This window comes from Spinacia oleracea, chromosome 4, assembly GCF_020520425.1.
Source record: "Spinacia oleracea cultivar Varoflay chromosome 4, BTI_SOV_V1, whole genome shotgun sequence".
Classification (NCBI taxonomy): Eukaryota; Viridiplantae; Streptophyta; class Magnoliopsida; order Caryophyllales; family Amaranthaceae; genus Spinacia; species Spinacia oleracea.
In genome coordinates this window covers 11900109-12044287 of record NC_079490.1, presented here as the reverse complement: position 1 = coordinate 12044287, position 144179 = coordinate 11900109, and the positions used below count along the sequence as shown (strand labels likewise).

General features: G+C 38.4%; 8 protein-coding genes, 2 long non-coding RNA genes and 1 other non-coding gene across 22 annotated transcripts; 8 read left to right on the top strand and 3 right to left on the bottom strand.

The window, feature by feature from the left end:
- The first annotated feature begins 16019 nt into the window (after nucleotides 1–16019).
- On the top strand, nucleotides 16020–16862 carry LOC110792081 (uncharacterized). Its single transcript, XM_021996893.2, has one exon. It carries the CDS (start codon nucleotides 16020–16022, stop codon nucleotides 16860–16862), a length of 843 nt encoding a protein of 280 aa, XP_021852585.2.
- Nucleotides 16863–23027: 6165 nt separating this feature from the next.
- On the top strand, nucleotides 23028–24053 carry LOC110792078 (probable carboxylesterase 18). The gene has a single exon (XM_021996889.2). The coding sequence runs from the start codon at nucleotides 23028–23030 to the stop codon at nucleotides 24051–24053; it is 1026 nt and encodes a 341-aa protein (XP_021852581.1).
- A 9016-nt stretch (nucleotides 24054–33069) lies between these two features.
- LOC130471323 (uncharacterized) lies at nucleotides 33070–34356 on the top strand. The gene has a single exon (XM_056841377.1). The coding sequence runs from the start codon at nucleotides 33070–33072 to the stop codon at nucleotides 34354–34356; it is 1287 nt and encodes a 428-aa protein (XP_056697355.1).
- A 5694-nt stretch (nucleotides 34357–40050) lies between these two features.
- Nucleotides 40051–41378, top strand: LOC110792080 (probable carboxylesterase 18). Its single transcript, XM_021996891.2, has one exon. It carries the CDS (start codon nucleotides 40281–40283, stop codon nucleotides 41307–41309), a length of 1029 nt encoding a protein of 342 aa, XP_021852583.1. The 5' UTR covers nucleotides 40051–40280; the 3' UTR covers nucleotides 41310–41378.
- Nucleotides 41379–42946: 1568 nt separating this feature from the next.
- Nucleotides 42947–45738, top strand: LOC130471322 (uncharacterized). The gene is made up of 2 exons (XM_056841376.1): nucleotides 42947–43930; nucleotides 44350–45738. Exons 1-2 carry the CDS (start codon nucleotides 42947–42949, stop codon nucleotides 45736–45738), a joined length of 2373 nt encoding a protein of 790 aa, XP_056697354.1.
- A 28808-nt stretch (nucleotides 45739–74546) lies between these two features.
- Nucleotides 74547–75560, top strand: LOC110792079 (probable carboxylesterase 18). The gene has a single exon (XM_021996890.2). It carries the CDS (start codon nucleotides 74547–74549, stop codon nucleotides 75558–75560), a length of 1014 nt encoding a protein of 337 aa, XP_021852582.2.
- Nucleotides 75561–92367: 16807 nt separating this feature from the next.
- On the top strand, nucleotides 92368–97157 carry LOC130459336 (uncharacterized). Its single transcript, XR_008918687.1, has 3 exons — nucleotides 92368–92771; nucleotides 93867–93984; nucleotides 96412–97157. It is a non-coding gene; the product is annotated as an uncharacterized lncRNA (long non-coding RNA).
- Nucleotides 97158–120051: 22894 nt separating this feature from the next.
- LOC110792084 (uncharacterized) lies at nucleotides 120052–123746 on the top strand. The gene is made up of 5 exons (XM_021996896.2): nucleotides 120052–120398; nucleotides 121100–122001; nucleotides 122681–123072; nucleotides 123235–123304; nucleotides 123394–123746. The coding sequence occupies exons 2-5, from the start codon at nucleotides 121223–121225 to the stop codon at nucleotides 123455–123457; spliced, it is 1305 nt and encodes a 434-aa protein (XP_021852588.2). The 5' UTR covers nucleotides 120052–120398; nucleotides 121100–121222; the 3' UTR covers nucleotides 123458–123746.
- An 883-nt stretch (nucleotides 123747–124629) lies between these two features.
- LOC110792083 (chloride channel protein CLC-c) lies at nucleotides 124630–131675 on the bottom strand. 5 transcript variants are annotated; one of them, XM_056843380.1, is made up of 9 exons: nucleotides 131248–131675; nucleotides 130380–130409; nucleotides 130138–130349; nucleotides 129123–129323; nucleotides 128789–128966; nucleotides 127868–128130; nucleotides 127308–127577; nucleotides 125644–126772; nucleotides 124630–125275 (listed from the first exon to the last, which is right to left on the bottom strand). In XM_056843380.1, the coding sequence occupies exons 2-9, from the start codon at nucleotides 130401–130403 to the stop codon at nucleotides 125186–125188; spliced, it is 2367 nt and encodes a 788-aa protein (XP_056699358.1). In that variant the 5' UTR covers nucleotides 130404–130409; nucleotides 131248–131675; the 3' UTR covers nucleotides 124630–125185. The 5 variants fall into 5 exon arrangements, with proteins under 5 accessions (XP_056699358.1, XP_056699357.1, XP_021852587.1 ...); XM_056843379.1 differs by lacking the exon at nucleotides 131248–131675 and adding an exon at nucleotides 130731–130760; XM_021996895.2 differs by having other exon boundaries at nucleotides 130138–130409; nucleotides 131248–131674.
- Nucleotides 131676–136545: 4870 nt separating this feature from the next.
- On the bottom strand, nucleotides 136546–139401 carry LOC110793214 (uncharacterized). 8 transcript variants are annotated; one of them, XR_008919664.1, is made up of 5 exons: nucleotides 139104–139401; nucleotides 137880–138071; nucleotides 137687–137773; nucleotides 137359–137433; nucleotides 136546–137027 (listed from the first exon to the last, which is right to left on the bottom strand). It is a non-coding gene; the product is annotated as an uncharacterized lncRNA (long non-coding RNA). The 8 variants fall into 8 exon arrangements; XR_008919663.1 differs by having other exon boundaries at nucleotides 136546–137021; nucleotides 139104–139378; XR_008919665.1 differs by having other exon boundaries at nucleotides 136546–137015; nucleotides 137692–137773; nucleotides 139108–139372.
- Nucleotides 139402–141042: 1641 nt separating this feature from the next.
- On the bottom strand, nucleotides 141043–141114 carry TRNAQ-UUG (transfer RNA glutamine (anticodon UUG)). Its single transcript has one exon. It is a non-coding gene; the product is annotated as a tRNA-Gln (tRNA).
- Between the last annotated feature and the right edge of the window lie 3065 nt (nucleotides 141115–144179).

Sequence of the window (144179 nt, the reverse complement as noted above, 5' to 3'; positions counted from 1 at the left end):
CCCACTGAGTTTAGCAACTCTCTAGATATATATTATCGAAAAGATATTCTGAAATTTCTTTTCTATAGCTTTGACGAATTTAGTTTAGTTTGGTGGTAGTTGAGCATTTTGTTTTAGAAATTAAAGGAAAAGTCTTTATGATTCATCATTGATCGAATCAAGTACTAATTGACTTCGATCATTCCAACTTAGATATGCCATATCTTATGGAGCTAGATCGTGAAATTGCAACACACAATCATTGATGATCATTTTTGGTCTCAAGTAATCATCAACATGATCTAACCTAGATCTTTATGATTTCTTGCCAAGTGGATTTTATACTTCTGAATCTTTGAACTAGCCAAACAGATTCAAACTTATATCACATTGAGTAAATAAACCTATATGCACTCAAATCCATGTGAAATAATAAAGTCATAAAATCTTTCTTTAGCTTTGAACTCTATTGTCTAGGCGTTCTAACAATAGTTCATATCTTTTGTTACTTTCAACAAGTAAGACTAGCTCGTCTTGAATGATCTAGAAATCAATCAAATTTCAAAATTCCATCAAAATAGAACTTTTGAATGTTAACTTGTTGATATGGTCTAAGTAACAATGCCAAAGATTAGTGGAACTCAAATCAAGGGGTTGATTTGAACCTAGTAAAGTTTTTATTGTTAAAGAGTTGTTTGTTTTTAATCAAGCATATTGACTCAACCTGTAAATGACCATTCAAATAAACAAACAAACAAGCATTGTTTTTGTTCTTCTGAATGTGAGTTTTTCTGTGTTTGAAGCAGAAATTTAGGTATGCTGATTATGGAACAAAATAGCCATTAAGTTCCAACCTTTGATAGGACTTAAAACAAACTAGATGACCCTACAATTAATGTAGCAATGCCATGCTTTATTTCCCACTTGTAGGCCATTAGTGTAGCCTAACTTCCATTGTTTGAGTTATTACCGAAGTAAGAACCTCAAGCGGCATATGATACCAAGGAAGTTTGATTGCCAGGTCACTTCTCTTTAAACATTAACTTTTAGGTAGAAACGGAATTGTAAGTTCCTTTTACTTGTTCCTTGTTTTCCTATTTCTTGTACCCTTTCTTATAGCCTTAAGAATTGAATTCTTTAGTGTTGACTTTTATACTTTGTTTAGACATGTCCAATGTCACTACAACAAAGTTCTTACCATTTTAATTTATGTTGAACATTTTATTTCAACTAGATGATCTTACCAGAAGCTTCTAAAGTTCTCTAAGCATCGATCTATTCGAATGTCTAGGGACTAGACTCATTCGAGAATTAAATGGACAAAGATATTAGGTTGTTAACCATTGGTAAAGCTGAGCGTTTAAACTCAATGCTTTATGATCTCAAAACTACATTGTATTTTGAATTCACAAGCACCAATCGGTTTGCCATTCGACTTTAATATTCGAAAACAACCATAAAAGTCGCTAAAAGAAACGTACATTTAAATTGCTTATTTTCTCTCATTTCCGTGAATCGTTCTTGGATTCACTACCAATCGAGGAAATTTACTGTTACCTTTCTAAAAGGATTTACTGCAGTGCAAGATATTTGATTATAAACAATAAATAAAACATACATTGAAGCATGCAAAGTCTAAACATTTATCATGAATAATAACTTGAAATTAAAGCAATCATGCAATTCAAACAAGTTATTAGCATTTTATTCGAATTTATTGTTCCGGCAGGTGTGAATAAAATGATTCCAAGATCCTAAAATCATTGAAGAATTAAGCACAGTTTGTCGACTTAATCCTAAAATATCTTAGGTAAGCAAAAACCTTTTGCTAATAGTCTAGAAACTATTCTTGGTTGATAGGTACGTCTAAGAACTTATTAGGTAAACCTATCGATTTTGCCACGACATAAAAGGACTCCTTACTTATATCGTTGAGTTTCACCAAAACTAACATGTACTCACAATTATTTGTGTACCTTGCCCCTTTAGGACCAATAAGTAACACCTCGCTGAGCGAAAACTATTACTAGATTGATGTAAAGGATATCCAAGCAAGTGTATATTTTGGCATGGCACCTTTTAACTCAATTTTTAAGTTTGGAACTTAAGGCTCTTACTATGTTGGTTAGATTTTAAGTGAACTAAAATCCTTAATCATGCAACATAATCAAGCTTTTGATCTCATGCATTTTAAGACATATTTAAAAGCAATAAATAACTTAAAACATGCATAAGATATTTGTGATCTAGTATAGCCCGACTTCATCTTGAAGCTTTAACTTCAAAGTCCGTCTTGAAAATCTCCGTGGGAGGCACCATTTTCTTCAAATAGGATAAGCTATAATTAAAACTAATTACAACTATTTGATGGTACGCAGACCATATTTGAATTGAAAAACAACTTTGGTACTTTAGACCAATTACATTCAAATTAATGGTACGCAGACCATATTTTCTATCCTATTTGGGCCATACTAGTCACTTCATAACCTGCAAAACAGTACATATACAATATATACCATTCACCCATTCATTATCATGAATGGCCCACATAGCTGGTTAGTAAAACACATTATGCATCACGTAAACATTTGCAGCAATTAATCAAGGGCACCAATAATCTACCAATTATTCAGTCCTTATTAATTCTAATCAAGTTGTTTTAACCTTAAGGATTTGTAGACCTAATCAAGATTTTATGACTAAAATACGCTCCCACTTAAACCAATAAATTCATATGCTTTAACTATTTTTAAACATAAAAATGTATTTCTAGTCTAACCGGAAACATACAAATTTAATTAAAATTTAAAGCTCATATAAATTTATAATTGAATCCAAAAATTTAATTTAATTTCAGTCGTATTTAAATTAATTCATGATTTTAATTTTAGTAAAATAATTAGAATAAATAACATTTATTATAATTACAATATTCAAAATTAAAATCCAAGAAAATAATTTAAATTATTAATTTTAAAATTAATTAAAATTACGTGAACTGAAATTTTCAAATTAAACATTCAAAACGATCTTTAATCGTAACGCAAACACCCTACGCGTTGCACGCCCATGGGCCGCACGCACACAGCCATTGCTGGCCATGTGCGCGCAGCCCATGCGCTCGTCGCATAGCTGCTGCATCCCCATCGCAAGCCTCCGCACGCATTGGTGCTCGCTGCGCGCGCCAGCGCTCATCGCACGCGAGCTATCGCTCGCAGTGCGCGCGCGACATCGCTCGCTGGGCGCGCGACATCGCTCGCTGGGCGCGCGAGCCATCGCTCGCTTGGCGCGCGACATCGCTCGCTGTGCGCGCGAGCAATGCTGGGCGCAGCGCTCGTGGCACGCGAGCTTGCGCTCGCTGCGCGCGAGGCTGCGCGCTCTTGTGCGAGGCAGCGCGCGTTGTGGCGCAGCTCGCTTGCTGCCCACACGCGACTGCCTTGGCTCGCCCTTCGCCCATGCCCATTCGTCCATTGCTCGTGGCACACGACACAAGGCAGGGCTGCTGCCTTGTGCTCGTGCACTACGCCCTTGCTCATTGCATTCGTGCCGCACGGGCGACGAGCTCCCTTGCTCGTCGTCGCATGCCCGCATTATACAACACCCCTTAAGGGTAACACGAAGCGTCCATTGCTTCGTGCATGCAAGTTTTATGAACGAATCGCATAAAAATTTAAAATTTATATTTAAAATTAATGACAAATTAATAAATAATATTAATTTCATAATTTTAGGGCGAAAAATCGAAAATTTATTATCCAATTGATTTCCGATTGTTATGGATTCAAGTCTAGGTCATAAAAATTTAAAATTTATCATAAATTTACAATTTTTATGGTGGTTTTTAATCATAGGTTTCTAATTAAATTACAATTAATTATGAAAATCAAATTAATTCTAAATTATTCTAATTTTCAACAAATTAATCATAATTACAAATTAGATTGCATAATTAACAAGACTAGGCATTCAAACTTGTTAAACATATGCAGTAGGTCAATCAAAAATTCAAGATTTTATCAACAAGAATCGCAAATATTTAATTTAACATCTTAAATTTACGAAATTTTGCATTCGAAAAACTAAAACCTTCGAAACGTCATAGTTAGGCTTCGAATTTGAGAATTCTGGGTTCGGCAGAAAAATACTATTTTCGTCAAAATTTTAGAATTGACACAAAAATCACTCAATTCGGATGAGTAACGAAGAAACTGCCGAAAAACTGCGTACGTATAATTAAATAAACGCAATTTGCAATTAATTAACAATTACGAAAATTAATCACCCCTTTTAATTCTTGCAAATTTGTAATATTTAACCATGTTCATGCAATTTAGATTATGAAAATAATAAGGGGCTCGTGATACCACTGTTAGGTTATGATACATATGACAATTCATAAATCATGCGGAAAAACCATAAAGCCAGGAAAACATATTATTTACACATAATCATTTAGCATAGTTTAGATGCATACTCTTTGTTGCGTGCCTTCCCTAGCTGCGCCCGAACCGAACAAGAACAAGTCTTTAGGACTCCAAGTGTCGTCCCTCCGTAGATAGTCCACAGCACGTCCGGATCCGCCTTAAGATTGACCAACTAGAATCGCCCTTAAGGTACTAGAAAATTTCGGCACTTTTATGAGCAAGATGTGTGTTTTAGTTTTCTCTCAAAAACTCACTTTTTGAATACTTTGAAACTTGTTATAAATTGTGAGCCCTAGCCTCATATTTATAGGGGTATGGAAAGGGAATCGAAATCCTATTCAGATACAAATTAATTAAACCTAGAATCCTACAAGAACTCTAATTGAATTAATTTATCAAATAGAATTAGGAATTTAATCATTAACCGAACTCTGCATGTTTTAGGAAACGTGCACGAACACAAACACTTGCACACACACGCACGGCAGCCACGATGGGCCCCCATGCGTGCGCGCGAGCAGCAGCCCACGCAGCGCCCGCGCGCGCTGCGCAGCCTGCTAGGCCTGGCCTTGCGCTGGGCCTGGCGTGGCTGTTTGTGCGGCGCGCTTGGCTTGCTGGGCGATGGCCTGGCTTCGTGCTGGGCCTCGTCCGGCAGGCCTCGTCCGATGCTTATTCGTACGATGCGCTTCCGATTAAATTTTCCGATTCCGGAATTCATTTCCGATACGAACAATATTTAATATTTCCGATTCCGGAATTAATTTCCGTTTCGAACAAATATTTAATATTTCCGTTTCCGGAATTATTTTCCGATTCCGGTAATATTTCCGATTCTGACAATATTTCCGTTTCCGGCAATATTTCCGATTCTGGCAATATTTCCATTTCCGATAATATTTTCCGATACGTACCATGTTTCCGTTTCCGGCAACATCTACGACTTGGATAATATTTATATTTCCGATACGATCCATATTTCCGTTTCCGGCAATATCATCGTTTCCGGAGTATTCATTTCTTGCCTGTGACGATCTTAGCTCCCACTGAAACCAAGATCCGTTGGTTCCGAATATTCATAGATGGAGTATTTAATGCCATTAAATACTTGATCCGTTTACGTACTATTTGTGTGACCCTACGGGTTCAGTCAAGAGTAAGCTGTGGATTAATATCATTAATTCCACTTGAACTGAAGCGGCCTCTAGCTAGGCATTCAGCTCACTTGATCTCACTGAATTATTAACTTGTTAATTAATACTGAACCGCATTTATTAGACTTAACATAGAATGCATACTTGGACCAAGGGCATTATTTCCTTCATCTTGGTTTCAGTGGGAGCTGAGATCGTCACAAGCAAGAAATGAATAATCCGGAAACGATGATATTGCCGGAAACGAAAATATGGATCGTATCGGAAATATAAATATTATCCAAGTCGTAGATGTTGCCGGAAACGGAAACATGGTACGTATCGGAAAATATTATCGGAAATGGAAATATTGCCAGAATCGGAAATATTGCCGGAAACGGAAATATTGTCAGAATCGGAAATATTATCGGAATCGGAAAATAATTCCGGAAACGAAAATATTAAATATTTGTTCGAAACGGAAATTAATTCCGGAATCGGAAATATTAAATATTGTTCGTATCGGAAATGAGTTCCGGAATCAGGAATTTAATCGGAAGCGTATCGTAGGAATTAACATCGGACGAGGCCCGCTAGACGAAGGCCCATCACGAAGCCAGGCCATCGCCCAACGAGCCGCACGCACCAACGCACGCCTCGACCAGGCCCAGCGCAAGGCCAGGCCCAGCCAATGGCGCGCGCGCGCGAGAGCACAGCAGCGTGGGCCGAGCGCTGTGCCCCTGGCGTGGGCCGCAAGGCTTGCGCGGGTGCACGACTCGTGCAACGCTTGTGCGGGAATCCTAATCCTATTGGAATTCGTGCAAAGATTAAATCCTAATCCTAATAGATTGATTTTGTTATTTAGAGTCCTAATAAGATTCTAACTAGCAAATCCACATCCTAATAGGATTACAATTCCTTTTCCATACCCCTATAAATAAGGGCATAGGGTCATAATTTATACGCACGATTGAAGTATTCAAAGGGTAAGTTTTTGAAAGAAAATTCAGCCACACTCTTGCAATAATAACCGAAATTCCTAAGCACCTAAAGGGCGATTCTAGTTGGTCAATCTTGAGGCGGATCCGGACGTACTGTGGACTATCTACGGAGGGACGACACTTGGAGTCCTAAAGACTTGTTCTTGTTCGGTTCGGGCGCAGCTAGGGAAGGCACGCTACAACATGTATGCATCTATTCTATGCTAAATGATTATGTGTAAATAATATGCTTTCCTGGCTTTATGGTTTTTCCGCATGATTTATGAATTGTCATATGTATCATAACCTAACAGTGGTATCACGAGCCTCTTATTATTTTCATAATCTAAATTGCATGAACATGGTTAAATTATACAAATTTGCAAGGAATTAAAAGGGGTGATTAATTTTCGTAATTGTTAATTAATTGCAAATTGCGTTTATTTAATTATATGTACGCAGTTTTTTCGGCAGAATGTTCGTTACTCAACCAAATCGAGTGATTTTTGTGTCAATTCCGCATGTAAAAGGCATTCTAAAATTTTGACAAAATTACTATTTTTCGCTGAAACCCAGAATTCCCAAATTCGAAGCCTAACTATGACTTTTCGGAGGTTTTAGTTTTTCGAACGCAAAATTTTGTAAATTTAAGATGTTAAATTAAATATTTGCGATTCTTGTTGATAAATCTTGAATTTTTGATTGACCTACTGTATATGTTTAACAAGTTTGAATGCCTAGCCTTGTTAATTATGCAATCTAATTTGTAATTATGATTAATTTGTTGAAATTCGAATAATTTAGAATTGATTTGATTTTCATAATTAATTAATAATTTAATTAGATACTTATGATTAAAAACCACCATAAAAATTGTAAATTTGTGTTAAATTTTAAATTTTTATGACCTAGATTTGAATCCATGATCGATCGGAAATTAATTGATTAATAAATTTTCGATTTTTCGCCCTAAAATTATGAAATTAATATGTTTTATTAATTCGTCATTAATTTTGAATTAAAATTTTTTAATTTTTATGCAATTGCACATAAAACTTGCACGCACAAAGCAATGGACGCTACGTGTTACCCCTAAGGGGTGTTGTATAGTGCGGGCGTGCGACGACGAGCAAGGGAGCTCGTCGCTCACGCGGTACGAATGCAACGAGCAAGGCGATAGCGCGCGAGCACAAGGCAGCAGCCCTGCCTTGTGTCGAACGCTGTGCGCGAGGGGCGATGGGGCGAAGCCATGGCACGCTGTGGGCGCGCGAGCGAGCGAGAGCTGGTCGCCCAGCGATCGCTGCTCTGCGCACCACAACGCGTGGCCTCGAGCGAGCGAGCGAGCGAGCGGTGCGAGGAGCATCGTAGCTGCTGCGATGCGAAGGGCAGGCAGGCTGCGCGCAAGCGTGGCTTGCCTCGCTGCCTTACGCGTGGCTGCTGCGACGTTGTGCCATGGACCTCGATGGGTCGTGCACTCGACGGTGCTTGGGCGCAAGCCCAAGTGCTCGTCATGTCACGATTGTCGAGTTTTAAAATTTTAATTTGAAATTTTCAGTTTACGTAATTTTAATTAATTTTAAAATTAATAATTTAAATTGTTTTCTTGGATTTTAATTTTGAATATTATAATTATAATAAATTTCATTTATTCTAATTATTTTACTAAAATTAAAATCATGAATTAATTTAATTACGACTGAAAATAAATTAAATTTGTGGATTCAATTATAAATTTATATGAGTTTTAAATTTTAATTAAATTTGTATGTTTCCGGTTAGACTAGAAATACATTTTTATGTTTAAAATTAGTAAAGCATATGAATTTATTGGTTTGAGTGGGAGCCCTTTTAGTCATAAACTCTTGATTAGGTCTACAAATCCTTAAGGTTAAAACAACTTGATTAGAATTAATAAGGACTGAATAATTTGTAGATTATTGGTGCCCTTGATTAATTGCTGCAAATATTTATGTGATGCATAACATGTTTTACTAACCAGCTATGTGGGCCATTCATGATAATGAATGGGTGAATGGTATATATTGTATATGTACTGTTTTGCAGGTTATGAAGTGACTAGTATGGCCCAAATAGGATAGAAAATATGGTATGCGCACCATTAATTTGAATGTAATTGGTCTAATGCACCAAATTTGTTTTTCAATTTAAATATGGTCTGCGTACCATCAAATAGGTGTAATTAGTTTAATTATAGCTTATCCTATTTGAAGAAAATGGCGCCTCCCACAGTGAAATTTAAGACGAAGTTTCCATTTTCGAGACAGACTTTGAAGTTGAAGCTTCAAGATGAAGTCGGGCCATACTAGATCACATTTATCTTATGCATGTTTTAAGTTATTTATCGCTTTTAAATATGTCTTAAATATGCATGAGATCAAAGCTTGATTATGTTGCATGATTAAGGATTTTAGTTCACTTAAAATCTAACCAACATAGTAAGAGGCTTAAGTTCCAAACTTAAAAATTGAGTTAAAAGGTGCCATGCCAAAATATACACTTGCTTGGATATCCTTTACATCAATCTAGTAATAGTTTTCGCTCAGCGAGGTGTTACTTATTGGTCCTAAAGGGGCAAGGTACACAAATAATTGTGAGTACATGTTAGTTTTGGTGAAACTCAACGATATAAGTAAGGAGTCCTTTTATGTCGTGGCAAAATCGATAGGTTTACCTAATAAGTTCTTAGACGTACCTATCAACCAAGAATAGTTTCTAGACTATTAGCAAAAGGTTTTTGCTTACCTAAGATATTTTAGGATTAAGTCGACAAACTGTGCTTAATTCTTCAATGATTTTAGGATCTTGGAATCATTTTATTCACACCTGCCGGAACAATAAATTCGAATAAAATGCTAATAACTTGTTTGAATTGCATGATTGCTTTAATTTCAAGTTATTATTCATGATAAATGTTTAGACTTTGCATGCTTCAATGTATGTTTTATTTATTGTTTATAATCAAATATCTTGCACTGCAGTAAATCCTTTTAGAAAGGTAACAGTAAATTTCCTCGATTGGTAGTGAATCCAAGAACGATTCACGGAAATGAGAGAAAATGAGCAATTTAAATGTACGTTTCTTTTAGCGACTTTTATGGTTGTTTTCGAATATTAAAGTCGAATGGCAAACCGATTGGTGCTTGTGAATTCAAAATACAATGTAGTTTTGAGATCATAAAGCATTGAGTTTAAACGCTCAGCTTTACCAATGGTTAACAACCTAATATCTTTGTCCATTTAATTCTCGAATGAGTCTAGTCCCTAGACATTCGAATAGATCGATGCTTAGAGAACTTTAGAAGCTTCTGGTAAGATCATCTAGTTGAAATAAAATGTTCAACATAAATTAAAATGGTAAGAACTTTGTTGTAGTGACATTGGACATGTCTAAACAAAGTATAAAAGTCAACACTAAAGAATTCAATTCTTAAGGCTATAAGAAAGGGTACAAGAAATAGGAAAACAAGGAACAAGTAAAAGGAACTTACAATTCCGTTTCTACCTAAAAGTTAATGTTTAAAGAGAAGTGACCTGGCAATCAAACTTCCTTGGTATCATATGCCGCTTGAGGTTCTTACTTCGGTAATAACTCAAACAATGGAAGTTAGGCTACACTAATGGCCTACAAGTGGGAAATAAAGCATGGCATTGCTACATTAATTGTAGGGTCATCTAGTTTGTTTTAAGTCCTATCAAAGGTTGGAACTTAATGGCTATTTTGTTCCATAATCAGCATACCTAAATTTCTGCTTCAAACACAGAAAAACTCACATTCAGAAGAACAAAAACAATGCTTGTTTGTTTGTTTATTTGAATGGTCATTTACAGGTTGAGTCAATATGCTTGATTAAAAACAAACAACTCTTTAACAATAAAAACTTTACTAGGTTCAAATCAACCCCTTGATTTGAGTTCCACTAATCTTTGGCATTGTTACTTAGACCATATCAACAAGTTAACATTCAAAAGTTCTATTTTGATGGAATTTTGAAATTTGATTGATTTCTAGATCATTCAAGACGAGCTAGTCTTACTTGTTGAAAGTAACAAAAGATATGAACTATTGTTAGAACGCCTAGACAATAGAGTTCAAAGCTAAAGAAAGATTTTATGACTTTATTATTTCACATGGATTTGAGTGCATATAGGTTTATTTACTCAATGTGATATAAGTTTGAATCTGTTTGGCTAGTTCAAAGATTCAGAAGTATAAAATCCACTTGGCAAGAAATCATAAAGATCTAGGTTAGATCATGTTGATGATTACTTGAGACCAAAAATGATCATCAATGATTGTGTGTTGCAATTTCACGATCTAGCTCCATAAGATATGGCATATCTAAGTTGGAATGATCGAAGTCAATTAGTACTTGATTCGATCAATGATGAATCATAAAGACTTTTCCTATAATTTCTAAAACAAAATGCTCAACTACCACCAAACTAAACCAAATTCGTCAAAGTTATTTAAAAGTAATTTCATAATATCTTTTCATAATATATATCTAGAGAGTTGCTAAACTCAGTGGGAGCTTAGTGTTTGTCATTCGACAAACTAAGGCCCAAGTATAGATATATGTTTCATTGTGATTTATTCAAATGAGACACACGGGTATTGTTTCTACCACGAATTTTTGAGAACATAATGTTTGTTTGCTCGAAATAATGTCTTTTTGGAGATTCGTTTCCAAAATGACAAGTGGGAGAAAATAGACCTCGAAAGTCTTCGAGGCGAACAACAAACATAAACGGACATTCCGGAGGCTTTTAGAAGTTCTTCAGAAAATCCGAACACGTATTCTTTAAGGACTTTAGAAGTGGCTTTAAAGAATAGACATCTCTTAGAAGACTTTACAAGTGCTTCAAGGAGAACAGAATATTCAAAGGACTTTCAAGTGGCTGTTGATATTCTATTGTTTGATGTTCTATACCCAAGTAGGCATAGTGCTCAAGTCACGAAACTATGAGATTCTTCTATTAGATAGTGAAGAAACATAGAGTTCAGGTCAATGAAACTATGAGATTCTTCTATTACATAGTGAAGAAACCTACAACTTGCAGTCAAACTATTATCATTTAGATTAATGAGTTTGTGACTTGTAAGAAAGGTATGACGAAATATAGATTCCCTAAAATGGTTAAAGGCCATATATAGACTCAAATGTTTTAAATGGTTAGAGGCCATAAAACATAACCAATGTTTTGATGACAAAATTGAAATTTTGTTGATTTGCAAGAATAGACTAAACACCTATTGATTGTAAATTGGTTTTAAGGATAAAAACCATCAAACATGGAATTGTGGTCACACACAAAGCTAGATTAGTTGCTAAAGGTTACAAGAAAATTCATGGCATGGATTGTGTTGAAACCTCATGCATAATCGTAATGCTCAAGTCTATAAATCAAGCAATGATTGCATATTGGTATATATGGCAATTGGATGACAAAACGTATTCCTCAATCAAATGTTGGAATAAACTATGTACATGACATGTCATAGGATTTGTGGATCCAAATAATGCTTGAAAAGGAAAGCTAGCTTATGAAATCGAAGTACAGATTTAAGCAAGCAATTGGGAATTGAAATTGTATTTTAGTGAAGCTAATAAGTATTTTAGTTTCATAAAATGTACATGATTCTTATAGATATATAAGAAGTTTAGTGGGAGTACATAAAACTTAATTGGTCCTATGTGTATCATACACATATCTCTCTATTGTGAAATAACATTCAAAAGCTAATGACTTAGATTTGAAATTATTCATCAATGATGGACCAAGGCGAAACTTAGTACATATTGGGTTTTAAGATCTATTTACAAAGATCTTATAATATTGTTTTGGATTAAGTAATGGCATTTACTAAATCAAACACGAAAGATTCCATTGGAGATATTCGACCCATATGAATAAATCTAAGTAAAGAATGTTTGAACTATGTATAAGCATTTACTAAGTTAACATCAAAGAATCTAATGAGATTCTTCACCTATATTATATGTCAAAGAATTTAGCTGGATTTAGTATCTACTGAAATTGAATGAGCTAAAGTTACATGAATAGAATTCAATTGGGAATTATTCTGCAAAAGAATTTATCATGTATGATATAATATTAGGATTGCCAAAAACGTATCGTATGACTTTGGGCATGACGAACATATACCAATCTCTATTGATCTAAGAAAAGATCAACTAGATTGAGATCAAGAAAAACTTATGGTACTTAAAAAGGTACATAGGATTAGTTCTTGATTCAAGGAAATAAAGATATGCTAAATATTGATGCTTCACGAATAAACACTGGCAAAGGATCAAGCAAGATCCCTTTGGAGTTAACCATTGTCAAGGACGAGCTATACGCATCGTGTTTTGAAATGGCAACATGGATTGAAGACCATGAGTTGTTGCGTGGGAAATTAAATATTAATTTCTATGTTCTAAGATACAGCTGGAAAGACTTCCACATATCTGTGAACTGCTTGGATAAGTAAATCTAAACAAAGCATCACTAGCAACCTAAACAGTTGAAGTAAAAGTACTTATTGCCTAAGAAGCAATAAAACAGGGTTGTTTATGTTAATGAGTTCTTCATTGAACTTGGGTAGATCACATGTCTGCTGACTTGATAGTTCTTCATTGCAAAATGCGTAGAACCACTCTTGTAGCTAGAAAGAATAGATCACAAACTAAACACACCCAAAAGATCTTATCATTATATCTCGAAGAAAATTCGATGAAAAGGATATTAAGATTGGCAAAGCATGATAACTAAACCTATGCAACAAGTGAGAAACAACACTCACATTGTGGCACTGGAAATCAAGCATAGCTTTGAATTCCATGAACTGTTTTAAGGATGGGTTTGAGGCCCATGGCTGTAAAACATTAGGGTTAAACATTTATCATATATGAAATGTATTTCATATTCCATTTAATCTTGGTTTAGTATTAAATGATGAGTCCCTTCACTTTGACGAAATATTCAAGATAGACTGTCAGGACCAGTCCTGTGACTAAGAAATGTCTATCAAGTGAACTTGAATGTCAAAGGTTGAAAATGGTCCCTAGTCGGAGTTTTCTATAAAATTGGACGCATAGAAAATGTTAGACGACTAGAATGCAAGATGACTAGTAGTTCTGTTTCTTGAACTATGTGGACATGGCAATGTCATAATCATTTGCATAGATACTTACTTTGGGAAGACTAGTATCGGACAGACCTATGAAACTTTACTGTAAGAGATGAAAATCTGTCATAAGTAAATTTCATTAAATTATTAGACACTAAATCCTCAATACCTGAGTGATTTGAGATTACTTGTTTGAGAACTGGTTGCTTTGACGTTGACCAACCGTCGCACCGTAAAAGGAGGCTATAAAGGCAACGCTCAAGTAATCACCTATCAAACGAAGTCTAATCTCAAGATCGCAAGATTGGGATTGTCCTCCCATAAATCGGGATGAGATGCTTAAAAGTTGTACAAGGCCACTCGGAGAGCTAGAAACTGTGAAATGCATGGCCGTGCTCGGATGAATCATAGGCTATGATTATCTGTTTATTTAATCAGTTGAACTCTGAAACCGAGAAACACCTCTGGACATAATAAGGATGACAACTCTTACCTTATGTTCAAGAGCAAGCATCGAGCGACAAAGGAATTAGGAAATGCACACTTGTCCCTAAGGACAAGTGGGAGACTAAAGGAAATAATGCCCTTGGTCCAAGTATGCATTCTATGTTAAGTCTAATAAATGCGGTTCAGTATTAATTAACAAGTTAATAATTCAGTGAGATCAAGTGAGCTGAATGCCTAGCTAGAGGCCGCTTCAGTTCAAGTGGAATTAATGATATTAATCCACAGCTTACTCTTGACTAAACCCGTAGGGTCACACAAATAGTACGTAAACGGATCAAGTATTTAATGGCGTTAAATACTCTATCTATGGATATTCGGAATCGACGGATCTTGGTTTCAGTGGGAGCTGATATCGTCACAAGCAAGAAATGAATACTCCGGAAACGATGATATTGCCGGAAACGGAAATATGGATCGTATCGGAAATATAAATATTATCCAAGTCGTAGAAGTTGCCGGAAACGGAAACATGGTACGTATCGGAAAATATTATCGGAAATGGAAATATTGCCAGAATCGGAAATATTGCCGGAAACGGAAATATTGTCAGAATCGGAAATATTATCGGAATCGGAAAATAATTCCGGAAACGGAAATATTAAATATTTGTTCGAAACGGAAATTAATTCCGGAATCGGAAATATTAAATATTGTTCGTATCGGAAATGAGTTCCGGAATCAGGAATTTAATCGGAAGCGTATCGTACGAATTAGCATCGGACGAGGCCCGCTAGACGAAGGCCCGGCACGAAGCCAGGCCATCGCCCAGCGAGCCGCACGCACCAACGCACGCCTCGACCAGGCCCAGCGCAAGGCCAGGCCCAGCCAAGGGCGCGCGCGCGCCAGAGCACATCAGCGTGGGTCGAGCGCTGTGCGCCTGGCGTGGGCCGCAAGGCTTGCGCGGGTGCACGGCTCGTGCAACGCTTGTGCGGGAATCCTAATCCTATTGGAATTCGTGCAAAGATTAAATCCTAATCCTAATAGATTGATTTTGTTATTTAGAGTCCTAATAAGATTCTAACTAGCAAATCCACATCCTAATAGGATTACAATTCCTTTTCCATACCCCTATAAATAAGGGCCTAGGGTCATAATTTATACGCACGATTGAAGTATTCAAAGGGTAAGTTTTTGAAAGAAAATTCAGTCACACTCTTGCAATAATAACCGAAATTCCTAAGCACCTTAAGGGAGATTCTAGTTGGTCAATCTTGAGGCGGATCCGGACGTACTGTGGACTATCTACGGAGGGACGACACTTGGAGTCCTAAAGACTTGTTCTTGTTCGGTTCGGGCGCAGCTAGGGAAGGCACGCTACAACATGTATGCATCTATTCTATGCTGAATGATTATGTGTAAATAATATGCTTTCCTGGCTTTATGGTTTTTCCGCATGATATATGAATTGTCATATGTATCATAACCTAACATAAAGATGGTCTTATTTCCTTATATAGTAATATGTCCCCACCATTTAACCGCTTACATAGAGTCACAAAACTGTAAAAGCATACCTCCTCTTCCTTACAACATTTTACCTATAGGGCAAAACATTAGGGACGGAGAGAGTAGAAACTTGTTTGACTGTTTATAGGAACTTGCTTCAATATATACCAATCGTCTAGGGTGCTCCTACAATGACGAATTCCTAGTTGCTTCTCAGAATTTGACTTTTTTTTTTTTAGGGATTTAACTATTGATTTATTATAACCATCCATTCGTGGGATCTACTGCGAACCTTGTATCCTGAGTCCAGCTTACCATGGTTGGTGGTAGGGGATTTTAATCAGATTCTGTTCGAAGCCGAGAAGGAGGGGGTCCACCATGCTGCCAACGAGAGATGGGACTCTTTCGTGAAGCATTAGATGACTGCAGGCTCCAGGACCTGGGTGTTTTTGGGAAGCCTTTTACCTGGTGGAACAAACAAGCAGACGAGTTTGCGGTTTTTGAGAGACTAGATAGGGGTGTCGCGTCTCTGGAATGGATGGAGCTAATGCCCCATATTGGCGTATCACATATGGTAAGTGACAAGTCAGACCACGTGCCGATTAATGTCACGTATATGCCAAATAGTGGAGAGAGGAGAAAAAGAAAGAAGGTGTCCAGATTCGAGGATATGTGGCTCACCTCACCCGAATGTGAGAAGGTCGTAAGAGACGCCTGGACAAATGCCACGGGTCTGTGGAACGCCAACGATGTTCTGGAAAAAATAAAAGTGTGTGGGAAAACATTACAGGGGTGGGACGCCAGGGAGTTCGGTAATATAACGAACAAGATAAGCAAAGCCAGGAAAAAGATGGCAGTGATAGATGGGTGTGCACCAAGCCCAGAGATGGTCCAAGAGAGAAAGGAAGTTTGCGAGGAGATTGACAAGCTTTTAATGCTGGAAGAGTCGATGTGGAGGCAGAGATCGAGGGTGGCAAATATGAAACAAGGAGACCAAAACACTAAGTACTTCCATATGAAAGCAACTGGAAGGCGTAAAAGAAATACCATCAAGGGAGTCCGAAGGGAGAATGGGGAGTGGGTTCGAGGGCACGAGGAGATAACAGACGCTGTAATAGAGTACTTCACGAAGCTCTTCACCTCCATCTCACCGCACTCAATGGAGCTGGCTATGCAGGGCCTCGAAAGGAGGGTAACAGACGAGATGAATGTGACCTTATCAAAACCTTTCGATTAGGAAGAAGTAAGGGTGGCTCTCTTTCAAATGAACCCTAGCAAGGCGCCTGGGCCGGATGGCATGAATGCCAATTTTTTTCAGAAGCACTGGCATATTTTAGGCAATGAAACGACAGCTTATGTCTTAGAGGTGATAAACGGAACACGGGAGATGAAGGAAATCAACGGGACACACATTGTTCTCATTCCGAAGGTAAAAAACCCCTTATCTATGGCGGATTTTCGGCCCATTAGTCTATGTAATGTCATTTATAAAATAATTTCCAAGATGATCGCAAATAGGCTAAAGAGTGTACTACCAGAGATTATATCCCTTAACCAAAGTGCATTCACACCGGGGAGATTGATTACTGACAATACGTTAGTGGCATACGAAACGTTCCATTATATGCATAGTGTTTGCTCCGGCAATAGGGGGTGTATGGCGGTGAAGCTCGACATGAGCAAGGCATATGACCGTGTTGAGTGGGCTTTCTTGGAAAGGGTTATGGAGAGGATGGGGTTTGAGGAGGGGTGTATTCGACTGGTTATGAGATGCGTGACATCCGTGTCACATGCGGTGGTTATAAATGGCGAGCCTTCGGATACTTTCAGACCGGGGCGTGGGCTCCGGCAAGGGGACCCAATATCCCCGTATTTATTTATTTTATGTGCTGAGATTTTTTCTCACTTGATACAAATGGAGGTAAACCGAGGGTATTTGAAAGGTATCAGCGTGTGTAGAGGAGCTCCAGAAGTGTCCCATCTCTTATTTGCAGACGACAATGTTATATTTTGCAGGGCTGCGGACGGAGATGTTCAAGCGATTCGCAGGGTTCTGGACTGTTATAGTGCGAGCTCGGGGTAAGTGGTTAATCTCTCCAAGTCGGAGGTTTCAATGAGTTCGAATGTGCAACCCGAAAAGAAGCTGGAGTTGGCAGCAGCATTGGAGGTTAGATATGTCAATGATCACGGAAAATATCTGGGTGTTCCCACGGGGGTAGGGAGATCAAGGTCTCGTGCTTTTGGCTTCATTAAAGAAAGGGTCTGGAAAAGGTTAAAGGGGTGGAAACATCAACTCTTATCGTTCGCGGGTCGGGAAATTCTCTTAAAGGCAGTTGTCCAAGCGATTCCCACCTATATAATGAGCTTGTTCAAACTACCCATTGGCCTATGTAATGAGGTACAAAGTATGATGGCACGATTTTGGTGGGGAGGTAAGGAAGATGTGAGGAAAATTTCATGGGTTGCATGGGAAAAACTTTGCACGAACAAGGGGAGTGGGGGTATGGGATACAGGAAATTGACGGAGTTTAATGAAGCATTGATGGCCAAACAAGCATGGCGCATTATGTCCAAACCAGACCTGCTGTCCTCACGTGTTATGAAGGCGCGATACTTTAAATCGTCGTCTTTCCTCAAAGCGGGAGTGGGGTGCCGACCTAGCTTAGTGTGGAGGAGTATATGGGGGAGTAAGTGGGTCTTGGAAAAGGGTTGCAAGTGGGTGATTGGAGATGGGAGGTGTGTGAAAATCTGGGATGACCCCTGGCTTAATAGGCCACCATCCTTCAAAGTTATCTCAAAGAAGAAAGATGGATGTTGCGTCAATACGGTCGCGGACCTGATTGATATGGGGAGCTGGAATGCCGAGGTAATCCGCAATAATTTCTTGCCATTCGAAGCTGATGAGATCATTGCGATGCCCCTAGCGTCACTACCTTTGGATGATGTTTGGGTTTGGAATTATGACAAGTCCGGGGAATACACGGCCAAGTCGGGATATAACTACATAAAATTCTACAAATCGGTGATTGATGGTGGAGGTGGATCTTCAGCAACACCGAGCCTGTGGAGATTGATTTGGGGTCTGGCGGTCCCGCCGAAAGTCAGGGTTTTCATTTGGAGGCTGTGCAGTGGAGCTTTGCCCACATCATTAGGGATACACAAGCGAATTGAGAATGTCGCGCCTATATGCCAAAGGTGTAATGGAGGAGAGGAGTCCGACCTTCATGCAGTTTGGAGCTGTAAGAGAGTGAGGGGAGTGTGGGATGAGGAAGTGGTTAGTAGCATGTGGGATTGCCCAAAGGTGGGCTGTGCGAGGGATTGGGTAGCTTGGTGGTTGAACAACAACAAGGGGGATGATGTTGCGAAGGTAGCGATGGTGGTGTGGATGTGTTGGAATGAGAGGAACGCGGTATTACATGGTGCTAATCCACGATCCCCTACGGAAATAATAGCTGCTGCAATGTCAGTCTTTGATGCATACACTACAACAAAGGAAGATGGGGGAATGGGCAGCATCAGTAGGGGGGATAGGGTGACAGTACGGGGGGCAGGGTTGCATAACAATGGGGGTGGGTGGTGTCCACCGAGTAGTGGTTGCGTGAAGATTAATGTGGACGGTGCAATTTTTCAGGGGATTGGCGTGGGCATGGGTGTGGTCATACGGGATACAGACGGCAAAGTAGTAAGTGTAGAGTGCCAACAGGTGAGACACTCATGGGATGTGGTTGTTACGGAGGCGAAAGCGGTCGCATTGGGATTGAAACTGGCGCTTCAAGGCAGCAAGATGTACGTGGAAGTTGAGTGCGATAACTTGCAAGTGATCAACCTGATTAATGGCAAGCACAGGGACGGGTCGTACCTCGGGATGATAGCTCGAGAGATACAAGCTATTGCTAGTAGTTTTCATTTTGTCAAATTTTTTCATGTCTATAGAGATGCTAATATGGCAGCCCACACAATGGCACACCTAACCCCGCTTGAGTTCTCTACTCGGGTGTGGATTGGAGGATGTCCAGGGATGCTTGAGAATGTAATAGCTACTGATTTCTGTTTGATCAATAATTACAGTTAACGACCGAGGTCGTGCCCCTCAAAAAAAAAAAAAAATACCATCCATTCATCTGATGTGTCGTCTGGGCCAATAACTGGTTAGATTCTAAGCCTCCATATTCTCTAAGAACACTCATAAATCGACACGTGCACCTTGTTGTTTGTAGTCCTCTCCCTCCCATTTAAGTCAAACCAAGTGAACCAACCAACCTTCTTTAGTGCTTTTTAAGAAACAAACCAATAAAATGGGGTGGAAATAGGTACCACTTGAATAAGGGAAGTATAATTGCCAACTAAGCCAAACCTGCATATCAATGCCACGGATGACTAGATCGAACAAGACGTCAAGAAGCCTCACCTAATTCACTTAGTCACCTCCCAACAAATCTAAAGCGTCCCCACCTCCCATCTTACTCTCTCAAAACTTTGAAGGTATTGGCGGTCGGTCTGGTAGTCGGTCGTAAACGATGTTAATGTGAATGTATTTGTAAAGAAAATAAATATTCATTCTCATACTAATGCAAGTTCACTAAAAACTATCTATTTTTTTTTCATTAATTTTCATTACCACCCATTACCATTTAGAGAGTGGTATTTGATGAGATTGGAAAAACAAATTTATAAAGAATAACACAAAGTTTGAGATAGTATTAACATAGACAAGGTGATTTTATTTTTATTGTCAAATAACAGTTAGGTTTATTCTCATTCTCACCATTTAATTATTACCGGCTATCTGTTATATTTCAGAGAAATAAAATGGATATAACTCAATAAGGAGAGGGAGAGGTTAGTCTACTTACAAGTCTAATGGAGGTTCAACACTAAAACTAATTAGCAATAGTGGGAGTGACTCCACAAACTTATAAGGTGGTATTCTCTCTCCTTCTTCTCACATGTGGGACAACTGGACAACATAGAGTTTCAATACTATCAAACGAGCGGTAGTCGTTTAAGATACCAAACGACCCAGTCGTCTCAATGAGTTATTTATTGGTGTTGTGGCAAATAATGAAGACATGCGTGATCATATACTCTGGATATGATAGGAGTACTTCGTACATCATAACTTCATACGTTTAAATCTCCATCTCCCATTTGTAATTTTGTTTATCGGTTGGAAAAAACATAATGTCGTCTTTAAAATTATTTAATATTGAAGTCCAATTTCATGTGATGTTACGGGGATACACTTTGCCATACTTGGGTCATCAATGATCAATCATCTATCCATCATTCATCATTTCCTCTATTTACTATTATCTTCCATGCATGGTGTACAAAATTTTACAAAGAACAACTACACTACACTACTGGTCTACTGCAAGTCTGCGAGCACTGCTATGGGAAGTGATTTTGGCATATATAGTGTAAGAGTCCAAAAAATTGTACTCCGATCCGTACTATTTTCACATGATGTGTCAAAATCAATAAAGTGATGTCAAAATCGGAAATTGGTTTTAGCACACCCCTTATAAAAGCATAGAAAATTGAGTTCTAATTTCCCGCCAAAGTCAGATGTTGAGGTTGGGATAGATCTAAGTTTTTATATTCATGTTGAAGATAAAGATATATTTCTACGGAGTAACTTTTTTTTTCTCCTTTTAACAACTAGTTATCGAACAATAATTGGTTAATTAAGTACTGTACGGAGTACTTCGAATTAGATTTACTCCGTATTTTTTATTTTTTATTTTAAGGTAAGAAGAAAAGGAAAAGCACCATGAGACTCTTCTCACAAGGCGCACTCCTAATACATTAGCATAAATGATAGAAAATAAATTAGAGTTGTTATACATACCAATATCTAAGCTTATAGAAACAAGATATCCAACATTAACGATCCAATAAAAGTACTTCAAATTATTCATAGAATAAAGGATAGTGTTTGAATAGTGTACAAATACTCCATACGAAGTAAAGGTATGTAGGACTCCCAAGATATTAAACTACACTAGATTTGCAACAAAATCACAACTAACAAATCTGTCTCCCATTACTCTCATCTTCCAAACCAACTCCCATTATCATCAACCTATCATACTACCAATCTAAACCATATTATCATTAACTTATTACTCGTAATTATTATTACCCCCCCACTAAGTAACACCATCTAGAAACTCCCTAGGTCTCTTATAATTAAGTTCATATTTTCCTTTTTTATTGTTAATCTCTACGATTCTATGATGGATAGTTTTACACTTTGTATTTCATCTGTCACAAATTAGTTTTTACATTTTTATTTAAAAAACACCTAACATTATTGGGTTTGGACCGGACCAGATCGGACCGAACCGAAGACCGAAAATTGATATTTCTCGACCCGGATGTCCAGCATGGGTCGGTCCGGACCAATTTTTGCACACCCCCACATGGCCACATTCACACACAAACAAAAAAAAAAGTCCACATTCTCTATAACATATTACATACACCTGGGTGCACGGTGCGCCCTCTCACACTTTCTCTTTACATGTGAGGAGAAAATGTGGTGGGTATCTCCAATGGGCATAAAAATACCTTTGGATGCACGGTGCACTCGGATGTACCTAATCATTTTCACACATTCTCTGCCATTAAAAAATAATTTACTATCTTCTATCGTATCTACTTTTTAATAAAATAATAATTCGTCCGTTTGTTTTAACTCGTAAAGTTGGTTACTTTCTCGCTCCAATGTACAATTTTGATCTTTAATAATCTTTAATTCTCTTTAAGTAAAAATTATAAAAAGTTATACTTTTACAATACACATTACTAATCTAACAAGATCCCACGTTATTATGTTCTATCTTACCTATAAATCACCAACAATAATCAAAGTAGAATATGTGAATAGTGTAAAAAGTTCAAATGTTATGAGTTTTAAAAAAGGAGGAAAAACTCATTATCTCTTCTTAGTTTTAACATATGCTTTTCTAATAAAATAATCTTGCATCACTTTGAGTCTTTGACTGTGCCACTGTTCATATATTAAGTCCCACTTGAATTTTTTACCAATAAATAATAAATCAAATGTTAATATATAAAATTTTGTTAGATTAGTCACACTATATATTCGAAATTAGAAATATCTAATGATAAAATGATGCATTAAAAAATGTGTCGATCCAAGTAGTGCAAGTACGGAGTAAAAAGAAGAGGAAGTATTTTGGATTATCATATTTTTTTTAAATAAAATAATACGGAAAAACTATTATCTTCTAATAAAATAATACTCCTAGTTCGTATTTGAAACCTTTATAATTTGGAACGACGAGTAATTACGGTCGGTGTTAGTATATAATCTCACACGCACTCTCACCATCTCCCAATTTCAAATCTAACTACTCCATCACTTCCTCTCACAATGGCAACCAAAACAACCCAAACTCTCTCCTTACCCTTCAAAACACGTTTTCAAGTCTCAGTCCTCAGCTTCGTCACGGACATCGTCCGTCGCAATAACGGCACCATCAACCGCCGTATTATTAACCTTCTAGACCGCCGTGTACCTCCCAACCCAACCCCGTACAACTCCGTCTCCACTCACAACGTTGTTTTCGACCCTTCCAACAACCTCTGGTTCCGCCTCTTCGTCCCTCACCATACCGACGCCGTTGCATCCCTCCCGGTCATCGTCTTCTTCCACGGCGGAGGCTTTTCACTCCTCAGCGCCGCTTCTAATGTTTACGACGCTGTCTGCCGCCGCTTCGCTCGTAAACTTAACGCCGTCGTTTGCTCAGTCGAGTACCGTCTCTCGCCGGAGCACAAACTTCCCTGCCAGTACGACGACGGTTTCGCTGTCCTCAAATTCCTCGACAATCCTCAAAACCTTCGCGACATCCCTCACTGGCCAGAAAACGCTGATGTATCGACCGTCTTCATCGCCGGAGATTCAGCCGGCGGTAACCTCGCGCACCACCTCACTGTCAACTACGCCAAATCCTCCTCCTCCTTCAATCTCCTCAAAGTTGCCGGGCTCATCAACATCCAACCGTATTTCGGCGGGAAGGAACGAGTCGACTCAGAAGTTGAACTCGAAGGGATGCCAGTAGTTTCGATGGAGAGAACTGAGTGGTTATGGAAGGCTTTCTTGCCAGAAGGACAAGATTGCGATCATTGGGCCGTGAATGTAAGTGGGCCCAATGCGGTGGATATAAGTGGGCTTAAACTCCCACCCATATTATTGTTTGTTGGTGGGTTTGACCCGTTGAAGGATTGGCAAAAGAGGTATTATGAATGGTTGAGAAGGAATGGAAAAGATGTGAAGTTGGTGGAGTATTCTACTGCAATTCATGCTTTCTACGTTTTTCCGGAATTGCCTCAGGCTAATTTGTTGTTTGCTGAGATTAAAGAGTTTATTATTAAGAAGCAAAATTCTACAGTTAGGTGAACATAATTTAACTTTTATTTGTTATAGTGAGTACCTTATTATTATTAATAATCTTTATGTTTAACTCTATAAAAGACGGTACATTAATCGTTTAGTATTATTTAATGTCAAGTTGTTGGTAGGATTTCATCTACATTGTTGTCCTTTGTGATTAATGTCTTGTTATGTTCAGAAAGTTATCCAAGTACACTAATATATAATTAACATGAATTTTAATAAATTTTAATAAGTTTGTATAAGTTGAGAACTATTATAACAGATGCAAAAAAAGATTAAATAACGTAATTAAAGAACGCAGAGATTTAACGTGGTTCACTAATAATGTGTTAGCTACGTCCACAGGAGGAAAGTTTTATTGATCTTGAGGAATACAGATTACAGAATATGGCTAGGTTATCACCTATAGAGTTTATATCCAAAATAACAGATATCGTGCTGGGGCGTTGCAGTAAGGGGCTTGACCGATTCAAGGCATTATCTAACAAGAACGTATGTAATACTCTATGTAATGTCGTTCAGATCTTTAGATATAATAGTTGACAAGAACTCAACAAAGGAACTGATCGATTTTAGTCAACAACAGATATTTCAATGACTCAAGTAAATAAAGAATCTCAGGGTCTTGGGTGCCACTTTCAACCCTTAACAACTCAAGTTAATTTACATCCATGCCTAGAATTTGTTTTAATAAGAAAAACAATCCTCCATCTGTATTTATTTAAGAGATACATTTGCCTTTTCTGATCGTATTTATTTAAGAGATACACTTGTCATTTTTAGTAACTTATCAATCCCACTATCTAATTAAATAATATATCTACACCCCACCTCCCACTCTCTAAAATGACATGGTCCCCACTTGTTTTTCTTACTAAAATATCTACTCAACCCCACTTATTTTATTATTGAATTAATATAAGGGAATATTAAAAAATTAATTAAATGTAATAAAATGGGATTGAACCCCAACTTCTACATTACGTGAATCCTTCTTTATATGAAGTTATGAACTAGCTTCTTAGCCCGTTCAATGAACGGGTAATTATATAGTGGTTGTTAAACGGTCTTTTAAAGTGCTAATTTTGTTGAGGGATTGTGATTTCTGTGGGTTGAAAGTTGAAAAAAAGTATACAAATTAGATGGTGGATTAATATCAAGTGTTAAGGAGTGAGATGATGTGGAAGAAGTTATATGAATTAAATGGTGAATTGATTTTGAATGAGGAGATGAATTGTGGTGTTAAAGCTATAAAATAATTTGTGAAAGAACAGAAGAAAAAATTGAAAAAAAAAGTAAATTAACGGAAGAAAGATGGGATGACACGTGTCATCTAATGAACCACGGTCTTCCTTTTTATTTACTACGTATTGATATGAATTTTTAAGTTGGTGTACAAATCATTGCTAAATGATGGCTCAAACTGATAAATATGTGTGTTATTATTTCCGTCACTTTAATTTATGGTCACTTTTATCCTTGGTCAGGGATTCAGGGTCACTTTTTCTCTTGAATAACTAGTATTTGGGTCCGGACGATGCCCCGAAATATTATGTGAATAAGAATTAATTATTATTTGCTTTAATTAAACGGTTTTTTCATGAAATGCCCCTGAGGTTTGAAAAAACGCACCAAATACCCTCGCGTGTTTCAATTCACATAATATACCCCTATTTTTTTCCAAGTTTGCACCAAATACCCCTAAACCGACCTTCCGTTAGTCCTCCGTTAAGTCGTGTTTATAATTCACAATATACCCCTTTTTATAAACTTAATTCATAATATACACCTATTTGTAAACTAAGTTGCACTAAATATCAAAACTGCCTTTTTTTTTTTTTTTTTTTCTTTTCTCTCCATCCCTTCCTTCTGTTTTCCTGATCCATTTTCTCCGGTGCACTCCATTGTTCTACAACCGCCAAAATAAGAATCAATGTGCAAACAATCAAATTCGAAAAATCAATTACTTCCATTCACAATAATCGCCCACAAATTGGACTGAGATTGGAGAAACAATAAGGGCGGACTCAGAGAAGTACATACGGAATTGAGCTACTTAAAACACAAAGGCTGCAAAAATTGAGCCACTTTATCAAAGATATTCAGATCAACAACACTTACAACAACACTTACAGGGAATTCCTTAACTAAGTGCTTCATACTATCTTAGTAATAAGTTGGAAATCCTAGAATTAGAATTCGATTCTGGAAATCCACCACCATAATCAATGTCTGCTTCTACATTGACTCCCAATTTTCTTCAAACAGTCTCCGCTCAATTTTACTCACTCTCTCAATTCCCAACACCCTCAACTTCTTGAATTTCATTCAATCGCAAATCAAAACACCCAATTTCGTCAAAATCATCTTCAATTGATTCTTTATCCGGGTTATCGGGTTTAGCCGAGGGTGTGTATGTTGGTAGCTTGGCAAAGCTATCTTCTGAGGGAATTGTAAAAAGAGTGTTTGAATTTGTGTCAAATTTTGAAGGTGATTTGTTTTGGTCTCTTAATGGGGTTGGTGCTCCTGATTTGATTGTTGTTTATGTGCCTGAAGGGTGCCGGGTTGATGGCCCGTTGCACTTGAGGTATTGCTCCGTGGCAGGGTAAAAATGGCCGGAGCGGCACACAATGGATTGGCCAGTTCATCATTTGAGAAACCTAAATCCTTAATTCCTTCGAATTTTACCCTAATACCTTTGTTAAGATCAGAAGCAAGAACACGAGGATCACGTATCACCAATTCCTCCAAGTCTCCAACTGGGTTTTTGAGAATCCATTTTTCTCGAAGAATTCAAGAATTAATCCAGATTTTTCGAATTTCCTGCTGGGTTTGAGCAACAGTGGTTTCCAATCTTTGGAAAGTTTGGAAGGAGCGTCGCCAGAAATGGAGGAGATGGAGAGTTGACTGGGTCACTGAATCGACGGTGCAACCGAGGATGTTGAACCCTGGGCCGAGATCGGCCTCCGCCGGCGACCAGAGAGCGGAAATCGGAAGCCGTCGGCGACTAGAGAGCAGGAGGAAGAACATCTGAGAGGAGAGAGAAAGAGAAAGAATTTGAGATTTTTTTTTTTTGGAATTTATGTCGAAAAACATGTATTAAGGGCAAAATAGTAAAACGCCACTAACGGCAGACTAACGTCTGTTAACTGAAGGTGCATCTCATGAACAGTACGGAAAAATAGGGGTATATTATGTGATTCAAAATAAGCGAGGGTATTTGGTGCGTTTTTGCAAACCTCGGGGGCATTTCATGAAAAAACCGTTAATTAAATCGGTTTTTTCATGAAATGCCCCTGAGGTTTGAAAAAACGCACCAAATACCCTCGCGTGTTTCAATTCACATAATATACCCCTATTTTTTTCCAAGTTTGCACCAAATACCCCTAAACCGACCTTCCGTTAGTCCTCCGTTAAGTCGTGTTTATAATTCACAATATACCCCTTTTTATAAACTTAATTCATAATATACACCTATTTGTAAACTAAGTTGCACTAAATATCAAAACTGCCTTTTTTTTTTTCTTTTCTCTCCATCCCTTCCTTCTGTTTTCCTGATCCATTTTCTCCGGTGCACTCCATTGTTCTACAACCGCCAAAATAAGAATCAATGTGCAAACAATCAAATTCGAAAAATCAATTACTTCCATTCACAATAATCGCCCACAAATTGGACTGAGATTGGAGAAACAATAACGGCGGACTCAGAGAAGTACATACGGAATTGAGCTACTTAAAACACAAAGGCTGCAAAAATTGAGCCACTTTATCAAAGATATTCAGATCAACAACACTTACAACAACACTTACAGGGAATTCCTTAACTAAGTGCTTCATACTATCTTAGTAATAAGTTGGAAATCCTAGAATTAGAATTCGATTCTGGAAATCCACCACCATAATCAATGTCTGCTTCTACATTGACTCCCAATTTTCTTCAAACAGTCTCCGCTCAATTTTACTCACTCTCTCAATTCCCAACACCCTCAACTTCTTGAATTTCATTCAATCGCAAATCAAAACACCCAATTTCGTCAAAATCATCTTCAATTGATTCTTTATCCGGGTTATCGGGTTTAGCCGAGGGTGTGTATGTTGGTAGCTTGGCAAAGCTATCTTCTGAGGGAATTGTAAAAAGAGTGTTTGAATTTGTGTCAAATTTTGAAGGTGATTTGTTTTGGTCTCTTAATGGGGTTGGTGCTCCTGATTTGATTGTTGTTTATGTGCCTGAAGGGTGCCGGGTTGATGGCCCGTTGCACTTGAGGTATTGCTCCGTGGCAGGGTAAAAATGGCCGGAGCGGCACACAATGGATTGGCCAGTTCATCATTTGAGAAACCTAAATCCTTAATTCCTTCGAATTTTACCCTAATACCTTTGTTAAGATCAGAAGCAAGAACACGAGGATCACGTATCACCAATTCCTCCAAGTCTCCAACTGGGTTTTTGAGAATCCATTTTTCTCGAAGAATTCAAGAATTAATCCAGATTTTTCGAATTTCCTGCTGGGTTTGAGCAACAGTGGTTTCCAATCTTTGGAAAGTTTGGAAGGAGCGTCGCCAGAAATGGAGGAGATGGAGAGTTGACTGGGTCACTGAATCGACGGTGCAACCGAGGATGTTGAACCCTGGGCCGAGATCGGCCTCCGCCGGCGACCAGAGAGCGGAAATCGGAAGCCGTCGGCGACTAGAGAGCAGGAGGAAGAACATCTGAGAGGAGAGAGAAAGAGAAAGAATTTGAGATTTTTTTTTTTTGGAATTTATGTCGAAAAACATGTATTAAGGGCAAAATAGTAAAACGCCACTAACGGTAGACTAACGTCTGTTAACTGAAGGTGCATCTCATGAACAGTACGGAAAAATAGGGGTATATTATGTGATTCAAAATACGCGAGGGTATTTGGTGCGTTTTTGCAAACCTCGGGGGCATTTCATGAAAAAACCGTTAATTAAATTATGTCTTAATGTTTTCACAAGATAATTTTCCAGTATTATATTAATATATTTTGCAAAGATAACACGTGAAATATCATAGCTCAATTGGATAACGTTCTAGTTTGAAATAGGAGATCACATGTTTGAATCTTATGCAAACCATATTTCTCATTTTTTAAATGAAAGTAGATTAATAGCATATTAGCATGGATATATGGATTGAGGGAGGGCGTCACGTGACATGTAGGCCTTTATAAGGTTATTTTTTCAATTCGATAATTTCTTTTGAACAGTAGAGTTACTTTTATCCTTAACCTGTATCACTTTTATCCTTAATTAAGTTCTCATTATTAATTTTTTTTACTAAAATGATGTTATGTGTAAAGCACCTTATTATATACAGTAAATTATTTTGCACCGAAATGAAAGGGTCACACAATACCTTTAAGAAATTTATAGGGATGGAAGATGGCACGTCGTACTCCTGTCCGACCCAAGGCATTGCACATTTGTAACTTCAAACAAATATTATCAATCTATCTATATATTATACTAAAATAGAGGAAATCAATGTGGTGATGACAAATGTCACTCATTGATTGGCCTCTCTTGTAGATATAAAAAAATTAAAAAATAAAATAATATACTTGATTCTATAATTATTTTGTTAACATTTACCTCAAAAATATATTTGATTCTCTTTTCCGTAAAATAAAAAACAGATTTCATTCTATACATAAGGAATACATTTTTAAATTATATACTGTATCTTTTCTATATTTGGTAACAAATATAATCAATATAAAATTATCTTTTTATTAAAAATTAATCTACTATACGAAGTACTTTATGATTTTTATAAAAAATCAAGAGTAGTCTACTTATTTGTATTTCGTACTTACATAATTCAAACACAAATAAATATATTAGAAAATCAATCAAGTATGAATAAGAGTGTATAAAAAATTACAATAGTACTAACTCTATAACATTTTAACAGCTAAATGCGATCATTATAAAAATTTAAGAGAAGCCTACTTATTTGTGTTTCGTACTTCTATAATTCGAACACAAATAACTTATAAAAGCAATCAAGTATGAATAAGAGTGTATAAAAAATTACAATAATACGTACTCTATAACATTTTAACAGCTAAATGCGATCATTATAAAAAGGCATTGTACTATTTTATACATAGTATATTTACCAACTAAATGAGATAATTATAACCGTCATTGATTGTACTACTTTGTACATAGTATATTTAACAACTAAATTTAATAATTATCACCGCAATTGATAGTAATATTTTACTACTTTAAAAAAATTATGTAACTTCTTTAAATATGAGCAAAAATTGTGTAATTTAATCTATATACTACTTTACTACGTAATTCCTAAATTTTTTAGATGCAACTATTTGATTTTTACACTGGCTATTATATTCACACATACCTCAACTTTTTCTGTTTTTTGGTGATTATTAATACTTTATGATGAACATAGTCATGTATTCCTTAGCTTTTTATTGGATTTGTCTAAATATTTACATAATACTATCATTTTTTTTTAATAATTTTTATTAATTGATAATTAAAGATATTAATTGTTGAAATTATTTACTAATAAACGTGGAAATAAAAGTGGTTTATCCAAAAAAAAATGGAAGAAGTAGTAAACAAGAAAACATGACTAACACATAGTCCTCTCTACCTAAAAAAGCTCCTCCAAATATTTTAGTCCAAACAATTGACTTATGTTTTAGTCGACTTTTAACAAACATCTGTATATGAATTGCTATATTAAAAGAGACGCAAAATGATGTAGAGCTGACAACTATCGCTCTAATTTGTCTCTTTTAAAATATTGGTAACTAACCTATGATAAAATAATTAATATACTTTAAATATATTTTACCTAAAATCTTCTAATCGATTATGGTATAATCGATTATACTACGAATTACTTATTTACCCATGTCAATAAATTTCTTAATATAAATCTATATACTCCGTACTATACTAAAAAAGTGGCAAATGATGTAGAGATGACAAATGTTGCTCTCTGATTTGCCTCTCTTATACCATAAATAATAATTAATTGTAAGTATTATCAAGTTTCGCTTAGAAATTGTGTCATTTCCTGAGTACATATATGTTCGAACATTCCTTTGATCGTTTATTATTGGAGAAATCGACCATAATAATCCCAACTTTGATATGTCTTCTTTTATTAATCCCAACCATGAGTTATTTTTTAATAATACAAACTTTAGGGGTAATTCGCTTTTAATGTGTCAAAACCGGAAACAACCTACTAGACATGTAAAAGTTTTCATGTGTTAATTTTTTATTTGTCTATTTTTAGTAAAAAATAAAATAAAATAAAATAAACTGATTCATCTAAAAAAGCAACAATATCCTATATTCCATTAAAGTAACTCAAGTTAGTTTGATTTATTGTCACTTATTACGAAGTACGAAGTATTTTACTATCAATGCTGGGAATCAGATACCATTAGATTGCTAAAGAACTTCTTCTTTTCCATTTTATAATTGCAATTTCACTGGAAATGAATAATGAGTAGTGTAATAGATGTTGCAGGAATTGCGAATGGGACGTTTGATGTGGTAGTTTCTTACTTAATTAGAAGGAAGATGCAACTTTAATCTAATAACAGAGTATTTTTTTTTACGCAAAAAATATTTATTCAATTTTGTTATTTATCCTACTTCCAAACTTTTTTTTTATACTTGATGTTTGTTGGAATTTCCTGGATTTTTTTTATTTTTGATTAAGATGGTATTTTCACTTTTCAGTTGGAACTACAAAAAAAAAAACTATAGTACTTGCAAGTTTAATGGAGAAGGATAGTTTTGGGAGGAGATAGAGGAGAGCATGGTGATGGGGTATTGGGATTGTGGTGTGAGACTATGAGTTGAAGCTTTAATAGAAGAAAGAGGGTAGATAACGGAAAGGGAGATTTTAAAAAAACCAAGTTAACAAAGGAATTTTTGACATGTTTGAAAGGTTATAAGTCATTTAGGATTGTCAAAAGAGAATGACTTCTAAAGTTTGGATGATTGAAAAATAAATCATAGTTGGGATTAATAAAAGCAAACCGCACAAAGTTGGTATTATTAGAATCGATTATTCCCTTATTATTTGTTATCCAATCAAAATCTTTGCATACAATTTCTGATCGATAAACGATATAGAAAATCTTATAATAGTTTAACTTGAACTATCAATTATATATATTATTTATAATACTGTCAACTTTTTAAGAATTTGTGTCATGTAATGAATACGGTATGCATAACAAAAGTTAACAATTGATTTAATGTATTTAACAAGGTTGTCTCAAATATTTTATAGGCCCTTTGTTAACTAACAAAATGAGCCCACTAGCCATATAATTTCTTTAATACGAAGCCTATACTTAATCTTAAATATAAAAAATAACTTTTACCACATTCTCATTATCGTAATGTCTTTGGAGCATAGATAAAAATTTATTCACCAATATTATTGAAGTCTTAAGAGCATGTTGATTGAAAGAGCATGTTGATTGAAATTTTGACTAATATATTGTAATCAACTATGTCCAAAATCAATCTAAAACTTACTGAGGAGGAAATCAGAGATCTATCCATCATGATTTCAATAGAGGAAGTTAGACATAATCTCTTTTCTATGGACCCTATTAAAACCCCTGGCCCGGATGGTATCCAACCAATTTTCTTCCAAAAACACTGGAACAATCTGGGAACAACCATTTATGATTTTTGTGTTTCCTGTTTTAGGAGTGGTTCAGTTCCTAAGGAGATCAATAAGTCCTATATAGCCCTAATTCCGAAAATTGCTAATCCATCCCTTATTACGGAATTTAGGCCCATAGGGCTTTGTAACACTATTTATAAATTAATCACAAAAATAATTTCTTCTAGAATCAAGTCTATTTTAAATCGGATTATTAGTCCTTTGCAATCTAGTTTTATCAAGGGACGAGGAATAGAGGATAATGTTATTTTGGTCAAAGAAATGGCTCATCATTTTCATAAAGCAAAAAAGAGGAATAAAATTATGGCGTTAAAATTGGATATTACGAAAGCTTATGATAGCTTAGAATGGGATTTCATAAGAGAAACTTTATTGTTTTTTGACTTCCCAAACCTTCTCATTAATCTGATCATGTCTTGTATTACCTCGTCTTCTATTTCCGTTCTTTGGAATGGAGAAATTTGTGATCCTTTCACTCCTTCCAGGGGAATTAGGCAAGGGGATCCTCTTTCTTCTTATATTTTTGTCCTTTGTTTGGATAGACTTTCTACTATGATTGAGGATTTGGTTAATCAGGGTCATTGGAAACCTATAGCTTTGACCAAAAATATTAAAATTTCTCATGTTTTTTATGCGGATGACGTTTTTCTTTTTAGTAATGCTTCGGTGGATAATATGAATGTAGTAATGTCTTTATTGGAACAATTTGGGAATATGTCAGGGTTAAAATTAAGTCTCACCAAATCAACTCTTATTTTTCCTAAATCCCTTAATCATAATATAAGAAGAGACATAGCTGGTAATTATGGCATTAAGATTTCTTCCTCTTTTGGTAAATATTTGGGGGTGGATATTAGACCTCATAAGCTAAGAATTAATAATTACAAAGGTCTGTTGGATAAAACGATGGATAGAATAAGAGGTTGGCAAGCTAAGCTTTTGAATATGGCTGGACGTTGTACTTTAATTAGATCAGTTCTTAGCTCTTTTCCTCTTTATGCCATGCAAACTTCTCTAATTCCTTCCAACATTACCTATGCTATTGAAAAATGTTGTAGAAAATTTCTTTGGAACAAGGTGGATAGAAGTAATTATATGGCAAGATTAGCTTGGGATAAAGTTACTCTTCCTACTAATGTTGGAGGGTTGGGAATTAGAAGATTGAAGGATTGGAATCTGGCGTTTATGGCAAAACTAGGATGGACTATTCTTGATAAACCAGATAAATTGTGGGTAAGAATTTTAAAGGAGAAGTATCTAAAGAATTCAAACCTTTTAAACTCTATGCCTAACTACAATCAATCTCCCTTATGGAGAGATATCCTTAGGGGCAATCATATTCTTCAAAAGGGTTTAATCATAGGAATTGGTAATGGTAGGAACACTTCTATTTGGTATCATCATTGGGTAGGGGAAGCACCTCTTTATACCCTTGAGGATATTAAAATTCCAGAGTTGAAAGCCCATTGGTTTGTCAATAGAATCATTAGAAATGGAAAGTGGTATCTTGATGAGATTCAACATCTTCTTCCTACTCATATTAAGGATCTTATTCTAGCTTACCCCCTTTCAAATAATATGGATGAATAGGATTTTATAAGATGGAAATACTCAAAAAATGGTGATTTTGATATTAAATCTGCTTATCATATTCAATTGCATGATCCTTCTCCTACTTCTTTTCCTAGCTTTCCTTGGAAAACTATCTGGAAAATAAAATGTCCTTACAAATACAAAATGCTTCTTTGGAATTGCTGTCATGAAATATTACCAGTAGCTGCTATTTTAAATCAAAGAATTCCAAATATTAGCCCTATCTGCTCTAGGTGCCAACAGCAAAAAGAGGATCACTTACATCTTTTTAGGGATTGCCCCCAATCTAGTGTTCTGTGGTCCTTCATTTTTTAGAGGGTTTGGAACACTGAACATTTCCAGTTCTGTGCTTTTTATAATTCAAGTTAGAAGGATTGGATTCATTTCAATCTCCATAATTCTGCTTCTTGGAAAGTTATTTTTATTGTTGCTATTTGGCATATTTGGATCTCTAGAAACAAAGCTGTTTTTGATCTCAAAATGAAAAGTGCTTTCTCTCTTTATAACTCTTTCTTTATAGACTGGAACTCTACTAACTTGGCTTTGCAGGGTAAAAGTACAGATATCAAAACGAATCTTCCCCCTATTAGGAAGCAGTGGATGCCACCTTTGGAAGGATATATGAAACTAAATATTGATGGTGCTTGGAAATCAGAAAATGTGGCAGGAGGAGGAGGTGTATTCAGAAGGCACACTGGCTCCTGGTTTGTTGGGTTCTCTACTAAATTTAGGGTTCATTCTCCTTTGGCTTCTGAACTCTATGCTTTGAGAGAGGGCCTAAAAATTGCAAAGAACTTCTTAATTGATAAGTTAGAAGTTGAAACAGATGCTTTGAATCTTAAGCTCCTTCTTGATAAGGTGAAAGATCATACTCATCATGAATTGGGTCCGGTTCTTCGAGAGGTTACTCAGCTTTTGGGAGAAAACTGGATCATTAGTTTCTCTCACATTCCAAAGACCTATAATAGAGTTGCTCATGCTTTGGCAGCTCACTCTTTGATTATGGTGGTGCAACATAAGCTTCACTACATCATTCCATCTTGTGCAAAAGAGGAATATGAAGGGGATTTTGAAAAAGCAAATCCAGCATATGCTGAGGAGATGAGAAGAAATGCCCGGGATCAAGTTCGGGCAATGTGCAATGCAAGAAAAGAAAATGCAGCAAAAAACAACAATATAGCTCAGACTTCTTCAGCTACAGAAATTGTATTCGGTTCCATAGTCTCTACTATCAAACAGGTGATGCAGGATAAGGATTCAGGAAAGGTTGGAAGCAATACTGATAAGGGTAAAGGAAAGGCTTTTGTTCCATTTGTTGTTGGTAGTTCAACAATTCCAAAGGATATAGAAATTGTTGAAGTTGAAGACGATGAGGAGATCAATTCTGTCACCAACAACTAATTGGATCTTTCTTTTGGTGCGACGCAGGCTTCACAAGGTTATATATGGCGTCTTTTTGGATGTATATAATCCTAGTTTTAAAGCATAAGTATTTTCGTAATATCGATTATGGTATTAGGATAGATAACGATTTTCATCCTCATTTTGATAGTCCTATCTTTTGCGGGCTTAAGGAAGATAGTTAGGAGGACAAGGATGATTTGCTCAGCTGATCTGATTTTTTTCTGGATCATGCTTGCTTTTGTTAGTATTAGGGTTTTTATCCCTAATTAATTAATATATATATATATTTCGTCGGTTTGCGTTAAAAAAAAACTATGTCCAAAATCATATGATCTAAATGATTACGTTTCCTTATTATTAATATATTTGCAATAACAAAATATTTTTTATATATTAATGTAAATGACTGCAATATCACTTTAAAATTTCGTGCAAAAAAATTACTCCCTCCGTCCCTTAATACTCGACCTGTTGATACATGTGAAGGGGGGTGATGAACAGAGGATGGATTTTATTTTGTACCTCTCGAGATGGGGGTTGAGAGGGGTGGGTATCGTTCCTATATCGTAGATGGAGGGGATAAAGATGAGAATTGTAGGCGGGTGCGGTTGTGAATACTCTGCCCCGTCTCAAAGTCATATCTAACTCAATAAAGTAAATTTTCTAGATAGGTGTTAAGTGATCCGATCATGAGGTTGACGGGGCGACTGTGCGAGTTTTAAGTGGGTATTAATATCTAAGTGAATGGCGGGTGAGATAACCATATGTTTGACACAAGTGGTGAATGAGAATGAAAATAATTTTATCTATGTACCCTTATTTGTTTAATTTTTTTTAATAAATAAGACATTGAATGAGGAATAACAAATTTATCCATCATTAATTATTTTTTATTTGGAGAATATCTATAAAATTTATTTTGATGATAATTATCTACCAGATTTCATACAAATTTATATTTAGATTATAAATCGTGCATCGCGCGGGTATTATACTAGTTTAGGGACTAAGTCATATTGTCATATTTGCCAACTTTAAGTTTTATGTTTTTGTATTTACCAACTTATAAAATGTAATTTCATACTTACCACCTTAATTTTATGAAAACTTTCGTATTCACCATTTTTAACAAATTTCATCCGATCTTTCATCCATGTGAGCTCCGCTTAACCGACTTCTTTAATTTAATTTCCTCCTTTTTAATAAGGTTTTCAATTAAATAAGTTAGGTTTAAACTAAAGGACCGAAAGTTGGATGAAAACTGTTTGGAGATGGTGAATAAAACATTTTATAAAATTAAGATGGTAAATATAAAATTACATTTGATAAAGTGGTAAAAAAAATCTGAAATAAAAAATGACGATAAATATCAAATTATATGATCAACTCATAATTTGGTACATATATTGTACAAGAATATATGTTAATTTTATAACAGGTATACTCAATCTTTAGAAGTTTTCGTTAAAAAGAATAGAAAATGAGAGTTGTGAACTTGTGTTGACATTTGGCCCAATTCCCATTAACGGAGAGATCTACACAAAATCAAAGATGATAGAACATTATGTACGTTATGTTAATTATGGAGTAACAAACAAACAAACACATGCATTAACAAACAAAAAAAAATGTCAATGCTGAAGATTCCACAATCCCACATATTTTGTTAGTGAAACATTAAAAAAATACTACCAATATTGGCAAGGATGATATAGTACATAGCAAATGGCATCTTCAAATTTATCGAAGGCATCAGATTCACTGGCGTATCTAGGATTTTGAAACAGGGTAGACACTTTTAAAAGAAATAAAAACTATAATTTTTTTAAAAAAATAAATAAAATGAAAATGACAATTTGCGGAGTACTAATTACAATGTTTACATAAAGTTTACCAATTTCACCGTTCGCTCTTATTTTATAAATTGTAAGATTTTAAAGATTATACAAGATAAATGTATACGGAGTATATCGTGTTATAAAAGCAAATAACAACAGAACTTTAAAAATATGCGAAATAGAAATTAAAATTCATATGAGAATATGATGTGTCATCCTTGAAAAAAGAAAAAATATATAGAATTTTAAATATTTGGCGAACTAAAAATAAGGTTTATATATTTAATCTGCAACATAAAAACATAGAGACAAGATGCTAGAATGGTTAGCAGGGAAATTGAGTTATAATATTGCTCCCTTTGGTCATGGGTTCAAATCCTACGTTGAACAAATTTGTAATTTTGAAATGTCTACCTAGTTTACACTATGCATCCGCCCCTGATCAGATTTCTCTCGTTGGAAGGGTTTTCTAAATAATTTATCCCTCTTGTCTAGAAGCAAACTTCAAATTTGTCAAGAAAAAGGTTTTGTATATATACATATATGTAGTGTTTATTTCGAACACGGCACACGGTAACCATCAAATTAAATCTTGCAACAAATTAATTTTGGAATTGGAATCCTAAAAGTTTAACAACGCAAAAACACTTTATAACTTGTATCATTCACAAAGGTCAACAAAGATATGTTTTTCCATGCTCACTAGAGCTGAGGAAGAGGGTCTATCTTTTTTTTTTTTTGACATAGTCACATAGGCAACATGGTCTATCTTTAGCTTTTTCCGTTTCTTATTCGATTTAGTTCTTTTATTTTTTGTTTTCTTATTCGATTTAGTTCTTTATTTTTTGTTTTCCTTGTTCGTTTCATGATTTTCATCGTATATCAAAAAAAAAAACTCCACTAACAGCGTCTATTATACCACCTGACTATGAAGTTATTGAGAAGATAATTTTCTTTAAAGCTTTAGTATTTCTCATATTAAATTGGAATATAATGCGTTAGCTCACTTGGTGGTAACCGGTAAGATGAGACACTAGTGGTAATTCCGAGTATGTTTTTATTAGTTCATTTCACCAAAATATTTCAACTTTGACGGAAATTAATTTAAATTTATAAAAAAAATTACGCTATTGTTTATTTCCTACTGTACCGACGATTATTATTGTGGTCGGTTATTTCTATATAGAAAAGGATTTAACAGTGGTAAATTAGAGCTATCGTAAACCTCTCCACAACTTCAAAGCATTATCCGATTGCAAATGGACAACTAGAACTAGCAAGCAAATAATGAAATAACCAAATAGTAGCACTTGCATGTATATGATAGATCTTTAATTACCTTCATATTGTTTAAAGGTGACCCAATTTGAACAAAACATCGTTGTATCAACTCTAACAAGCACGGGAGTTAAATGATATGAAATCTCTTTTCCCTATTATTGTGGTCGTTTACATACTACTACCTCTGTTTCAGAAAGTTATTTACGCTTTGGAAAATGTGTCCAAAGTATGAAAACTTTGACCGTAAATTCCCACTATTATATACATCAAAACGTTACATGTAAAATCTTGTTAGAATGGTCTCGGTATGTACTTTCAGAATATCAACTTTTTATAATTTTTCCACGTACGAAATTGGATATATTAGTAGTTAAATACTGCATTGGAGTTCGTGCAAATAGTAACTGTAAAGAACTTTCTGAAACGGAGGTAGTAATAACTTTTCATTTAATTCCGAGAGTGATAATTGTGGACTTGTGGTTATTCGATTATTCCTACGCCGTATTTAAATTTTAAATGGCCCAAAATCCAATTAATTGATCTTTACGTGCTTCAACAACTCTAACACGTGACATGGATGGTGGATTTAGAGATCGACCGTTGATGTACGTTGTACATATAAAAAACTTGCAAAGTTTTGCTAGCTAGGAGTAGGCTGAAAAAACACAAATGTTAGTTAATCTATTAAGAATTTAAGAGCATATACTTACGTGGAATTTAGCTTTGAAATACTTTGTGTATGAATCGTCCTTTTCGGCTATAACGTAACATTGACTAATTTTCCATTTTATTTTGTTATGTATATTTCCATCACTTGTTCCTATAAAATGAAAATGATGAAAGGATAAAAGAGGAATAAAGATGACGAAAAAATAGTGATAAATATAAATTACAATAAACCCTTTTGGTATTTTTGGTATAAGAACATTATATATTTTATTAGGAGAAACGACCACATGACACTAATTTTTATTACATCTATCGTTAATAATAGACAGTCATTTCTATTTTCCACCCACACGAAATACACTAATATAAGATTACAGAGTAGCTTATAAGGCTAATGTGTACCATTATAAGTGCCATTTTGTTAGGCTCCCTAAATAGATATGAGCGAAAATAGCAACGACCAACAAATAAGTAACAAGACAAAGAATGTCTGTAAATTGCATGAATATCATACTCTTCCTCCCTGTCACAGATTTGGAAAAGTATTTTGACTATTTTCCACACACAATTTCGAAAAATAGAAGAAAATAAATGAGTGCATATTTTGCTAGAATTTTTACGAACAATCCTGTCCAATAACCAGGTCTAGCGATATTCTTTTTAACTGCACTAATGTCAATACCATTGCAACAAACAATTTAAAATTTTCTCTCCCCCCTTTTCTCCAAAATGGCAACCCCAACACCCCAATCTCTTTCCCTACCTTTTAAAACACGAGTACAAGTCACATTACTCAGCTTCGTCATTGACGGCGTCCGTCGCAACAACGGCACCATCAACCGCGCTGTCGTGAAGCTTTTTGACCGCCATGTACCTCCCAACCCAATCCCACACAAGTCTGTCTCCTCTCACGACGTCGTTTTCGACCCTTCCAACAACCTCTGGTTTCGCCTCTACGTCCCTCACCATTCCGCCGCCGTTGCATCACTCCCGGTCATCGTCTTCTTCCACGGAGGCGGGTTTTCCCTTCTCAGCGCCGCCTCTAACATTTACGACGCCGTTTGCCGCCGATTTTCCCGTGAACTAAACGTCGTCGTTTGCTCCGTCGAGTACGGCCTCTGCCCGGAACACAAATTCCCTAGCCAATACAACGACGGATACGCAATCCTTAAGTTCCTCGAAGAACCTCAGAACCGTCTCGGCATCCCACATTGGCCGAAGAATGCTGATATATCAACCGTCTTCCTTGCCGGAGATTCTGCCGGCGGTAACCTCGTACACTACCTTGCTGTCAACTACGCCAAATCATCCTCCTCCTTCTCTCACCTTAAAATCGCCGGAATCATCAACATCCAACCGTTTTTTGGCGGGAAGGAACCAGCCAACTCGGAGATTGAACTCGATGGGATGCCGTTAATTACGAGGGAGAGAAGTGAATGGATGTGGAAGGCTTACTTGCCAGAAGGGGAAGATTGGGATCATTGGGCCGTGAATGTAAGTGGGCCCAACGCAATGGATATAAGTGGGCTTGAATTACCACCCATGTTGTTATTTACGGGCGGGTTTGACCCGTTAAAGGATTGGCAAAAGAGGTATTATGAATGGTTGAGAAGAAATGAGAAAGATGTGAAGTTAGTGGAGTATTCTAATGCAATTCATGCATTCTACATTTTTCCTCAATTACCTCAGGCTGATTTGTTGTTTGCTGAGATTAAAGACTTTATTAACATCCAAATTTCTAAAGTTAGGTTAAGATAATTAAAATTGGGTTGTGAATTTGTTATGTCATTCTTACATATTGTATAATGGTTAATTACTAACTTATCATCTTTATACTTAAATTAAATCACTTTGTTTATGTTTAAGGAAAATTTGGTAATATTAATCCAACCTTTGGCGGATTTTCTTTTATTAATCCCACCTACGACATATTTTTTAATAATCCCACCTTTATTACCCGACGACTTTTATTGGGCTTAAGTGGCCGGTAATCGGTGAAAAAGTCAACGAGATGGTGATGAATTGATGATGATGACTGAATATATCGAGAGAGAGTACTGCCATGTAGAGAAATAATGCCGCTTACAACAGTTTTATGACCTGTTGGGCCCAATAAAAGTTGTTGGGTAATAAAGGTGGGATTATTAAAAAATATGTCGTAGGTGGGCTTAATAAAAGAAAATCGGTCAAAGGTTGGATTAATATTACCAAATTTTCCTATGTTTAAAGCTTGTTCATCTCTTTCAAAAAGACGGTACATCAATCGTTTTTTTTTTGTTCTTGTTTAGATTTCCTCACATTATTGTTCTTGATGGTTACTTATGTACTTCATCCGTTTTTGTTTATATGAGATAATTGGATGTTGGACACTATTCATACAAACTCCTTTTGTGATTTATAGTTAAGAAAAAAACAGAGTCGTGTGAGACTGTAGGGTCTTATTAATTTCGTCTCAATAAACGTTTTTAAAATATTGCAATTTTTTATATTCGTAATTGAAGATATTAATTTTTGAAATCGTGCATTGACAAACATGTTTAAATAATTGTGTCATTTAAAAAAGAACAGATGAAGTATATATGATCAGAACTGGAAATCGTTACGAACCCACGGTTTGGAATCGTAACCTAAACAACATATAAAACAATTCTAATTAATGTGGAGTACCCAAAATGATAAATCGGGACCAAATAAAAACAGGTCATATGCACGACCTATAAAACAATTCAAGGTCATTTTTTGAAATATAACTATATAACTATAGAATTTAAATTTACCAAAATTTGTCATAAAGGACCTTAATTTTATAGTCAAAAATTTGTGGCAAATGACCTTTCTAAAAAAAAGTTGGGAGAAAGAGTACAAGTCAAGTTTTTTTTATTATGAATAAGGACGAAAGCCCATTTTTCAGTGGTCAACGCTAATTTTCCGACGTTGACTGATACGTGACCGTCATGTGGCTCATTTTTAACAATTTTTTTAAAAATGAATTCCCTCCAAATACCCCTATTTCCCCCACTAACTCACTCATCTTTTAAAAAAACTTAGTTTAATATATCTCCAAGACTTGATTGATCTCACTAGATGTTTCTCCACCTATCAAGTTGGGTGTTAATTGGATAATTGCAGGTACAAAATCAGCTATCAATGGGACATTGTTACAATATACGGAGTATATTATATTTATGTTAATATTGTAATATTCTAAATATATGTAGTTACCTAATTAGCCTTCCCTTGTGTAATATATGTACGATTGAGATTAATGAGAATACTTGAGACATTGAGTCAATTTAACATGGTATCAAGAGCTAAGGTTGAAAAACCCTAATTTTTCTTTTTTTTCTCTAATTGCCGCACAGAGAGATTGAGAGAGGAGAACGTGAGCAAAAACCATGGCCAACGATGATGATCAATCTTCGTCAGATCAATCAGTCGACCTTGATTACTATCTGGGTTCGGGTGATGGACCCGGGATTGTGATTACGCCAGTCAAACTACGTGGAGCATCGAACTACGACGAGTGGGCTAAGGCCGTTCGACGTTCCTTGGTGTCAAAATTCAAATTTGGCTTCATAGATGGTTCAATAACAGAACCTACATCATACAAAACCAAGATGAAACATTGGATTGCTGTCAATTCCATGGTGGTTTCCTGGATTACCAACACTGTCGCAGAAAATTTGAGGTCTCAACTTGAGGATTTCGACGTTGTAGAGGAGTTATGGACGCATTTGAGGAAGCGGTTTTGTGTTGTAAGTGGGACACGCATCTGCTACATCAAGACTGCTATTGGGGCGTGTAAACAAACGTCTACGGACACTGTTACGGAGTATTATGCGTGTCTGTCCAAGCTATGGAAGGAGTTGGTGATGTATGCACGTGTGCCGAGGTGTACGTGTGGAGCGTGCAAATGCAACATTGCACAACAGGTTGGTGATATACGTGCAGAGGACCATTTGCATTATTTTTTGATACGGCTGGACGAGCCCTACGAAGCCATTCACGCACAACTTTTGGCACAGGTGCCATTGCCATCTGTTGATGTGGCGTACCAAACCGTCGTCAATACGGAGAGCCTTCGAGTTAAGGAGGGACAGGCAGGACATAATGTTATGGCCTTCAAAGTTGAGGCACGTCCCAAGCAGAGATACGGGGAAGGTGAGAAGTTATTTTGCCAGCATTGTAATCGTGAAGGTCATAGTGAGGAGACGTGTTATCAGATTATCGGGTTTCCCGAGTGGTGGGACGAGAAGAAAAGAGGAGGACGGGGCCCTGGGCGTGGTGGAAGAGGCTCGAGTGGTAGAGGTAGGGGTAGTCGACCCTTCACACCTAGCAGCAGCATTACTGTGCGTGCAAATGATGTGCAAGGTGGGCTGGTAGCTTTGCGTCGAGCAATACTACACAACACGGAGGGGGAGCAGGGACACAAGGCCTAGCAGGCGTGTCTAATGAGCAAGTACAGCAGATTCTTGATCTTCTCAGTAATAAGTCCCAATCTAAATTGTAAGGTAATATTGATTCTAGATGGATAATAGACACAGGAGCCTCAAATCATGTGACGGGAATTTTGTCGATTTTGAGGCATGTTCGAACCATACACAATAATCTGGTTGAGTTGCCGGATGGAAAACTCGGAAATTCGAATCAATTGGGTTCGGTAATTTTGAACGGTGGATTCAAAATTGATAATGTTTTATTTGTGCCAAATTTAAATTGCAATTTGATTTCTGTAACTCAATTGAGTGACGAATTACGTTGTGTCGTTGAATTTACTAACAAAATTTGTGTGATTCAGGACCAGTTGACGAGGATGGTGATTGGCGTGGGTGAACGACAAGAAGGACTATATTTTTTCCGTGGGGTTCCGCAAGTGAGGGTGCTAGCAGTAACATGTGTGGTCGATCTATGGCATGAACGTATGGGGCATCCGTCGGAGAAAATACTGAAGTTGATCCCGCCAGTGAGTAATTTTAGTAGACAGAATAGTCAGATTTGCGATGTATGTCCTCGTGCAAAGAAATGTAGAGAGAGTTTTCCTAATAGTGATAACAAAGCTAATAGTATGTTTGAATTGGTTTACATTGATTTATGGGGTCCTTACAAGACAATTTCGTCTTGTGGGGCGAAATATTTTTTGACCATTGTTGATGATTTTTCTAGAGGCGTGTGGGTTTATTTGATTAGTAATAAAACAAAAGTTGAGTCGATTTTCTTGAATTTTATTGCTATGATAAAGCGCCAATTTAATAAAGTTCTCAAAGTTGTTCGTAGTGATAATGGGACGGAGTTTAATTTCTTACAAGGTTATTTTTTCAAATCTGGGATACTATTTGAATCATCTTGTGTAGGCACTCCTCAACAAAATGGGAGAGTTGAGCGTAAAAATCAACATATATTGAATGTGGCTAGAGCTTTACGATTTCAAGGCAATTTTCCGAAAAAGTTTTGGGGTGAATGTATTCTTGCTGCGTCATATTTAATAAATCGTACGCCTACCCCCATCCTTCAAAACAAGACACCAAATGAGATGTTGTTTGGTGAATTGCCTTCTTATGAGTCTATTCGTTTAATTGGATGTCTATGTTATGCGTATAATCTACGGAGTAAGGGAGATAAATTTGAGTCTCGAAGTCGAAAGTGTGTGTTCTTAGGGTATCCGTTCGGAAAGAAGGGGTGGCAATTATATGATTTGGAGCGTCGGGAGTATTTTGTTTCTCGTGATGTACGGTTTCATGAACGTGTATTTCCCTATGTTGAGGAGGTTGGTGTGTTGTCCGTTATTGCGGGTCTTGATGAGTTGAGGGCTACTGATGAAGATGTGGCGCATTGGGATAATGGAGTGGACAATGACTTGGGTAGTGGCCATTGCGTTGGTGAGGGAGCTGGTGTTCGTGAGTTGAGGGATGCTGCTGTTGGTGAGATACGGGAGGCAGAAACTGCAGGAGATGGGTCGCGTGTGGGTGAGGCGCTGCAGCCTGGGGGAGAGGCGCTACAGCCAGGGCGTGAGGCGCTGCAGCAGCCGCACACTGAGGCGCTGCAAATGGGACTTGGTGAGGCGCTTCAACAGACTCGTGTGCCTGATGACGCACAACAGGGAGTTGTGAGGGATGCAGGGGCTGTGAGGGATGAGAGTACAACTTCATTGCGACAACAAGGGGATGTTGTAGGGGAGATTGAGGTGTAACAAAGACGGGGTAATGAAGAAGAGTTGGGGCGAGGAAAACGGGAGAAGTTTCCTTCGACAAAATTGAGAGATTGTGTACTACATACAATACGGAAAAAATATAGTACTTCTGATAATTCGCCTGCAATGTCATCTTCCTCAGGTACTCCCTATCCTATCACATATTTTGTTAACTATGAACGTTTTTCGTCAAAACACAGAAATTTTATTGCAGCTTTGCATACAGAAAAGGCACCTAAAACATTTAAACAGGTTGTCCAACATGAGGGTTGGAGAAAGGCAATTAATGGCGGCAGAAATTGATGCACTTGAGGAACAAGGAACCTGGACATTAGAGAGCTTGCCTGCAGGAAAGAAAGCACTCGGGAGCAAATGGGTGTACAGTGAGAAACGTGATGAAGATGGTAACTTACTCAGACTGAAAGCAAGGTTAGTCTGTTTAGGAAATCATCAGGAGGAAGGGTTGGATTACAATGAAACATTTTCTCCGGTGGCAGAAATGGCCACAGTTCACACTTTTTTGGCAGTTGCGGCTGTTAAAGATTGGGAGGTGCACCAAATGGATGTACACTTTCTTGCATGGTGACTTAGATGAGGAGATTTATATGAAGATCCCACCTGGAATTCAGAAAGATAATACTAACAAGGTTTGCAGGATGAGAAAATCATTGTATGGCTTAAAACAGGCACCCAGATGTTGGTTCGAGAAACTGTCTGCAGCTCTGAAGGCATACGACTTCAAACAATCTCTTTCCGATTATTCATTGTTCACGTTGTCCAAGGGTGAGCTGCAATTGAGCATTCTTATTTATGTGGATGATATGATTATTGCAGGAAATAATAAGTTCGCATTGGAGAGTTTCAAAGCATATTTAAGTGAGTGTTTTAAAATGAAAATTTTGGGTGCTCTGAAGTATTTTATGGGATTAGAAGTGGCACGTAGCAAACATGGATTTTATGTTTGTCAACGGAAATATGCTCTGGATATTATTTCGGAAACTGGCTTGTTGGTGGCGAAGCCTGCAGACTTTCCGATGGAGCATAATCATAAACTGGCTCTAGAAGACGAAAAGGAGTTAGCAGACGGTGAAAAATACAGACGCTTGGTCGGCGACTGATATATTTAGATGTTACGAGGCCAGATTTAGCGTATTCAGTTCATATCTTGTCACATTTTATGCAGACACCACGAGAGGAACATTGGGAGGCAGCGTTGAGAGTTGTGCGGTATCTGAAAAAATGTTCGGGTCAAGGGATTCTTTTACGTGCTGATAGTGCATTACAGCTAGAAGGATGGTGCGATTCGGATTGGGCAAGTTTCCCGGTGACTCGTCGCTCGTTGACAGGATGGTTTGTGTTACTTCGTCTTTCACCTGTGTCTTAGAAAACTAAGAAACAACATACAGTTTCCTGTTCATCTGCAGAGGCAGAATACCGATCAATGGCGGCATTGACGTGTGAATTAAAGTGGTTGAAGCAACTTCTTCGAGATCTGAGAGTATCGCAGAAGAAAGGTATGAGTATGTTTTGTGATAGTCAATCTGCATTGCATATTGCACAGAATCCGGAGTTTCATGAGCGGACAAAGCATATTGAGTCGGGGTTGTCATTTTATTCGAGATGCAATCAGAGGGGATCATTTGTCCTTCGTATGTGTCCATGAAGGTTCAGTTAGCGGATATTTTTACCAAGGCATTGGGGAAGGCGCAATTTGAGTTTTTTCTATACAAGATGGGAATTCGAGATCTTCATTCTCCACCTTGAGGGGGGATGTTACAATATACGGTGTATATTATATTTATGTTAATATTGTAATATTCTAAATATACGTAGTTACCTAATTAGCCTTCCCTTGTGTAATTTATATACGATTGAGATTAATGAGAATACTTGAGACATTGAGTCAATTTAACAGACATTCTGTAAAGATGATCCTGATTCCAAGAATTCACCTACCTACCTTTTGTATTTTCTTGTTAACAAGGCACCCTGACCAAGCATGGTAAAGAAATTTCAACAAAAAGTTAGTATCACCGTTTTTTTGCCTCAAAATTGTCCCTACTTGGTTATCTATAGTTCTCACATCCTCCAACCAATTTCTCACTTAGGTCCTCCTAGCTTGGTTGAGAGGTTCGGTGCTAAGTTGCTGAGGCATCTAATTCTAGAGGGCGGAGAGGCGGCATGCTTTGATGTGTGAGCAAACACATCACAACGCCAAACATGCACTATTTTTTAAAAAAAGAGTACATGTGAGGGGGTCGAAAAAGCACGAGGCTAATGCGTGACCTCGTCCCTCGTGGGTGTGACGTTTCTTTTTGTCAAATCAAGTGTAATTGGATTTCCTGTGAGTTTACACCAATTGACTAGTAATATAGGAGTCGCCATTCAGTTTTTAACGACAATGAGAAAAACTGACAAAACCCAATTATCGTGACATAAAGGGAGTGCAATTATGTTTGACCACGACGGCCATAGGTTCCCTTGTGATCCTTGGTGTGGGGATTGCTCAACGTACACCCGCAGGGTAGAGATTGAGGGTTCGGGGGACTGTAACTACCGAGAGGAGTACTCGCTCTTCGATAACTCTAGAGGCAAGATTACTAGCTCAGCATAAATAATTGAAGGGACATGCGTTAACTATTAAACTAATCTGAATTGATTTTAGCAATATGCAACACATAATACTAGATCGATCGTGATTATCATGTTTAGATTGATTTAAGGGACCTAGCATGATAGTTCAATTGTCCCAGGTATTATCTTTGTTAGGCATGATAGAACAATCAGATTAATAGTTTAACAATTTTATAAAAGGGCGAGGAAAGCGATTAAATCATGCGAAGGGACACATTACGACGCGCCCTTGAGAGGTGCGTCATGGTTCTCAGAAAACTAACCACTTTGGCTTTGCTATTTCTCCTTTTATTTAACGAATCTCAAGTTTCCGGGCTTTATTCTTCAGCTACAAGGGACAGGATACGTTCTGTTCGATTTTTGGATCGATTGCGACAGAACGCGGGATCAATTTCGCAGCGTGAGGCTTAGGCTTAGGGGTTGGAGTCAATACTCAGAATATGAATTGTGTGTGTTCTTTCACGTCGAATTTGGGGCTGTATTTATAGGGAAGAGTTCGTGGAAAGATAGAATTTTAGAGCAATAATCCAAGAAGAATTAGGAGAGAACACGTACCCAGGTAATTTCAGCGTCAGGGCTGGGCGCCGAAGATTTCGGCGCCCAGAGCCAGGCGTTGAAAATAGGGTATGGGCCGTATTTCCTTGTCAGATTTGGACTCGTGGAATACGAATTCTTTGAGACTTATCCGAGTCTTTTAGTGCGTATTAACTTTATGACGGAATGCGTCTGTGTAACACCCTAATAATTCCTTGCTTTTATAAAACCATTTTCCCACTTAAAATAAAGGAATTACTAAAGCATTACCGCCACCGTGATAACGGTTAAGGCTATTACCAGATTACGCAGCGGAATTAAATGTCAAATAACTTTTTAAAAACCATAATTAATAAAATATCGAGGCCTCCTACAATTTGGAACCATAATGACCCAAAACCCAAAGTATAAGTAATTCAAATATTTCAAACATAATTAAAATAAAGTTAAACAAAATAGTTTCGAGGAACGAAAACATGCAACTCTCTCAATCATCCCAAGCCACATGATTTCGATCGTACTTGATCTACCAACCTGCTATATTATTCTACTCTCCAACAATGCAAGTGCAAATGATGGATCGGGTCATTAAGGCAAAGGCCATGACCGGAAACACACAAAGCACATAGTCAGCAAAAGCTGAGTACTTACAAGCATAGAGTAATGAAACTAAAGCATGCATCACTCACTAAATACTAATCGACATGCAAAAGCCATATAACAACAAATCAAACAAACATGAGATACAAGACTCGACTCTTGACTCGACTCTTGACTCACAATTTAATTAGAATAAGCTTCGAACGGGCCAAAAGAATAATCCACAAAGGGAAAAAGGTGATGGGAGCCAACCAAACACCAAATATAAAAATAATAAAATCGGGCCATACCGAGTTTCGGGCCATACCGACGGAATTCCTGCGCATAATATAACTGAAACAACGTCTTGTATAATTAGTAGGAGTACGAGCTTTCCGGCAAGACTCCCCCCATTGTTCATACTCAAGGTATATACGTTCCAAGAGTTTGGAAGCTTGTTCCGGTTGCACTTTACGTTTATTAATATTTTAATAAAGGCGAACTCAAGACTCGACAACATGCATACATACAATTAATAAACGACAACCAAAACAATCTTATTTTAATGCCTTAAGACTTGTGATCAACCAAGCAAGACACTTGTGATATTACTACCATGTTCCTCCTCACCAAAGTGAGACTCCATATCATGCATATTAACATGAGGGTTGTGCCCTTGCACGACAAATCCTAATTCATTTCATGCATAATATTCCCAACTGAACCCTACATGTGCGGTGGCTTACGTGAGCTAACCCTTCACATGTGGTAAAATAAATAGTACAACGAGGTACAAATAAATGGCTCAAAGTATGTTAGACATCCCGCACAATAGCATACAAATAATTAATCCACCCCTTGCATGTGAATTGAACCATACATGCATAAATATTGAACAACATGATTGACAATGAAATCCATACTCATGATAATTTCAACATGCTTGTTCAACAATTAATTCAATAAATCCAACATCACAAAACACATGCTCGTTCACCAAAATAAACATGATTTCACATAATGTAATTCACATCATCAACAATCATGTAATGTCATTGACAAAAAGGTGTGGTCTCCCTAGACTTGTACGTACCTTGAATACCTAAGCGTAGGGGCCACTTTGCAATAACGAGCACTCAACTAGAAATCACCTCCTATCATCAAAATAATGAAACTTAAATTATTTCCATGTTCATTAAATTTCCAGCAACTTTATAAAATTTAAAACTTCCTTTAGACTTTAGAATTCAATCGTTTTTCAATAATAAAGTCGTCTCAATTTGTAAAATCAATCCCTAGTACAAAAACATACTTTTTCCGCCTTTAAAATCAATAAAAATCTACACTTTCAACCTTTATTCAAATCTGAAAATATAATTGATTATCATAATTAAAATCATCACCTAATTATGCTAATCAATTGACTCATTAGGTCTAGGTTAAAACCCTAACTTGAAAATCCCAATAACACTAGTTTAATATCATAAAAATCCATGCTTTATTAAATAAACAAATCTGAAAATTCATTCTTTAATAATTAAAACAAACCTAATGAATCACAACACACAAATCCTCAAACCACGGTATTCATAACCGGTTCCCAGCATTTTAATTACTCAAAACAATATTAATATAATAATTTAAAATACGGAATTTAAATAGAATAGGTCAGGAAGAAGAGAATTATACCAATCCGGCCTATAGCACGGAACAATCACGAATTAGGGTGATTGGGCGAAAAAGGAATTGAATTACGAACACGAACAACACACACACACACACTTCGTGTGTGCGCGCGCGCGGACGAAGGAACAAAGGCAGCAGCGCTTGCGCGCGGGACAGGGCACACGGCACGCTAGGCGTGCGCGCGGGAGCAGGGGCGAGAGCAAAGGCGTGCGCGAGCACGCGAGCAACAACAAGGCACAGCAGCAGCGCAACAAGGCTGCGATCGAGGGACGAGAGGGGGAGTGAGGGAGTGCTGGGCGCTGGGCGCGACAACACACGAGGGCACAAGGGCAGCGTGCGGGGCGTGAGGCCGAGCGCACGAGGGCACGAGGCAGCGTGCGGGGCGTGAGGCCGAGCGCACGAGGCACGAGCACGGATGCGTGCGTGCGGACGAGAGAAGAGAGGGAGAGGAGTGAGGTGCAAGAAATCAAAAAGGGGCTTTATGAAATTTTAGGGGTTTATTTAATGATGGGTAGTCCTATTTATAGGCTTCCTAATCCCTTGATGGGCTAGGCTTAGGATATTTGAGTTGGGCTTAGAATTAAATGAATTGGGCTAGCTTAGGATTTAAATTAAACTGTTTGGATTGGGCTTGATTAATAAAACGAACTGGACTTTTATTTAAAACCCGAAGCTTTTAAAAATCGTTTGCAACTCATTTAATTTCCCGACTCAAGAATTAAATTCGTTTCGCAATTAATTAAAATAATAACTATTCTAATTAATTAAAATACATTAAATACATTTAAATATTATTTAAATGCTAATAAATCGTAAAATGCTTTATAAATATAATAAAATATATTTATAAATATAAAAATACGAGGTATTACAGTCTGGGCCCGTTACGAACTCTAGGCTCGTTAGGATTTTAATTAATACGTAACTCTTATTTTCGAATTATACTAGGAATAGGATTCCTCTTGCAAATTCTATCTCTTTTAGGATTTATGTCGGAGTGCAACACCTAATTCTGACAGGTTTCTATCTTTTATGTCTTGCCACTTTTAGCAACTACCCGTTACGGGAGTTACTATTTTTAGCAGGTTTCTATAAATAGCAGGTTCGGGTGAAATGAAAAGGGCGATTGAGATTCGTTATTTTATAGGAGATGCGTTGCTAAGTGGAGATTTATGTTCTCATCATCGAACCTTCCCTTTCGGGAATGGGGACAAAAGTAGGTGTCTACAGTACCATTTCGTCAAACAAAGTACCATTTCGATAAAAACATGTACCATTTCTTTAAAAGCAAAGTACCATTTCGTTAAACAGAGTACCATTTCGATAAAAAGAGTACCATTTCATTAAAAACAAAGTACCATTTCGATTAAAACATGTACCATTTCATTGAATTTTTTTGCTGTTATGTTTTTACAAAAACATAAGACACCGCGATTTTTACTTCCTCTCTAATTCTACGTCTTGAGCTTTGCTGTTCAATCGTCTTTTTCTCTACTCTTAGGTGTTAACATTATCTTTCAACTCATTGGAGTAGTTCAACCAACAAGGCAACTTGGCAAAGAATTCCATTATGTTATTTGCAGGTTCGAGACCCTTCCATGTGTTTTCCAGCAAATTGATGTAGCTCAAGCCAAGAGCATTTCCCAGAACAATCAGAAACAACAACATTGTTGCTGCATCAATAACGTAAAACAAGTGTTTGGGAATATAAACGACTTATAACTCATAGACACATGGGTCCTACATGATAGGCCCAGATGGACATGGACGTAAGTCAGATACGGATATCAAGGAAGACCACGGAGGACGACCCACAAGGGCCAGCCGGCCCATAATCTACAGAGTTCGTCTAGTTGTACTTTTATGTACGGATTGACTCCAAAACCCTAATAGAAGTCTGTTGAACGAGTACTTCGTGTAACCCAAGTAATCTACTTACGGTTTTCCAACTTATAAATACGTATGGATGCATGGTAAAAGGGAGGCGGACAAAAAAACACAAAATCTAATTCTCTCTCTAGCCAAAAACCTCCGTCTGACTCTAGCATCGGAAGGAGACTCCCGAAGACCTCTCGTGGTCCTAGTCGTACGACTCGTTAATCAAGGATCCCTTGTATTTATACCGAAACAATTTGGCGCCGTCTGTGGGGATTCGAACAAAAAGCCAACAAGAAACCATGTCTAGTGGAGATTATGATGGACACGTCCGTACCGACTCTACGAGATTTGGGGAGAACGACTACCACCAGGACCAACTCATGGCTAACACGAAACCCATAGGTCTTGATATGACCAACAAGGTATCTAACGATCAACCAATGGTGGAAACCCCTGTTGTGGCCAACCTGATTGCTGAAAACCTTCCCGAGTCCTCGAATGTTGCACCAATCACGCCGCAACAAGTGGCCGGCTGCATGAACTTGATGAAAAACCTACTTAAGGCCTTCTCTCAGGCCACGACCCCTTATCTGAACCAACCTAGGGTGGAACATGTCCGCCATGAGAATAGGGTAGAGCCCTCCAGGAAAACCCTAATTCGGCACAAGACCGGGGAGACAAGATCTCACTGCAAAAGTAACGTCTGGAGAAGAAAGGATTCCCCAAGCCAAGCGAGGAGACGTTTTCCCCCTAGAGGATCTGTCCGAACTCCTAGAAGTTGGGAACACCTGAGAACAGATTGGGAGGAGGGAGAATGGAATAGCAAGAACGCCAGAGAAAAACACCCCTCGTGGTTTGTGGCCGAGCAAGAAGAATCATCCGGATCCTCTCACTCTGAGTATGCTCCGAGGAGACAGAGAAGGACACGAACGCCACCTAAGAGGATTGAGGATGGGAAACCCAACCTACGATCCGAGGTGGTGCTCCCACCACCAAGATACTTCGAAGAACGATCCACCACCAGGGTTCAATCGCGGAGGCCATCACCGCACAACGAAAGAGGTCGCCCTCTCACTCAATCATCAATTGGCCGATCACCTCCAAGAAGGGAAAGGTCTAGGCACGACGCCGGAGGACACGTTAGTCAACAACACCCAAGCGAGATCATGATCCCAAAATATTCCCCTTTTACTTCAGGGATCCTTGAGGAACCTCTCCCAAGGATGAAACTCCCTAGCCATATCAAGTATGATGGCTCCACAGATCCGGACGATCACATAGCTGCGTACGAGGCACATATGTACCTATACACCGCATCCTTAGCAGTATGGTGCAAGTGAATCTGGCTACGCTAAGCGGTTTGGACTAAACTTGGTTCAAGAAATTGAAGGCCAGGTCCATCCGCAATTTCAGACAGTTGTCGAAGCAATTATGTGAGCACTTCGTCAGCAACAAGCGCAGGGAGAAGCCATCAGCCAAACTATGAAGCGTGAAACAGCAAGGGGACGAAAGCTTAAGAGACTATCTTGGGCGATTCAACCGGGAAGTTGTGCTGATACCCGATTTGAAGTCTGACGTCGCCATATTGGCTTTTACTCATGGCTTGCGGAAAAACACGTATAGAGATTACCTAGGGAAGAAGAACATCTCTAACCTAGGAGTTTCTCTTGAAAAGGCGGACGAATACATCGAGATTGAGTTGCCGAATCCGACCATGATGATTACGTCCAGCCACAAAGGGCAGACTCCAGGAAAGACGACAAAAGGGAGAAGGGTAATCAAAGGAAGAAGGACAACCGAGAGAAACATGAGAACGACGGGTATGACAGTTACACACCTTTGCTCGTTCATCGATCACAAATATTTGCCATGAACAAAACTGATGAGAAGTGGCAACGCCCTCGGAAGATGCATTTCAAGAATCGGGATCAATCTAAATGGTGCGAATTTCATGACGACTATGGCCACACGACCGATGAGTGTCTAGATCTCAAAAACAAACGTGGAAGACCTTATTCGGCGAGGCTACTTTAAGTAATACAAGGCTCAAAGCCGAAATTAGAGGGACATGCAGGAAGATAGAAAGGAAGAGAAAGATTCAACCTTTTAGTGACAATAATCAAACTCAAGGATTTATTGGAGTCTAGATGCAATCAACGTGGATGACCAAGAAGTCAGTGAGCCAACCGATGTCAAATTGGTTGTACTGTTCAAAAGATTCCGACCAAGTGAAATTTTGGTATGTCAATTTTTAGTCAATTAATAAAATAAAGACCAACATTCTGGAGTAGATGCATCCATCTTTTAGTTGTTCTTATTATTATTTTATGTATTTGAGTGGTTATTTGTGATTAAAGAAATAAAACGAGCTCGCGTTCGATCGTTATGACTTTGACATTAGTAAAAGGGATTTCATATTAGGTGATTAAATGAGTATGTTCAAGATTTAATAATTACGCATTAGCTTTAAGGGATAAATATTTTAGTTAAATACTTTATTAAAAAGACAGTTGTTCCGGTGTTGTAAAGATGGAAACAATGGGCTTCGAATGAAGGCCCTTTCGTATGTGTTGAAGATCTTGCTTGCTTGAATGAGTCGAGTCCGAATTCACCTGCACAAGAGCAAAGTCACTAGCCTCGGGGGTGTTTCCGAGGAAAGCCCCTCCGATGCCTAAGTAAGAACGATGCTCGGATTCTAGAGAGAAGTTCTCTAGAAGAGTAGTCTTAAGGCGATAAATTGGACGTACCTTGAGGTGTGAGCCTTGGCGGCCTATTTATAGTGTTTGCATAATAAATTCCCATAGGTCATTTATTGCTATTGGGCCTTGGGCCTTGATGGATGGCTGACTAGCCATTGGTAGGTTTGATGTTGTTGTTTAAAGCCATTGGGCTTTGGACTTAGTGGCCCAATTGAGAATCAATTGGGAGCCCAAACAACATGCCCCCCAGACCCGGTCCATTTAGAATTAAATGGGTGGGTTTCCAGTTGTCAGAAGTCCAAAAGTTCCCTCTCTCTTTTTTTTGAAAAGGGATGATTTGCATTGATGACAAGTGTTGGGATTTGCATTGTGTCGTGGAGATCGTGGGTCGAAAGGAAGTTGATACGCTTCCCTTTTCTATAAATACCGGGCGCTAAACTTCCTTCAAACTTTACTTTCTCTCTCTTTTAAACAAACTTCCTCTCTTTTCCCGGCGATCGCGGTTTTTGAGTTTCTTCAGATCTACGAAATTCGGCCAGCTTTAGACTTCGGGAACTTGTGTTGTTCGTTTTATCGGCGAATTCCGCTTCGGAAAAAGGTAATTTGTTTCTGAATTCTCCTTACTTCTTCGTTCTTCCTTCTACTCCTCAATCTAAACCCTAGACCGAGAATTCGCGACCATGGCAAAGAATAGGGGCAAAAGTAAGTTCGTCGTTGGCTCCTCTAGTGAGAGGGAGAATGTGCCTTCGGGAAGGGTACAGAAAACTTCAAGGGGTCGGCCTTCGGAGAGGCCGGTGGAGAGGCGTTCGACTGGTTGGGATGCTTCTAAAGATGATGTTGTTGGTGGGTCTGGCGTGTCCGAACGCGCTACTTCTGGTAAAAAAGCTGGTTCTTCGGGTGTACGTTGTTCTTACCCTTAGTTTCCAGTTCATTGGACCGAAGTTGATCCGAAGGGCAAGTATGCCCCGATCCTGCATGAGACCACCAAGATCGGCGGTCCGTTGGAGAAATCGGTCAGTGGTGACTGGTTGGTGGAGGCGAAGCTGGGGAACTACCATCGAAGGGCCAAGGAGCTATACGGAATCCAGCACGCCTTGGGGTACTGGTGTGAGCTTCCCGATCAGGAGCGTCCTCGGGTGACTCATCCGCCGAGGGGATTCATCTCTGTGTATACTCATCACTTGGAGAACGGTCTTCGTTTTCCCTTGGATCCATTTATTTCTGAGCTCCTGGTGTCGTACAACATCAGTTTGGCCCAACTTACACCCAAATATATGAGGCACATCATCGGATTTAGATGGGTGTGCGATTTTGTTAACTTTCCCTGCTCTGTCGCCGTTTTTCGGGATCTCCACGATCTGTCTTTCAATCACGCTTCCAAGGGGGATGGGTATGGTTGGTGGACCATCATCAACAAAAGGTCCCGAAGAAAAGGGGAGCCGAACTATATTACGGCATACCCTTACCTCAGTTCTGACCATAATTGGAAGACGGAGTGGTTGCTCGTTCGCGTGCCGACGGATCCGAAGCATCCCAATTTTTATCGCCCTCCGAAGTGGTTTGTGACTCCTGATCCTTATATGGGAAGCGTGGCTGCTCCGGATCGGAACCATCACCACTACGTGGATCTCCTCCAGTGGTTTTTGGCTCGGGAGGACAACTACAAACTGCCGTCTAGCTGGCTCCCGAACCTCAACTATATCTTGCGGGAGGACATTCTTGCTGTTGCCGGTCTCAGCAGGATTTTTGACAGGGGTAGGTGTCTTTCGGCTGGGACCGTGTTTCAGTGAGTTTGTCCTCCTCCTTTTTGTCTCGTTTTACTGACTCGTTTTTGTGCTTTGTTTCTGCAGAGTACGGCTTTAGCTGCCTTGATCCTGTGATTTTGGGCATCTGTTTGGATCTGAAGACTATTCACGACTCGGCTCCTGATTACAAGTTCGGGAAAGAGAATCCTCGTAATCCTCGCTTGAAGGATTACGTGTTGTCTCCTTCGGGTGTTGCTCGGATATCCGAAGTTCGAGCTGATCCGTGGGATTCTGCCTCCTCTCCCGAAGCTGTTCCAGTGGAAGGTCGTGCTTCCTGATTTGAGGACAACTTCAGATTCGGTGAGTGTTTCTATATCCCGACGTTTTTGTTTGTCTCTCTTTTTGGTTGGCCGTCGGCTAACGTCTTGGTCCTGGACCATCTTTTTAGGGTCCTGGGACTGACGATGTGCCACGTGTCGTTCCTTCGGTTTCATCTCCGGCTCGGATAGATATCTCTTTATCTAGGAACCGGGTACTTCACCCTTTTTTTTCTTTATTTCTTCCTTTGTCTTCTTTTAAATTTATTGACCCTTGGTCTCCCTTTTTAGGATCAAAGGAAAAGGAAGGGTAGCACTCTTCTGAGGTCTTCTGCGCATCCGAAGAAGGCGAAGGCTTCTCAGTCCTCGGAGAAGGTATTTGCTCTGACTTGGAGTTTTCTTGTAGTCCGTCTTTCCCTTTTTTCGAAGCTGATCTTTGAACGCTTGTTTTGTAGGAAACGGTTTCGGAAGACATGCCTCCTCCCAAGAATCTCCTTCACTTCATGCCCTTGCCAGGGCAGAAGTTAAAGAGTGTGGTGGTTGCGGAACCGCCGCCCGTGGATCAACCGTTGGCTGAGGAAGATACCATCCCCTCTCCGCTGAAGCCGTCTACTGCTTTAGGGATCGAGATCCAGGATATCACCAAGGTGATGGAGGCGATTGAAGCCGACCTTGTTCCTGGCTCGGATGCCCCTATCGTGGCCGAGCAGAAGAAGGAATCTGCTGACGTTTCTCTCGAAAGAGAGAGAAGTCCAGATAAGGAGATGGTGGACCTCACAGGCCCCAATGTTGAGGTTCCCGAGGCTGAGAAGGAAGTTCCCTCTGCTGAGGAGGAGCAGCCCGAACAGGGTCTGACGACGAAGAGGCGCCACTCGACCTTGGGCTCTACTTCGACCTCGGCCTTGGATAGATTGATCCATGCTGACCCTTGCTCGGATGTTCCGCTGAAACGGATCCCCGAGGAGGTAAGGGAGGCGATGGCTCGCTATGCTAGGGCTCCGGTTTTGGGGGAGAATCCCATGGCTCACGTGGGATCTTTGGTGGGTCCCGAAGCTGCTCGGGAGAATCTTCTTCGGGCCAACCCGCAGTGGAGGGTTCCTGGAGCTGAAGAGAGGAACCCGGCTATGATGGCCCAGTACTATCTGAATGAGGTAAGTGTTGGATTTTCTCTTTTGAGTTGTGTTTTTGTTTTATGTTTTTCCTACTTTTTCTCATCTTTCCTTCGCTCCCAGGCTGTTTTCTGGTCCTCGTTCGCTTCCGAGTGTAGCTCGGTTGAGGAGAGACAATTGAGGAGATATCAGGAGGCTTATGCTCGTGATATTCCTATCTTGGACCAGAAGGCTGGGCAGCTCTTCTCCGAGCTGGTGGAGGTCAAGCAACTGTACCTTCAGTACAGTCGTGAGGCTAGAGCTTCAGCTGAGCAGATCGGGGCCGAAGTTGGGAAGCTCACCTTCCAAGTCGAAGAGGATGCTGAAAAAATAGCTTCCTTCGACAAGGAGAGGAAAGAAATGGCCGCCAAGTTTGCGAGCGAACTTGAAGAAAAAGACAGACTTCTCAAGGAGATGATGTCTAAATTTGAGGCGGCCGAGAAGCAGAGCCAGGATGCGGAGGCGAGGCTACATCAGTTTGTCAAGCACCGGGAGATAATTCAGAACCAAGCTGACAAGGTGCCTGTTCTCCAGCTGAAGATCCGAGAGAAGGATGCAGCCATTCGGAAGTTGGAGCAAGAACGAGTTGACCTCTACACTGCTGATCAGTGTAGAGAGCAGTATTGGAATGGCATCCTGGGCGCTCGGCCCATGTTTGCGAAGCATATGCCTCATTTCCCTTGGAATGAGAAAGTTCCTCTCTGGATGAGGGCCCAGGATCACTTGGTGGAGTGCCAGGCTGATCGAGACGAAGCTGAAGCTGAACGCCAAGCTGCTCTTGCAGAGGCTCGGGCCCAGAAGGCGAATTCCGAAGGTGACACTACTGCTGGGGGTTCTTCGAAGGACGCTCCCCTAGGGGCTGCTCCTGAGACTCCCAAGAGTTAGGGATTCGGGCAGTCGTCTTCTTCAGAGTCGGTCGGTTCCAGTTGAGGACTTCCGAATGTGTGCTTGCTTTTCCCCCTTTTGCCTCGGCGCTGCGTTGTACTTGTTTCTTTTTGCTTTCTTAGTACTTCGGTAGGCCGGTATTGTCTGTTGATGGCTGCCGATTTTAACTGTTTCATTTTGTTTTCAATTTTTGAGGGTCCTCGGGTATGTACCGAGCTGTTTGATGTATTTGTACTTCCCCCAAATATTGAATGAAAAATGAATGTTTGTTACTTGGCTGCCTCTTTTCAATTTTTTGTACTTCCGCAGTTTTAAGTCTTTGAATCCGTAGATTTTCGAGCTCTTCTTTCTGTAGACTTGCTAAGAAACCCTTTGACTTTGCGAGTTCTTCAAATCCGTAGATCTGTTAAGAGACTCTTTAATTTTGCGAGTTCTTCAAATCCGTAGATCTGCTAAGAGACTCTTTAATTTTGCGAGTTCTTCAAATCCGTAGATCTGCTAAGAGACTCTTTAATATTGCGAGTTCTTCAAATCCGTAGATCTGCTAAGAGACTCTTTAATTTCCAGACTCTTCAAATCCGTCGATCTGCTCAGAGGTCTGGATTGTTCTTCCGATCTCTTGTGGTTCGGAAACCTGGGCAAGAGATCGCTAGTCTGCCTCTTAGTTATGACTTCGGCGATCCGTGGATCTAAGCCGAAGTTTTATAACTTGACTCGAGCGACTGTTTGTTGCGAACAATGTTTATCTGGATATCGCGAATCCGAGGATTCTGGACGATTCCCTGAAGTGTATGATTTGGTCATTTCTTGCATTTTATCAAGGAATGGGCAAAGTCAACCTGCTTTTAGTCTCGGATTGATCAGATCCGAGGCTGCATGTATATATAAAGGGACAATAAATATAGAGATAGGTTTAATGAAACACATGGTGCCAATGGATTTCCTCTTCTCATTAAACAACTTACTTGGCTTACAGACAGAGATCATACAAAATATTTCTTGAGAACATCGGTATTCCAATGGTTCTTCAAGATTGTTCCATCTAATTGTTTCAGCATAAACGTGCCTGGCCTTTTTTCGGAATGGATGATGTATGGTCCTTCCCAAGTGGCTGAGAGTTTGCCATGGATCCGTCCTTTCTGAACCGAGGCGGCGTTTCTGAGTACTAGATCACCGACTTTTAGGGGTCTAGCGTTGACTCTTCGGTTGTAATGCTTGTTGACCCTCTGCAAATAAGCTGCGTTGAGTGTCCTCGCATCGTTCCGAGCTTCGTCTAGTAGGTCGAGAGCTTCGGACAGAAGTTGGTCGTTGCTTTCTCCTTGGAGCCCATCATACCTGTTGTATGCCTGGATCCTCAAGCTTTCTGTTCCAATTTCCACAGGGATGACAGCTTCGGATCCATATACAAGGTGGAACGGTGTTTGCCCGGTAGCTTCTTTCTCAGTGGTCCGAAGGGACCATAGCGTTCCGGGTAGCTCTTCTAACCATTTGTTTTTGTCATCCTCGACTCTTTTCTTGAGTGCGTTGAGGATGAGTTTGTTAGCAGCTTCGGCTTGCCCGTTGCTTTGTGGGTGGCAAACTGCCGAGTAAGCTAGGTGTATGCCGAACTGTTTGCACCATTTTTGTAGCGGGGTGTTGTCGAACTGTTTCCCGTGGTCGAAGACCATCAGTCTTGGTATGCCGAACCTTGTGATGATGTTCTGCCATATGAATTTGCGGACCTGAGGTTCGGTGATGGAGGAGGCAGCTTCAGCTTCGATCCATTTGCTAAAATAGTCGACTCCTACAATCAACCACTTCTTCTGGTTCGTAGCTGAGGGGAAGGGACCAATGATGTCTAACCCCCACTGTGCGAATGGTAAGGGATACAGTGTTGATTGTAGGGTTTGAGCTGGTTGATGGATAGCTGGTGCGAACTTTTGGCATTTCTCGCATTTCCTTGCCATCTGCTTTGCCTCGGAAACCATAGTGGGCCACCAGTATCCGGCCCGAAGGGCTTTGTGTGCCAATGTCCTGCCTCCAATGTGGTTTCCGCATATCCCGAGGTGGATTTCTCTTAGGATGTAGTCAGCGTCTGTTGGACCCACACATTTTAGCAGCGGAGCGGAGAATGATTTTCTCATGAGCTCTCCTTCGGCGCTGATGATGAACCACTTGTTGAATCTTTTCAGTTTTCTCGCCTGCAGTTTATCTTCGGGAAGTTCTCCCCTTTCTTTGTATGCAACTACTGCGTCCATCCAGCTGGGTTCGGTACGTAAGCTGCATACTGTGGTGGGTAGCAAGTCAATGCTTCTCTCTTGGTGAACTTCCACGTGGACCGACCTGTTTAGGTCGATGAGTGTTGAGCTTGCGAGTTTTGACAGTGCGTCTGCTTGCGTGTTTTGTCCTCGGGGGATGAGAATGACTTCAAAGGATCTTAACTTTGACGTTAAGGATTTAATTTTTGCTAAGTAAGCTGTCATGCTGGGCCACTTGGCCTCATACTCCCCTCGGATCTGGTTGGCTACAAGCTGGGAATCAGTTTTGAGGCAAACATGTTCGGCCTCCAGGGATAAGCAAAGCTCTATCCCTGCGATTGCGGCCTCATATTCGGCCTCGTTGTTAGTTGCTTTGAAGCCGAACTTCAATGCATACTCTATGCTTTTCCCCGTTGGGGGGATTAGTACAACTCCTGCTCCTGAGCCGTTTACTGTGGAAGATCCGTCAGTGAAGACCTCCCAAGTGCTTTTCGTATCATCCAGCATTTCCTGGTATGAGCATTCGGCCAAGAAGTCTGCCAACGCCTGTGCTTTAATGGCGGTCCTCGGCTGATATTTGATGCCGAACTCTGATAGTTCGAAGGCCCAGGCAGCCAATCTTCCTGACCTCTCTATTTTGTCGAGTACTTTCTCGAGCGGTTGGTCAGTTAGTACTGTGATCTGGTGGGAGTCGAAGTATGGCCTCAGTTTTCGTGCAGCTACCACTACTGCATATGCGACTTTCTCGATGAGCGGGTACCGAGTTTCGGCCCCTGTGAGTGTTCGGCTGGTGAAGTAGATTGGCTGTTGCTTCTTCTCTTCTTCCCGAAGAAGCACTGCGCTGACGGTTCCAGGGCTGACTGCGACATATAGGTACAAGGTTTCCCCCTCCTTTGGTCTGGCCAGTGTCGGCAGTTGAGCTAGGTGGGCTCTGAGTTGCTGAAAAGCCTCTTTTTGCTCCTGCTCCCATATCAGTTCGGGATCCACCTTCCTCGGGACCCCCTTTTTCTTGACTGGTTCTGCTTCTCCCCCGGGGAGGCTCTTTGGTTTTAGTGCTTTGAAGATGGGGGCTCCCTTGTCCGAGGCTTTTGATATGAACCTTGTTAGTGCGGCTAACCTGCCGGTTAGCCTCTGCACGTCTCTCTTGGTCCTCGGCTCGGGTAAATCCAATGCCGCTTGGACTTTGTCCGGGTTCGCATCGATTCCTCTTTCGCTCACCATGAATCCGAGGAACTCCCCTGACTTCACCCCGAAGACACATTTTTTTGGGTTCAGCTTCATGCTGTATTTCCTCAGATTTCCGAAGGTCTCTGCCAAGTCTTTGACATGGTCTTCCTCCTTGATGCTTTTTACGATGGAGTCATCCACATAGACCTCGACATTCCTCCCTTTCTGGTCGGCGAAGACGTGATCAACTAGCCTCTGGTAGGTGGCGCCGGCATTTTTCAAGCCGAAAGGCATCATTTTGTAGTTGAACACTCCTGCGCTTGTGATGAATGTTGTCTTTGCCCTGTCGTCGGGGTGCATGAACACTTGGTGGTAGCCTGAAAAGGCATCCATGAAGCTAAGCAGTGCATGGCCGCTGGTGGAGTCAACCAATTGATCTATCCTTGGCAGGGGATAGCAGTCTTTGGGGCAGGCTCGGTTCAGATCTGTGAAATCCACGCACATTCGCCAAGAGCCGTTCGCTTTCTTGACCATCACCACGTTGGCCAACCATTTTGGGTACATGCATGGCTCGATGAATCCGGCCTCCTGCAACTTTTTCACCTCTTCGGCGATGGCTCTGTTTTTCTCCGAGGAGTAATTCCTCTTCTTTTGTTTGATTGGCCGAGCTTCAGCGTTGACGTCCAGCTTGTGACAAATCAGCTTCGGATTTATCCCTGGCATATCTGCTGCTGACCATGCGAAAATGTCTTTGTGATCCCTGAGTAGTTGGATCAAATCGATTCGGAGCCCCGAGCTTAGGCCTTTGCCTATTCGGACGCTCCTGTCTGAACCTTCTTCGAGGAAGATATCCTCCATTTCCTGATCCGGTTCAGGAGACAGGGTTTCGGGGCGGGCATCAACTTCTGCGGGAGATAAGCTGCTCATGCCTGCTTTCCTCCTTTTTGCCTCACTCTCCTCTCCTGGAGCATCTTTCTCCGCCTCCGAACCGTCTCCTAACTTGGGCTTTCGGACGGCGGTGTGGCAGGTTCTTCTCGCAACCTCTTGATCACCTCTAATTCGTTCGGCGAATCCTGCGTCCGAGACGTATATCATCAGTTGATGGTATGTGGAGGGGACTGCCTGCATCTTGTGAATCATGGTTCTTCCCATGATTACGTTGTATACGGAGTCGCAGTCCATCACCAGGAATTCGTCCCGAAGGGTTTTTGCTGCTTGGCCCTCGCCCACTGTGACTGGCAAGGTGATCTTTCCTCGAGGGATAGCTGCGGATCCGTTGAATCCGATCAGGGGGTAGCTGACTTTCGTCAGTTTTTCCTCTGACTCTTCGAGGATCAGTTGCTCGAAGCAGTTTCTGAAGATGATGTTGACGGCACTTCCTCCGTCGACCAACACTCGGTGTACGTTGTGGTTATTGAGGTCCATGGAAATGACTAGAGGATCGTCATGTTTGTATTGGACTCCGAAGCAATCGTCGGCAGTGAAGGTCATGTTCGGGGGGTGTGGTTGGTTGTCTCCCACTGCGCTGAAGTTGACTCGATGGGTGAGAGCTCTTAGGTGTTTCTTGCTGGCCTGGCCAGACTTCTGTCCCCCGAACACCACTAGGATGTCATTCTTCTTGTGCCCTGTTGCTTCGTAGGCCCTTTTTTGGGGTTGCTCGTGTTGCTTGCCACTTGCGGCCTTTTCTTTTTCCTCCCTTCGGTCTAACAAGTATTGTTTCAGGTAGCCTCGGCGAACGAGGTCCTCAATGTTGTCTTTCAGCGAGTTGCATTCTTCGGTGTGGTGACCGAAGTCATCATGAAACTCGCACCATTTGTTCTTGTTTCTCCGAGCTGGGTTGGACTTGAGCTTCCCAGGTAGTTTCCACTTTTCATCATTTCTGTTGAGGCTAAAGATTTCTTTTCGGAGCAGAGTTAGTGGAGTGTAGTTAGTGTACCTGGGTTGAAGTTCACCCCTTCTCCCGTCTTTCTTCGGGCTCATCTCTCTAACTCCTACTTTCTCCTTCCCTTTCCTTGAGCTGCCCTCGGGCTTGCTCTGGGCATTTTTTGTGTCTCTCGGATCCGACGATCCTTTCAACCTTGCAGCGGCTTTGTTGAACTCTTCGGTTCTGATGAACGCATCAGCCATTTGGAGGGGTTTTTCATCGAGAGCTTATCACGGAATTTCCCTTCCTGGAGCGCGTGTTTCAAGGCGAAGATGGCCACATCTGGCTGTAAGTTTGGTATGTTTGTTGATTCCTTCATGAATCTGGCCATGAACTCTCTTAGACTTTCGTCTTTTTCTTGTTGGATTGAGGTCAGTTCTGCCGTGGTTCGCTCGGGGCGATTGTTGCTCACGAACTGTGTGCAGAATCTCTTTTTCAGCTTCTTCCAGCTTTTGATCGATCCCTTCGGCAGCGATCTAAACCATTCTCCCGCCACTCCGGTTAGCGTGGTTGGGAAATATTTACACCAACATGCTTCGGAGTAGGGACTCAAGAACATTTGCTGCTCGTAGGAGATGACATGATCCCTTGGATCCGTGATTCCGCTATATGTCAGGTGTGCTGGCAGTCTTACCTTTGGTATCTATTCCCTGATCAGCTCGTCCGAGAAAGGGGATGACGTGGGAGTCATGATTCTTTTCCCGAGTCTAGCCCTGATGCCCTCGTTCGCCGAGGTTCTGTGATTAGAACGTTCGGGCGTACGATGGGGGAGGCAGGATCCGAGTGTTATGAGTAGTCGATTCGCTTTGGAGAGCTGTTGGAGTAGGCGACGGTTTTGCAAACCAATCTGGTTGTTGTTGTGCCCTTTTTTGGGTGTCCCACGTGCTTTCCATCCATCTCGACGTCAGGTGTGTTCCTGTCAAGGGAAGGAGCTCTCGTTCGGGTCTGGACACTTCTACACTGGGCTGCTCGTTCAGCCTTCGCCTGGTCCTCCTCTCTTCTCTGCGGTCTTTTGCCAATCCTTGCTGCTTCTCATTGAAGAGGAAGTTTTGCATGATGGTCATGGCCGCAGTGAGCTCTTCCCTAGTTGGAATCGGAGGTCCTGCGTTTGTGGCGGTCGTAGCTCTGCTTGGCTGTGACCTCGCCACCGATTGAGGGTGCTCCTCTTCGTCAGATTCCGAATCTGACCGCACTATCATATCGTCATCATTGTTGTTGATAACATCATTAACCATCTTGTAGAAAGAGGTGGTTAATGTCTTTCAAAGGCTTTGAAGTGTTCTTCCCCACAGACGGCGCCAAATTGTTCCGGTGTTGTAAAGATGGAAACAATGGGCTTCGAATGAAGGCCCTTTCGTATGTGTTGAAGATCTTGCTTGCTTGAATGAGTCGAGTCCGAATTCACCTGCACAAGAGCAAAGTCACTAGCCTCGGGGGTGTTTCCGAGGAAAGCCCCTCCGATGCCTAAGTAAGAACGATGCTCGGATTCTAGAGAGAAGTTCTCTAGAAGAGTAGTCTTAAGGCGATAAATTGGACGTACCTTGAGGTGTGAGCCTTGGCGGCCTATTTATAGTGTTTGCATAATAAATGCCCATAGGTCATTTATTGCTATTGGGCCTTGGGCCTTGATGGATGGCTGACTAGCCATTGGTAGGTTTGATGCTGTTGTTTAAAGCCATTGGGCTTTGGACTTAGTGGCCCAATTGAGAATCAATTGGGAGCCCAAACAACAGTCAAATAATAATTTTCGAATAAATTGACTCATTGCCTTTGTGAAAAAAAAGTTACTAAAAAAAAGTATTAAAAAAATTACCTTATCAAACCAATAAATTGACTCATTGCCTTTGTGAAAAAAAAAAATTTAACTCATTAGTTGAATAACGCTGTTTCACCAAATTAAAAAATAATATCCGTCAAAATTTTCATTTAGTCCACTATATTGTCAAGATAAAATCAACAATAAATTAATAATCTCCTCCTAACCTAGAAGCAAGTTCTAAATTATCTTGCACTATATTAATAAAAGGAACTCAATTTTATTTTATTTGATAAAAAGTAATTCACTCCATTACTCGTATGATTATCAATAAGGACATGTAGATTTGTACATATAGGTTTGTTATACGGAGAAGAAAGTATTCAGATGATGATCCTTTAATTTTATCTTTATTATATACTTGGAATTCAAAATTTTAGACTATATAACATACTTGCTCTTATAGTTTCAAAAAATTAAAAGTTACTATAATAAACACTTGCTACCAAAAAATAAATAAAAAGTCTGAAAGTTGTCTAACATAGGAAGATTTAAATAAAGCAAATAAATCATCCAAAAAAACGGCAGCAGCGGAGAATTAAAAAAATAAAAGAATTCAGCCAAAAAAAGGCACCAAGCGGATATGAACTTTCCGTCCCATGCTATTACCTTGCCATGTTTTACCATTGAGCCACAGGCATTTCATAATCATTATTGCGTTGTTTGTTACTTAAACCTAAAGTACTGCAGATTATAATTTGGGCCTCCTTTCGCCCTGGGCCTTAGGCGGTCGCACCTCCCGCCTATGCTCAGGGCCGGGGCTACATAGGAGTATTCTTGATATTACTTTTTTTAGCCTCTAATCAAGAAGGAAAATTACAAATTTCATATTGGTATTTCTGGAAAACGCATAAGGAATATTTTAATCGTCTTCTGTTGATGCTATTGAATACTTCAATAAATATATAGAAGTTCTATGCAAATAATTTAGAATGTTTTTTACAGTTTCAAACAAAATAACGTCCAAAATTACTGCAAAACATCATCATTCCCTATAATAATTTTCTATGTATATTATGAGAACAAACAAATTGAGCGTAGTATTTGTTTATTTTCTAATGCAAATATGGATAAGGGGACGTCACTCACTATGAGAGAATATTAGCATTTCACTAACAATAAGTTGTTTCCTTTAGAACGGGTAGGAGGCAACCAAAAATCTTCGTAAATATCGAATGCAGTTGAATATATAACAACTAACATGATATCACTGCAATATCCAAATAAAGATTCTACATGCAATCCACATGTGATTGACAATAAGAAAACGAGGGAGAGACAAATTAACAATGGACTTGACACATGATGACATGAGAACGTTGAAGAGTTGGATAACAAAGTTACAAAATAAATAATTAGAGAAATAAAGTAGCAATTACAAGATTACCACCATCAACTGCAATCTGTATATTTTAATTTAAAAAGCTAGCTACTTAATTAAAACATGAGCATTTTAATATAAAAATCAACTTAAAACATGAGCATTAGCGATATATCAAAATTCAAATAGATAGAACCATTAAAAACATTGTAAAAGATAAGTTGGAGAACAAAACAATGCAATTAAGAAATAAAAGCATTATAATCTACCTTTATTCCTGATGGAGTTTCCATAAAACTAAGTTTGTAGGTATTGGTGCGGAAACTGTGACATGCATAATTAATAAAAGTATTATCATTTTCACGCTACCTTTCCTTACTTGGACTATGACATACATACAACAGTTATAAGAAAAACGTTATCTAGAGTAGTATAGAACGCTCATCCAATTCGACTATTCTCTATATAATGGTATTTATATCAAATTTTGTACTAGCGGGAACAACTATGGAGACGGAGACGGAAACGGTGCCGACGCGATATTGGGTGTCACATAGAGGAATTCTTCATTTTTGTTGCAAACACGAATATCAAAATCATGTTGGCATTCTATGTACAAATGTACTCCAAGTCGCCATTGAGACAGAAGTGGATTTCGGCAAGATAAGTATCAACACCTCCCCTAAATTTAGAACCCCAATCTCCATCTTGTTTTTGTTTCTTACCCCGAGTTCTTTTGTCGGGTCTTTTCTTACCAGGTAGCGCGTTGGAAAATTTAAGATTATATTCTCCGGTGTCGTAGTCACACAAAAATTTGAATTCAAGATGATCTGGAAAAAGTCTCCCTAATTCCAGTTTTGTTGTAGGCTTTTCTGTAATTACAAAAGGTAAATTTTAAAGTCCAATTGAGATTTTTTTTGTAGATTTCAAAATCTAAGCAGAGTAAGAAAGAAAGATAAATGTTACTTTAATAATTTTGTTAACACTGAAGCGGTCATAGATTTCGAGCATTAACATGTGCATCTCCTTCACTTGGAATACACAAATAGGTAACTTTTCATAGTGCTTTTCCCACCCGCGTTTCCAGAACACAAAATCATTTACGTGACTTGGGTACGTTCTTAAATGAAACCATTTTTCATGAATTAAATCTAACGTTTCGACTTCTAGTCGATTAAACTTAAATATCACACTTCGCTTTATTATCTCTATAATATTCATCACTTAGTTTAACCCATCCCCATGAATTGAAAATCCAAGTCCAGTTTTCCGTATGTTATCTAAGTTGTGATAACATTCGTTAGCAACATTTTTACAATAACCCTCAGTCCAAAATATAGCAATTTTAAAACTTAAATTTTCTTATCAATGTCGGGTTCATATGCAACTTTAATATCAATAAAATCTTTTGAATAAGAGCTAACATGTATGGATTGAAAAATTAAAATTACAACTAACATTACTGTAATCATGGTTTTAAAATACATAATTCATTTTAAAGAAACAAGTGAGAAGAAAAGATGTGAACAATTAAAGTGCCACTCCAATGATTAACAAAAAAAATTCACTGAAATGAGGGTGCTACATCTAGGCCTCTTTACAGCGAAGAGAGTATTGGATTATCTTAAGATACACGAATTGGAGAATGATCCGAAAGAGTATTAGAAAAAGAGAAGTGAATAATTAAAGTGAGACTCATATATAATACTCCGTATACATTTAATGCATTAATATGTAACCCAAAAGGAAAGGTCCAGCTACTATCAGATTATCTAAAGACACAAGAATTGGAGAATGATCTGAATGAATATTAGAAAAAGAGAAGTGAACAATTAAAGTGATACTCATATATAATACTCAGTATATAAGAAATACACTAATACGTAAAAAATATGAACCCAATATAGACTCTAAAGCTACATCAACGAATCTAACTCGGTCTTAAAGCTTAAATCCCTAAATACATGAATCAAATTTTACAAAAAAAATTGTTGGAATTCTAACCCATAATAATTTAGATATATCAGGTAGTAGTTGTTTCTTAAACTTAATTTATTTTTCTTAAGCATAGTTTTTTTTAATTTTCCTCTGAAAAAAGTGAAACAATGTTTAAAATAAAAAAAGTCTATATTGTACGTACATAGTATAATATATTCCGTGCTTAATTGACCAATTTGAAGTAATTATATTTTACAGAAAATAATATTTTTCTACGTCATTATTTTTAATATTTTTCTCATATTTTCTCAATCATACATAACAAAATACAAATGAATTTTATATTGTTAAAAATATTTCTAATTGTAAGTTATTATTTACGAGCAATTAATAGTACTTCGTAAATAAATTTAGTAACACTCGTGCGTTGCACGGGTCCTAAACTAATAAACAATAAACATTAGGAAGAGTCTCAAGTCATAACCACGGTGTGAGAGACTCATATATAATACTCCGTATATATGTAATACACTAATACTAAAAAAATATAAATACGATGCTTTGGGTGTTTCACCTTATCATATATCATAAAGAAATGACTTACCTAACAAGAAGTTATAAACACAATTCTATGGAAGTTAATCAACGAAATAGTTTTCCATGTTTCACATTATCATAAAAAATAATATGGCTAACCTAATCAAGTCTATGGAAGAAAAGGATTATGTCATAAAATTAATGAATTACTAAGTAGGGAATATTTTGTGTGTATATCTCTATTATATAATGGAATAACTGAGTGACATAAATAGTTATTGATTATATTACCCTTTACTAAAATTAAAAAATATAAAATAAATTAAACACAAAAATATTTTATACTAGTTTAGTACCCGTGCAACGTACGATTATTACTACTCTATACATATTTTTATGTAATACTTTTTAATAGCTTAATAATTATTTACAGAAAAGTTAATAGAATAAAATATATTTCGTAAATGAGTTCATCAACATCAATAGATTTAATTTTTCCTAAATAATTAATAATAATAAAAAATCAGACATTTCAACACACAGATAAGTTTATATCAGTCAAAATAAGTTTATTTCAAATAAAATAAGTTTCAGAAAATATAAGTTCAGACAAAATAAATCGAATAAAGCAAAGCTTTAAGTTAACTGAATTTATCTAAACTTATATTATTTGAAATAAGTGTACTCGTATTTACTTTCAATATAAGGTAACAATTTGTTTTCACTCCTAATCTATTTTTTATTTCTTTACTTAAATTAATAATTTCATTACGTAACTTTTTTGTAGATACGACACATTCATTTTTCGTAAGCCAAAATGATTTTAAGTCATTATTAAATTAATATAATACAAAGAAGTTTAAAATATCGTTAAAATGTTTTGAAAATTATTTCTTATTAAAACTAATCAATACGGATTACATTTTTCAAAAGAATAATTTATATAATGCATATGAGAGATATGAGCTACAATTAACTTTCTACAATAAGGATTGATAACTACGGCAAATTATTTTTTCTCTATTTATGTAAGTTTTATTAATAAAAATATTTTAAATTAAAAAAATAAAAGACCTAAAGACTCACCAGGAGATGACACATGTCATTTTTGGTGTGTCTTTTATTTTAGTCAAATCGACATATCAATTATAGAGAATATATTTTATTACTCAATATTTTGGTTAAATTAACATGTTAAGCCTGCCAAATATTTTGGTCAAATTATCATATTTAACATCTAAAATACACAGTACGTATTAGGGAGAAAATTTCATATTACTACGTAGATGATTAAATGAGTATGTTCAAGATAATTAATTACGCATTAGTTTTAAGGGACAAATATTTTATAAAAAAGATGGTCAAATAATAATTTTTGAATATTCATGCATGCACGAGGCCTAATTTAGTTTAAGATATAAAGAACAATATTTCTATCTTAGGTTATTATATACTTGCTTTGTTCGCTTTTATTCGCAACTTCAGTCACTTTCACGCATGTCAATGCACAAATTTGATTATTAATATCTTTATTTCTCTAGAAAAAATTATAAAGTTGATATTTTGAAAATACACATTGAAATTTTACAAGATCACACTTAATTATGTTATATCTTAAACATAAATCATCATTAATAAATCAAAATATAATATGTGAATAGTGTAAAAAATCCAAACATTGCGAATAGTAAAAATCGGTATGTGCGTGGATCATGTTTGAGTTCTGTTCACTTCAATTCTCCAAGTGGATTTGCTTTAAAAGAACAAATTAATGTCCCTGTGTTAATAGAATACCCTCGGATATTTTTAGACAAAATCAGTGATTGGTTTCGTGTAAGTCATAATTATATCTTTGACCATTTGGTATTTCCTTGGTTTGCTCTCTCTAATTATGGCCTAATTAATTAAGCTTCCAACTGCATGTTGTCACAAATGGATTACCTTCCATTTTTTGCTCGTTGACTAAAGGATATATAAGGCATTCTCCTTCTTTCAAGAAAGAGGACACATAAAATATCATCTTCTCTAGGTAAAATGCTTCAAACACTTTGTTCTTTGTAGTTCTTGGACGTACAATGTCAATTCCATTCTCAATCTACCTCTTTACTACACCAGTGAGGTAGCCGCCGTGTAATCACGTAGGTTGATTGTCAAGATGTCGTGTATGTGTAATGAGATAAAAATATAACTTTACGGCATCACACTAGACATTCTAAGACAAGTGGTTCTAATTTTATCCACTATTAATTGTATTTTTGTATAGGCCCTTCTTTATATTAAAAGAATTTGATAGAGATGAAATTGTAGCCCGATATCAGGGAATGGAAATTTCCCATTACAACAAGCTTTTTAGTCCAAAAGAGTACTACATTACTAATATGCCTTTTATTTATGCCAATAAGAATTACTCCATATGTGGTCTTTCAAGCAGTCGCGAAGCACCTTCAAGCCGTTTTATTGGAGGATGTGTGAAATGACAGGATCTAGTTTGGTGCCGTTTTATTGGAGGATTTGTGTGAAGTAACAGGATCTCGCTTGGTGTTAGTCGTTGTGCGCTAGCTCCGTAGTTTATTTTTGTTCTTTGGTAGCTTTTGTTTTTTCTTCTGGTTTGTTTGACACTCTTGCTTGGTTTTGTTATCTATTTTAGAGGCCTGCCCTATCTTCTTTCACCAAAAAAATCATTAAAATAAGAATCTTAAGTGTATTGGCCTAATATTATTAAGTGTATTAGTACATAATACTTCGTATGATACTACTATGTAATAAAAAAAATGTTGTACAATGTCATTTAAAAAAAAAAATATAAGGTATATTCGGGTGCACCCAATAATATTTTTATGTACATCGGCAATTTTCGTCACAATTTGTCGTCACACATAAGGTGAAAATGTGAGAGGATAGATATAATATGTTCTATCACTTTTTTACTATGTTCTATCACTTTTTTAATGTGAAATTACTTTACATACATGGATATTGGTCAAAAAGCCCCATCTCAGGCAATATAATGGTCTATAATTAAGCCCTACCTGACGGACCTAAGGTATTGCACGTACGACATTAGTATTATCAAACAACTTTTATTTATTCATAATTTGGTACGTTATATACTTCGTATTCGTTAATTTTCTACTACGTACACTCATCACGTAAAAAGAATAAAAATTTAAAAGCTGGTAGTTGTGATATGTGCATGAGTTGTGATGACAATTTGCGTAACGCCCATAAGAGAGAGAGATCAACAAAGAATACACGAAAGATATGAATGACTATTTATGTGCATGGTGTTAATTAACAAACTAAAAACATGCAAGCTCGCACATTAACTAACAAATTAACAAACTAACAAACATGCAAGCTAGCACATTAACAAACAAATTAACAATTTAGCTAAAGATATCACTATCCCACCAGATTTCCCTAGTGAAACATCAAAGATATACAAATGCTAAATTGTCAAGGATGATTATACTTTATACGATGACATCTACAGTTTTATCCAGTGCGTCAGATTCCTCTTGTAGAAATCGTCTTCTAAACCCTTTAATTTCAAAAACAACTTAAAGTTTGTTACGTAAGATAAAATTTTGTTTATATAGATTACGTAATACTTTCAAAAATAGATGAAAATTAAAGGGAAAAAAACAGAAATTAGTTGGCGTTTTGTGTGCTTAATCCCACTAATTTAAATGAAATTCTTTAGGAAAGAATGTCACTAAATAATATTTTTTTTTCTTTCTCCAACTCCAACTAGTCCCCCACAATGGCAGCCAAAAAAACCCAATCTCTCACCCTACCTTTCAAGACACGTGTACAAGTCGCATTACTCGGCCTCGTCATTGACGGTGTTCGTCGAAATAACGGCACCATCAACCGCGGTGTCATGAAACTGTTTGACCGCCGCGTACCTGCCAAACCAATCTCAAGTAACTCAGTCTCCTCCCACGACGTCGTTTTCGATCCTTCTAACAACCTCTGGTTCCGCCTCTTCGTCCCTCACAAAGCCGACATTGTTGCGTCACTCCCGATCATCGTCTTCTTCCACGGAGGAGGTTTTTCCCTCCTGAGCGCCGCATCTAGCGTTTATGACGCCGTCTGTCGCCGCTTTGCTCGTGAGCTAAAAGTTGTCGTCTGCTCCGTCGAGTATCGCCTCTCGCCGGAGCAAAAGTTCCCTAGTCAGTACGATGACGGTTTCTCCGTCCTCAAGTTCCTGGATAAACCTCACAATCGTCGCGACATTCCTCACTGGCCGGGAAATGCTGATGTATCAACTGTCTTCCTTGCCGGAGATTCCGCCGGCGCTAACCTCGCACACCACCTTTCCGTCAGCTATGCAAAATCATCATCCTCCTTTTCTCTCCTCAAACTCGCCGGACTCATTAACATCCAGCCTTTTTTAGGCGGGAAAGAACGAGTCAACTCGGAGGTTGAACTTGAAGGGATGCCAATAGTTTCGCTAGAGAGAAATGATTGGATGTGGAAGGCTTTTTTACCCGAAGGAAAAGATTTAGATCATTGGGCCGTGAATGTATGTGGGCCCAACGCGTTGGATATACGTGGGCTTGAATTGCCACCCGTATTATTGTTTGTGGGTGGATTTGACCCGATGAAGGATCGGCAAAAGAAGTATTATGAGTGGTTGAGAAGAAATGACAAGGATGTGAAGTTAGTGGAGTATTCTGATGCGATTCATGCATTTTACATTTTCCCTCAATTGCCTCATGCTAATTTGTTGATGGCTGAAATTAAGGACTTTATTAACAAGCATAAGTTCTAAACTTAACTAGGGAAACATAACTAAAGTAAAGTCGTATTCTCTTCACCTTAAGTTATGCTGAATTAACTATAATTATTTTTACTGAAATTATAATATTTTTCCTAATTTTACTAAGCTCAATTTATTTTCATTTACTAAAACTTATATTTACTGATTTGATATTATATTTGTTCGTCGAAGTTACTAAATATTACTGATTAAAACTTATTTTTACAAAACTTTAATGTTTTTTGACCAAATTTAACTTATTTTTGTTAAATATTTTTTTGGTTCTTATTGTAGCTAGTTTGTTTATAATGAAAATATATTGTTCGTATCGTCCTCGTTGCATATCCGCATATTGTTTTACGTAGTATATGGAGAGGCACCTCCATTGTGCTCCTATAATTAGGTGGTAATTGTTGCTTATTTTGTAATTTCTGCTCATTTTAAAGAGACAAAAAAATCACAAATGAGCGGAATGCCATCCTTAGGTGCACCAAAGAATTTGTAATATACTCAATATGAACAATTATAAGATTTATATGTAATAATTGTTATCCATTCCAATTAACTGTCTTTATAATTTACTAGTCTTATATGCACGCGATGCGTGCGTGAATATTTGCAAAATAATGTCATACATTTACCATAAAGGTTTACTCCTCCCATGAATACGTATTGACTTAGTTATGCATTTCTATTGGAATCAAAGCCTCCGAAAACCCTGATTATCTCAAATCTCAACTTTTTCCTTGTTTAATCCCATACTAACAAAGGAACTACAAACAGAAGTTGCATCCCTGACTCCCTTGTAAATTATACTTCATTAATACAGAAAAAATAAAACACAAAGGTACAAATACTTGGATAAATATCATACAATAAGGAGAACATGTCTCCAACTCTCTTTCAGCAACAAAGTTCCTACAACACACCAAAACCCAGAACCCAGTAGCAAATCCTGACATCACGACCAGGTAGAACCACATAGTCTCACGCTTATCCTCTGTTAGGTTATGATACATATGATATTACATAAATCATGCGGAAACAACCATTAACCCAGGAATACATATTATTTACACATAATCATTTAGCATAGATTAGATGCATACTCTTTGTTGCGTGCCTTCCCTAGCTGCGCCCGAACCGAACAAGAACAAGTCTTTAGGACTCCAAGTGTCGTCCCTCCGTAGATAGTCCACAGCACGTCCGGATCCGCCTTAAGATTGACCAACTAGAATCGCCCTTAAGGTACTATTATTTTCGGCACTTTATAGGCAAATGTGTGACTGAATTTTTCTCTCAAAAACTCACTTTGAATACTTTGAAACTTGTGTTATAAATTGTGAGCCCTAGCCTCATATTTATAGCGGTATGGAAAGGGAATCGAAATCCTATTCAGATACAAATTAATTAAACCTAGAATCCTACAAGAACTCTAATTTAATTAATTTATCAAATAGAATTAGGAATTTAATCATTAACCGAACTCTGCATGTTTTAGGAAACGTGCACGAACACAAACACTTGCACACACACGCACGGCAGCCACGATGGGCCCCATGCGTGCGCGCGAGCAGCAGCCCACTCAGCGCCCGCGCGCGCTGCGCGCTGCGCGTGCTGTGCGCGCTGTGCGCTGCGCGTGCTGTGCGCGCTGCGCGCTGCGCGCAGCCTGCTGGGCCTGGCCTTGCGCTGGGCCTGGCGTGGCTGTTTGTGCGGCGCGCTTGGCTTGCTGGGCGATGGCCTGGCTTCGTGCTGGGCCTCGTCCGGCAGGCCTCGTCCGATGCTTATTCGTACGATGCGCTTCCGATTAAATTTTCCGATTCCGGAATTCATTTCCGATACGAACAATATTTAATATTTCCGATTCCGGAATTAATTTCCGTTTCGAACAAATATTTAATATTTCCGTTTCCGGAATTATTTTCCGATTCCGGTAATATTTCCGATTCTGACAATATTTCCGTTTCCGGCAATATTTCCGATACGATCCATATTTCCGTTTCCGGCAATATCATCGTTTCCGGAGTATTCATTCCTTGCCTGTGACGATCTTAGCTCCCACTGAAACCAAGATCCGTCGGTTCCGAATATTCATAGATGGAGTATTTAATGCTATTAAATACTTGATCCGTTTACGTACTATTTGTGTGACCCTACGGGTTCAGTCAAGAGTAAGCTGTGGATTAATATCATTAATTCCACTTGAACTAAAGCGGCCTCTAGCTAGGCATTCAGCTCACTTGATCTCACTGAATTATTAACTTGTTAATTAATACTGAACCGCATTTATTAGACTTAACATAGAATGCATACTTGGACCAAGGGCATTATTTCCTTCAGTCTCCCACTTGTCCTTAGGGACAAGTGTGCATTTCCTAATTCCTTTGTCGCTCGATGCTTGCTCTTGAACATAAGGTAAGAGTTGTCATCCTTATTATGTCCAGAGGTGTTCCTCGGTTTCAGAGTTCAACTGATCAAATAAACAGATAATCATAGCCTATGATTCATCCGAGCACGGCCATGCATTTCACAGTTTCTAGCTCTCCGAGTGGCCTTGTACAACTTTTAAGCATCTCATCCCGATTTATGGGAGGACAATCCCAATCTTGCGATCTTGAGATTAGACTTCGTTTGATAGGTGATTACCTGAGCGTTGCCTTTATAGCCTCCTTTTACGGTGCGACGGTTGGTCAACGTCAAAGCAACCAGTTCTCAAACAAGTAATCTTCAAATCACTCAGGTATTGAGGATTTAGTGTCTAATAATTTAATGAAATTTACTTATGACAGACTTTCATCTCTTACAGTAAAGTTTCATAGGTCTCGTCCGATACTAGTCTTCCCAAAGTAAGTATCTATGCAAATGATTATGACATTGCCATGTCCACATAGTTCAAGAAACAGAACTACTAGTCATCTTGCATTCTAATCGTCTAACGTTTTCTATGCGTCCAATTTTATAGAAAACTCCGATTAGGGACCATTTTCAACCTTTGACATTCAAGTTCACTTGATAGACATTTCTTAGTCACAGGACTGGTCCTGACAGTCTATCTTGAATATATCGTCAAATTGAAGGGACTCATCATTTAATAAACCACAAATTAAATGGAAAAATGAATTCTTTTCATTTATTGTGAATGATTAACCGATAATGTTTTACAAAGATTTAAACTCTAAAACTTTAAAACATTAAACAGAGACATCAAAGCCATTCTCCAATATGCTTGATTCCCATAGCTGCAGTGTGCGAGTTGTGCTTCGCCTGCGGCAGAGGTTTAGTTAATGGATCTGATATGTTGTCATCAGTTCCAATTTTGCTTATCTCGACTTCTTTTCTTTCAACGAACTCTTGTAGAAGGTGAAATCTACGAAGTACATGCTTGACTCTCTGGTGGTGTCTATGCTCTTTTGCCTGTGCAATAGCTCCGTTATTATCACAATACAGGGCTATTGGTCCTTTAATGGAGGGGACTACACCAAGTTCTCCTATGAACTTCCTTAGCCATATAGCTTCCTTTGCTGCTTCATGTGCAGCAATGTACTCCGCTTCAGTTGTAGAATCCGCAATGGTGCTTTGCTTAGCACTTTTCCAGCTTACTGCTCCTCCGTTGAGGCAGAAGACAAACCCAGACTGTGATCTGAAATCATCTTGTCGGTTTGGAAACTTGCGTCCGTATAGCCTTTAACAATTAATTCATCATCTCCACCATAGACCAGGAAGTCATCTTTGCGCCTTTTCAGGTACTTCAGAATATTCTTGGCAGCAGTCCAATGCGCCTCTCCTGGGTCTGACTGGTATCTGCTCGTAGCACTGAGTGCGTACGCAACATCCGGGCGTGTACATATCATAGCATACATTATTGAACCAATCAATGATGCATATGGAATCCCATTCATTCGTCTACGCTCATCAAGTGTTTTTGGGCACTGAGTCTTGCTTAGAGTCATTCCATGAGACATGGGTAGGTAGCCTCGCTTGGAGTCCGCCATCTTGAACCTATCAAGCACCTTATTGATATAAGTGCTTTGACTAAGTCCAATCATCTTTTTAGATCTATCTCTGTAAATCTTGATGCCCAATATGTACTGTGCTTCTCCTAGATCCTTCATCGAAAAACATTTCCCAAGCCAAATCTTGACAGAGTTCAACATAGGAATGTCATTTCCGATAAGCAATATGTCGTCGACATATAATACTAGGAAAGCAATTTTGCTCCCACTGACCTTCTTGTATACACAAGATTCGTCCGCGTTCTTGATGAAACCAAATTCACTGACTGCTTCATCAAAACGTATATTCCAGCTCCTGGATGCCTGCTTCAATCCGTAGATTGACTTCTTTAGCTTGCATACCTTTTTAGCATTCTTTGGATCCTCAAAACCTTCAGGCTGTGTCATAAACACAGTTTCTGTTAAAACGCCGTTTAAGAAAGCAGTTTTGACATCCATCTGCCATATTTCGTAATCGTAATATGCAGCGATTGCTAACATTATTCGAATAGACTTTAGCATTGCAACTGGTGAAAAGGTTTCATCGTAATCCACACCGTGGACTTGCCTGTAACCTTTTGCAACCAATCTAGCTTTGAAAACTTCAAGTTTCCCATCCTTGTCCTTTTTCAGTTTGAAAACCCATTTGCTTCCAATGGCTTGGTAGCCATCTGGCAAATCGACCAAATCCCATACTTGGTTTTCAGACATGGAGTCTAATTCAGATTGCATGGCTTCTTGCCATTGCTTGGAGCTAGGGCTCGTCATAGCTTGCTTGTAAGTCGCAGGTTCATCACTTTCAAGTAATAGAACGTCATAGCTCTCGTTCGTCAAAATACCTAAGTACCTTTCCGGTTGAGATCTATATCTTTGCGATCTACGCGGGGTAACATTTCTAGATTGACCATGATTCTCACCAGATTCTTCTAAAGATCTCTGAGTTTCATCCTGAATGTCATCTTGAGCATTCTCTAGAGTTTGTTGTTCGACTCGAATTTCTTCGAGGTCTACTTTTCTCCCACTTGTCATTTTGGAAATGTGATCCTTCTCCAAAAAGACACCATCTCGAGCAACAAACACTTTGTTCTCAGATGTATTGTAGAAGTAATACCCCTTTGTTTCCTTTGGATAGCCCACAAGGATACATTTGTCAGATTTTGGATGAAGTTTGTCTGAAATTAATCGTTTGACGTATACTTCACATCCCCAAATCTTAAGAAAAGACACATTTGGAGGCTTTCCAAACCATAATTCGTATGGAGTCTTTTCGACAGCTTTAGACGGAGCTCTATTTATAGTGAGTGCAGCTGTATTTAGTGCATGTCCCCAAAATTCTAATGGAAGTTCGGCCTGACCCATCATTGACCTGACCATGTCTAGCAAGGTTCTGTTCCTCCGTTCTGACACACCGTTCCATAGTGGTGTTCCAGGAGGAGTCAATTCTGATAGAATTCCACATTCTTTCAGATGGTCATCAAATTCATAGCTCAGATATTCACCGCCTCTATCAGACCGCAGTGCCTTAATCTTCTTGCCTAATTGATTCTCTACTTCACTCTGAAATTCCTTGAATTTGTCAAAGGATTCAGACTTATGCTTCATTAGGTAGACATAACCATACCTACTGAAGTCATCAGTGAAAGTGATAAAGTAGCTGAAACCACCTCTAGCATTTGTACTCATTGGTCCACATACATCTGTATGGATTAAACCCAATAGTTCATTTGCTCTTTCTCCAACTTTAGAGAAAGGTTGCTTTGTCATTTTGCCAAGTAAACATGATTCGCATTTACCATAATCCTCTAAGTCAAATGGTTCTAGAATTCCTTCTCTTTGAAGTCTTTCTAAGCGTTTCAAGTTTATATGGCCTAATCGACAATGCCACAGATAGGTGAGATCTGAATCATCCTTTTTGGCCTTTTTGGTATTTATGTTATATACTTGTTTGTCGTGATCTAATAAATAAAGTCCATTGACTAATCTAGCAGATCCATAAAACATCTCTTTAAAATAAAACGAACAACTATTGTCTTTTATTATAAAGGAAAATCCCTTAGCATCTAAGCAAGAAACTGAAATGATGTTTTTAGTAAGACTTGGAACATGGAAACATTCTTCCAGTTCCAAAACTAGCCCGGAGGGCAACGACAAATAGTAAGTTCCTACGGCTAATGCAGCAATCCGTGCTCCATTTCCCACTCGTAGGTCGACTTCACCCTTGCTTAACTTTCTACTTCTTCTTAGTCCCTGTGGATTGGAACATAAGTGTGAGCCACAACCTGTATCTAATACCCAAGAAGTTGAATTAGCAAGTATACAGTCTATAACGAAAATACCTGAAGATGGAACGACTGTTCCGTTCTTCTGATCTTCCTTTAGCTTCAAGCAATCTCTCTTCCAATGCCCCTTCTTCTTGCAGTAGAAGCATTCGGATTCAGAAGTGGGTTGACTGACCTTTCTCTTTGCAGATTTGGCGCCAGTTTGCTTAGTTGGGCTGGCTTTGTTGCCACCTTTCTTAGCATTCCTCTTCTTTCCAGGATTTCTTGAACTTGCCCCCACGCACCATAAGCACATCCTGCTTATCACTTTTGAGCGTCTTTTCAGCGGTCTTCAGCATACCGTGAAGCTCAGTGAGCGTTTTGTCCAGACTATTCATACTGTAGTTCAGTTTGAACTGATCATACCCGCTATGAAGAGAATGGAGGATGGTGTCTATAGCCATTTCCTGAGAAAATTGCTGATCCAGCCGACTCATATTCTCAATGAGTCCAATCATTTTGAGAACATGTGGACTTACGGGCTCGCCTTTCTTAAGCTTGGTCTCAAGAATTTGCCTATGAGTCTCGAATCTTTCGACTCGAGCCAGATCTTGGAACATGTTCTTCAACTCACTAATGATTGTGAAAGCATCTGAGTTGATGAACGTTTTCTGCAGATCCGCACTCATGGTGGCGAGCATTAGACATTTCACATCCTTGTTGGCATCAATCCAACGATTGAGGGCTGCCTGAGTGACCCCGTCGCCTGCAGCTTCGGGCATCGCCTCATCTAGGACATACTCCTTTTCTTCCTGCATAAGAACTATTTGCAAGTTCCTTTGCCAGTCAAGGAAGTTTTTCCCGTTCAACTTCTCCTTTTCGAGAATTGATCGAATGTTGAATGAATTGTTGTTTGCCATATTAAAAACTACAATTGAAAAGAATAAACAAATAAATAACCATTCACAGTTTCTTTTAATAAACTTAAATTCTAGCATACATGCATAATTCAATGTTTATTAAGCATTTTATTCAAATTATGTGTTCCGGCAGGTGTGAATAAAATGATTCCAAGATCCTAAAATCATTGAAGAACTAAGCACAGTTTGTCGACTTAATCCTAGAACATCTTAGGTAAGCAAAAGCCTTTTGCTAATAGTCTAGAAACTATTCTTGGTTGATAGGTACGTCTAAGAACTTATTAGGTAAACCTATCGAATTTGCCACGACATAAAAGGACTCCTTACTTATATCGTTGAGTTTCACCAAAACTAACATGTACTCACAATTATTTGTGTACCTTGCCCCTTTAGGACCAATAAGTAACACCTCGCTGAGCGAAAACTATTACTAGATTGATGTAAAGGATATCCAAGCAAGTGTATATTTTGGCATGGCACCTTTTAACTCAATTTTTAAGTTTGGAACTTAAGGCTCTTACTATGTTGGTTAGATTTTAAGTGAACTAAAATCCTTAATCATGCAACATAATCAAGCTTTTGATCTCATGCATTTTAAGACATATTTAAAACAATAAATAACTTAAAACATGCATAAGATATTTGTGATCTAGTATGGCCCGACTTCATCTTGAAGCTTTGACTTCAAAGTCCGTCTTGTAAATCTCCGTGGGAGGCACCACTTTCTTCAAATAGGATAAGCTATAACTAATTACAACTATTTGATGGTTCGCAGACCATATTTGAATTGAAAAATAACTTTGGTACTTTAGACCAATTACATTCAAATTAATGGTACGCAGACCATATTTTCTATCCTATTTGGGCCATACTAGTCACTTCATAACCTGCAAAACAGTACATATACAATATATACCATTCACCCATTCATTATCATGAATGGCCCACATAGCTGGTTAGTAAAACACATTATGCATCACGTAAACATTTGCAGCAATTAATCAAGGGCACCAATAATCTACCAATTATTCAGTCCTTATTAATTCTAATCAAGTTGTTTTAACCTTAAGGATTTGTAGACCTAATCAAGAGTTTATGACTAAAAAGCGCTCCCACTTAAACCAATAAATTCATATGCTTTACCAATTTTAAACATAAAAATGTATTTCTAGTCTAACCGGAAACATACAAATTTAATTAAAATTTAAAGCTCATATAAATTTATAATTGAATCCAAAAAGTTTAATTTAATTTCAGTCGTATTTAAATTAATTCATGATTTTAATTTTAGTAAAATAATTAGAATAAATAACATTTATTATAATTATAATATTCAAAATTAAAATCCAAGAAAATAATTTAAATTATTAATTTTAAAATTAATTAAAATTACGTGAACTGAAATTTTCAAATTAAACATTCAAAACGATCTAATCGTAACGCAAACACCCTACGCGTTGCACGCCCATGGGCCGCACGCACACAGCCATTGCTGGCCATGTGCGCGCAGCCCATGCGCTCGTCGCATAGCTGCTGCATCCCTATCGCAAGCCTCCGCACGCATTGGTGCTCGCTGCGCGCGCCAGCGCTCATCTCACGCGGGCTATTGCTCGCAGTGCGCGCGCGACATCGCTCGCTGGGCGCGCGACATCGCTCACTGGGCGCGCGAGCCATCGCTCGCTGGGCGCGCGACATCGCTCGCTGGGCGGGCGACATCGCTCGCTGTGCGCGCGAGCAATGCTAGGCGCAGCGCTCGTGGCACGCGAGCTTGCGCTCGCTGCGCGCGAGGCTGCGCGCTGTTGTGCGAGGCAGCGCGCGTTGTGGCGCAGCTCGCTTGCTGCCCACACGCGACTGCCTTGGCTCGCCCTACGCCCATGCCCATTCGTCCATTGGTCGTGGCACACGACACAAGGCAGGGCTGCTGCCTTGTGCTCGTGCACTACGCCCTTGCTCATTGCATTCGTGCCGCACGGGCGACGAGCTCCCTTGCTCGTCGTCGCATGCCCGCATTATACAACACCCCTTAAGGGTAACACGAAGCGTCCATTGCTTCGTGCGTGCAAGTTATATGAACGAATCGCATAAAAATTTAAAATTTATATTTAAAATTAATGACAAATTAATAAATAATATTAATTTCATAATTTTAGGGCGAAAAAATCGAAAATTTATTATCCAATTGATTTCCGATTGTTATGGATTCAAGTCTAGGTCATAAAAATTTAAAATTTATCGTAAATTTACAATTTTTATGGTGGTTTTTAATCATAGGTTTCTAATTAAATTACAATTAATTATGAAAATCAAATTAATTCTAAATTATTCTAATTTTCAACAAATTAATCATAATTAATAATTAGATTGCATAATTAACAAGACTAGGCATTCAAACTTGTTAAACATACGCAGTAGGTCAATCAAAAATTCAAGATTTATCAACAAGAATCGCAAATATTTAATTTAACATCTTAAATTTACGAAATTTTGCATTCGAAAAACTAAAAACTTCGAAAAGTCATAGTTAGGCTTCGAATTTGAGAATTCTGGGTTCGGCAGAAAAATACTATTTTTGTCAAAATTTTAGAATGCCTTTTACATGCGGAATTGACACAAAAATCACTCAATTCGGATGAGTAACGAAGAAACTGCCGAAAAACTGCGTACGTATAATTAAATAAACGCAATTTGCAATTAATTAACAATTACGAAAATTAATCACCCCTTTTAATTCTTGCAAATTTGTAATATTTAACCATGTTTATGCAATTTAGATTATGAAAATAATAAGGGGCTCGTGATACCACTGTTAGGTTATGATACATATGATATTACATAAATCATGCGGAAACAACCATTAACCCAGGAATACATATTATTTACACATAATCATTTAGCATAGATTAGATGCATACTCTTTGTTGCGTGCCTTCCCTAGCTGCGCCCGAACCGAACAAGAACAAGTCTTTAGGACTCCAAGTGTCGTCCCTCCGTAGATAGTCCACAGCACGTCCGGATTCGCCTTAAGATTGACCAACTAGAATCGCCCTTAAGGTACTATTATTTTCGGCACTTTATAGGCAAATGTGTGACTGAATTTTTCTCTCAAAAACTCACTTTGAATACTTTGAAACTTGTGTTATAAATTGTGAGCCCTAGCCTCATATTTATAGCGGTATGGAAAGGGAATCGAAATCCTATTCAGATACAAATTAATTAAACCTAGAATCCTACAAGAACTCTAATTTAATTAATTTATCAAATAGAATTAGGAATTTAATCATTAACCGAACTCTGCATGTTTTAGGAAACGTGCACGAACACAAACACTTGCACACACACGCACGGCAGCCACGATGGGCCCCATGCGTGCGCGCGAGCAGCAGCCCACTCAGCGCCCGCGCGCGCTGCGCGCTGCGCGTGCTGTGCGCGCTGTGCGCTGCGCGTGCTGTGCGCGCTGTGCGCGCTGCGCGCTGCGCGCAGCCTGCTGGGCCTGGCCTTGCGCTGGGCCTGGCGTGGCTGTTTGTGCGGCGCGCTTGGCTTGCTGGGCGATGGCCTGGCTTCGTGCTGGGCCTCGTCCGGCAGGCCTCGTCCGATGCTTATTCGTACGATGCGCTTCCGATTAAATTTTCCGATTCCGGAATTCATTTCCGATACGAACAATATTTAATATTTCCGATTCCGGAATTAATTTCCGTTTCGAACAAATATTTAATATTTCCGTTTCCGGAATTATTTTCCGATTCCGGTAATATTTCCGATTCTGACAATATTTCCGTTTCCGGCAATATTTCCGATACGATCCATATTTCCGTTTCCGGCAATATCATCGTTTCCGGAGTATTCATTCCTTGCCTGTGACGATCTTAGCTCCCACTGAAACCAAGATCCGTCGGTTCCGAATATTCATAGATGGAGTATTTAATGCTATTAAATACTTGATCCGTTTACGTACTATTTGTGTGACCCTACGGGTTCAGTCAAGAGTAAGCTGTGGATTAATATCATTAATTCCACTTGAACTAAAGCGGCCTCTAGCTAGGCATTCAGCTCACTTGATCTCACTGAATTATTAACTTGTTAATTAATACTGAACCGCATTTATTAGACTTAACATAGAATGCATACTTGGACCAAGGGCATTATTTCCTTCATCCTCATCTTCTCCATCTTGGTTGCCTTGATCTCCTGAACAATCTGGGCAATCATTATATATATTTTCATTCAAGAGTAGAGAATTAAGTTACAACTACTAAAATCTGTTGACAAAAACAAAATGGCAGCAAATAATTCACTTGGGGTGCTGCAGCCAGCAGCCTAGTAGCAATTTTATTTGATAGAAGGCAAAAAGAAATTCCAGACATACCATACTTGTTGTACTCACATAACGAAAACAAAACCAAGTTGGAAAAAGACAACGGACACACATACCCTGAACAACGGACACATACACCGGGATTAACATATGAAGCTTCTCATAAGCTTAGAAACTCGAACGAAAATGGCCACATACACCCAGTCCTGGAAAAATTCAACACGCCTAAAAAAAGCATGCCTCCAACTGAAGCGTACATGGTGCAATGACGTATAACACCCGAAATTTCCAACAACTAACTATGAAATTTCCAACAGCTTATATAAGTTTTAATGTTAAACCTGATAAATCTTGCAATGCAATAGATCACAACTATGAACTTTCCAGCACAATCAGAATGATTTTTGGATGGGAGATTATCCAGATGAGTTAACTTTAGGAGTGAGGTCATAAAACAGGAGAGCATCAAGCTCTCACATGTCAAATAAAGGCTAATTCCTTCAAGCGTACATGGTGCAATTTTACATTTGAATCGATTAATATGTACGAAGTAAATTGTTAAGGAGACACTGCTACATATGCATATATAGGTAACAGACACATGTTTGAAATCGTGGGCTTGGTGGCACATAGCAAGAATCTTGCAAATTAGACCGAAAGGAAATGCAAAATTTGATATACTACATATTCCATAACCTCAAAGAGTAATATTTATGACAAAACAAAAAGACATAATCTGCTATAGTTCTAAAAAAATCTCTGGCTTCCCTAAAAGAAAATAAATAAGATCTAAAGTCATATCTCATCTAGAGTTCCAATATGGTCTGCCAGAAAAAGATTCTCTAGTTCTACCGGTGAGAGATACCACGTTATAGGTATTCATTACTTGTTAGTTGTTACCTCTCACAGAGGAATACACACGAACATACCGACTTTGGCTAAGCCCACCAAACACACCAAACATATAGCAGCAACAAAGCATTCCAACGAGCAGAACATAGTAAAAAGAAATTCATCACCGCAGAACAGAAGCAGCATAATCTCAGCAGAGAAAAATAGAAAAGAACTGATAATTTTATACGGGGGAGTTTTAGTTCAATGTTGAGGTAAGTCTAGTATATAAATTTGGCTAAAACTCCTTTTGAAACATTCTAAAACACCGTATGCGACTGTAACACTTCGTGAATATCTTTCTCTCTGTTTCAATGCTCACCCAAACAAACACATTTCACCAAATATTACGATAAAATCAAAGAAAGTTTAAGGAAAATATCAACAAATTAGCTCCTTAATCACTCAATGTCTAACAAAAATGAACAATTTTCATCCGTAAGCATTAAGCAATCTTATGCATAACAATTACTGCAATAATCCGCCATTAATAACCTACATCAGAGATGAACAGATATGAACAAATAAAGGATGAGAGAAAGAACCAGCAACATTACAATTCAAAAATCATTACAATTCAAAATCAAAGTTTCAAATAAACCCAATTCAATGTAGTTGGAAGATATTACAACATCTCTGTGATATTTCTACAACAAAATAGTGAATTTTTAGTCATTTTTAACCTAAATATCAAATTACCAGCAAAAATCAACGAAACTTGGAATCTGACTCACATGAAAATGAACATAGAATCAATTGATCCAGATAATAAATGTTGCAACAATATTGAATACTTTTTACAGCTCCGTCGATAATTTTTACAGCCATATATATATTGGAGTGCTATTTCAACAAAAAATCAATACCAATATCTAGCCTTATATTGGAGTACTATTCAATTTCATCAAAGCAAGTACTATTTCAACCAAAATCAACTAACCAACTGTCAAATCCCATAACAAAAAAATTCCCAAATTGGTAAAATTAAATTAGTAAAAACAAAATGGCAAAATTAAATCAAATGAAAATCACCGCAATTATTGCTGCTGTTATTGTTGTTGTTGTTGTCGGAAAATCGACATCCCCGCCCTCCATCCGCCGGTCTAAAACCTATTAGGAATCCAAATCATATTTCTAAAACCTAATCAAAAGCAAAACCTCGTAATAAAATTGCAAAAACGAAAACTAAATAGAAATTCAAATCCTTAACTTGTAAAATCGGGGTCGCAAAAACAGAATCAAATCCGAAGAAACCACAAAATTGATGAAAGTCCGAAGGAATCCAAATCCCAGGGGTGGCTTTCGTCGTTGGCTCGAATTGAAGGAGAGGAAGAAGATCGAAGGAGAGGATGAAGAAGATCGTGGAGAGGATGAAGGATTTCGAAGAAGATCGAAGAGGATTTGAGGAAGAAGATCGAAGGTATTCGTAGAGGAATAGATCGAGGGTCGAGAAAGAAAGCGGGAGGAGGAGAGAGAAAACAGTTGAGCAGTAAGGGTTAGGGTTGATTAGTGTGAAGGGTTTTTTCGTCTTTTTGCAAGGGGACACGAAAAGTGATGTTACTATTATGCCCTCAGCTGTTCCTTTATATGATAGAGATACGGGTATTGTGTAAGTTTCTTTTTGTTGTTGGTAAAAAGATGATTTGTGCAAGTTGCAATAATTAAAACTTGTTATAATCATGCGTATCACTCTTTTGATGGTACCACGTACAAAAATGACACATAGGCTATGACTAATCAAATTATATTTATTATCAACGCCATGCCATATTGTAATATGAGAATATTTAAATAAGATAGTCAATAGAAAAAGAAGAAAATAATTTTTATCATAGTTATAGTAAATATATATTTCTTTTATCTTGTAAGTATAAAAAATAGAAATTACAATCCATCAATTGTACTCCCTCTGTTTTCGATCAATCACAACATGCTGACTTTTACAATGTTTATCCACTATATTTGACCATATTTTTCACTAACGTATAAGAGTCGGGTGTAATTATGTAAAATTTACATATATATTGCTTAATTTTTCTACTGGTCCCTCATTAAACTATTCAAATTCCACCACTGATTAACTGTGTGCATTTTTTTTTATCTACCTTTATCCCTACTTATATAAAAAAGCCGAAACCCAAAGTTCTTTTGTCGTAATTTTTTTTTCCACTTCTACCCCTCCTCTTGATTAATTATCACAATCAAACCTAAATTTATTTTATTAACACGTGTCTTTTGGTCTTTGCATCCCTTATCTCTTTTCTCTCAACAGAACATTGATATGTTCTTAATAAAAACGCAGAGGAGGAAGATATTGATGGTTAATTGAAAGACATTATAAGATTTTTCAGGTATTTACCATGGGCCATAAATAATAATCATCTTCAATTTAAATTTGATATCAATATTTTATTTTCATTTTTTAATTGTGAACCACAATTCTAAGTTTATCTTCAACTCAACCATCCAAAATATTTAAAATCAATTCTACTTGTATATGACAGAAATTTCTGATTGTGAGTTTGTTTATTTGTCTTAGTTAGGATTTGTTTAATTTTTGCATGTTAAATTTTTTAACAACCTATTAATTCCCAAATTTTAAATTTTATCATTCACCATTTCGAGAAAGAAAGATTGGGATACCAGATCTAACAATCGATTCTTTGGTACTTTTTTTTCATTCATTGATATAAATCAATCGACAATCGTTCTAAATGGAGTTTTTCCTTATTTTGTTTTTATATAGATTTTAATTATTAATTTAAAATTTCAAACCGAGTTTTTCTATTTTCCAATTAAGGGTAAGATTGAGAATGTGGATGATAAGGAGGAGGAAAATCATGCGGTGAAGGAGCATGGTTGTAGTAGGCGGTGGAGGTCGTTATTGTTGTCAAAATTGAAGCAAGGGTTGAGTAGAGTAAGGAGGCTTGTAGTATAGGGTTGTTTCAATGGATGTGTGGGAGTAGAAAAGAAGGATATTGTAGATGATACTAAGATAATCCTCCTTCCGTCCCAGATTAGTTGTTACACTTTCTTTTTTCTTCCGTCCCAGATTAGTTGTTACACTTCTAAATTAGAAATGACCCCACAATTATGATAGTCTATCTTTTCCCACTATTTTTTTTTTTGTCCCCACACCCTCTCTCATTCAATTAAAAAAATACCCCACTAACTCCTATCACATCTACTTTTTTAATAAAATAACAATTGATAACCACACTACTACTTATCGCATTAAACTGTGTGCCCAGGAGAGTGTAACAATTATTCTGGGACGGAGGGAGTAGTTGAGGAGAGAGACCTGACCTATAGGAGTGGCCATAGGAGAAAGACGAGTCTTGTAGATTATCAGTTGGTTTAGGGGGGGAAAAGGCAAGCTTATTTGTATTTGTCGGATAGAGTGATTGATCGGTATCCCGAGCTTCGTGTTTGTTGGTTGTTTTAATGAGAGATGGGGATATGTTATGTGTTGAATACTTGCATGTAGGGGATACTGGGATAGCGGTGCTATTGTTTAACAATTGGAACCTCAAGGGAGTTGTTCTATTTCGGGATCATAGGAGAAGATATAATATGGGTCTATAATCTATATGCATAATTGAATGCACAAAGGACTAAACATTTTTTTTACTTTGGTTAATTTTGGCCGGAAAGTGAATAGTAGATCCTAAACGGTGAAAAAAAAGTTATAAGTCCCAAACTGTGAAAAATGTACTCCGTAGAACTTTAGTCCCCATCTTTATGCTTAACTCGTGTTCATACTTTACTTGTTTTTTTCCTTGTATAAGATATTGTGTTTATATATGTTCCGGTGTTGAAGTGGATGAAACAATGGGCTTCGAATGAAGGCCCTTTTGTGTGTGTTGAAGATCTTGCTAGCTCGAATGTGTCGTGTCCAAATCAACCTACACAATAAACAAGTTACTAGCCTCGGGGGTTTTTCCGAGGAAAGCCCCTCCGATGCCTAAGTAAGAACAATATAATGCTCGGATTCTAGAGAGAGAAGTTCTCTAGAAGAGTAGTCTTAGGGCGTGAAATGGACGTACCTTGGGGTGTGTGCCTTGACGGCTTATTTATAGTGTTTTAGTAGTAAATGTGCCCATAGGTCATTTATTACTATTTGGGCCTTGGGCCTTGATTGGTGGCTGGATAGCCTTTTTGGAATGTAGCGCTTGTGGGTTTGATGTTGCTGTATTGAGCCATTGGGCTTTGGACTTAGAGGCCCAATTGGTTTCCACACTACTACAAAAATGGGCAAAGAGACCCTTTAGAAAAGACCCGTTGGTCGACGTAACGGGTCTCTTTAATTTAAGAGATCTAATATTATAGATAACGGCTCTCTTATGAGTTAAATGACCCATTAAAATTAGAGGGGTGAAAAATAAAAGACCTGTTATCTGATTTAACGGGTCTCTAGCGTATAAAAGGAGCCATTTAAATGCCGTGCAAAATAAAATAAAAGAAGCAATAAACCCTTTATTTACTTAACGGGTCTCTTATGTATCAAGGGACCCACCACTTCTCGTAAAAAATAATTGGAAAATAGCAAAAGAGCCGTCATTTAACATAACGGGTCTCTATTTTCATTCATTTCCTGGCGCCAAGACTTTCGCAAAACCCAATTTCACCCTAGGTTTTTCTTTTCCCTCTTTCTTCTTCCCTGGACATACAACCCCTAGGTTTTTTCTTTGCCTCTTTCTTCTTCCCTGGACATACAACCTAAGGCAACCATCGACGAATTCATTGACGAACTCACCACTACCAACGGCTAATCGGAGAACTAAGTTACGATTGGCGACTTCACTCCCACTGGCGACCTCGACACAATCGCTAGCAAACTACAAATTTAGGTTTTTGTTCTCATCACTCTCTTCTTCTCTTTAATTATTTGTTTCAAATTTCTGAATTTCGTGTGGTTTTCGGTTTTGGAATTCGATTTGTAATTTCTGCTACAATTTAGGGTTTTTTTTCCTGAAATTGTTTTCCCCTCTGAATTTCTGAAATTTCAATTGATGCGATTTTGTGTTTAGATGTTCATGTAATAGCTTGTTTCAAATTTCTGAATTTCGTGTGGTTTTCGGTTTCAATTTGTAATTTCTGCTACAAGTTAGGTTTTTTTCCTGAAATTGTTTTTCCCCAAAAATTTGATATTTCAATTGTTGCGATTTGTAATTTTAATTTTGGGGTTAGGTTTTCCAGTTTCATGGGAAAGTGTTTCGCCATGGTTTGTTGGAATACTGTCTTTCTAGAGTTTCTTGGCATGAGTGAGACACTGAATATGTTTGATCTTTCAAAACCTCCACAACATATTTATGGTATCCAGATTTGGGTGTTTATGGGATGCGCCCAAGTATCAGACTCATCTTTTATTAAAATTTTCTTATTTTGTAGTTTGAAGTGTCAAGTATCAAGGCACACCTATGTTTGAGTATCATGTATCGAACAAGGGAACCCACTATTTTGCATCTAGATGGATACAAATCTGAGTAAATATATGATGTAGACACTGGAAATGTCGAGTCCAATAGTCTAGTAACATAACAGAAGATGGGCTTTGACTCCCCCTTTCCAAAATAGAACCCTCGTAGATTCGCACATCTTCTTGTCATCAAATTGTTTCAAAGTGATGCATACATAGCCACCCTCGACTCAACTGGATTTAATTGAATAATATTTAAGTGTAAAGGGTAAAGCTAATTTATTCTTGTCCATCCCCTTTCGTCATATTTTACTTAATGTTCGCTCTAATAACTCGTTGTTTCTGACTGAAAGTAGTTTTAGAGATGATAATGTTGTTGAAGTCCAGACCCCAGAGTGGTACTTTTGTTCCTGCTCACTATTAAGTAGATATTTTATTTTATTTTGCCTAGATATAAGTTATATCTTATTTTTGCTCACTTTGGTAAGTTCATAATTTGAAACATGTCCTATTTGCCTCTTCACAGGTGTTTAATAGATACAATGGTGTGATTGATGGAGTCCAGTTCTCATCACATGACCCTGTAGGTGGCCTACTAGCTAGATCTACCCATTGATCCATCTGCTGGTATTCGTTGTGCAGAGGTATTGCTTGAAATTTTCCTATGCTTCTATGAGATGATTGGATCTTTATCACATCAATATCTTTCATTTGTATGAAGTGTTAAAACAATTCAAAAATTGTTTTATTTGTTCTTTTCTTGCTGATATATAATGGTATGTGCACAAGCTCCGCTACATCTGCTTGATATGTAGCTATACTTTCATATGTGGTTGTGTGTGTATAGTAAGCTGCTAAATTGCTTCTGTCAAGTTCTGAATCCGTGCTTCATTACTTTGAATGAATATTTTCAATCTTTCTCCATTTGACCAGTTAGTGAAAGGTTCTGAGATGTCCATTTATTTCTCCATTTAACCAGTTTAGTGAAAGGTTAATTGTGAGATTTATAGAATCATATCATTGAGAATACTAATCCAAAGATACTGCAGCTGTACCACTAGTAATGGGCATATAAATAACCAGTTATTTAAAAAAGTAGTAGTAACTGACACAAATAATGCCTGTTACAATTCCAAATAGATTAATTTTCTCAGTTTCAGTTTTAAGCTTTTAGCAATTACAGTTCTGAATGAGTTTCAAGATATGTTAGGCATTCAGATACTCTCCCGATTTTCCTGATTGTTCTAATTGTTGGTTCAAATCCTTCATTTCTACAATTTTTTGTTGGTATTCGCTTTTAATATTTCGATGTTCATAGATAATTTTGATCATTTAGAAATTTAATTTGAACAACCGTGTCTGATCCTAAATTTCTTTCATGGTTAATTCTGTTATTGTTTGCCATAATTCTTGGAAATATGATATATGGAAGTAATCAAATTGGAGTATACTTTCTTTGTATTACAGTGGCAGTCTCGTAGTGGTACTATATTGTGTAGGTGTGCTATTAATATGAGGGAATGTGGGTGAGTGTGGGTGTATCAAGGTGTTTGAATGTGTTTGGGGATGATGAGGATCTTTTTGGCTGGATTACTATTGGCAGGGGGCTGAATTATGTTGTGCAGGTGAGTGTTCATTTAAGGGAGGGAGTGTGCAGGTAGTTCTTAGGTTGTCGGGCTTGTTGGTTTGGTTGTGTGTGTGTGGTAGGGTCGGATTATAGTTTAGTTTTTGAGCTACTAGTCTTATATAGGGTATATCTGGTTCAAGTCACAACTTTAGTTAAGTGTCAAGATTTTCAGCTGACATATAAACCATTTTCTTAGTTGAGCTTTGCCTAAACCAGTTGGTACGAGTAGGATTTCTTCTAGATCCAAGAATCGTGTTTTAAGCACCAAGCCAAATCCTTTGCTTGCTGAAAATTTATATCATTCATCCCCTCAAGTGCCGAACACGTATGAAAAGCTTGTACGAACTGAAATTTTGTCTGGGCCTATCATCCTAAGCTCAAAGTCAATATTGAAAGAAAGCACTAATAACAGACTGCCCCCACCTTTAACTGAGAGTATTTTAGCGCAGCGGCTTAAGCCTGAGATCGCATCAAGTAGCAAAAAACTCAATTTACTATTCTTTTCTGGTCCTTTGACTAGCAAGCCCTTGTCAAAAGCCTTCAATATCTACTTGAGTTCCAGTATGTGAGGAGTTTTGTTCAATAGAAAATACCAGAGCCAATGTTAAGTGAACAATATTATTGTGCTACGAAGACCCAAGCAACTTAATTATAGAGGTTATACGGTCAGTCTTCTGAACTCTGCTCTGTATTTGTTTGGTGTTCGTTTACACTTATCTATCTGTAGTACATGCAACCTGTGTTACTGAGAGGCGATTTCATGTTTTCCAGAATATGAGATTAGATCTATTTTTTTCCATTCTTTTGGGTTATATTTGGTTAGTTTAAGGATATTGATTTCAAGATATGAAGCTTATAAACTCAATTTGCTACCATCTCCTAATTTACAATGCCACACTAGAAATAGCAGTTAACTGCTACATAAAATCATTACTTGCAACTGGCATGACCTCAGTACATTAATTATAGAACAGTTATTAACATTATTAATTTATTATATTTACTTGTACAGAAGGAATAACGGGGCTTTTGTGATAGAGGGGATTGGATGGACTTTGTTGCCAATAGGTTGAGCAAAGGAGCCGAAGCTTTTGAAATGTGTATTGGTGGCAACATGAGCTCTCTATCAAACTTCCTTTTTTTTTGTGTTCTTTTATCAGAAGGCATGTTTAAACGTGTCATAGATTAACTACAACATTTTTTCCGTATAAGCTCAGATTTTCTCCGTCAAAGTTCCTGATGGTAACACCTTTAGTTTGCTGCACCTTCTAGAAACGTAGACATATATTGTGAATAGATGTATGTTTTGAGTGTATTGCACTAACTTGCCAGAAAACTGCTTTGATGGTTTCTTACTTTCTTTTAACTAATAATGTGTAATTCTGCTTCGAGACATCCAACTGATATTACTTGTTTTCTAAATTTAATTTCGTTGTTAATGCAGGTTTGTTTCTTGTTGAAGGTAAGGTGTAAGGGAAGTTCACATTTGGAAACCAGCCAAACAGTGTTGGAGGAGAACATATGCTTGTGCCCGCATTGGCTAATAATTAGTATTGTCAATTTGTTGATGCTTGTCACAATTATGTAAACTTTTGAGCCTTATTTTATTTTGTTATTTTTATATTTTTGAAGATTACAATTGATGTAAAGTGGGAAATAATTTATTAGGTAATTGTAAGAATTAGTTTGAAATTAAAAATTTGGTTAAATGCTGATTTTTTATGCCGAAAAATGGTCGTTTATGCTATTTTTTTTTTTAATAAAAGTTAATGAAAAGAGACCCGTTAGGTATAAAAAGGGCTCTCTCGAGTATAATAATAAAAAATAGTAAAATATTCTAAGAGACCCTCTATCTAACATATGGGGTCTGAATTTGTTAATTATAATAATATTAAAAAATTCAAAGAGACCCTTTATCTTACATATGGGGTCTGAGTTTGATGGAAAAAATATTATTTAAAAATTCAAAGAGACCCCCTAGGTTAAATATTAGGTCTGAATATTTTTGCAAACATACCCCATATCTCTAATAAGGGGTCTCTTCTTCTTCTACATTATTTTTTACATGGTTAACGTAACATACCCCTTTTCTTAAATAACGGGTCTCTTGTTTTTAACAAACAGACCCCCTCTAGATGAGGGGTCTCTTTTATAAAGAGACCCCCCTATCTAGAGACCCCCTTAAATGGGGTCTCTTAGGACATTTTGAACGGGTCTCTTTGCCTATTTTTGTAGTAGTGCCAATTGGGAGCCCAAACAACATGCCCCCCCAGATCCGGTCCTTTTAGGAATAAATGGGCGGGTTTCCAAGTTCCAGAAGTTGAAAGATTTCCCCCTCTTTTTTCAAAAAGGGACGTTTGAATCCGTGCGCTAGTGGGACAGGTGTCCAAAGGACGCTTCAGATGCGGTGTCCATCGTACGGTCCAAGATGTAGCGGAAGTTGGGCGGTTTTTCGTGCCAAGGTCTATAAATACTCGACCCAAACCACATTTTAAAACTTTATTCACCCAAATCTCTCTCAAGCTTTCCCAGAAATCCGGTGACATCTCTTGTGAGTTTTCATCAGATCTTCGTGAATTCGTCGAGAATCAGCTTCGGATTTTCACTCAGTTCGACTTATCGGCTATTTCCGCTCCGAGAAAGGTAATTTGTTTCCCTTTTTGTTGCTTTCATTCCCCCACTCTGTATCTTCGGCATTCTGCCCTTTTCGAAGTTCTTGCCATGGCCGGAGGAAGGTGGAAGAGGAAATTCAACACAGCGTCCTCCTCTAGTGGTTCGGAGGAGGATGTGAGGAATGTCCCTTCCGAGGTTGAGGAACGTGCGGGAAGAGGAGCCCAAGCCGGGTCGAGCCAACGAACTGGGGCCACTGGTCGATTTGTGGTTCGCCCTTTCTTCCCGAGGAGGTGGGAGGAGGCGGATCCCGAGGGTAAGCTCGCGGCTTTGTTTAACGACCCTACTGAGATTGCTGGTCCCGACGGTACTACTGTTGAGGGGGAGTGGTTGGTTGCCGCTCGGCGGGAGCGTTATGATCGGCTCGCCGAGGATCTATACGGCATTCAGTATGCCTTGGGCTACTGGTGCGAGCTTCCTCTTCAGCCACATGCTCGGGTGACGAGGCCGCCTCCAGGAAGGATAGCGGTGTATCTCAACCATTTTGATTACGGGATTAGGTTCCCTTTGGACCCCTTCGTGTCCCGCGTGTTGGAGGAGTACAACATCTCCTTGGCTCAGTTGACGCCGAAGTTCATGCGTCACATAATCTCTTACCGCTGGACGTGCGATTTCCTCGGTTACCCTCCCTCTATCGAGGTTTTCAAGGAAATGCACGAGCTAGCGAGGAACCAAAACGCGGAGCACGGCTGGTGGGCGATTAGCAACAAAAGGCTTCGGAAGGGGGACTCGCAGTACATAACTGCGTTTCCTTATGTCTCCTCGGTTCACAACTGGAAGAAGCAATGGCTTCTAGTGCGGGTGCCTGTGGATCCGAAGCATCCTCACTACTATTCTCCGCCGAAGTGGTTCGTGAGGGTGGACCCGGAGATGTCGAGGGTTGGTCCTGTGGATCTGGGAAATCCGGATCACGTAGCTCTGTTGGAGTGGTTCCGAGCGAAAACAACTAGGGAGCCTATGCACTGGCTTCCTAATTTTCATTATATCACTCGGGAGGCTATCCTTCCTGCTGCCGGTCTCAGTAGGATCTACGATAGAGGTGAGAATTCTCGTGTTGAGATCGTGCTTCGGCGGAGGTGTTCGCCTCTCTCTCTTGGCCTGTTTGTGACTGACCTCTTTCCTTTTCTTTGTGCAGCATTTGGTGAGGCCGCTCTTGATCCCGAGGTGTTGGGATACAAGTTGGAAGGTGGGGAGATTCTTTCTAATTGCCCTCCTTACGATTTCAAGGCTAGCAACCCTCGGCAACCGAGGTTAGAGAACGCCCGGTTTTCGGCTCACGCCTTGGCCCATATCGACGACGTTCGGGCCGACCCTTGGTCTGCTGATCGTCCTGGTGACGCGGTTCCGAGACAGACTGTTCTCCCTGAACTGGTAACTACTTCTGATCCGGTAACTTTCTTGCTGTTTGTTTGCGTGGTACTCTGCCTTTTTTCCGATGTGGGGGCTCATCTCGTTTTATCTTCGTGCAGGGTCCCGAAACGACAGTTGCTGCCCCTGTTGTCTCATCTGCTTCTTCTCCTCCTTCATTCGCTGTTCCCGAGGTGAGTGTCCACTTCTCTTTTTTCGTTCTTCTGCGGGTTTTTCTTGCGTTCTTACTTTCCTGTGTTCTCCAGAAGTCGCAGAGGTTGAAAAAGCGGAAGTCTTCGGAGGACGAAGCTTCTCGGAAGGGGAAGTCGGTTGCTAGGGAGAAGTCTCCGAGGAGGAAGAAGAAGAAGTCTTCGAACTTCTCTAAGGTAACCCCCCGCCCCGAGGTTCTCGAGTTTCTGAGTCAGCGACCTTTTTTGACTAAGGAGAGGATTCAACAGGTTGTTGCCTCGGATCCCAGTCTCGCTGAAGCAGGGGAGCGGTATCTTTCTCGGCAAGAGAAAGAGATGGTTCTTCCTTAGAACTTGCGTCGCTTCATCCCTGTTCCGGGCCAGAAGCTGAAGAGCGTCGCTGTGTTGGTGCCCAATGAGCAGGTGGACCAACCTCTGACCGAGGAGGTAACCATTCCCTCGCCGCTGAAGCCTTTGGGGGTGATCGTTGAGGACATCACCCTTGAAGTGGAGAGGGAGGAGGAGGATATTCCGATTGCCTCCGCCGAGGTGCATGCTTCTGAGGGGGCTGACGCTGTTGGTTTGGAGGAGGATCCGAAGACTCCTCCGAGGGTGCTCGTGGATCTCACTGCTTCAGATGCCGCGGAGGATGTCCCTTCGGCGGCGGAGGGTGCTGAACAACCTTCAGCTTTGGTTTTCTCTGAAGGGGGTGCTTCGGAGGGGCGTGGTACGAAGCGGCGCCGTGAGACCCTGGGTTCCACCTCTACCTCTGTTTTGGAGGGGTTGGTTCATGGTGATCCATGTTCCGAAGTTCCATTGAAGAGGATTCCTCTGGAGGTTCGGGAGACTATGGCCCGTTATGCTCGCCCTGCTGTCTTGGGTGAGGACCCTGCTGCCCATGCGACCTCCATGATTGGCCCCGAGGCGGCCCATGAGAACTTGCTGCGCGGGGTTCCGCAGTTTCGCATTCCTGGGCAAGTGTCGAACCATCCCACCAAGATGGATCAGTACCACCTCAACGAGGTGATTTATACTTTGCTTATTTTTGCTTATTGCTTTTCTCTCTTTTGTTTTTTTTTTGTCGTCAGCTAAGTTTGTTTCCTCTTTTTAGGTCGCCTATTGGAGCTCTTTATCTGCTGTATGCCAATCTCATGATGAGAGAAGGCTCCAAAGGTTCAAGGCGCTCTATGCTCGGGACATTCCCAACCTTGATCAAAAGTTCAGTTTGGTCATCTCCGAGCTTGCGAAGGCAAGGGAGGAGGTTGCCGAATTCACAAGGGAAGGGGGGAATGCCCTGATGGAGATTGGAAAGGAGGTTGGCATTCTCGCTTTCCAAGTAGAGGAGGACGCTGAGAGGTACAAGGCCGAGTCGAAGAAGCATGCTGCTGAGAAGGCTGACCTGGAGAGCAAGCTCCAAGGTAAAGACACCACGATTGTCGGTCTTCGGGAGAGAAACACGAAGCTTTAGGCCTCTATCGACCGAGTTCCTGTTCTCGAGGATGACATTAGGCGTCTGAAGGAGCAGGTTCGTGATCTTGAGCAGAGGAGCTCCAATATGTACACTGTTGAGAAGTGTCAAGACATGTATTGGGAGGGGATCCTCGGCTGCCGCAGGATGTTTGCCAAGAACATGCCTGATTTCAAGTGGACGGAGAATGTGCCCAAGTGGCTCGCAGCCGAGGACAACCAAGTGGAGTGCCAAGCTGACAGGGATGACGCTGTCAAAGCTCAGGAGGCAGCTGCTAAGGAGGCGCAAGCTCGGAAGGTTGCTTCGGAAGGTGACACCACTGCTGGTGGTGCTTCCCAAGCTACTCCTCAGGGGCCTGCTGGTGAAGTCCCTTAGGAACTCGGGCAGCCGTCTTCTTCAGAGTCGGTTGGCTCCAGTTGAGTGTCTCCGAACTTGTGCTTAACACTCTCCCCTATTGCCTCGGTTCTGCGTTGTACTTTAATAATTTCTTTTTTTTGCTTTCCTAGTACTTCGGTAGGCCGACATTTTGTCTGTTGATGGCTGCCGATTTTAGCTCTTAGGTCATTTTGTTTTCAATTTTTGAGGGCTCCTCGGGCTGTGCCGAGCTTTAGTTGGTATGATTGTACTTGTCCCCCCAAATATTGAATAAAAAATGACTTTGTTGTTTCGTATTTTACCGAAGCATCTGTTTTTGCTTTTGAATCCACCATTTTGCTAAGTTGTTTCCTTGTTTGCGAGCTCTCCCAATCCGTAGATTTTCTAAGACTCGTTTCGAGCTTTGCTTAGGCTCTGCGGGAGGATTTGATAGCTTTAGACTTGTCTTTGATTTCCTTGGAGTTTCGTTTCCGAGCTCCTCAGATTCGAGGGGCTGTTAGGAGGCTACTCTGAGCTTTTTAACACATGTTGACGTATTTAAAGTCTGCTTCTGAGCTCTTCAGATCCGTGGATCTGTTTTAAGAGTGCTTTTGAGCTTTTTAACGTATGTAGACGTGTTCAGAGTCTGCTTCTGAGCTCTTCAGATCCGTGGATCTGTTGAGTCTGCTTTTGAGCTCTTTTAATGTTTGTAGACATGTTTAGATTCTTCTTCTGAGCTCTTCAGATCCGTGGATCTGTTGAGTCTGCTTTTGAGCTCTTTTAATGTTTGTAGACATGTTTAGAGTCTGCTTCTGAGCTCTTCAGATCTGTGGATATGTTGAGTCTGCTTTTGAGCTCTTTTGATGTCTACTTCTGTTCTTCCGACTTCTTGTGGTTCGGAAACCTGGGCAAGAAATCGCAAGTCTGATTTAGTTATGAGTTTCTAGGATCCGTGGATCTGAGCCGAACTCTTTATAACTGTTCGAGACTTTTTTGCGAACGGAATGTCCCTGGGTACCGCGAATCCGAGGATTCCGGACGCTACCTTGCGGGCTGTTTCGAATTAGCTATTTCTTGGGCCTTTTGACCCCAGAAAATGGCTACTTCGGGTTGATTTTAGCTTCGGATTGATCAGATCCGAAGTTGCATGTATTCGTATAAAAACATAGTGATAGAAAAATAAAAAAGACAAAGGGATATGTTTAATGAAACACATGGTGCCAGTGGCTTTCCTCTTCTCATTAAACGACTTACTTGGAATACAAAAGGAGGGGTGAGATCATACAAAATATTTCTTAAGAACATCGGAATTCCAATGGTTCTTCAAGATGGTTCCATCTAACTGTTTAAGCATAAAGGTGCCAGTCCTCTTTTCAGAGTGGATGATGTATGGTCCTTCCCATGTTGCCGAGAGTTTTCCGTGGATCTTTCCCTTCTGAACTGCAGCAGCATTTTTGAGCACTAGATCACCGACCTTTAGAGGTCTGGCATTGACTCTTCGGTTGTAGTGCTTGCTGACTCTTTGCTGATAGGCTGCGTTGAGAGTTTTGGCTTCGTCCCGAGCCTAATCTAGTAGATCCAAGGATTCGGACAGAAGTTGATTGTTGCTTTGCCCATGGATTCCATCATACTTGTTGTATGCTTGGACCCTTAGGCTTTCTGTTCCGATCTCTACAGGGATGACAGCTTCGGAACGGTAAACCAAGTGGAAGGGTGTTTGTCCTGTGGCTTCTTTCTCGGTGGTCCGAAGGGACCAGAGTGTCCCAGGGAGCTCCTCTAGCCATTTGCTTTTTTCGTTCTCAACTCTCTTCTTGAGTGCGTTGAGGATGAGTTTGTTTGCGGCTTCGGCTTGGCCATTGCTCAGAGGATGGCACACTGCTGAGTAGGCGAGGCGGATACCGAACTGTTCACACCATCTTTGCAGTGGTGTGTTGTCGAATTGCTTCCCATGGTCAAAGACCATTAGCCTCGGTATCCCGAACCTTGTGATGATATTTTGCCAAATGAACTTGCGGACATGTTGCTCCGTGATGGATGAGACTGCCTCGGCCTCAATCCACTTACTGAAGTAGTTGACCCCTACAATCAGCCACTTTTTCTGATTCACAGCCGAAGGGAATGGACCGATGATATCCAAACCCCATTGTGCAAATGGTAAGGGGTAGAGTGTTGCTTGCAGGGTTTGGGCTGGCTGGTGGATTGCAGGTGCGGACTTTTGGCATTTCTCACATTTCCTTGTCAGCGCCTTTGCTTCGGAGACCATGGTGGGCCACCAGAATCCGGCCCTTAGTGCCTTGTGTGCCAGTGCCCTGCCTCCGATGTGATTTCCACATATGCCGAGGTGGATTTCCCTTAGGATATAATCGACATCGGTTGGGCCTACACATTTCAGCAGTGGGGCTGAGAATGACTTCCTCATGAGCTCTCCGTTGGCGTCGATGATGAACCACTGGTTGAACCTTTTCAGCTTCCTTCCTTGCAACTTGTCTTCGGGAAGTTCTCCCATCTCTTTGTACGCGATGACTGCGTCCATCCAGCTCGGTTCTGGACGCACATTGCACACTGTGGGGGGTGGCATGTCAATGCTTCTTTCTTGGTGTACTTCCACATGGACTGACCTGTTTAGGTTGGTGAGCGTTGAGCTTGCAAGTTTGGATAGTGCATCTGCTTGTGCGTTCTGACCTCGGGGGATGAGTATGACTTCGAAGGATCTTAACTTTGACGTTAAGGATTTGATTTTTGCTAGGTAAGCTGTCATGCTTGGCCATTTGGTCTCATACTCCCCTCGGATCTGGTTAGCTACGAGCTGAGAATCAGTCTTGAGACAAACATGTCCGGCTTCCAGAGATAAGCACAGCTCTATTCCTGCGATTGCGGCCTCGTATTTGACCTCGTTGTTGGTTGCTTTGAAACCGAACTTTAGGGCGTACTCTATGCTCTTTCCCACTGGGGGTATCAGTACTACTCCGGCTCCCGAGCCGTTCACAGTGGAAGATCCGTCAGTGTAGACCTCCCATGTCTTTTTGGTGTCATCTAGCATTTCCTGATATGAGCATTCGGCCAAGAAGTCTGCGAGCGCTTGCGCTTTGATGGCTGTCCTTGGCTGATACTTGATCCCGAACTCAGATAGCTCGAAAGCCCATGCAACCAATCTTCCCGATCTCTCTATTTTGTCTAGCACTTTCTCCAGTGGTTGGTCAGTTAGCACCACTATTTGATGGGAATCGAAATAGGGTCTCAGTTTCCGAGCTGCTACCACCACCGCGTATGCTACTTTCTCAATGAGCGGGTACCGAGTTTCGGCGTCTGTCAAGGTTCGGCTGGTAAAATAGATTGGTTGTTGCTTCTTTTCCTCCTCCCGGAGGAGCACTGCGCTTACGGTTCCGGGGTTGACTGCGACGTACAAGTACAGAGTTTCCCCTTCTTTTGGCCTGGCTAGCGTCGGCAGTTGAGCTAAGTGAGCCCTGAGTTGCTGTGATGCGTCTCTTTGCTCTTGTTCCCATGTCAACTCGGGGTCCACTTTCCTCGGGACGCCTTTCTTTTTGATGGGTTCTGCTTCTCCTCCTGGGAGGGTCTTAGGTTTGAGAGCTTTGAAGAAGGGTGCCCCTTTATCCGAAGCTTTCGATATGAATCTTGACAGTGCGGCTAACCTGCCTGTTAGCCTTTGCACGTCTCTCTTTGTCTTCGGCTCGGGCAAATCTAGCGCGGCCTGGACCCTTGTCCGGGTTCGCGTCTATTCCCCTTTCGCTCACCATGAATCCGAGGAATTTCCCTGACTTTACCCCGAAGACACATTTCTTCGGGTTCAATTTCATGTTGTATTTCCTCAGGTTGGCGAAGGTCTCAGCTAAGTCTTTGATGTGATCTTCTTCTTTCACGCTTTTTACTATGGAATCGTCCACATAAACCTCGACGTTCCTTCCCTTTTGATCGGCGAAGACGTGATCGACTAGTCTTTGGTAGGTGGCTCCGACATTTTTTAATCCGAAGGGCATCATTCTGTAGTTGAACACTCCCGCGCTTGTGATGAAGGCGGTCTTCGCTCTATCGTCAGGGTGCATGAACACTTGGTGGTAACCTGAAAAGGCGTCCATGAAGCTCAGCAATGCATGACCACTGGTTGAGTCCACTAGCTGATCTATCCTCGGGAGGGGATAGCCATCTTTTGGGCAGGCTCGGTTCAGATTAGTGAAATCGACGCACATGCGCCATGAGCCATTCGCTTTCTTGACCATGACCACATTGGCCAACCACTTGGGGTACATGCATGGCTCGATGAAGCCTGCCTCTTGCAGTTTCTTTACTTCTTCGGCGATAGCTTTGTTTTTCTCCGAGGAGTAGTTTCTTTTCTTCTGTTTGATTGGCCGAGCTTCGGGACTGACATCCAGCTTGTGACAGATCATCTTCGGATCTATCCCTGGCATGTCAGCCGCCGACCACGCGAAAATGTCTTTGTGATCCCTCAGCAATTGGATCAACTCTATTTGAAGTTCCGAGCCTAGGCCTCTGCCTATTCGGATACTTCTGTCTGAATCATCCTCCAGGGGAATATCTTCCATTTCTTGGTCTGGTTCGGGGGAAAGGGTCTCTGGTCGAGCATCAACCTCTGCGGGCTTTACCAGACTGCTCGGCTCTGCCTTTCTCCTCTTGGCCTCTTTTTCTCCACCTGGGGGAGGGCTCTTCTCATCTTCGTCCTCAGGACTGTCTCCTAGTTTCGTCTTTCAGATGGCCGTGTGACAGGTTGATCTTGCTACCTCTTGGTCGCCTTTTATCCGCTCGGTGAAGCCTGCATCCGAGACGTACATCATCATCTGATGGTATGTGGATGGGACTGCTTGTATTTTGTGGATCATGGTTCGTCCCATGATGACGTTATACACTGAGTCGCAGTCCATCACCAGGAATTCTTCTCGGACGTTTCTCGCCGCCAGGCCTTGGCCGATTGTGACGGGTAGGGTGATCTTTCCTCGGGGAATAGCTGCGGATCCGTTGAACCCGATCAATGGGTAGCTGACCTTGGTCAGTGACTCTTCTCCCTCTTCGAGGATGAGCTGCTCGAAACAGTTCCTGAAGATGATATTGACGGCGCTTCCTCCATCGACTAGTACTCTTTGGACGTTGTGGTTGTTGAGATCCATTTCGATCACCAACGGGTCGTCATGTTTGTATTGGGTCCCGAGGCAGTCATCAGCAGTGAAGGTCATGTTCGGGGGGTAGGCTGGTTCTCCCCAACATTGCTGAAGTTGACTCGGTGGGAGAGAGCTCTTAAGTGTTTCTTGCTGGCGTGGCCGGACCTTTGTCCTCCGAACACCACGAGGATTGGTTTCTTCTTTTTCCCCTCGGTCTCATGGACTCTTCTCTGGGCTTGCTCTTGTAGCTTTCCAGATGTTGCTTTCTCTTTTTCTTCCCTCTCCGTTCTTCGGTCGAGCAAGTATTGCTTTAGGTAGCCTCGGCGGATGAGGCGCTCGATGTTGTCCTTCAGCGAGTTGCATTCCTCGGTGGTATGGCCAAAGTCATCGTGGAACTCACACCACTTGTTCTTGTTCCTACGGAGGGGGTTGGATCTGAGCTTGTCTGGTAGCTTTCACTTTTCAACATCTTTGTGGAGATTGAAAATTTCTCTTTGGGGTATGGCGAGTGGAGTGTAGTTGGTGTATTTGGGTTGAAATTCACCCTTTTTCCCATCCTTCTTTGGGCTCGCCTCTCTCGCACCCACCTTCTCTTTCCCCTTTCTCGAGTTGCCCTCGGGCTTACTCTGATTTGCTTTGTTGTCTTTCGGATCCGAGGATCCTCTCAGCCTTGCTGCGGCCTTGTTGAACTCTTCTGTTCTGATGAACGCATCTGCCATTTGGAGCACGTCCGCTATCTTGGAGGGGTTTTTCATCGTCAGTTTGTCTCGGAATTTTCCCTCCCGTAGCGCGCGCTTCAAGGCGAAGATTGCCACGTCTGGCTGCAGGTTCGGAATGTTGGTGGATTCTTTCATGAATCTGGCCATGAAGTCTCGCAGGCTCTCGTCCCTTTCTTGCTGTATGGAAGTTAGCTCGGCAGTGGTTCGTTCTGGGCGATTGTTACTTACGAACTGCACACAGAACCTCTTCTTCAGCTTCTTCCAACTTTTGATCGATCCCTTCGGCAGCGATCTGAACCATTCTCCCGCAACTCCTGTCAGCGTGGTTGGGAAGTATTTGCACCAACAGGCTTCGGAGTAGGGACTTAGAAACATCTGTTGTTCATAGGAGATGACGTGATCCCTCAGATCCGTAATCCCGCTGTACGTCAAGTGTGCTGGCAGCCTTACTTTGGGGATCGACTCCATGACAATGTCGTCCGAGAATGAGGAAGATGCTGGAGTCATGATCCTCTTTCCTAGCCTCGCCCTGATACCTTCGCTCTTCGAGTTCCCTCTAAGGGATTGCTCGGGGGCGTGTAGGGGGCTAGGAGTTCGGTCGCTTCTCCTTCTCCTTCTCGACTGGCCACTGCCTTCGGGTTGCCTACTGGACCCACAGGGGCTACCCAGCCTGTCATGAACTGAAGGTCGCAGTCTGCTATGGACCGAGCTTCGGATCCGAGTGCGATCACTTGCCCCGCTTTGGAGAGCTTGCGGTGTTGGAGACGGCGTTGCGAACCACTCTGGCTGCTGTGCAGCTCTCTGCTGCGTGTCCCACGTGCTCTCTCTCCACATTGTCATCAGGTGTGTTCCCGACATTGTGGAGAGATCTTGCTCGGGCCTCACATTGTCCTCGTCAGTCGAGGGCATGTTCAGCAAGACCTGTCGCCTAGCTCTCCTCGCCTCTCGCTGTGCTGCTGCCTGGGCTTGTTCTTTCTCGTTGAAGAGGAAGTTCTGCATGATGGCCATGGCCGCAGCGAGCTCTTCTCGAGAAGGGAGTGGTCTGCTGGTTGTGGCGGTGGCCCTTGTTGGCTGCGATCTCGCCACTGAGTGCAGCTGTTCCCCTCCATCGGATTCCGAATCCGTTTGGACAAAGACATCTCCCACCTGGTTGTCATTGTTGGGAATTTCCATTTTTTTCGTGAAGGGTGAAGTGTTTTTCGGAGCTTTCAAGTGTTCTTCCCCACAGACGGCGCCAAATTGTTCCGGTGTTGAAGTGGATGAAACAATGGACTTCGTATGAAGGCCCTTTTGTGTGTGTTGAAGATCTTGCTAGCTCGAATGTGTCGTGTCCAAATCAACCTGCACAATAAACAAGTTACTAGCCTCGGGGGTTTTTCCGAGGAAAGCCCCTCCGATGCCTAAGTAAGAACAATGCTCGGATTCTAGAGAGAGAAGTTCTCTAGAAGAGTAGTCTTAGGGCGTGAAATGGACGTACCTTGGGGTGTGTGCCTTGACGGCTTATTTATAGTGTTTTAGTAGTAAATGTGCCCATAGGTCATTTATTACTATTTGGGCCTTGGGCCTTGATTGGTGGCTGGATAGCCTTTTTGGAATGTAGCGCTTGTGGGTTTGATGTTGCTGTATTGAGCCATTGGGCTTTGGACTTAGAGGCCCAATTGGTTTCCAATTAGGAGCCCAAACAATATATATTCTCCATAAATTTTATGTGAAGACCAAGTATCAATTTAAATCTTTAAAACCACGTGGAACGCACGTACCGTTAACTAGTTTATATAAAAAAAAATAAAAATATTAATGATTATAGTGTTGTGCGTTAGCACATAAAAGTCAAATTAATGTTATGATTAACCTTCGCCACTTTTATACTTCCATTTAATAACAAAGTCGAAGCAAGTAATTTAAAAATAGCAATCCGCAAAGAAGCAACTTCGAATGAAATTACGAGTACCTACGTAAAGAAGTTGCCAGCTATATACATCCACGTCAAGTCATGCACCCAAAACCCTAATCCATCCATTGACTTTTACTTAATAGGCTATAAAAAGGATTAAGGGAAACAAATTAATCAATCTTTCAAAAAATAATATGATCATGGCAGATAATGATAATATGAAAACAAAGAGCTGTTACGTTAAGGTTGTCCTACTTATCGCCGCCCTCGTCGTGATGGTAGCCACTAGTGCAGCTGCCCAGGGAGTTTGCGTAGGAGAGGGTCAACTTTGCTCCGGTGAAGATACGTGTTGCCCCGGAACTGCTTGCCGGTTAGTGCTGCTCGATCCAGCAACCGTTTGCCAATCATGCCCGGTTGGTGGCCAATCTTGCGGTCTCTTGGATTATTGTTGCCCCGGCTATTCATGTAGTAACTTTTTTAATGATACATGCAAATAAAGCTTTCTATTTAAGGGTGTGTCAAAATCATTTTCCGTTAAAAAAAAATTCACCTAATTAATTTGTTTCTCCTGCCTATAGTTCAACTGTATGGCCTATGGCCTATGGGCCGGAGATAATGCATGAAAGTGATTTATGCAAGGCTTTATCGTATTGTATAAATTTTTTGAATATTATCAAGCGTGGGTGTCATTTTCCTTTTGTTTAGCTGAACAATATATTGTTTGAGCTCTTATGTTGTAGCTGTGATGAAGATAATTTTCGTCGGATTCATCTGATTGTATTTCAAAGGTTGATCTGTTTTTTGATCTCGTAAAAATCTTTATCAAAGAAACAAATTGTACTACATTATACTCGCGAAGTTTAACTAGATCAAAACCCACGGTACAATTAGGGCACTCATTGTTGGAAGTATAGGTAGTGATGCTTCAAAAGAATGAAAATTGTGCTTGTCCCACATTGACAAAAAATAAGAGTTTTACCCACTTTATATATCCTCACTCCACTAATAGGTTTGTTAGAAGACTTGAGAGGAGGCTCTAGGCCACCACACACGCGTGCGCGGGCCGGGCCGGGCTCGGGCGAGTGGCGTGGCGCGTTCGCGGGTGTGGGTGGGGCCCTTTTTGCCACCAATCAATCCCGTGTAACGGCTAGTTGTTGTATTTTGGTAACCGAATATTTTCCATAACGGTTACAGATTTTATTCCGGAAATTGAGTCATTGATTGATTCTAATTGATTACCGAATTTATTTCCTTCCCGAAATAATTCTTCAGCCTTCCGTTATTTATTTTGGCTTCCTCCTTCACAAAAAAAACACAGAAAAATTGCTCTCCGAAAATTTTCCTCTCAAACACATACTCTCTGATTCATTTTGGGCAACGTTCAATTTCGTTTTCAATCTATCTTTTTGTACTACACCAACGAGATAGATGTCGTGTAACCCTGGAGGTTGATTGTCAAGAGGCCGTGTGTACGTAACGGGGAAAATTCAACTTTAGGGCAGTGTTCATACACGCCACGACTTGGTTAAAGATAAGTTTATTCGTTCATTACTAGTCATTGTTCCTACAATCTAAAGTTGAATTTTTTCTTCCGTGTTTTATTTTTACAATGGCTGGTCATATCCCTACTGCTATCCCTTTTACTTCTGCCATGCTTCCCAACCCTTTCATCCCTGATATGTCTAAGTTAGATCCTTTCGATGGGAAGAATTATAAGATGTGGTCTGATAAGATGGAGTTTTTTTTGGGTCAAATTGGGGTAGATTATTGTCTTACTGTTATTGCTGCCCCTGCTAATTCCACTAGGGATTTTGAGAAAGATAACAAAACATGTCGTGGGATGTTGTTGCACTACATGACTGCTTCTCTTTATATGATTTATAGTAAGTCTAAGAATGCTATGGAAATTTGGGATGCTCTGAAAACTAAGTATGGAACTGATGATTTTGGGACTAAGAAATATGCTTGTAGTCGTTGGTTAAATTTCCGTATGACTGATGATAAGCCTGTCCTTGATCAAGTTCATGAGTATGAACATTTATGTGCTGATATTGTTGCTGAGGGTATGAAAATCTATGAGCTTTTCCAAGCCAATTGTCTCCTTGAGAAATTACCCCCTTCTTGGCAAACCTATGTCCATTCCATGAAACACAAACAAAAAGACTTTACACTTCAAGAACTCGTTTCCCACATTAAGATTGAAGAGCAGAACCGTATCCAAACCAAGGGAAAAACTACTGACCATTCTTCCTCTACTGCTAATCTTGTTGAAACTAAAAGAAATGCAGGTTATAATAAGGGACCGAAAGGCAAGGGTCCAAATCAGTTCCATGGTACAAGGCAGAACAACAACAACAAGGAGAAAAGGCAGTTTAAAGGAAATTGCTATACTTGCAGTAAGTATGGTCATTCAGCTAGGGAATGCAGGCAAGGACATGGACCTGGGAACAAGCCAAAGGAGAACAAGCCTCAAGCTAATCTCACTAAAGACATCATTGCTGCTGTTGTGTCCGAGGTGAATCTGGTGAGCAACGTGACTGAATGGGTTGTTGATACTGGAGCAACTCGCCACATTTGTTCGAGCAAGGAAATGTTTCAAGACTATGAAAAAGTTTCTGAAGGAGAATGTGTCTTCATGGGCAACTCAAGCACTGTGAGTGTACTTGGCAAAGGAAAAGTTTTTCTAAAGCTTACTTCTGGAAAAACTATTGTTTTGCAAAATGTTTTGCATGTACCCGATATCCGCAGGAACCTCATTTCTGGTGCTTTACTTAACAAAGCAAGTATCAAGTTAACTTTTGAATCTGATAAACTTGTACTTACCAGAAATGGTGAATTTGTGGGTAAGGGATTTTGTAATGGGGGTTTATTTGTGCTTGATGTTGTGACTGATAATAATAATAATTCTGCTTCTGTTTATATTGCTGAGTCAGTTTCTTTATGGCATTCTAGACTAGGTCATGTGAATGTTGCATCTGTCAAGAGACTCAAACAACTTAGTCTTATTCCAGATTTTAGTAATACCTCTTTTGACAAATGTGAAGTTTGTGTAGAAGCTAAGCACCCGAAAAAAGCCTTTAATAAGAATGTATGTCGATCTTCTACCCTACTAGAACTAATTCATAGTGACTTAGGCGACTTTAAGAATTCCATGAGTAGAGGAGGAAAACGTTATTATATTACCTTTGTAGATGATTTTTCTCGTTATTGTAAGGTCTATTTATTGAGTACTAAAGATGAGGCAGAAGAGAAATTCCATATTTATAAGGCTGAGGTTGAAAACCAATTAGACCTGAAAATAAAGAGAGTTAGATCAGATAGAGGTGGTGAATATGAGGGAACTCCTTTAAAGAAATTTTGTGAAGCTAATGGGATTATTCATGAGGTTACAGCTCCTTATACCCCAGAACAGAATGGAATAGCTGAACGCAAAAATAGGACACTTAAGGATATGATGAATGCTATGCTTATAAGTTCTGGTATGCCTACTAACATGTGGGGTGAGGCAATTCTTTCTGCTTGCTATGTGTCTAACCGTGTTCCCCATAAGAAATTAGATAAAACCCCATATGAATTGTGGAAAGGGTTTAAGCCTAATTTGGGTTACCTTAAAGTGTGGGGGTGTTTGGGAAAAATAGGACTTCCTGATTTCTAAAGGAGTAAGATTGGACCTAAAACCGTGGATGGTATTTTTATAGGTTATGCGTCCAACAGTGCTGCATATAGATTCATTCTTAAGGATGCATCTGGTTTTGGACCAATTCGTGAGTCAAGGGATGTAGAGTTTTTTGAGCATATTTTTCCTATGAAAGTTAATGTTCAAGCATGCTTACCTGTTGCATCTCCACCTTCCATTGTGCATCATGACATTGCATCATCTAGTGAGACTCTAGAACCTAGAAGGAGTAAAAGAACTAGAACTGAGTCTAGCTTTGGACCCGATTTTATTACTGCCTTCCTAATTGAGAAAGAGTTATTAGACGAGCAAGAAGTTGATGCATTTCTCTTAGAAGAAAACCCTAGATCCTATGGAGAAGCTATGAGGTCAATAGATTCAAGTTTTTGGTTAGAGGCCATAAATAGTGAAATTGAGTCTATCATGAGTAATAGCACTTGGATTTTGTCTGATCTTCCTAGAGGTTGCAAGCCCTTATGTAGTAAGTGGATTTTTACTAAGAAACATACTCCAAAAGGATCCTTGATTAAGTATAAAGCTAGGCTTGTGGTAGGAGGTCATCGTCAAAAGCATGGTGTAGACTATTTTGATACATATTCTCCTGTCACTAAAGTTGCCACCATTAGAGTCTTAATTGCACTTGCATCCATTCATGATCTTGTTGTGCATCAAATGGATGTAAAAACTGCTTTTTTGAATGGTGATTTGAATGAAGAAATTTATATGAAGCAACCAGAGGGATGTGTTGTTCCTGGATAGGAAGATAAGGTATGCAGGCTCATTAGATCATTGTATGGATTAAAATAAGCACCTAAACAATGGTATGACAAATTTCATCAAACTATTATTTCTAATGGCTTTCAGGTAAATGATTCTGATGCTTGTGTGTATTCCAAACTTTCAAAACTTGGTTGCGTTTTCATATGTCTATACGTGGATGACATGTTAATTTTTGGTACCAATATAGACATAGTGAACGAAACCAAGGCTTTCCTAAATTCTTGTTTTGAGATGAAGGATTTAGGAGAGGCAGATGTGATTCTTGGCATAAAGATTACTATAACTTCATATGGGATGTCTTTAAACCAATCTCATTATATTGAAAAGATTTTAAAGAAATTTGGTCAATTTGACTGCACTCCAGTGCAAACCCCATATGATTCTAGTATTCATTTGAAAAAGAACAAAGGTAATTCTGTATCACAGGAACAATATGCCAAGATTATTGGAAGTTTGATGTTTTTGATGAACTACACTAGACCTGATATAGCATATGTGGTTAGTAGATTGAGTAGATATACTCATAATCCTAATCAAGATCACTGGAATGCATTGATTAGATTATTGAAGTATTTGAAAGGCACTATCAATTGGGGTTTACATTATCATAGAGCACCTTGTGTTCTTGAGGGATATTGTGATGCCAATTGGGTGTCGGATAGTGATGAAATTCAATCTACTAGTGGCTATGTTTTTACTCTTGCTGGAGGAGCTATATCATGGAAATCATCTAAACAAACTTGCATTGCCAAATCTACTATGGAATCTGAGTTTATTGCTTTAGAATTGGCAGGACAGGAAGCTGAATGGATAAGGAGTTTGCTTGCTGATATTCCATTGTGGGGGAAACCAGCTCCATCAGTTTCAATGCATTGTGACTCACAAGCTGCAATTGGGGTAGCGAAAAATCAAGCCTATAATGGAAAGAGAAGGCATATTCGCTTAAGGCATGCTATAGTTAGAGATCTGATCAGAAAAAATGTAATATCACTCGAGTATGTAAAGTCCGAGAGGAATATTGCAGATCCTCTCACCAAAGGCCTTTGTAGGAAAATGGTGCTTGAGTCAGCACAAGGAATGGGTTTAAAGCCTATTGTGGAGTAAATTGTGGTGGACACCCATCTTAGGAAATCTAAGTTCAATGGGTCAAACGAAATCACAAAAGAACTCATGTTTGTTACTACTACCCTTCCTAATAATAAAAGTGATGTAGTATTTTTCTAACTGTCATATGCGTAAGGTTGAGCTAAGGCTCTTAATAAGTTCATAGCCTTGAAAAGGTGGTTTGTGACAGTACAAACTTGATGAACTTACCTATGTAAATGTGGGGGTTACGCCCAATCCCCTATGAGAGTCCTTAAGGCTTAGGACCACTAGAGCATTCATGAAAATCCGGGTATTTTGTGGGGCACTAAAAAATTACAAATTGCGAAAACGAGTCTTGATTTGAGAAAAATTGAAACGCGCAAAAGTAGTTTACTAACTTCGTGATAGGTTCAATGAGAAATCTACCTAAAACGACTGTAAGATATTTTTGTATGCGTTGGGTGTTAATTCAAGTCCAAAAGACATTGACACTTTCAAAACTAAAGTCTTCGTTGCCCAAAACGTTCCTTCCTAGTTTCTCCTGTTCTTTTGAATCATGTGGGGGATTGTTGGAAGTATAGGTAGTGATGCTTCAAAAGAATGAAAATTGTGCTTGTCCCACATTGACAAAAAATAAGAGTTTTACCCACTTTATATATCCTCACTCCACTAATAGGTTTGTTAGAAGACTTGAGAGGAGGCTCTAGGCCACCGCACACGCGCGCGGGCCGGGCCGGGCTCGGGCGAGTGGCGCGGCGCGTTCGCGGGTGTGGGTGGGGCCCTTTTTGCCACCAATCAATCCCGTGTAACGGCTAGTTGTTGTATTTTGGTAACCGAATATTTTCCATAACGGTTACAGATTTTATTACGGAAATTGAGTCGTTGATTGATTCTAATTGATTACCGAATTTATTTCCTTCCCGAAATAATTCTTCAGCCTTCCGTTATTTATTTTGGCTTCCTCCTTCACAAAAAAAACACAGAAAAATTGCTCTCCGAAAATTTTCCTCTCAAACACATACTCTCTGATTCATTTTGGGCAACGTTCAATTTCGTTTTCAATCTATCTTTTTGTACTACACCAACGAGATAGATGTTGTGTAACCCTGGAGGTTGATTGTCAAGAGGCCGTGTGTACGTAACGGGGCAAATTCAACTTTAGGGCAGTGTTCATACACGCCACGACTTGGTTAAAGATAAGTTTATTCGTTCATTACTAGTCATTGTTCCTACACTCATTACACTAAAAGGTATAGTTTTATTGAAGTTAACAACAAAATTAAATTGAAGAGGATCTGGATAGCCAACAATTACCACCATATATTCCCTTTTAAAATACTTTGCATCCACTCAATAAATTACCAAAATAAAAGAATACTGAAATCCACCTATCCTTTGGTGATTCACAGTTTCACACACATAAATTTCAAATTACTTATCATACAAATCTCTAATTTCACTCATTGATGCTTACTTTGTTGGTATATTTCTCGATCTCCTTTTAATCACGACCACCACCACCCCCCCAAGAAAAGTTGCATTGTACAATTGAATGCTACACCTTAGTAATTCAACACTATTAATTTTATATTTCTCGATCTCCTTTTAATCACGACCACCACCACCCCCCCAGAAAAGTTGCATTGTACAATTGAATGCTACACCTTAGCAATTCAACACTATTAATTTTTCCCCCATATATGCTCACGGAATACAAACATATGGGTAAAGAAATAACTTTAGTTGTATCATGCATGGACACGTACATAAAAATTTGTCAACTTCATCTATGCCTTTTTTTCTCTGTGAAATTATTTTTTGAATTTTATTTGACTAGCAAGATATGTAATTGATCAATTTCACATACTATGTACCATGTATACTTGTATTGGTTATTACTTATTAGCTAAATGCCTAAATATAAGTAATACGATCGGAACAACTCTGATGCTAGACTGCATGCTAGTCCTAACATAATACTTCCTCCGTTTGGAAATACTCGCAACGTTGGTCACTTTCACGTATGCCCATGCAAAAATTTGATCGTTAATATCTTAAATTTTCTTCAAGCAAAAATTATAAAAAGTTGTTATTTTGTACGCATTGAGACGAATCTAACAAGATCCCACATAACTATATTTTATCTGACATTATAAATCACCAACAATCGTCAAAGTAGAATAAGTGAATAGTGCAAAAAATGTCAAACGTTGTGAGTATTTCTAAACAGAGGAAGTATCATGGAAATATAATTCTGACATTTTCATTTTCAATACTCCGCGCATCATAATATTGCAATTATAAGAACCAATAATGTCTTGGCCTAGTGGTTAAAACTGAGGGCCTGTGTACAATAGGTCTCAGGTTCGAATCTCCCTCCCCCATTTGTAATTTATATTGCCCTTGTGTCTCATTCGCGCAAAAAAAAATATTGCAACTATAATAGGACGGAGGAAATACAATTTAATTAGCATGATCGAGGTTAGTAACGTTACTCTTTCCGTCTTTCCTGTATATTTGTTGACGTTTTCTTGTTTATTACGATCGTTTGCTAAACCTTGGCAATAATGGCCTAATTAATTGCATCTTATCTTAGTCCTTTATTCATTCGTATGCATCATTATCATAATCTTGCATCATATGACAGATAAGTGGATCGATCGGAGTATCATAATTTTGACTTTTGTATACTTTCTTTATATTGACCCCCCATGTATAAGTCATGACAAACTCATTGTTTTGTACTCACCAATCTGTAATGATCGAACCCACTCGGAAGGAAAGCTCCGATCCTGATGTTGCGCAACTATTCATGTTCGACACATGTAATGATGTAATCCATCAGCTTCGAGAGAATTTTATCCTAACTTTTGTGTATCTTTATATTGAAAAAAAGTGGATTGCAAATCGTAACAGACATTCTCAATTGCCTGGATGGGCCAGGCCCCCCGGGCAAAAAAAATGGTATTATGTTTTTAGTTTTGGTACATCAGAGCCTTCGAGAAGTGGACTAATCTTCTGCGAGAGTTTGAATGCATGGGTACCACTACTATGGGAAACATCCCTTACGGCTAAAGTTTTTTCCATACCTAAGACTCGAACCTGAAACCTATATTAAGGAGCAAGAAACCCTTAACCACTCATGTCAATCTCAGTTGATTTTGGTCAACCTAATTAAAATTTGAGTATATATAGTAGTATATATCTCACACGTACTATATTGCTTAATGTTACTGGCCCCGTACATAAATTAATTGTTGAAGATCCGCCACAAATCGCCAAAGACGTTGACTTTGAGGCCAGGGTTGTATAAATAAGGAAACGATGTGACAACTAACAACAAACTAAGAGGGATAATTAAGATTTATCAATATTGCAAAGAATCCAAAGATGCATACAAAGAGCTACGTGAAGGTTCTCTTGCTTACCGTTGCGATCACCATGATCGCGGTGGCCAAGGACGCCGCGGCGCAGGATGTATGCAAAGGAATCGACGAACGTTGCTTTGCCGATGCAGACTGTTGTCCGGGATCTGCTTGCCACGGACCGATAGTCTGGCACTATACCACTTGCTTTTCGTGCGCAGGGAGCGGGGCTTATTGCAGCGCCTTTACCCCGTGTTGCCCCGGTTACTCATGCAACAACATATTTGGTGGTTCATGCTACATTTAGACCCGTGCGATGCACTTGCCTTCATATATACATGCTTTTGTTTGTTTCATTTCCTGAATGTTTGTTTGATTAAGTACTGTAATACGTAGTAAGTCTGTAATTGGACCTTTCTAGCTAGCTAGGTCTTTACATATTTATACGTACTAATTATAATTTTTACATTGCTTGAGAAATTATATCTATGTTAAGTTTGAATTTTATCCGCCAACAAGGTAAGTTTGTAGCTAAGTTTGCTGCTGTTGGTGTTATCATCATCGTTGCTTTTATGATGCAACCAACAAAGTAGAGTTAGGTACGTGACGGGCCGTGTAGGTACGTTCATGCACGTGCCTTTTACCCTAATGGTGCCTAGAAGGTCCAAGGAAAAGTCATGTTGTATCGGGCTCGTGCCTCTCTTATTCCATAAATAAGGTCCATATATGCATGGCCTGTCTCACGTGTCGTGTCGGGCTTGGGCAGATCTTGTCGTGCTAAAGGCTCCCTTACTAATTTTAAGATTTTTCTATTAAGTTTGCCGACATGCGTTACGGCCTGTAGTGCTCGTGTCAAATTTATAAAATGTTGTTCATACAAGACCATGACCATCGCCATACCTCTCAGATCATGTTGTGCCGTGTTTACAACGGGCTTGTGCCGTGCTCGACCAATTTTGATCGAGCTTGGCCGGGCTGCCCGCGTGCTGGCCCTCTCTATGGTCATTGCCATACCCATGTCCAACTCTACGACTAAGGTGGTTGACATCACCAAGCAAATTAACGAGTAATGAATTAAGCTTGTTATTGGCTAGTTTCTTTTATCAAAAAAGGCATTATTTTCATTAACCAACCCAAAGTCAACTAACATGGACGTACAATTGAATAATTGATCGAAGATCCACTGCAAATATCACATTATCTTAAGAGTTTGGTTCCAAACTCCATTTCAAACTAGTGATAAACTCACCTAAAGAAATAGAAAAAACAGAGCTAGCGAAAGAGGAAGTCAAGATTGGAAAGTTGGTCAAATCGACTCAAATGGCCTAACGAGACCGACAAGTACATTTTTGAGGGGGAAAATACTGTAAAACGTCTCACAATTTTAACCCATATCTTCAAATTGCTACCCCGTATGAAAATAGAAAATTTATCCAACAAAATCCAAAATTAGGTTATGGTGATACTTTTATAAGGCAATTGACAATGAATCGAATATGACTCAACCCAATCCGTATCGACCCAAACCCAAAATTCACCCGGTTTATTCTTATTAGAACTTTACCTGACTCGAATTGACCTGACTTAAATAACTCGATTGCCACCTCTATAATGGATACTTCATAGTTCGCGAGCTATGACTCGACTCGACTCGACTCGTCAGATGTCTCCCGTCCATGAGCAGAAACCAAAAATTGGGTCCATCATAAATTAGTGAATTATGATAACCGGTTCAATTTCCTTGACTTTTTTCCTATTTTATCTTTTACTATAAAATACATGGATAATTTTACAATAGCTACATTAATTTGGTAGCCACTACAAGCTTTTAATCTCGACCTTATATTTTGATACACGAAATCTACACCATTTATTTTTGTTGACTTGACTTTTGAAGAAAATTAAAAATTAAAAATTAATTAACCTCCATAAACGGTTTGTTTTCTTTTTAAGAAGATCTTAATAGTGCGTTGGTTCTCAAAGTATGATGATTTGTATTAATACGGGGTGATTGTTGGGTGGATGAGAGAATATGATGAATAACGATGGTAGTATTTGATTGATAATGTGGTTTTGAATAACTGTGCCTTTTCTTTTCTTTTTCTTTTTTTTGAAACGCAGTTTTTTGTTTTTGTTTTTTATTTTTTATTTATTTTTATGATTAAATAAATAAGCGGATTAGATTTATTCTTAAAATTAAAGGGTTGAGATTTGCTAAAATTATGGTGGCTACCATTTTATTGTAGCTATTGAAAAACCTTCCAAAATACATTTACAAACACACATCAGATATCCAAAAATACTTCCTTAATTACAAGCCTAGACTCCTAGTCAATGTATACAAGTCGTATGTTAATCTCCAACCACAAACAAAACAAATAAAATAAAAAATCGGAGGAATTCAACGTTTGTGTTTGAAATTAAACCAACGAATCAAATATTCTTCCCTCTTTCTGGGTTTCTCCCTTCTTCCTTTCTCCTCTTCAAAAACCTTCTTCCCTCTTCCTGGGTTTCTCCCTTCTTCCTTTCTCCTCTTCAAAAACCTTCTTCCCCTTTCTCTCTCCTTGCCTCCACGACGAACTTCGAGGGTTTAATTTTATGGATCCTTCCGTCTCCAACGATTCTCAGCACTGCAATTTCTTCAAATCTCTCTTTTCTAGATTCACGCCTTGGTTTCGTTACCTCCAGTTTAGGTTTCCGGTTTAGATTCTTTTACCGATTTTATTTTTCGGTTGATTATTTGACGCTCATTCAGGTATTAATTTCGAATTAGCACTTTATGATGATTTTTAATGGAAATATGCAAGCTTATTGATGCTAAATTTTTGCAAATTTGTTTATTAGTGCTTTGATTATATGTTTTATTGGCAATTGATGATGGAAGTACTGTTATCTGAGATGATTAATCAAAATTGAGCATTTTTATAAAAAAAATTATCAGTTTAATTACTGTTTATTTAATCAATCTATAGCAAAGTTTAATGTTAACCATGTTTAAGCTTAATCACTGTTTGATAATCAAATTTGATCAAAATTTCTGATTCTTCCAATTCGTTCTAGCTCAGCTGTTGTCTTGGTAGCCAAAATTCACCAAATTTAGTACCTTTATTGCTTGTTTGAGTTATTCCTTACTCCTTGTATAAACTTTTAATAATGGGTATATATCAATAACTAAAGGACGAAATTTTACGGGATTTTGGTCGCTAGGATTTGTTAGTTGAAAGTTTGAGCCACTTCGGAAAATTGGAAGTTGTAACTTTGTCTTGAATTTGTTTGATAATAGATAAAGTATTGAAAATTTCAGGATTTGTATTCCTACTTAGTTCAAATAATTTAATAATCATATGCCATAATGTTCACTACTTCACCGTAAAATTCGTCGAATTCATATTTCTATTCATACAACATAATGCAGAGTTTTAAGACTGCTTTTATGTATTATGTGCCGGTTTTCAGGTTGTATTGTTGTAGAAAGCTGAGACAATACCAGAGGCGCGTATTTATTTGAAAGATTTTAACTCAGTTTGTGGAAGATAAAGCAGCTTCTGAATCGACCCTTGCTACTTGGTTTGAAGTTATATGATTGCGAGCAAGGGCGATTCAAAGATGTCCCAGAGACGAGCAAAGACCTCCGGTTGGGCTGTTTTTGACCATCAGCAAAAGCAGAAAGATGGCCGTGAAGCTCGTCCTAGTAATGAGGCATTTCCTTCACTGCCTACTACACTTCAATCTGAAAAAACATTTACGAGAAACAAGCATCGCCAAGCAAAATCATTCTCATCGGTTATACTGCCTTCATTAGACTTTCGGGCTCCTTTACAAGATAATGTAAAAAGAAAGCCATCTGAAATTGGTAGTTCTGCAGGCCCTCATATTTTTCTGAGCAACAAAAAAGGTTTGGTTTCTAGACAGCTTAAAGAGCTATTCGGCTGGGCTGATGATAGTTTGATTGAGGATATAATGGCTGCTGCTGGTGATGACTTTGACAAGGCGTCATCCTTTTTGAAAGCAATGGTTTCTGATCAGAGCTCACAGGACCACGAGAATGTTGGGGTTGCAAATTTTAAATCCGATATCGTGGAACCAGTGAGCAATGGAAACTTAATACATGAAAAGAAAGATGCATCCTTAAAAGATATTTCCAAATTTGCCAAGACATGGTCTGTTCTGAAGCCATGTGTTAGCAATAACATTGATAATGTGACGAATGAATTTACTCTTTCTGCTGAAAAGCTGTTTGATGATAGTATGGAAATTAACGCAATGCTGGGCCGTTGGACATCTGTACCTGTTGAGCCTGAATGGGAAGAGGATGATGTGTACTTAAGTTGCCGTAAAGATGCAATAAAGATGATCAGGTTTGAGTTTCTGATCACTGATATTGAAGTTAATATTCATTAGAGTCATCACTTACTTTAAAATGCGATGTATTGGTATTGATTTCGATTTGAATCTAGTTAGAGGAGGAATCACGTAAATTAAATTTAAATGAGGAAAACATTGGTTTAAATTGAGGTGGCTTTTAATATATCCTGTGTTGAAGTTAAAATGGTTCTTTCTAATTATTCGGATGTCAGAGACTTCTGTGTTAATCAACAAGCTTCCATGATTAATTTTGAAAGGGCTAGGGAGTGTTATTCTGTGATATTCTAGGAAGGAATATATGCTATTGTTGCGTGCAATATGCAAGGCATATTTACATGAGTAGTAAAGTGCCAATCATACATTAGGTTGTGTTTTACCTTACCTTTTCATATGAGATTCGAATCACTTAAATCAAGATTGCTCTGTAGTAGAACTCTATCTTTTACTTCCCAATTCGAGTATGGTACTTAACTACTTACAGTTGGTGAACCCATATAGTCAGTCATGGCTGGTTCGTTAGATTTTGGTTTACACCATTTCATTTCCAGTCTCTTTACCTGCTTTTGATAATCATTTAGGGACTGTGTTATGCAGCTTAACTCTTGAGTGCTTGCTGTTGATTACAAGCAGTCGTACTTCTATTTATTTTTGTGTTCATCTTTCTCTCAACAGATCTGCCACCCGTCATTCCAAGGCAGCAACTAACTCTTTCTTAAGCGGTGATCACACCTCCGCCCAACAGTTTTCTCTGAAAGCAGGGGAGGAATGGAGAGCTGCACAAAGCCTAAATGCAAAAGCTGCCTGTGAGATTTTGAGTATACGTAACGAGAATAATGGAATGTGGAGGTTGGATTTGCATGGTCTTCATGCGTCAGAAGCAGTCCAAGCAGTAAAGGAACGCCTATATATGATTGAGACCCAAGTGCTGTCCGAGGGTTTAAGGTCCTCCGAACTTCCGAACAATCTCAGGACCAAGGCAGAAGCCTCCCGTGCTTCATATCTTGATAAGTTAGACGAGAGGGCGTCCAGTAGGCTGAAGCCAATATGGTTGGAAATCATTACAGGTATTGCTGTCAATTCTCTTTCTCTCTCTCCCCCTCTTATCTGGATTGAGGACAGGTTTTTGTCAATTTGAAGTTAGTGACCCAAAACTTCAAAATATCTTGTAAATATAAATAAATGTTTGTTTTTGCGTTAATTATTAACGTTGGCCTTCTTCTTGGCAGGCATAGGGAATCATAGCCGTGGGGGAGCAGCACTTCCAACCGCGGTGAGGTCTTTCCTTGCTGACAACGGGTGAGTGCATATGTGTGGCTCATTGCATACTCATGTTCATCAAACACTGATTTGTTTTTACCTAATGATATGGAAACTCGGTATTGCAGGTATCGATTTGATGAAACAAGACCAGGCGCAATTATTGTTCGACCTAAGTTCCGTCTCGGTTGAAGGATCTTCTATCTAATTAACAGCCTGCTGGATTTTTTCACACTGTTCCCAGATGACCAGGAGGCAGGAGCACCTACATTCATGTCAGCTGCTTGGATTCAGTGACATTTGTGTGTACTAATGTACTTGTATTTTAAAACATGTTATGCCTGAAAGTTTCATTTTAGTTGGTAGATAGGCTTATTTGTTTGTATTTCCTTGTGTGCTGTGAGAACAGTAAATAATGTTGATGATTTGAGATTCCATTTCATTCTTCCTATTTCAGTTAAACTTCTCTCTATTTGTGTCATCGTGCCAACATTTTAGTCTGATTTTACTCTTCTCAACTCCAATAGGTCTTTACTACAGAAATCTTCTCATTCTAAATTTACATCACATTATAAATGTGTTAAGCCCTTTTAAGGTTCTAATGGACGATGTTACCAACAAGTGTTTGGATGGCGAGTCGTTTTAGGTTAACCTAAGATTTTAGATTCAAGCTTTATGAACACAATAACATTCGTAGGGACAGCTTTCGGAGTTTAGTAAGCTCTAGATTATTGAATGTGGTATACTCGAATAAAACCTAACGCACGTTATTAGGACATAAAACCCAGAAAACTATTAGAGGTTAATGTAGAAAAATATAGATGTGTAATGAAAAATCAAGTAATGATGTATCAACCTGAAGTCTGCTTAAGACGAAACGTGAACCCAAATGGGTAGAATATGCTACAAGAAGGTGGCTCAGATGCAAGATCAAGCAGGGTTGCAGGTTCAATACAGGTTCAATAAACGGCTAAGGGATACAGTAGACTGATACATGTTGACAGATAACTTTTGCCATGAAATCAAATGCAGTCTCTGATCTCCAAAACCAAATGATATTCTGGACCAGAACGAATGCAGACGACAAGCATCAAGAACAAGAAACTAACAGGCTAGAGTAAGATTAGCAAAGTTGTGTAGAACCGACGTTATGTCAGACTATAATATATGTATTATTGAGCAGGCTCCGGAATCTGTTTCGGATGTTTTGATGGAGGATAGACCTCCATGAACCTCCACTCTTTGTATTATGTTGTTGAATTTTTAATTTAACGTTCCTAGCTTGCATCAAAAAAAAAGAGTAAGATCAGCCGATTAGCGTATCAAAGATGGCAATCATAACTGCGAAATACACACCATGCAAATAACTCAAAATGACGAACTATCAGTATAACAGAAAGCTGATATTAAGATACCAGTAATTATTCAGCACAATTGTTTGCCTTGCCATTTACACTGTAACAAAAACAAAGACTACCAGGAAAATTTCCGGGTCCAAATTCCATGAATATGGATAACCTCTCATTATCCCTATCTCACAAAATTGAAATATAAAAATCAGAAAAACTTTATCTATTAACATTCCAACAATATACTAATATGTAGAACATTTCCCCTGTCTACTAAGGGCCTATTTCAGTATTTCCTGATGAAATTTCTGTAAGCAGACCAGACCTTCTAACTTGCAGTAATATAAATGTACGGAGTATGAATGAATATTCACATGACACGGAGTATATGATGCCAATCAACCTTCTTCCGAGTTCCAGGTGGACACTGGAAATACCTCCAAATTCCAAACCAACTTCATAGTGGCGACTTCACTTGCTTTGGAAAATAGAGGAAAATTGGGGAAAAAAGAATTCTGTATAAATGAGAAACCAAAATATTCACCGAACATTGAGCTCTCCATAGATAAATTTACTTATGCTGCCTCATATGGGGGTAAAGTCCGAGTATATGCTCAGGCATGAAGTCATGCCGTGTCAAAATTCCAACAATTGGAGATCTCTGTATCAAGAAAAAGGAGTCATCAGTCACTGTAAATTAAATTGACTTTTTATGTTTCATGAAGGTTTTGATAATTCAATTAGAAAGTTAAGCTTATACAATTAGCTGACTCAAACAACCAATCAGCTGTTAGTTAGAGTGCGTTCCATTCACCTGATTTTCACTTATTTTTCCTGAACATAACTTATCTGAACTTATTTGAAATTATTTTAGTCATAAATTGTACTTGGTCAACTCTTATTTTTACTGAACTTATTTTTCATGAAATAAGTGAAAATAAAATGAACAAAACAGAGCCTAGTCAAAACACTAAAACATGTCAGTGGACCAACCAACAAGTGATTGCATAAAAGAGGAGAAGAGCTTACCCCTTGACTCTTGGGTACCACGCACATATGTCTGAGTCCGATTTGCCTGAAGAGAATTTTAGCTTTAGCTAACGACATTGTCTCGAGCACAGTGTATGGAGATGCATTAGTTATTGGATGAAGATCGATATACATATTCATCTCTTCCTCTGTAATAGTTATATCCTCCAACTTGAGCCCTTTCCCGGTGCCAGGCTTCGCAAAGTCAAACGGAGAGAACTTCTTTCTGATATCTCTACCTGAAAGCCTGCTATCATGGGAGAAATACTTTGCCTTAAGCAAAACAAGCAGATGGGACCTCAGAACCAATCCACATAACTCAGGTGTATCTGAGAAAGGTGGTTCATTAATAACAGGAAAACCATTATGTCCGGTACTCTGCAAAGCATGTACAACAGTCTCCACTCTCTCAACTCCTGAAAACGTGACTAACGGACCAGAAACAGCATCCCCGGCTACCAAGTGCTTCATGTAAGCTTCTGCGTGGGCTTCCAAATATGGCAACCCTTTTAGCTTCAATATTTGGTCATACACACCGTGGTTGAAGCAATCTGCCACTGTTTTTGATATAAGGAGAACTATCATCACAAGAGGGAGCAATAATAAATTATTGGTAAGCTCGAGCAATATCACGCACAAAGAGACCGTCATTCTCATTGTTCCACCAAGGAATGAGGCGGCCCCTAGAAGAGAGAATAGACCAGTATCAAGCACTGACAAAGAATGGAAGACTCTTCCCACAATACGTCCATAAACACTTCCGCCTAAAATTACAGGGATGAAAAGTCCTGCAGGTACCGCAATCCCATAGGTGATAATCCCGAGAAAATAGATTGCGACGAAAAAAATGAAGAGTGAAGACATCTGAAATTCTCTTATGATAGCGTTGCTGAAAAGATTGCGAATAGCATCATCGTTTGTGGTGAGAAAGAGGGAAGCAAGATCGTTGTAGTAGCCAGGTGGACACTGAAATCTCTTGTAGTGCCCGATTTCACCAACAGTTGGGCACTTGCTGCCTGCATCTATAGGACATGGAGTGCACTTTGCTAACCATGGAAGGCCGAAGGCACAGCATGTTGTCAGGACAGATATAACTATAACAAGTAGAACTCTGAATGACGGACCTTTTCTGCAAGGAATGAGGCACGTGTTAAGGTTTCTAATCCGGAAAGGGGGAAGAAGGGAGAAAAGGAAAGAAGTTTTGTACGAAGTATAATATAAAAACTACACCACAGTCTATTAGCAGATGCATGGACAATGGTTGTGCATATCTCTGATCTATTCGACTTATTTTGTCATCTGAACTTACCTTAACTTCTCTGAAATTATGTTATCTGAAATAACTTACTTATGTGTAAAAATGTCTGAAACAAACTTATTTTTCTGAACTTATATTTTCTGAACTTATCGATCTGAACTTACTTTGTCTAAAATAAGTTAAAATAAGTCAAGATCATAAGAATTTTTAAAATGGTATTTTAAACATCATGGTTTGGGAACTGGATTTTCAGATTTTCATTTTCTAAAATGCACAACAAATTTTTATTTTAAAATCCCTCCTGTATTTATACATTAGGTTTAAACAATACCAATTAGTCAATTACCACAACGGTGAACTAATAATAAAAAGGCTACTCTTGGACATGAGATCAAGAATAACATACTCATTAATGATGCTGTAAGTGCGGAGGACCTTGTCGATAAGATAGTTATAGAAAGCTCCCAGAACACCTCCAACAACTCCAAGAAATATCACTGCCAAGATATCATAACCACCATAACTTGATACCTCTTTACTGACATCATACATGATCAACCCACCCTGACCGAACAGACCACATTTCCCAGTCCAACAATATTGAATGAAGCCTCTCAACACTATGGCTACTACAGCTGTGGTGAAAAATGTTCTCCAAAGAAGAGCACTCCTCCACCTGAAACATAAATAGGTAAATAAAATAAATATGGAACAGAAAATATGTGATATCCTGACATTCTTATACCAAAAGTCAAAAGATGATTGAAAATTTCCGTCAAGTTTCACCCCATTTAGTTATCTGCTTTAAATCTTTATATTAATTGTTTCATTACTGTTCTCTAAGCTATCATTCATGCATAAACCTTATATGATACATTGAAATCATGATTGAGTTTTCTCCACCATAACATATTGTTGCAATAAACAACCAAAAACCAATTTGCTAGAAACCCAGAATAAGCTTACCAGGAAGCTGCTTCTTCAAGGGCGAAAAGAACACCACCAACAGGAGCACGAAAAGCAGCAGCCACTCCAGCTGCAGCACCACAAGTGATCAAATCTCGACGATCTCTGTCATTCTTGAAATATCTGAGCCAATTCCAGGTCAACCCATACTTGCGAGAGCCACCCTGACCAAGTAGATTGGCGATGCAAGCACCAGTATGAACCATAGGTCCTTCCTTACCAACAACAAACCCGGCGGAAACACCAAAGACAGAACCAAAAATCTGATCATGAAAATTTGCATTAATCAACTGTTTATAAATAATAATCTCTGCATGACAAACTGACTGACTCACTTTCCGTTTTAGCATTTTCCATATAATTGATTAGCAAAGAGAAACTTTTCCAAAAAAAGGCATGAGAACTGGAAACGGGAAATGTAATTGTACATAACGAGTTCGTAGATAATCACAAGAAAAAACAGTTTCTGAACTGATGATCATAATCAACTTGACTTTAACTTTTCGTGCTTACGCTTAATACTCCTTAGTTGGGCTCGGTGAGGAGACTGGGTAATAAGCACTCAACTCAGGATGTGGCTTCAATGAAGCTCAAACAGCACAATACCCCTGAAGAAAAAAGAATCAAACCATTCTTTCTTCTCAGGTTTGCATGAAGATTTAGGATTCTGTCATATGGTACTTCAATATTTAAAGATATAGATGTGTATATAAGTATATAACTACATAAAATAAAAGTACTATCAGAGTGAGGATCCCTCTTTCGAGGAAGGACATTCAGATGTCACTGTTAAAGATCTATCCACATAAATGCAAAAGGCAAGTCTCGCTCATTCTGAATCATGGTTTAGCACACTTTATCATCAAATGTATGTGCAGGTGGTAAAATGTAAGAGAAAAAGGGATATCTTCAGTGATTTACCTTTACAAAGAGGGTGCTAGGAGCCAATATCGAGGGAGCGTCAACACCATTAAGATAAGCTTTGACCTCAGGAATACCAGATCCAGCAGCAGCAGGAGCAATATATGCACAAAGTACTCCGGCAGCAGCAGCAAACGTTATGTTGCAACCAGCAAATGCAAGAAAAGCCTTGAAAAAACTGTACCAAGACCATAGTACATAAAACAATATATTAATGGAGAAACCAAAATTTTTAATCTCTGACTAATGTAGTATTCTCAATAACGGTAACAATGACAGCTCGAAAAAGATGAGGCATTATATGGAACAGTAGTATTCAAATGCCGTATCTTACCTTCCCTCAAGCATCAGTTTGTTAGTCAGCAATAACTTGAAACCAGATATATTTTCAACTGCAATGTTGTTGAAGAAGCCAACAAGTCCAGTAGCAAGACCAATTAGGAGAGCCAATCCCCACTTTAGGAAGACATACTGAAATATTTGAACCCTTTTTCTTGACCTCCAATCTTGCTTAAACAAATCATTTTCTATCATCCTGAAATAGTAAATCAAAATGGGAAATGATGTCATGTGACTATCTCGCACCAGGAAAAAAGTAAGTGCTAATCTGGAAATTACATTGTATAATACACTAACAGAAGCAAGTAGGCAAATGACTATCTTGTAATCCCCTCAAATCTGATTAATATCGAACAGGGAAAAATTTCCCTGCTAATGCTGGCATTGACAGCAGAAAAGTAGTCCAATAACCAGGCTATAGAACTTAATCGCATAATGTACAGCTATGGACTTTCAGAGGTAGCTATTTAACTGAAACTTTCAATTTAAGTGCACCCAACAATCAGAATTATGGATATAATATGACATTTGGACTTTTCACATTGGACAAACAGAAATCACTGAAAGTAGAAGGTTCTGATCACATATCGATATAAACACAAATGATGGAACCAGAATTTTCAACCAGATCCTTCGCCCAGTGTCCAAGTAACACAACAGTCTGGTGATTGATGTCCATTCTAAACCTCAAAAACTCTCCTTTACTAATTCTTCGTGAACAACAAGAATGACTAACCATAGAACACCAAGGAAAGAGAAGGGAGAAGCAATAAGAAACACACAATAAATTTCACTAGTCACTGAAAGAATTTGACTTGATAAGTAATAAAATGGTCCACTTTATATACTATGGTCCCAACTCTGTGTAATTTTTATTACTTGCCAATTCTAGATTCTTTGTAATTACACATGCCTTCCCCCCCTCCTTCAAAGACTATATGGTTAATAAACAAGTAAAAAAAAGGAATGAAAACTTTGCTACAAAATCTTTATATAAAAAAACTCCTTACTCATAGTCAAGGCTCTCAATGGGGCAGGAATTGGCACCAACAACAGCGATCTGTGAGGTAGTATTTGTCCGTTTTCTCAGAAGTGGCATCTTCATTGAAGACATATTCCTCTCCGACATGGATCCCCATCTCTCCTCCTCCTTGAAATCCAGGTCTCCAGGGTTTTCAATATCATTCTCTTCATCATCATCATTGTGGTTCACAACATTGTGATTCACAACATTGTGGTTCACAACATTGTGGTTCACATCATCATGTGGATCCATACTCAACTGAAAACATAATAACATACATCAGATTACAAGATTCGATCAATGACAAGACAATTGAAAAACCAAAAGCACAATGAATCCAATTTGTGCATCAGATACAACACACAAACACTGCCAAAAACCAAATTGCAAGTAATCATACTCATCAAAGTTTTTTTTCTTCTTCATGTTATGCAGAATTATGAAATAATGAGAAAGACAATCCTGCAACTTCAATCTCCTAAAGACTTAAAACTGACATTGCAAAATTCCATAAATTAACTAAGATTATTTTGATCAACATAGTTTCAAAGTAAATTATAAAATTAAAAGCAGATTTACTTGGAATTGGGACATCAGCACCAAATCTAAGACAATAAATTTACTTAAAAACAAATCAATTTTTATTTTTTGAAATTGTTTTTTAAAGGACTTTGCAGAATGCTCCAAAAAGTTCTAGCAGGTAAGGTAATCATATGCAACTTGCATAAAGCCATAAAGTACACGAACTTTTTATCATCAACAACCAGATTAATTTATGTAACAACACCAAATCAAATCATACCAAAATCAAGTAAAAGCTTTGATGACGATCACAAGTCAACTTCAACTTCCTTTATAATTCCAGAAATTGGAAAAAACCAAGAATTTAATAACAATTAACAAATTAATTAAAGATTTGATTTTTGGAGGGAGAATTAAATCATTAATGCAGAAATTATTAGGAAACCGGGAGAAATTAAAAATTAATAATAACCCAGACAAATTCTTCAATTTTTACTACAATCCCATCAATATAAAAGCGAAAAGATTGTATTTTGGAGTGAGAAAAAGGATTACAACACAAAATAAAACATACCCTTTCGATCAATCAGCAGAATACAGAGCACCCCTAGAAAGTTGGAGTAATGTTGAAGCAATCAACCAATTATAAAATGGGAAATTCGCAAAAATTAAGGGTGATTCGAAGATTGACAAAAGGAAACGATTTGGAACAAAATTTTCCAGGCAACACGAAGAAAAAAGATGAGGTATTTAATCGTGAACTATGAGAGACAAGCTGGCATTTAAAGATTGGAGAGAGAAAATATGGGAAGAGGGTAAATCCTAAATAGCTGAAGGCAATTTAATCTTGTTTGTTTCTGCACAAAAATTGAAGAAGGTGGGGGCTGGAAATTGGAGGAGATGATGGGAGACCATCAATGGGGGCTTTGAACATGGATACTTCTTAATTTTATGTATTTTGAGAGGTGGCTTCTTATACGGCTCTATTTATTATTACTCCCGTATTATTTTTATTGGTACGCTCTATCCTACTGATTTTAAAAAATCTGCACTTATATTAAATTTATCCGAAATAAATAGAGTTAACAAGGGGGTAAAATACGATAATATTATAATTCTCCATCTGTCTTATTTTACTTGTACGGAGTATCTGTGTGACTAAATTTGCGAGATTTTTTTTATTAAAGTAGAGCAAGTAAAACAAGACGGAGAAATAATAATTATAATAATGAATTAAATTAAAATGTAAAATACAAATAATGTTTGAAAGAAAATTTATCAATTCCATACGAGTATTAATTTAAGACAATTTTTATGTATAAGTGATCGTACCTTATACAAAAAATAGATTAAAATACTCTTGATTGAGCCGGTAATATGATGAAGGTGCTCTTAATTTAGACTCGTGATTTGAGTAACTCGATTTTTCTCTTTTTTTTTTTTTTTTTTTGAAAGTATTTGAAAGAACTTTAGTTGATTTTGGATTGTTTAAATAATCACCTTAAAAAAAGAGTCCAAGGTAATGCTACTAGATAGGAAAGGTATAAATGTATAAGATACCCTTCCTAAAGTTGCAACTTTTTTATGGAGAGAATCAATGGTTTAGGCTTGTATTCAACTTTTTTTTTGGCAGTGTAATTGATTGATATGATTTCTTTCTAATATACGTCCTCGATTATTTTTACATGCAAAATTTGCTTTTGATGTTTGTCGGTTTGTTAATAAATAATTAATATTTTTAGCTAACGGTAAGCAAAGAGAGTGAGAGATATATTAATACGAATCTAAATAGATTTCATATGAATATATTTTTCTTTACGTATAGATCATACAAAACAAACAAAATAAAATATGTGAACTATGCAAAAAGCAAATTGTTGCAATTATAATGAAACGGTAGAACATATAAGGTGCACGGTAACCCTTTCACATTTATTTTTGTAAAAGTCTAATAATCATTAATAAACTATTATGCCACATGTCTCGTCTTATAATTTCTGTTAAAAACCATATCCTTAGTTTCTCAACGCCATAAACGTGGCCGGTGGGCCGGTTTGGCGGTTAAAGCCATTCAAGAGTTTTAGATATTATAGTTATTACATTAAACATTGTTAATTAGACAGGTGTAACATGTATGTATGCTTCGTATATTCGTATGAGTATGAATATTTGCCTATTTGGACCGTCGAATGAATAAACTGTGCTCCGCATTATTTTTCTCCTCCCCAATTATGATCGTTTCATACCTAATTTGAGGCAACTAGTCAATATAAAAAAAATGCTACACGTCAATACCATGAGATCATATATAAACCAAAAAATATTGTCATGCACGTATAAGAGAAGCGATTATACGTAAGGTTATACTCGACTTCCGTATATTACTAAAGCGTACTCGACTGGGAAACCAAATACGGAGTAATATAAGAAGCAAAAATATTTTATAATGTAGTTGAAGATCTCTAAGATCCAATGAAAGAACTCGAATAGGGATATATATAGTTCGACCTTTCGCGGTAATGATAACTTAATTTTGTTACATAATAGGGGTGGAGGATTTAAACCTGGGATCTATTATACACAGCCACACATACCCTCAGTCTTAACTACTAGTTCAAGACATCATTTAGTGATTAACTAGTGTGTGGCCACATAAATGGGATTTTGACTTTTATTCGGATTTATTTGTTGTAAATATGTGCCCACATAAATGGTGTTGTCATAGAATTATGGGTGTGATCGACACAAGATTAGCGGCCGATTATCAACCTTCCCAGGGTGAAACCCCACATCATATCCGAAAATCAAAACAAAGTCGGATCCTTTTCTTCATCACTAGTTGATTCATTACTCTGGACATTATTAGTGCATCATCCACTCAATGGAACTTTTATACCCATTGGTGGTCTCTATCACATTTTCTCATCACATGTAAGGAGAGAATGTGAGAGAGTTCACGGTGGACCCCTGTGCATGTATATTGTTCTATAATTACTCAACCACCGTCAATGTTTCTCCTCTTACCCCGGGCTTTTTTTTTTTTGAGGCTTAATCTAGGAAAATAATAATTGTACATTTATAAATGAAGTAATCATTCCCTTTTTACATTCAATTTTATTCAATTTGTTATTTATTGTAAAAAGAACATATATGTTTATAATATAACATAAGTTGTACGTAGTTGGTTAAGATGGTAGGAAGTGCAACATTTAACAAAGATGTCTGGTGTTCGATCCTTGCTACATGTTTTTTGGTTGTCAATGACATTTCATGATGTTGATTAATGGTGACATGGCGTAATAAGAAGAGATATACGTGACACATATACATACATGCATTTTGAATTATTGAACTTGAGTGAGTAACCGAGAATTGGTCGAATACATCTCAGTTTTGGAAGGTTTACGACTTTTAATTATGTGGATGTATATAAGTTTTCTCACCACACACAAAAAGATATAGCTCAAACATCACAAAGAATGAATTGAAGTATAACTTTTTGAAGTAATACCTCAATTAGATGAGGTTCACACTTCTACATGTATAGACATTTACCATAATTTTTTTGAGCAAATGTACTAAATCTATGTTTGGCACAAATATGTCGTACAATTAGCAAGAAATTACTTCTAAATTAATGTTTTTTTTACGGCCTTCTATAGTTCTATATGTTCTTGGGGTGCCCTGAAAAAGCAATTGCAAGTATTATCCATGTGTTCTTTAACACATGCTCATATGAATCATATTGGTCCGGAAAGGTAGATATGTTTAAATTTTCCTACGTTATTACGTAGACTTGTCATTCAACTTCAAAAAACCTCTATTAATATCTACTTTCTATGTGTTAAATTAATTACGTAGTATGACATTAATATGGCTCAAATTAATTTAAAGACTTTGTAAATATAGTACGTTATTCTTTAGAATGTATAATAAATCGAAAATAAAATAATTATTTGTGATGGGAAAATCATTACTATTTTAAGAATAATTGCACATCTCCTTTCTTAAACATCATGCATCCTACCACGGAAGGAGAAAGGTACTCCGTATATGTGTTTTGGTGTTTTAGGGATCGATGGGGAATGATGTACATAATCCGTATATAGTACATTGTCCTATGGGTTGAATTTAGGAATTGATGTTAATAGAAGCTAGTTACACTACGTGAATAGAATATACTATGTTTTTTTGAGAAATTTCGAGCTAATCTCAGTGGTTGGAAAAAAATTCCAATTTAATGTCATTTTCGTAAATATTTTGCTTGACAACTGTAGGTGGTATAATGTTAGATGTTGTAGCTAATGGCTGCATACTACTCGGTGTTAATTATATACCAATTTACGTTGACTGTATATTTTATGATTGCTGATGAATTACTTTTAAATGCAATATTGTTTATGGGTAAGTGATTGATTGTATATTTATAGTTGTAGATTATTAATTAGTAGAAGCTTATTGTATATTGTGAGTTGTTGACTATATATTATATAATTGTTGATGTATTATGAAATACAATAATGATCGTACATGTGGCTCACATTTGATGACATGTCACTGTACTTTAACCCACATTTAATGTCATTTTCGTAATACAATCATCAATTATTTACGAAAATGCCATTTAATTGGATAAATTTTCCAATCACTGAGATTAACTCGGAACGACTCATTTTTTTGTGTGTTGTGAATGAGTTACAAGGACAACTAAAGTGCAAATGGGGGCGAATAGATTCGAATCTGAAACCTATTGTATACGTGAGTACATAACCTCGGTACATAAACAACATATTAAAAGTGTTCGGCGTAATTAAGGCATCACAAATTAACCTGATCTAGAAGACATCAACGTTTTAGAAGGAACGTGTTATACGTGCATGACAGCATGAGTTATGAGCCTATGACCTTTGTACTGAAAATATTGTAAAAAAAAGTTACGTTTACAGTAAGGAATCCAACTCGAGGAAAAACGAACGGTTAAAAAAGTATTGGAGCGAGAAAAAACGCTAAGCTACAATTTTTATTAGAGTGAGTTTATCCCTTAAATTCACCTTCAATCTTCAGACTTTGTCATATTTGTTTTCCATTATTTTTTTATTGTTCAGACTTACACAAGACTCTCCCCGTTTTTACACATTATCCACATATCACTACAAGATTTTTTATCATTAATGACAATCAAACAATGACGGATCAAAAATCTCGTCGTAAAAGCCTTTTGCGACGGGGCTAACAACCAAATAAAGACGGGAACAACCTCGCAAACGCCTTTTACGACGGGCTAATGACGGGATTTTCCATCAATGACAGACCCCTTTTATGACGGGTTCGCGATAAGAAATCGCACAACTATTGGCCTTTAGCGACGGGATTTCCCGTCGTTAATGGTACAATTTCTTGTTGTGTACTCACCTCAGTCTCAACTAAACTCCTAAAAAAAGATAATTAAATAGGATAAAGTATGATGGTGTGGTATAATTTGATTTGGTTGGAGAAAAAAAAGAGTCCTTGGATTTTCAAACTCACTTCAAAACTTGTTGCAGTCACTACTACATTTCGGAGCTAATGCGACGCCCAAATCCGTTGCATTAGAGCCCAAAACCCGTCGCATTAGGCCTAATGCAACGACTCATGACCGTTGCATCCGAAGGCGTTGCATCAGACCTAATGCAACGGCAATTTGATCTAATGCAACGGCTCTGACCATAATCGTTGCATTAGATAAATATCTAATGCAACGGTCCACTCTATTACAACGGTTGGGTAACGAGGTACAATAAAGACCTAATGCAACGGCTATATATACAAATATTTATTTCGTTATAAATATATGATGCTTAATTTGATTTTAATATAAATATAACTTAAGATATTAAAAAAGAATATCATTATAATAAAAAAAGATGGATAAAATTACATCGTTCGACTTGGGCAAAATTACAAAGCCAAACAATCTAAATAATCAAAGAAAAATTGGTATTCCCCAAACAACATATTTAACATTACACAAAGGCATAAGCCACAAAAAAAACCGCAAGAACTGAGATAATCAAAAGAAAACCATTGTCGTTTGTCTCACTTGTTAAGATGACAGGTTCCTAATCTTGATCAGCCTCTACTATCTCAATGCAATGTGATGCTACTAGCAGCTTTGTTCATTTAGTTTTCCAGATGATACTTCGGTTTGTGTCGCGATTGAGGTCGTTGAGGCTGAAGCAACACCAACCGCTACACCTGCAATGTAATGCTACCAGAAGCTATGGTCATTTAGTTTTCCAGATGATATTTCGGTTGGTGTCGCGATTGAGGTTGTTGAGGCCGAAGCGACACCAGCAACTACACCTGCAACTGACACTAACATCTTATAGTTGGGCATTGCGAGTTTTTAATTCATGCATATTTCCTTCATACTAGTCAGAATTATTAAATATAAAATGAGGCTAGATGAGATTACAGGAAATTTTATGGTGCCTACAGAAGAATTGAAGAAGGTAAGTTGGTTACGCAAATGAATCAATCAATGAACAAAATCCAATCTAGCGTGTGCTAGGTAAAGAGTGAACATGTAAGGGAAGTCTTAAGTTTACAACTGAAATAACGTAAAGAAGCATTTTCAAACCACCATATCAAGCATATTTACATACTTCATTCCTCAAAAAGTTCTACCTACAACGAAAATACATACCTCTTGAATGAAGTTGAGAGTAAATGGGTTTCCGCCTTTCATAATCTTTAGTTTTTGGACATTGTTGATTTGGGCCTGTCATAAAATCAAACAGATAGAATAGATTCAATAAAAGTAAAAGTATGAAAATTTGAAATACATTAACGGATAAAAACTTTCAATGGGCAAGTAGAGCCTAACAAAATCATTAGGTTTCCATTTACCATTTAGCAGGTAGATGGACACATAGATCAATTTCGACCACAGGAACATAAAGTACAGAACATATTAAAGAAACAAACTGCAAATGTTGTGAAAGTTGAAATTATACATCCAATGTGGAGATTACCTGACCTTTTCATGCAAGAAATGCTATGCAGCTAATAACTCTCAATGAATATCCTTGTTTCTCTTGCTACCCATGAATTTATTTTCCCTTAATCACCAAAAAGGAGCAAATATAAACAATAAACGTGCCATACTCATTAGATATGGAAGGATGTATAAGTACCAAGGGTTCATTAAGTGCATGGTTAACATACCTCCCTTAAACTCAAAAATGGCTTCCTTTGATCTGTTCACTTATTTATTCTTGTTTCCATTCTCTCTTCCGTCATGTGAGTAAGGTCACAGACTTTCAAACTAGTCTTGACTTGCAATGTAGATCTTCTGATTGTCATACTCTTTCAATGTTATCTTTCCACTATCAGCAAGTAAATCCAGAGCTTCCTAGACTTGACACCAATTATGGAAGCCAAAAGTATAATTAACTAAATAGAATCAGTGGACAAAGCAAGGGGAGAATGCTCTAAAATTCCATGATAAATTCTAAACTCTAATCTTTTCTTTATTTTCTATTTAATCACCTGCAACTACATCTATTAACTGGCATGAAAAGGTTATATTCATACTTTTCAAGCCTTTAATCTAGTTATTGTTTGAAGCTTAATGAAATCATGTTAACAATCGATCTATTCTTCATTCCAGCCTCACATCTTTTTAAACTGTCAAAACAGTGGACAAACTAAGCTTTTGATCTATTTATTTAAACTAGGTGACAACTCAAATCCACAAAAGAACAGCCAAATCTCGCCCTTAGTTTCATAAAAAAATATCCAATATCTTTTGTGTCACAAATATGAATGAATACAGGAACAATTAGGTTCCTTAGAACTCGAATTTAGAGCTATAAAGATACGAAGATCACTATTCTGGTACGAGTTAACAATGAATAGATCAATTCAATATAACTCCAAAATACAACTTCCTGAAATTACTAGTTGTTGAAGTAAACTGTATGAAAAACCCAAATAAATCAGGGATGCATAATTTTCTCCCAGTGAGTTGAAAAACAAAAAAATGGTCAAATCTATTATCTTGAATCACGGTTGATATGTTATGTCTGCAACAATTAAATAAGAGATGTAACTAAAATAGAGACTGAAGAGAAGTAGAGGAGTAACTAAATTTGGCTCATTTCGTAAGAATAAGATATAAATTGGGAAATCCCTAAAAATATAATCAAAGAAATCAGGAAAGATTTCTAGGTTATAATAGCGTCAATTCAGAAATACTCAATTCAGTAATGAAGATTATACTAAGAACTTGAATTACCAAATGTCAAACCCTAGATTAAGAAAAAGGGGGGAAATCTACAATTGATTTGCTAGAATGTCAATCATAAAGAATAAAAAGCCTATTTGTTGGTTTTTTCCATTAATTGATAAAAATAACTAATCAAGAGTTAAAGAACAACATAACCATACCTACAATTTCAATGGACCTCCGAATAAGACAAGGGTATGAAAATCTCTGTACAACTTTTCTTTGACTAGAAATTTGACATTATCCAAGATTAGCGAGACAAATCATCAACGGAATTTAGATAATAATCTCTTCCTTATTCTTCTAGTGCCCTAAGAGAGTGAGAGAGGTGGAGGGAGAGCTCGAGAAGAATGACGGCAAAAATGCACAGGTGAAAAAGTATGAGTTTTCTATTTTATTTTTATATTAGTAAATAAAAAATGAGTAAGAAGGACGGAAGGAGTCGTGGCATTTGGTGGGCTAATGCATCTGTATTAACTATTAAGGCAACCGTTGTCATAGCCTTACCTGATGCAACGGATAGGAAAGGCTCTCACATAAATTTACTTGGCGTTGCAGTAGACAGGCCTATTTCAACGGCTTCTACTGTACCGTTGCATTAGCCCCTTTTGTGTCGTTGCATTTGATCGAAAATGTAGTAGTGAGTATTCCAAGACTCGGACTCGAAACTCACCTTAAGACTTGAGATAAACTCACCCTTACTCACTCCACATTTCCTTTTCCACCGGGCTCCGGCGTTCAGAAGACAACTTTAAAAACCTTGCTCAAGTGACTAAAACGTTTTGGCCCTACCTGACAAACTTGACCCGAATCTGACTACATAATTTTATTAATACAATCTTATTAACCCAATTCGATACCCAATTTTGGACCGAAACGATAACTCAAAAATGATCCTAACTGAAACAAATCTGAAATAAATTTAACCTGATATGACCCGACACCCAGATTGACCAGATACAAGTAACCGAACCGAATCGACCCGGGCCAAATATTCTAACCAAAAACCTGCCACTAAATACTAGCTAGTTTAATACATCATGACCTAATCTAGCAAAAGAAAAACGATCTAATTCGAAAAAAAATCAATCTGATGTTAACTGACCCGATATTACTCCAAAAATACCCTACCCGACCATGCATAAAACAAATTATGCCCGATACCCGAATAAACCCGATCCAAATTTGTACCCTCTCCAAAATAGGAGTGACCCGAAATGACCTAACTAAATTATTCTAATTTGAAACCGATTCAAACGACTTGTTTACCAAATTTAGTCACAAGTGATAGCCTCTAGCTATCCTAATTTTATTTGCAAAGGACGTAAAACTAGAACGTTCAAAAACGTCCAAAAGATTAATTTTATTACAGAGTAAGGAGTAAATGATTAGACGACCTGAAAATTTGGCCGTACCATAAAAAATAGAAAAAAGAATGTGAGTGCAAAACTATAGGAATATAAACAGAGTATAGTGAATAACTGAATGATATAGAGTACGTGATACTATTAAGGTGACAGCTATTTATTATTTGTGGATGAACATGAGTTCATGTGCCAATATATTTTGGGACATTGAAGAAACCAGCCTCATGATTTTTGCTGTCACTTTCATTGTGTGTTGGTACTTTGGTTCATATTTTTATTACTCCATCAAAGGTCAATTACGTTGTACGACTACTTGGTATTAAATGCACGTTTGTATAATGATCGATCTCTCCCTTTGTTCCAATTTAGTTTTACAACATATATAAAAAATAAATGTATAATATGGGTTGAGCCGTATGTATGTTAGATGTTAAGAAATGAAAAGCAAATAGCGAGTGAAAAATATTGAAAGATAGACCATTGAACATTTACTAAGGGAAACTAGCTGGTGCGGTATAGCCATATAGGTAGGGATGTCAATGAGTCGGATCTGATTGTATTATACGAACTTCGTATTCAGCCCACCTCTATCTGGATTTTAGATTTTTCTAAAGTTGGATTCGGACTCATTGTATATGTCGGATTATCTTACCCCGGATTGAGTTGGATTCAGGCTATTGTAGCACTTTTTAAAAATGTTTGGAAATATTTTCTGCATTCTGGTGCAAAAAAAAGGTCCTACCGGGAGTCGAACCCAGGTCGCTGGATTCAAAGTCCAGAGTGCTAACCACTACACCATAGAACCCAATGTTGATACATTTTTCATTGTAGCATATATAAAATATGTCCTCATTTATAAGTTACTAAACAAGCAGATAAAAATTCTTAACCTTATTAAATAGATTACTGATACTCTCACACATTAATATTCGACTTGTTAGAATGATCAATGAAAACAAATCATATAAGTTCCTTTATCAGCTTGTTTAATTTATGTATGGATTTAAGCTCGATCGTTTAATTTTTTCAAGTTCAATGCAAAATAATCTTTGACGTATTAAAGCTTGTTCCGATGGTGTGAATTATAATAATTACTAATTTGCTACTATTCGTTTGTCAGCAAAGTGTGTTTTATTAAGGCTATTTTGCACGTTAATGAAGTAATATCGTCTTTTTAACTTTTATGAGCGTATGCAAGTGGGGTAAATGGTGGAGACCTACTACTATATAAGGAAATGAGACAATCTTTAAGGAACTTACTAAAATAGAATATGAGGCAAATAAATAAGAATATATAGAGAATATTAATTAAGACAAATAAAATGAATGACGGTGTATTCAAACAGCGGCGGATCTTGTAAGGGTGGCCTAATTAGGGCCTGCCCCCTTCCCCCTCGAGCGGAAAATTCAGTGGTGAACTTTTAGTTTTAAGTATAATTATGTACATAATATGGCTTAATTTTCTACCGGCCTCCTAAAATTTCGAGTATTATAGTATTCCATCTGCAGATAACTAACTGCTCAAAATCCGTCATTGTTTCAAAGATGGAGGATTATTAGTATTATTTTACGACTTTACGTGGAATCATTATACACTGGTGTGCAAATAATTGATGCGAGTACGCAGTAACGCAGGCCCCAAGCATGAAGTTAGTGATGCGTAGATGCAACACCAATCTTATCGTCATCAATAATTGGTAAAATGCTAATTAAACAACAAAAAAATATTTTCCTTACATTATTAAATTTATACTACTTCTGTTTTAGAAAGTCCTTTACGCTTTGGAAAATGTGTCCAAAGTATAAAAACTTTGACCGTAAATTTTCACAATTATATACATCAAAATATTACATGTAAGATCTTGTTAGATTGGTCTCGGGATGTATTTTTAGAATATCAAATTTTAATAATTTTTTCACAAACGAAATTGAGTACAAGTATTAATAAAACTAGATATTTTTTTTCAACAAAACTTACAATAATCCTACGATTATATGGCACAACCACCTGATCAGCTTAATGATTATGAAAATGATACGGAGTATATTAAATTTCCACGAAAATGATAATTAAATACTCCTTGTTTTTAATTACGGTAGGAAACGTTTGAAAAGTGTCACACGCTTCTATGTTGCACAGGAATAATACGATTAGAAGTCTAGAATATATACAGTTGTGTATCAACTTGAGGTCTGGAACACCACTACCTCTTATTTCCCCGTCCCAAAATTATGTTAGGGGTAGTTTGATTGACATAAAAATAAAAAATAGAGAAAGTTAGAATTCATAAAAATTTGAAATTCCTACAAAACATGTGAAGTAATTTAGCTAGCCCTCTACTGGTCAATCAAAATCCATCAGAGTTTCCAATTTCAACGTTGTCAACCAAACAACTCGAGGAAATTTTCATGAATTTAACTAGGGAATTAATTTCCCTTGAATTACAACTTCCTATGGGAATTAAATTCTCATGTATCAAACAAGCCCTTTTGAAAAGAATTTTTACATTATTTTCAATACGTAAGACAAAAAAACATCTTTATGTACGTGGGGTCTTGTTTGTTTCGTGTTAATAAGTACTTTGATAATATCAAAATTGTATAATTTTTATTAATGTATAATTAAAGATAAAAATTATGCGAAGTATAATTAATTAATATGTGCATTGACAAACGTGAAAATAGAAACTGAATCATTATGAACCAGAGGGAGTACGTAGTAAATTGTAAACTGTACTAGGAGAGATAATGCAAGTTATTCAGAACGGAATACTCTTTCTGTTTCCTTTTGTTAATTCTTATGTGCTATAGTGATGGATACCCGAGTATTTGAAGGGTTAAATTAAGTGTATCGCTATTCGACATCCTCAATCACTAAAAACGCCTTCGTATTTATGGTGAGAGGATAATTTTAACCTTTTAAAGAAATTTACCCCCTTCCCCTTCACATTTTTAAACTTTTTTTTAATCGAAATTCATATATAAACAAATAAATTTTTTAAACAAGAAATTCTAACAATTTTTTTTTTCAATTATATTAATTATTTTAATTAAGAAATTCAGTATTTGTTCAATTCTTTTTTGGCAACACTTTTTTAAATATCCGAAATAAAAAACGAAATAATAAACTAATTTTTTATTATTATTACAGTCGTTTTTACCTGACGAGAAAAAAAATCATTTTTTAAAAAAAACACAAGAGTGGACCAATTCCGGGTGGACCAACCATGGTCCGTGCCGCCATTTTCGGGTGGACCAACCATGGTCCGGGCCGCCAATTCGGGGCGGCCCTTGTGTTTTTTAAAAAAAATGAATTAATTTTTTTTTAATTCATTTTTTTTCGTGCTACATAAAAACGAATGTAATAAAAATAAAAAATAGTTTATTATTTCGTTTTTAATTTCGAAATTTTAAAAAGTGTTGCCAAAAAAAAGAATTGAATAATTACTGAATTTCATAATTAAAATAATTAATATAATTAAAATAAAATAAAATTGTTAGAAGTATTTATTTAAACATTGTAGTTTAAAATTTTTATTTGTTTATACATTAATTTCGATTCAAAAAAAAAGTTTAAAAACGTGAAGGGGAAGGATGAATGGAGATGGGGGGTAATTTTCTTTAAAAGGGTAAAAACGTCCTTTCACCATAAATACGCGGGCGTTTTTAGCGATTAAGGACGTCGAATAAAAAACCCCTAAATTAATGTTATCGTGAATGGATAGGCATACTCTATTCATAATACTGTAATACATTAGGAGTCGTATATGTAGAAAAAAAACATCATAGCCTCTATTAATCTGTCATAGAAGGCCCTGTTCTTTTGGACTTTTTTGCAGTTCCATTAAGTTCAGTTCAGTTCAGTTCAGC

Coding starts and splice junctions, on each gene's coding strand:
- LOC110792081 (XM_021996893.2), top strand. CDS start 16,020: ATGGGACTCTTTCGTGAAGCATTAGATGACTGCAGGCTCCAGGACCTG.
- LOC110792078 (XM_021996889.2), top strand. CDS start 23,028: ATGGCAACCAAAACAACCCAAACTCTCTCCTTACCCTTCAAAACACGT.
- LOC130471323 (XM_056841377.1), top strand. CDS start 33,070: ATGGCGTTAAAATTGGATATTACGAAAGCTTATGATAGCTTAGAATGG.
- LOC110792080 (XM_021996891.2), top strand. CDS start 40,281: ATGGCAACCCCAACACCCCAATCTCTTTCCCTACCTTTTAAAACACGA.
- LOC130471322 (XM_056841376.1), top strand. CDS start 42,947: ATGGCCAACGATGATGATCAATCTTCGTCAGATCAATCAGTCGACCTT. Junction 43,931..44,349: donor ATGATGTGCAAGGTGGGCTG/GTAGCTTTGCGT, acceptor TGTGTGATTCAG/GACCAGTTGACGAGGATGGT.
- LOC110792079 (XM_021996890.2), top strand. CDS start 74,547: ATGGCAGCCAAAAAAACCCAATCTCTCACCCTACCTTTCAAGACACGT.
- LOC110792084 (XM_021996896.2), top strand. CDS start 121,223: ATGATTGCGAGCAAGGGCGATTCAAAGATGTCCCAGAGACGAGCAAAG. Junction 123,073..123,234: donor ATGGTTGGAAATCATTACAG/GTATTGCTGTCA, acceptor TCTTCTTGGCAG/GCATAGGGAATCATAGCCGT. Junction 123,305..123,393: donor TCTTTCCTTGCTGACAACGG/GTGAGTGCATAT, acceptor TCGGTATTGCAG/GTATCGATTTGATGAAACAA.
- LOC110792083 (XM_056843377.1), bottom strand. Junction 129,324..130,137: donor ATTGAGAGCCTTGACTATGA/GTAAGGAGTTTT, acceptor TTACTATTTCAG/GATGATAGAAAATGATTTGT. Junction 125,276..125,643: donor TGGTACCCAAGAGTCAAGGG/GTAAGCTCTTCT, acceptor TTCTTGATACAG/AGATCTCCAATTGTTGGAAT.